The 144,179-nt window shown below is 37.8% G+C and overlaps 3 protein-coding genes and 1 long non-coding RNA gene across 7 annotated transcripts; 1 reads left to right on the forward strand and 3 right to left on the reverse strand.

Moving 5' to 3' along the window:
• Positions 1–2,716: 2,716 nt before the first annotated feature.
• On the reverse strand, positions 2,717–3,271 carry LOC124972606 (histone H2A-Bbd type 2/3-like). The gene has a single exon (XM_047537103.1). It carries the CDS (start codon positions 3,071–3,073, stop codon positions 2,717–2,719), a length of 357 nt encoding a protein of 118 aa, XP_047393059.1. The 5' UTR covers positions 3,074–3,271.
• Positions 3,272–7,278: 4,007 nt separating this feature from the next.
• On the forward strand, positions 7,279–15,371 carry LOC124972607 (uncharacterized). Its single transcript, XR_007106475.1, has 3 exons — positions 7,279–7,494; positions 8,861–8,947; positions 12,326–15,371. It is a non-coding gene; the product is annotated as an uncharacterized LOC124972607 (long non-coding RNA).
• A 2,611-nt stretch (positions 15,372–17,982) lies between these two features.
• On the reverse strand, positions 17,983–83,080 carry Tmlhe (trimethyllysine hydroxylase, epsilon). 4 transcript variants are annotated; one of them, XM_047537099.1, is made up of 8 exons: positions 82,965–83,080; positions 53,377–53,566; positions 43,013–43,189; positions 35,812–36,091; positions 33,963–34,082; positions 30,851–31,087; positions 19,344–19,482; positions 17,983–18,471 (listed from the first exon to the last, which is right to left on the reverse strand). In XM_047537099.1, exons 2-8 carry the CDS (start codon positions 53,555–53,557, stop codon positions 18,340–18,342), a joined length of 1,266 nt encoding a protein of 421 aa, XP_047393055.1. In that variant the 5' UTR covers positions 53,558–53,566; positions 82,965–83,080; the 3' UTR covers positions 17,983–18,339. The 4 variants fall into 4 exon arrangements, with proteins under 4 accessions (XP_047393055.1, XP_047393058.1, XP_047393057.1 ...); XM_047537102.1 differs by lacking the exon at positions 30,851–31,087; XM_047537101.1 differs by lacking the exons at positions 17,983–18,471; positions 19,344–19,482 and adding an exon at positions 20,608–21,941.
• A 24,512-nt stretch (positions 83,081–107,592) lies between these two features.
• Positions 107,593–107,946, reverse strand: LOC124971710 (protein LDOC1-like). Its single transcript, XM_047535358.1, has one exon. The coding sequence runs from the start codon at positions 107,944–107,946 to the stop codon at positions 107,593–107,595; it is 354 nt and encodes a 117-aa protein (XP_047391314.1).
• Positions 107,947–144,179: the final 36,233 nt, after the last annotated feature.

The following is a 144,179-nucleotide window of genomic DNA, read 5'->3' on the forward strand; positions in this document are numbered from 1 at the left end:
ATGGGGTCTGTTAGAGATTAGTACCCAGAAAAGAAGCAGTAGGCATGAAATTTCTTTCCAATCAAATTCAAATGACACAGGAACATAGATGTAGCTTTAATTTAAAAATGTGGGCCTGACACTCAAGTATAACTCCAGCTCTCCAACTTAAGATGGCATTTCCTTAATGATATTGACAGAATCTTTGCTGGGCAAATTTTAATCAGGCATTTGAAACTTCTCCTACGGCCATCTGTGTAATTTCTTAGGTATTTAGATTTAGCAAAAAACCTTGCTAAACTGACCAGGAATACCCCTCCATATCTGATCACCCTCCTTACCTGCTCAGGATTCTCATCCGTCATCCTACCTCCAAGTAATGTCTAATCACCCTGGCTTGCTTTCAGCAAGAATTCTGCTAAGTCCGTTTGGCTACAATTCCCTTTACCTCTGATGTTTCCTCTTAGTAACTATCCATCCATAGGCCCAAGAGGGCAATAAAATCACGCACATGCTCTATATTGAGTCCAAACTCCTTCCCCCACTGCAAAATTCCCGTGCACTGGTACCCAGGCTCAGACACAAAAGTCATCCCGACCACACTTTAACAGGTACCATTCCACACATTTTGTAAAAATGCAAACCATGAAAGATACAGTAAACATTTTGAAGCGCACTGGGAGGAGCACCTTAGACAGAACTTGCACACTACGCATATCAAAGACGCTGATTAGTTCCTTACCCGGAACTTATTCTAATCGGAAACTAAGGGGAGGGAACTAGCCTCCGGAGAACTTCCGGCCGCGCGTACGTGGGCAAAGGTCCGGGCCGCGCCGCCCGCCGGCCGCGACGTGCCCTGCGTCAGGCTGCAGTGGCCTAGGGCGACCCGAAGCGCGCGACGCGAAGCGCGCGCCAGGCTCCGGCGCCCCCGCAGTCCCCCGTCGCCCTGGTGATGTGCCAAGGTGAGAGGCAGGGCCTGGCTGGGAGGCGCGGACGCCAGTCAGGGAGGCGGGCGGGTCCGGGGCTGGCCTAGCAACCTACGCGAACCGAGGGGCGAGGAGGCAGCTGCCTTTGCGCAGCGCGGGTCAGGAGGCGGGGCTTGGCCCGGAGCCGGGTTCCTGGGCCACTCTAGGGTCCTGGGCAGGCGTGGCCTGGCCGGCCGGCCGGCCGGGGAGCTGCTTATGCAAATCGAGGGCGGAGGGGCGGGGCCTGGCCTCCCGTCGGCGCCCTGGGCAAATCCTGGGTCCTGGCCGGCTGCGTATGCAAATCGGGGCTTCGGGGTGGGGCCCGGCCGGCGGCCGGCGACCTACGCACACCAATGAGGGATCACGGAGGCGGGGGGGTGGGGCGGACGTGGGCCCTCCGCGGAGGCGGGGCCCCTGCGCAGGCGCCGGCTGCTGCTAGGTTGCAGCTCGTGGAGCTCGGTTGCTAAGGGCGCCTAGCAGCAGCTCCATCTGAACGTGACCAAAGCTGGATCCCTGACCCTGCTTGAGCCTAGTTCCCTGCTCGGGTTCTTCCGCATGTTCCGCCTCACGCCTCCATCTTGCCGTCGAAGCCCCTTGCCCCGTGGGCGCCCAGGCCCGCCGCCACTCTGGCCGCCCGTCCATCCCCACCCCGACTGGCCGCCTTTAGACGTGGGTCCTAGAGTCGTGGCCACCCCGTTCCGCGGACTTGGGCGGGCAGGCGGGCAGGCAGGCAGGCAGGCAGGCGGGCAGGCAGGCAGGCAGGCAGGCAGGCAGATAGATAGATAGATGCAGGCCCCGAGTCGCTCAGGGCCACGGGGGAGGCGTCTTCTGTACCCCGACGCCCACACTGGCCAGCCCTTGCCGCCCAGGGTCACCCCCTGCACTGCCCCCGCCTCAGGGAAGCCGCTGCCTCCACGGTCGCCTCCCCCTGCTCCTGCTGCTCTCCCTGCTCCCCCTTCCTCCCCCTGATCCCCCTCCTCCCCCTTCCTCCCCTGCTCCCCCTGCTCCCCCTGCTCCCCCTTCTCCCCCTGATCCTCCTCCTCCTCCCCCTGCTCCCCTTCCTCCCCCTGCTCCTCCTCCTCCCCCCTGCTCCCCTTCCTCCCCCTGATCCTCCCCCTGCACCCCCCTTCCTCCCCCTGCTCCCCTTCCTCCCCCTGATCCTCCCCCTGCTCCCCTTCCTCCCCCGATCCTCCCCTGCTCCCCCTGCTCCCCTTCTCCCCCTGCTCCCCCTTCTCCCCCTGATCCTCCTCCTCCTCCCCCTGCTCCTGCTGCTCCCCCTGCTCCCCTTCCTCCCCCTGATCCTCCCCCTGCACCCCCTTCCTCCCCCTGCTCCCCTTCCTCCCCCGATCCTCCCCCTGCACCCCCTTCCTCCCCCTGCTCCCCTTCCTCCCCCTGATCCTCCCCCTGCTCCTCCTCCTCCTCCCCCCTCCTCCCCCTCCTCCCCCTGATCCTCCTCCTCCCACTTCCTCCGCCTGCTCCCACCTTCCGAGGTGCCCACCCCAGGCCCCAAGCCCGCCCCCCAGCACTCCCAGCTCCGGGCCTGGCAGTCCCCCCAAGCCCAGAGAGGCCTGGAGGCCCACCCCCACCCCCCGACAGAAAGTGACTGAAGCAGGTGGTGGGTTTCTTGAAATGCTTTAATGCAAGGACCAGCTGAAGGCACAAGCCAGGCCGGGCGAGGCCTGCTGAGAGCAAGGGGACCTGGGGCCGGCGAGGAGAGGAGGCCAGCGAGGGGGGACGGGGGGACGGGTGGGCCGGTGCTAGGCCAGCAGCGCCTAGCGCCGGGCCGGGGCGACCTGGGAGATGGTCGTAGTACCGAAGAGTCCACTGAGCAGCGCGTTGTTGTGGACGGCCATGTCCAGGAGCTCCGGGGTGATGCGCCTCCTGGCGCTGTGCTGGGCCTCGTTGCCGGCCAGCTCCAGCACCGTGGCCGTCAGGCACTGGAGGGCGGCGGCCAGGAACACGGAGGCAGACCGACTCAGGCGCTGGGCATAGCGGCCCTCCCGCAGACGGCGCTCCACCAGGCTCACAGAGAAGGTCAGCTCGGCTCGGGCGGTGTGGGAGCAGGCGCGCCTCCGGGGCCGCGATGACCCGGACCCTCGTCCTCTTCGACGGCTCCGCTGCCTTGGCATGATGGGCGCTGGCTCGGCCGGCTCGGCGGGCCTGGGCTCCCTCCGCTCAGCTCTGCTCAGCTCTGCTCGGCTCTGCTCGGCTCAGCTCTGCTCGGCTCGGCTCGGCTGGACTGGGTGCCCTCTGCTCGGCTCGGCTCGGCTGGGCTGGGCTGGACTGTGCTGCCGGTCTGGACGCCAACGGTGGCTGCCTGCGGCAGGTAGTCGTTGGGTCCAGGGCTCCAGGGCCCTGTATCCTAGCGACCCCCTGCCGTCCGCTCATTGGTCGGCAGCGACGCACCACGCGCTCTGGTGATGTCAGCTCCGCGGCTGGCCCGCCACGTGCCGGCCCGGGCCTGGGCCTGGGCCCCGGCCTGCGTGTGAGCGTAGACTTAGACGGGGCGGTCAGCCGGCCTCCTGGCCTCCTGGCCTCCTGGCCGGCCCGGGCCCTCCCATCTTGGCACAGGGACGCTCGCTTTCTGCTGGTGGGGAGCAGTCTAGGGAGAAAGAGGACTGGGGGAGGGCAGGTGCGACTCAGAGGCGTCGAGTACTTAGGGTCACAGTGCTGTGCCACCGCCAGGACCATCTGCTTCGGAGACACGTCCACCGCCCACCCCCTCCCACCCCCCAAACACCCAGAACCCCTTAAGCACTCACTCCCCGCCCCGCTACACACACTCACATGCTCGCTCCTGGGGACCCCCCCCCCCCCCCCCCACCCGGCGGCCACCAGTCTTCTGCGTTCTTGCCACAGAGCATTGCCTGTGCTGGACGGTACCTATAGGTGCAGGCAGAGTTAAACGTGCGGCCTTTGGTGTCGCTGAGCGTTAGGGTTCATCCACGTTGCAGCGCAAATCAGCACTTGGTACCTTTTCACACCTGAATAATACTCCCTTCTACGCATACCCCACATTCTGTGTCGCCACTCATCAGTTGATGGACAGCTGGGTGTGCCTCCGTGACATTCCCGTCTGGGTTTTTGTTTGAACACCTGTTGGGAACTCTTTGGTGTCTCTATCTAGGAGTCCAACTCCTGGGCCGTATGGTAGTTCAGTGCTTAACTCATTGACTAACTGCCAGACTGATTTCCACAGCAGCTGTGCCCCTTTGCATTCCCAACAGCACTGCCTCAGGGTCCTCATTTCTGAACGTCCTCAACTTAGCTTGCTGTTTTCTGTTTGCTTGGTTTTCTTTATAATGGCCATCCTACTGGGTGTGCAGTGCTACTTCATGGTCCTTGTGATTTGCATTTCCCAAATGGCTAATGATGTTGCACATATTTTCCTGAGCTTCGTGGCCCTTTGTGCACGTGCTGCTCTCCCTGCTCCCCCTTCCTCCCCCTGATCCTCCTCCACTGGAGCTCTTTGCCCATTTTGGGAAATTGGGTCGAATGCCATTTTGCTATTGAGTTCTTTGTATATTATGGAAAACTGAGCCTTATCAGATGTATGTGTTATGTGATTTGTAAATATTTCCCCCATTCTGCAGGTTGTCCTTTCACTCTCCACCTAAGAATCCTTTGGTGTCTGAAAGATTTTCATTTGGATGAAGTCCCATCTGTCAAAAGAAACCACTTTTGTGGCTCTGCTTTTGTGGTCATATTGCCTAGTCCAAGGTTCACAGAGATTTACATCTATGTTTTTTCTTCTAAGAGTTTAAAAAAGTTTAAAAGTTTAAAAAAGTTTAAATGTCCTTACATTTAAATCTGTGATCCATCCATTTCGAGTTATTTTTTAAATATGGAATGACACAGGGGTCCATGCTCATTTTTTGCAGTCGTCCCAGAACCATTTGTTGAAGGGATTATTCTTTTCCACACTACATGTGCCTGTCATCCTTACTGAAAGTCAGCTGTACCTGGATATGTATGTGGGTTTGTTTTTGACTCTTAAGTTCTATGACATGGACGCGGATGTCTGTTATGATGCTAATACCACACTTTTTGTATCAGTGTAACTTTGTGGTAAGTTTTGAAGTTGAGAAGTGTGTCCTCCGAATTTGTTCTTCTGTTTTGAGCTTGATTGGGGCATCTGGGTCCTCTGTATCTATCTCCACATGAATTTCAGGATCAGCTTGTCCATTTTTACAAAGAAGGCAGGTTGCATTCTAACAGGCATCACACTGAATCTGCATATTACCTTGGAGATTATGGACACCTTACCAATACTAAGTGCCCCATTCCATCAACATGGAATGCTTTACATTTATTTAGGTCTCCTTAATATCTTTCAGCAATGTCGTGTAGTTTTCCGAGTATACGTCTTATACATCTTTGTTACATTTATTCCTCGGTACTCTTTTTGATGCTATCCTAAAAGGAATTATTTTCTTAACCTCCTTTTCAGTTTGTTAGCTGCCAGTGTATAGAAATGCAACTGATTGTTTCATATTGATCTTAGATCCCGTAACTTTGCTGAGCCCATTTATTGGATATTCAAGTAGGTTTTGGTTTAGCCCCCCCCCGCCACACACACACACACACAGAGTTTTGGTGGATGCTTTAGTGTTTTCTGCATATAAGAACGTGTCATCTATGAATAGAGATAGTTTTATTTGTTCCTTTGCAGTCCTTTTGTTTCTTACTCTTGACTAATTGCGCTGACTAGAACTTTGAATACAGTGTCAAATAGAAGTGGCAGGAGAAGCCATCCTTGTCTTGTTCCTGATCGTAGGGAGAAATCAAGCAGTCCTTCACCATTAAGGACAATATTATCATCTCTGGGTTTTCCATAGATGCATGGCACCAGGTTGAGGAAGTTCCCTTCTATTTCTACTTTGTTGAATTTATTTTCATGAAAGTGCATTGGATTTTTGTCAGATGATCCTTTTTCTATGTGATTAAGATGATGGTTGAACCTCCCCCCACCCGCCCTGGCCTGGCCCGCCCCCCCCCCCCAGTTCTGTTAATATGCCATTCTACATAAATTGATTTTTATATGTTGAACCAACCTTACATTTGTGGATTAGATGGTACTTGGTCATGATGTATAATAGTCAATGAACATTTTGTAGGAAGAATAGGAGTGAATCAGGTAAGCTACTTGGAGACAGTGTGTGTGAAGGAATTTGTAGCATGATGAGAAGCCAAGGCGTTTGGTGGGGGTGGATGGGGGGTAGCAGCGATTAGTTCCTTAGGACTGGAGGATAAGGTGCTGGCGGGCAAGTGGCGGTTGATGTCGCTGGACAAGAGGTAGCTAGGAGCCAGGTCGTGGAGGTTCTGTTTTGCCATGCTTAGGTCTTGGAATATCCTATAGGTTATAGTGAACCAACAATCCAATCTTGGTACTGACATGAGCTGATTGGCTTCTAGAAAGAGCATTCTGGTAGCTGTGCGCAGGACAGAACAAAGAGGATTGAGATTGAAGTTGGCTGTAGTATCCCAGTCAGGAAATAATACATATCTCAACTAAGCTGATGGCATTGGTAGATAAGACGGGGGACAGATTCAGTTTTTTTTAAGAAAAGTTTAAGCAGTAAAATGCACATAATGGGTACTTTACTACGTACATCTCATAATGGTGAGCCTGGCTGGAGACATGATGATTCATTTTTCATTCCTTCAACAGATGTGCACTGAGTGCCTGCTGTATGCCTGGGACTGTATTACGAATTGAGGAAATTCCAGTGAGCAAATACGGGTCACGTTCCTTCTTGCAGACTGGCTGAGGATATAGACAAGGAACCTGACATTTCCAACACTATACTGTGGTAAGTGCTACGCGAGGGTTAAGTTCGAGGTGCTGTAGGAACACATGGGAGGAGTACCTCATACAGACTTATGGGGTTGGGGAATGTTCCTGGAGAAATTGAAGAATGAGTGGAAATTAGTCAAGCGGAAAAGTAGGGCATGGGTTGGCAGGGCGAAGGCGGGTGGTGTTGGAGGAGGAGGGGGAGGGAGGGAGGGAGGGAGGAGGTGGTGGCAGCTCTGGAAGGACTCCCTGAGGGTAGAGTGTGGTGACTGTGGACTTTGGAGCCATTACTGGAGATATGGGATGAAGGAGAAGTTGCAGGTATTGGTAGGAAGGTGAGTACAGTTTGGAGTATGTGAAATTTGAGACACCTGTTGGGATAACCAGGTGGAGATGAAGGAGTGACATCAGGACTGGATTTGGGAGTCATCAGGGTAGTTCTTGAGGCCATGGATGCAGTTGAGACCATGCAAGGAGAGAGAGAGAGAGAACACATAGGGAATGAAGGACAACTTCTTTTAAGGGACAGGCAAAAGAAGAAAATATGTGGAAGGAGACTGGAGGAGTGTCTTCACAGGAAAAGAGGAGAGAGTGAGATCAAGGGTGAGAATGAGAGGCAGAGCTGGGAGAGAATTGAACCAGAAGGAGAAGGGAGCAAATGTTCAGAAGGAAACCAGAAGGAGAACTGAGCAAGAAGCGACAAACTCAGGAACATTTGCTGAGCTCGTGAATGGCAGACATTAAATCATAGTCACTGTGAGTCACTGTGTAAGGGCTGCTGGGGGCCTTGGGCAAGAGCAATTTTGGTGGAGGGACTGGAGGTCAAAGATGATCTGGGTTTGTGCTAGGAGCTCAAGGGAAATTCTTGGACATATTCCTCTCAATATTGACCAGCATGATACATGTCCATGGTAGAGGAGATTGGAGAGCACAGCATGCCCAGCCAAGGCTTTCCACTCAAATATATCCAAGACCAAAAATACCATCTTTTTTCCAAGTTCTCTCCTCTTCTAATATTCCCTGTGTAAGCAGGTTGTGCCCAGCAGTTCACATCAGTAATCCGGGAGTCACTTTGACACCTTCCTCTCCCTCAACCCCTCTCTCACAGTTAATCAGGCACCAAGTCCATTCGACTCAACCTGCAAAATGCCTCTCAGATCTACCCATTTCTTGGCATTGCTGCTGGGAAGGGCAGCAGGACCAGTGTTCCCACTCTTGGGAATGAGAGATCTCACCTCTTGGGCACCTTCCCCTGAGCTTGAGCACCTATCTTCTCTGGAGGAAATTCTTTTTCTCTTCATATTTCTGTGGGGTGCCATCTAAAGCTTTGGAGTCCCTTTAGACTCCAGGTTTTAGAGTCCAACACAGAAAGAACTTCAGGCCATTTGTTTCCCTCCAGGATGAAATTACAATCTTGAGGGAGGTGGGGAGGATAGGCAAATGCATTATTGCAAACTCTCTCCAGTGATTCTGAGGTGCAGCTGTGGTTAAGAGCCCCTGCCTAACACACACCCTGAGATATTTGAGTGCAAGGGCCATGCCTCTCAACTTTATGTGCATTAAATACAGCCAATACCTGATACACAGTCAGTGCTCAGTAAATGGTTAAATGAATGAGTGGATACAAGAGCTGAAGAATGATAGGGTCCAAAGAAATGGGTGGAGGAGATCTTAGGAGAAGGACAGTTCCTTCTTTTTTTTTTTTTTTTTTTTTCAGTTGCCTTAGTGTCAAAATGGACTGAGGTTCCCCCAGCTATTCGTGGGATGTCACTTTTGGCACCGACGGACCACGAGTTATCCAGCTTTTCTAGGTGTTTTGTAGCAAGGAGGGATTTCAGATTATGTAGTCTGCAGTATTTCCAGAAATCAAAATCATTCCTTTTTCCTCTTATGACTCACACAACACCTGGGAATTCCCACAAAACTCCCAGAAGAAGCGTATGGTGAGGGAAACCACTTCCCCTACATAAGCTTTGTATGGAACTGGCAGTGAAGCAGTAGATAGGGCCAGACGACACCACTCTCCTCTCGTGGTGTCCTCTGAGGTCTCTGCTCATTGGTTTTCATCTGTGTTCTTCTGCCAGTTTTGTTGGAACTTACCTTCCGTTTTCTCTCCACATAGGCTTGTTGAAAATGTAGGCACCAATGTCTCCCAATGTCTCCCAACCTGCCCTGCTCCAAACTCTGATGCACACGTACCTGTGTACAGGTGAGCGCGTGCACGCACGTACACACACACACACACACACACACACACACACACACTCCTGGATTCTTGAGGAACTTTCAATAGGAACTTAAAATGTGAAGACTTTTTAAAAATCTATCCGAAATATAACATTTTGGACGCATGGAGGTGCCCCAATTTCCTACCCATCTCTGGAATTGAGTGAGCAGTCTAGGACGGCAGGGACACACAAAAGAACGTGATCTTCTGCCACCTGCATTAGGCCTAAACATACTTACAAAGCAAAACAGGCAGCTGTGGTGAGGCAGTAAAAGCCCTGGGACCAGAGTTCAAAGGTCTAGGTTAAAGTACTGCCTCTGCCACTTGTTCTCTGGAGTCTCAGTTTCCCCACCTGTGATATTGGAACAGTGGTATTACTTCATATTTATTTAAGCTTAGCTGCAAAACACTGGTTTAGGTACCCTTGTTCTGAGTTACCACAGACCCCTTGTGCTTACCTGGTATTGACACTGACTGTTGGTATGTCTGCCTCCCATGACAGAAGGAGATCTGCTTGAAGGCAGAAATTATATTTGTCTCTCCCCCTCTGTGCCCTGCCTTCCGTGCACAGCAGAGGGGTCAGTGAATGTGGATTGCACAAATGAAGAACAACTGGAAACTAGCCCATTTTTGTCTGTTCTCTAAGCTGTTATGTTTCTAAAAGAATATCTACTGCTTTATGGTCATCATAGGTGGACACCAGGATGGGGCAAATCTACTTTCATTCTCTGTAAATTTGATGTATGGACGTTCCAAATGATCAGGAGTTAAGTCACTCACCATGTTACCTAACAACCACATTAGAAGCCTGTTAGATTCTCACAGGAGAATATTTCGGTAGACTCGCCCCCGCCCCACGGTTATTCAGTTGCCGACGTGTCCCCATCACATGCATTTCCTCAGTGATAGCCCTTTACTCGCGTGTACCACTGCTTTAAAGATTTGTTAAAAGGCGTTTTCATGTCACTGACTCACAGACTCCTCTTAACAACACCATGAAATAGGCAGGGAAGGTATTCTTACTACCAGCTGACAGACGAAGAAACAAAGGTTCAGACATTACTTGTGTAGCCACATACCACACCAAGGGCAGTATTGTGGCAGAGCTGGGCCTAGAATGTAAGCAGGTTTCTAATACCACAGTGCGGTGTTCTTTATACAGTCTGTTAGTTCAACCCCATTGCATTTTGTGATGTTGCCCCAATGACATTTTTGCATCTCATCCTATTCCTGCTTCCCAACTGCACCACCCAGTACTTGCCACAGTATACTCTGTGCTTGACCAGGGCCTCTCCCTCTTTTCCAAACACATCCTCTTACAATTTCCTGTCTGTGGACTTTTCCATGTGTTTCCACATCGTGGAGGGCACCTTAACCCCCACCTTACTGCACGTTGAAAGAATCCCGAGGCATCCTCTTAGTTTCACCTCAAAGGCCACCTAGCCTATGATGATACCTTTGCAGATTGGCCCTGCTGGATGAGATCTCTGTGCTGTTGAACTCACAGAGCAGTCTGTCTTGTTCTGTAGGCGTTTCCATACCTGTTTAATTCCCTGTACTCTATAGTGTCCCTTGCTCTGTGTCCCCACAGCCCTTTGGACTCCGTTTTCATAGCATTTACCTCCTGATTTTGTGAGTCTGCTTTCGCCCTGTGAGTGTGAGCTCCATGAGACCTGGACCTTTGATTCATCTCAGTATCTCCAGCACCCTGCACAGGGCCTGGAACGCAGTCCTTGCTCCAGAAAAAAAAAATGTCCTGCTAATGAGTGGATGAATGAATGAACACTACCCAGCAAAATGCCATGGATGTACGAGTTGCTAAGAAATAACAGATTAAATTCCGTTTTCAACCGAATCTCACTTATGTTCATCCTATCCTAGTGGCGGATAAAGGTCCTTTGTCCTGCCTCAGGCTGTCACTTCTACTTCTGCTCTGGATTCCAGCCCATCCTGCCTCCCAAGGTGCCTCACTCCATCAGTGACCTCCTTTCTCCAGGGTGTGTACTCGCTCCCTCTTCTCTGACTCCCTTCCTTGCAATAACTATCATGCGCAGGTCTCTCTTCCCATTCTAAAAATAAGTGCCCTCGACTGGATGGGTGTCTTCCTCCTCCTGTCCCTCCCATTATCAACCATGCACCTCATTATAGAGTAACCTGACTGGGCCCTTTGCTGGGGAACCTTCAGTGTCACTATCCTTAGATAGATTTTTCTCTTGGGTTGGTCAGATGACCCACAGAAGATTCTTTTAGATGCCAGAATTTTAGGGGCAGAGTCAGGGAAGAAGACTGGAGGTTCACAGGATGCATGCATCCACTTACGCCCCCTGTTTTCAATATGGGAGCCCAACCCTTGAGTGGGTTTAGGAACTTCTAGTCCAGAGGCCCTTTCCCTTACACTCTCCAGGGAATAGCACTCCAGGTTACTGTCAGGGAAGGGAGGGACCAGCCCCCCACTGGCACTGGCTGCTGGAGGGGATTTGGGAATGAATCTACTTCTTCAACCAGTTTGCAGTTGCACTCATTACTTTGGTGCCTAGCCACCTTCACCTCCACTTCCAAAGTTACTTGTTGCAGTTCTTGAAGATCCTTGGGAGCAGGGGATGATACAGGTTGGCTTTTGGCTTTTCCTGGTAAGGTCTCAGGATTCCTGCTTTGTCATCTTCTTGGATCGGCTACGTCAACTACTAGTCATCCACCTGCTTTTCAGCATTCCAACTTTAGTCCTGCCTCCTTTCCTGTTCTCCCAGTCATTTCCTCCAAATCCTGTCCTTCTAATCCTTTCAAAAATCATTTTGTAGTAGTTTCAGTGGGGGTTTTGAGAGGCAATGAAGCTGCATGTGGAAGTATGTGTCTCGCCTTAACTATACATCATCATGGACATGGGTGTCTCCCTGCCTGTCTCATTCATCCTCCACACCTCTCTTAAAACAAGCCATTCTTAAAACTCCCCAGACCCAATTTGTCTCATCAGGCTCTCTGACCATTCTTCTCTTTCATCTCTGAACCTGAAAATCACCCAAACCCCCAGACAACTTCCTATCCATAAACCCTCAGGCCTTAAGGGTCAGATACCTTGTCAGTAGACCTTCACTTCACGACCCCTAGCATTTCCCCATACCTTTCCAGTTCTGAGTCTTATAACTTTGCTGCTTCTAAGAAGGCTGTTGATTTCTGTCAAACACAGACTAGCCCCAGTCCCTCCTCTTTTCCCCAATAATGATATTGGCAACAGTGATAAACAGCTAGTATGTACTGACTGTATATTATGTGCTGCTCACTGCAGTAGATGGTTTCTACACAAGACCTCGGTTCATTCTTCATCACACCTTTTAATTTTTCTGTCCCCCCCCTTTTTTTTAGGTAGATGGCATTGCATATGAAGAAGAGTGGCTCAAGGAAGGAAAGCAGAGTCCCAGAATTCTCCAGGCTAATAAGATGAAATTTAAGCCCAGGCCATTCTAAGTCTGAGTTCTTCTTATGACACTAAGCCGCCTCAGTCAAGGCATCAGAGAGGGAGCTAGAAAGCACAAGGCAAATGGATACTAAATTCCTGAATTGGAGGGAGTGGCCACCATTAATGGGTAAACTGCGGGTAAAGATGGAGCTAGCAGAGAAAAACCTTTGCTAGCTTCACAAGTTTGCACAGCATCCGTGCTTGTGATCCTCTCTTGTGCACAGGATAAATGACCGTGATTACCTACCCACACAGAAAGTAAGTTAGAACACTACTATGAATCTGTAGATTATACACCAACATGGCTTAAGATGATTTATCACAATTGCAAAAGATGCCTGATTTTTTTTTTCCAGAAAGGAAGCTTGGATTCCATTAACCAGGCTAAGACTTTATAGTGCCTTATTGCCTGGCACAAAAACAGATAGTCGTAACAATAAGCCCAAATCATCAAGAAAGTGTGTGACTGTATTTTGCAAACTCAGCTCAGGCAATCAGGGAAGAGTAAAATCCACATGGGAAAGATTTCCGCTGACTTCCCACCCAAGATGGTACGGTTCATGGTATGGAACACATGGCAGTGATGGACTGAATATCACAAAGTAAACTCAAAAAGGCATGGCCAAGACAAAAACAAACAAGCAAGCAAATGTGATCAGATATTTGTCTCCATATTGAAGTCTCAGGCTTGCTTGTCTGGAAGCAAACCATGGTAGCCAGAAGTTAAGCGCCTGCAAGGCATAGTGGTCCAAGAGTACTCTGAGCAAGATGGAGGGCAAAAGCCACACTGACCGCATAAAGCCAAGGACTGGAATGTGGCTACCCACAAACTCACCAACCCCTGGCTATAAATCTGAACAACAACAACAACAAAAGAGAACATCTACCAAACTCTGCCAGGGTCTTTGTCTCTGATGAGCTAAAGGTGTATGAGGATGAGGACACAGACACAGTGTTTCTAGAAAATGTTTTCGACTTGTTTTTTTGATATTTGCAAACTACTTGCAAAACCAATCTAGATAAGCTCGTGGTTCTCTCGAGATCTTGCTGGCAGAAGATGAAAGTGGGAATGATGATTATTGTCTATGAATGGGTGATGAGAGTGTGTGTGGAAGGGGTGAGGGAGTTAGCAAAATTAATTGAGCAATATGGCAGATTAGCTAAAAACTCTGACACTTGTTTTAGCCTTGTGACCTTGGGTAAGCCACTTAACCTCTCTTCGCCTCGTTCTTTTTGTCGTCGTTGTTTTCATCTGTAAAATGGCGATAGGGTTGTTGTGGAGATTAAATGCGCTTAGAACAGTGTCCAGCACGTAGCACTATGTAAGAGTTAGCTGTTATTATTGGGCCACAATGTGTACTGCAAAATAACCACAGAATTGTTAGAAAACCCTGTGAGGTAGGTGTTTTCCGTTCTGTACCTGCATGAGAGAACTTGAGCAATGAAAAGCCAGGCAAAATGACCAAAGTCTCATATAACTACAGAGTGGCAAAACCTTTACTCCAAGGCCCTCACTTCATGGAAGAGCAAACCAAAGTTCAAAATAGAAGGGCATGGCTCAAGTCATTTAGTGAGGCAGTGCCAGAACTGGGCTTAGAATTCAGCAACAGGACTCTTCAAGTGGTTCTCAAACCTTGGTGTGCATCAGAGTCCCCTGGAGGGCTTGCCCAAACAACCTTGGTGTGCATCAGAGTCCCCTGGAGGGCTTGCCCAAACAAACTGCCAGTCTCCACTCCCAGAGTTTCTGATTTCGTATGTGGCAGTGGGACCTGAGCATTTGAATTTCTAAAGAAATTCTCAAATGTTGCTGATGCTGCTGGTCTGGGGACCTGGACATTGGGAACCACAACACACCATAGTTCATACATCTTTTTTCCTTTTCACTGTGGACTCCACAGCCTGTTATCTGTAAACACAAAGAAAGGGAAAACAGAGATGAAAACTAAAGAAAAAGAAAAGCTAGCAGCAAGAAGACAGGGTGACTGACCAATAGTCCTGGTTTGTGTGGGACTTTTCCAATTTTAAAATGGAAAGTCGTACAGTACAGGAGACCCCTCAGTCCCAGGCACACTGGGATGGTTGGCCATTGTAGACAAAGGCAAACAAAATCTGGTGCCCGTCAACTGCCAAACAGAAAAGGACATACAGAGAATGAGGTAATTTCTGATGAGTTTGTCTGAAAAGGACTCCTTCATTTCTTCTTCTCAAAAAAAATCTGTATTATGAAACTACTCTTTGTAAGGCACCATGTTAGGTGCTGTGCTCCTGACACTACTGATCCCATCCCACCAGAGAAAAAGGTAAAAGTGAGTCTACAGTGAGCTTGGTAGGTATAGACCCAGGCTTATATACTCAGAAACACCTGGAATAGATGTGGGGAAGGAACACCCCACATCAAAACTTTTCATTGATGTTTCAATACATGATCAGCAGTCCAATAATTCCCTCCCTCCTTTCTTCCTCTGAAGGGAGCACATCATTGAGAAGGACTGATTAAACATTTAGGAAAAGGAAGGTGAAGTAATGAGTGATTCCTCATTAATAATTCAGGAGAGAAGAGGTAAGGGGAGTTGTTCAGTAAGGAGGGCTTACTGAATTGAATTGAATTTTTTGTCCTCTACAGAGCCACGAGTGTGTCCTTCGCATGTCATAAATCAGTGCCAACGTCAGTTACGGTGTAATCTTCAAGGCCAATTTATACAAAACTTCAATAAAGGCAAATATCCTGGCGAGGACTTAATGGCAATGTATTTTAGGAGTGCATAATAGCAAAGGGAAAAGATTTGCATGGTTAAATGTTGTTCCTTCTACCCTGATCGCCCAAGAGTATACTCTGTAAGACCCAAAATTAATTCTCAGTCCTTTAACCTAACAGGGATACAGATTTCAGGGAAGACTCCTAAAGATTCCTACACAGTAAAAATAAAACGCAGATAATACTTTGAGAACACATTTTGGATCACCGAATGAGTCAATAAAATAATGCGTAGGCTACCGAGTGTTTCCTAGGAACTCCCTGAAAACATCAGATTAGGCTCTATTCTCTATAAGAACGCTGAGTTTTCTTTCCTTTATGACTCCTGTATTCCTTACTAATTTTTTTTTCCTGTAGGTTGCACCCTGGCCTGCATGTTCTTTCGTCATTCTGCAGTGGTCAGTGAGGTTATTGTACAGCTTCATTTTCAGTGAAAGCCAGGGGAACAGAAGCCTCGCACATTCCCCACCCGTCCCACTTTCACACATAAGTCATTCAAGAATAAAGGAAAGAACGCATTAAATTTGACCCCTAGTCACATCTTGGCAATTAACATAATATTTTAAGAGAAGGGAAAAATGTCAGAAATGGAGGAAAACGGGTTAAATCCTAAAGTGCCATCAAATGGCCAAAATACAGGTTTGGATAGTGATGTCTAGTTCTCTGGAAGCACACCATTTATCAGGATGAGTCCCTGAACAGTCTCCCAGAATAATTATTTGTGCACTGTCAGTGGTGTGGGGGTGGGGGTGGTGGGAATATTATGTGGAACCCCAGCAGTCTCTAAAAACTCTATGCAAATTTCCCTCACATAATTACCAAGGTGGTGGGTTTGCTCCACAAGAGCAGTTGTGACTTGTACTTTTAAGTTCTTCAGAGATGAGCTGGATAGAGATGAGTCTTCTTAGAAATTATAACACTATAACTTGAATTCAGTTCCCAGGTTATCGCTGAGCTTGTGCTACCAAACAATTCCTACAGTGTCTACGGTTTGAGGACACTACAAGGAAATATCTAGGGTTTCAGCAAAACCCTTCAATCCATAGGCCTCTGAAAAGGGCTATCCCAAGGAATCAATCATCTAGCCCGTTGATTCTCAGAGTATGGCCTAAAGCCTCTTGGAGGGCTTGGGTAAGTCCAGCGACTCAGGAGGCTGAGGCAGGAGGATCGGTAGTTCAAGGCAAACCTCAGCAACTTAGAGAACAATAAAAAGGGCTGGGGATATGGCTCAGCGGTTAAGCACCCCTGGGTTCAATCCCCAGTACATCCCCTCCCCCCCCAACCCTGAAACAAAGACTTGGGAGTTTCTGAGGCCCTTTTCATGGGTCTGTGGGACAAAACGATTTTTCCACATTTTTATTGGTACATTATAATTGTACATAATGGTGGGATTCATTACATACTCATACGTAGACACAACACAACTAAATAATTTGACTAATATCGTCGTTGCCCACTATTTCCTTTTCCCTCCCCTCTTCCCTCCCCCTGGTCCTCCCTTTCTTCTACTCTACTGGTCTCCCTTCAACTTTCATGAGATCTCCCCACCTTTCCTTTTCCTTTTCTTCTCTCTAGCTTTGACATATGAGAGAAAGCATACAAACCTTACGACTTTCTGAGTTTGGAGGAATGGAACCACTGTAGGACCCAGCTATACCGCTCCTCAGTATTTACCCTAAAGAATTGAAGTCATCAAACTAGCAATACAGGGATGAAACATTTTTACGATAACAGTAAGGTGATATTTCCTTTCTTCACTCCCATTATCTCGTGAGTATCCAGAGAACTTTTCCAGAGGCCACACGACATGTGACGATGCTGTCTCTGATAGCTGAGGGATGTGTGCTTCTGTGTTCTTGAATTTTAGACGTTTCTTACTCTTAATATCTAAGATAATTATTATCAGTAGGTACAACCTAAACCCAAGACCTCTTTGAGATCCTCAGTAGTTTTTCAGGGTGTTAAGGTGCTTCTGCAGAGCAGAGTAAACACTCTTCAGAGTGAAGAGACAACCTACACAATGGGAGAAACAACTATTTCCAAACCATACATGTGACGCAGGTTGATATCCAGCATACATAAAGAACCCAAATAACTTGGTAGCCTGAAAGCAACCTGATTAAAAATGGGCAATAGACGTAGGTCAGTGTGACTCCAAGGAAGACATTCAGATGGCAGACAGAGACATGAAAACATGCTGAGCAACTCTAATCATCAAAGCTATGCTGGACAACACTATGATACCACCTGAAATACCACCTGAGCCCTCTAGAATGGCAGTTGTCAAGAAAAATGTTGGTGAGGATGTGGAGAAAAAGGGACTCTTACACATGGTTGGTGGAAATGTAAGTCAGTACAGTGATGATGTATGACAGTATGGAGGATCCTTATGCAATTAAAGGTAGGTCTACCATATGATCCAGCTACCTCACTTCTGGTATGTATCCAAAGGAAATGATTATCAGCACACCAAAGAGATCCTTGTGTGGTCTTGTTTATTGCTGCATTATTCACAATAGCCGTGATGTGGAATCAACCTGGATGCCCACGAATAGATGAATGGATAAAGGAAATGTGGTACATATGTGCAATGGAATACTATTCAGTCATGAAAGAATGCTATCATTTATATAAAAATAGATGCGACTAGAGAACATTATGTTAAATGAAGTGAATCAGAAAGAAAGACAAGTACCAAATGTTCTCCCTTGTGGATACTAAGACCAAAATTTTTATGAATTGTTGACTTATCAGTATTTTGTCATTTCTAGGATGCATTTCATTCCAACTGTCCTGGTCTTTAAGAAAAATTTACCTACTCAGTATTATTGCTTTGATTTCAATATGGAGAATCAAATAAATTTTCTATATTTCTGAAGCACTAATAGTGACCAGAATTATCTCAGAAGTTTTAGAAAACATGCAGGCTCCTGTTACAGCTTGGGGGAGAGATCTACCCCACTAGATGGTTCTGAGATACATTAGGTATCTCAGAAGCCCCTCCTGTCTCTAACACGTTCCCATGCTAGAGAAAGGGGCAGCTTCTGCTTCGTGGGGATGGGACAAAAGAGACAACACGAAGTAGATTCTGACACCGTATTCTGCTGATAAGAAATTCTGGTAGCCAAGGTGCCAGGTATGTTCATAATCCCAATGCTGTCAAACTTAAGCCTGAAGCCCCAAGAGACGAGCAGTGTTTAAGACATCATCTCTTGTTAAATAGCAGCCACAGAGTTGGCGGTAGCCAGTGAAGGATTCCCTGCCATGTAGGACTCGCCAGTTGTCTATAAATAGGACCTGTGGATGAATAAAAAGAGAAAACACCATCAGAACAAGGTGAAACCCACAGAACCCTAAATCAGAAGAGATCATTTAAAAAGAAAAGCTTTAGGTTGTTCTATGGTTATATTCTGTGCGATATTTTTATTTTTAAACTACACAGACTTTTGGAAGCCTAGATGTGTATAACCCTGTAGCAGGATAAATGGAAGTTACAAGGACTATTGTCGGTAGTAAACGGGCCCTGCATTTGAGGGGTTTGTGTTTCTTGAGTAATTGTTCTTTTGAAAGCAAACCATGTAATTGGTTTCTTTCTTTTTCTTTTCTAATTCTTACTCTATACTTTCTCAAAGGGTTAAACTATTTTATTATGTTACATGAAGAGATTCTTCATCCAGAGGAAATACAGATGAAAAAAAAAAATGGAATCATGAAGGTGCAGGGACTCTTAGGGATCACCTAGTTAAATCCCCTCATCATTCACATTGAGTCACAGATGTCAAAGATGGGGTGGGGCCTGCTCCCAGGTCATTCAGTGAGTGAGTGGCAGGACCATGGCCAACACCTAGGACTTTTTTCTGTTTCCTTTGCAACATCATGACACACATTAAACAGGTACCCTTTATTTATTTATCCATATTTTTTTTATTTTTTGGTACTAGGGATTGAACCCAGGCTGTGTTACCACTGAGCTCCATCCCCAGCCCTTTTCATTTTTAAAATTTTTGAGACAGGGTCTCACTAAGTGGCTGAGGCTGGCCTTGAACTTGCAGTCCTCCTGCCTCAGCCTCCCGAGTCACTGGGATTGCAGACTTGCACCACCGTGCCCGGCTTTCTTCACTGCTTCTCTGTAACAAGCTTATTTGACATATTTAGAGTTTAGGACCTACCCTCCCAGGCTTTAGTTTGACCCAAAGCTCATTCTCAGGTCTCCTCAACTCAATTGTTAGAGTCCGATGTGCTGTATACCAACGATGAACGACATCATAAGGTACGGTGTTGATGACAGCTCGGTCATAGTTGTTGTACCTAACAGAATTGTGGGAAAGAAAGATCTCAAACACACAATAAAGACATCGGTTGCTTATTGAACTACTTCACATATGGCTTTCTCTGCATTCACTACTTGTTCTACAGATGAGCTGACAATAAGTCAACATTCTCTTAGGTGTACAGGATTGGAGAGAGGACCTCTTCTGCCTGCTGATCATGTTTTGTTTTTCTCTGTAGAACCTGGGCACAGGGGATAGAAGCTAAGTTCCAGTTGGTTTTTCCCATCTTAGGATATGATGTTTTATCTAACGCATATTTCATGGAGTAAGTCCTTCTTGGTCAAAGTTCATGGAAGCATTGGGGAAAGATCTGAGCTTGCCCCTCATCAAGCTGAGATGGGCAAGGTAGGCTGTATTAACAAAGCTTTCTTTTTAATGACTTATACCTTCTCATGTGTCTCCCTTTGTGGGAGAAATGCCAGCTATAACCTTGTGTACAGTTCGCCCAAGGATCTTCATGAATTCATTCAATACTAGCATTTATATGAGCCTGTGCTACATGCGAGAAAGTGTGTCAGGCACTAAACACACAATGATGAACATGGCGGACGTGATCCCAAACTTTGCGCAGTTTATGCTCTATTAAGGAAGATAAATGATAAACTAGAAACAAATACATAAATAATTTCAGCTAGTTGCAGATGGTAAGAAGAAAAATTGGTGTTATGTGTTTAAGCATGCCTGCGAAATCTATTTCAGATGGGGTGCTGAGTGCTGAGCTTTTTTAAAAAAAGAAGTGACATTGGAGCTGGTACCTGGGTGATGAGAGACCAGCAATTCAACCGACTGAGGGAAGAGTGTTCCAGGCAGAGGGAATAGCAAGTACAAAGTTGTGGGGTAGAAAGGCATTTTATTGTGTTTGCAGAACAACAAGAAGGCCATGTGGCTGGTGGTGAGTAAGCGAGGGGGGTCACGGTGGGAGGAGTGATGCAAAGGAAGTTGCCAGGGGTCAGACAATGTGTAACCATGCAGATCACGGTAAGGACTTTGGACTTTTTTTGTGTGTGTGAGCACCATGGGAAGCCACTGGAATACCCTAGCTTGGATAATGGATTTCTGTTTTGGCTAAGACAAATTAACTTTTTTTTCATTAAAATATGTTTTATTTTTACAGACTGCATTTTGATGCATTGTACACAAATGGGATACAAATTAACTTTTTACTGAAATATAACACACACACACAGAGCAGAGAAATACATCTTGATGAATTTTCATGACGAGATCACATCTCTATCACTACCTTCCAGATAAATAAGTAATTAACTAGAAGCCCATAACCTTTCCTCATGGCCCTCTCCAGTCATGCCCCTTCCCCTACCCAAGGGGAACTACTATCCCAACTTCTATTGCCAAAGATAAGCATTTACTGTTTATGAGAAACAAAACTTTATATAAATGGAATCATACATATCGACTACATCCTTATTGACATCTATATGTATCTACACGCATCTTCATACATATCTACAATATCTAGTCTTTCATATCTATTTTCCTTCATTTAGTATTAGATTGAGGACATCATTGTTTAGCAGTAGTTTGTTCATCCTTGGTGCTGTATAGACTCTAATTTTGTGAGCACAGCATGGTTTATTTATCCATTGTATAAGTAATGTTGGTGAATATTTGAGTACTTTCCAGTTTGGAAGCACTACAAATAGGGCTGCTGTGAACAGTCTCTTACATTGCCTTTTGGTGAACATCTGTATTCACTTCTGTTTGATAAACTCTGAAGATGTGGAATTTCTGGGTCATAAGTATGGGTATGCTCAGCTTGAGCAGACACTGCCAAAGAAGTTCTTTGCAAAGAGAAATAAACATCCAGTGGTCCCCTTCCTGGGTATCAGAGAATGTTGGTTGGTTTTAGTACATAGCACAATCAAAGCCAATATTCTTAGTTTTCCCATATGTAAAATGAGCATAGTAACACCTGCTTAGTGGATCTCATAGGGATACCATGAAAATCACATGAAAGAATGTAACAGTGCTTCCTCCCAGGTTTTGAGGAGCCATGCCCAGAGGGAGAACAGGGTGACGAAGCATAGTCTTCACCAGTCTTGACCCCCATTGCTACTTCCAGAAACTTCCAGGGTTGTGTTAGGTACTTCCACGAATATTTCATTCACTCCTTTCACGATTCCAGAAGGGAAGGAATTGTTAACTTCCTTTTAGACGTTAGGAAACTTGAAAGTCAGATTAAACGTGTCACAGGGCTCATATAAGTAGCAGACAGGTTTTAAAGTCAGGTTTCCCTAATACTTTGACTCATTGTTTATACCTGAGAACAGAAGACCAATGTAATTTCTGTGTACAGTTTTTCCTTAAGACAATTTTTTAACGGATCACGACTGCAGTCTCCTGGCTTCAGATGGAGATTTACAGTTTATGAACGTTTCCATATGTAATATCTTATTGACCCTCTGTGTTATAATCCTGTGAGGCAAGGAATACAGCTATTATTATTATCTTACTTTATAGATAAGAAAAAAATGACAAAGCCCTGTGATTTGCCCAAGGCCACATGGGATCTAGTATTAACTTTTTATATGAAATGATGTTGTTTCCTAAGGCCACTAACAGGAAGCAGCCAGTAAAGTCTATTACAAACTAGCAAAATAGCTGTGTAATGTTCTTTTGATTAAAATGAGACTATTCCTAGGTTTTTGCACAAAATGATGTCATCATATTATTGTGTAACTTTTCTTCTTCTTTTTTTTTTTTTTTTTTTTTAATTTTTCCTGCTTTGATGTGAGGCAATAGAGGCCTGGGAGTAAAGGGAAGAAAACAAAGCAAGAATTTATTTGATAGGAAAAGCCATCCCTCTTATTACTTGCAAATATTTTCCAAGTAAAGAGAGCTCAATGATTGAATAGCAGTTGCATTTGAAGAACTTGAGCAAAAAGATGGCTCTTTGAAGTGACCAACCAAACTGATAAACTCTTAGCTAGTCTGAACAGGAAAAAGAAAAAGAAAAACAAAAACACGGAGTAAAATTTACCAGTATAAAGAATCTGGCATTACTGTAGAATCTATAGATATGAAAATAGTAAGAAAATGTTACGAGTGAATTTATGACTGCAAATTTGAAAACTTAGATAAAATGTACAAATTTCTTGAAAGAAGCACCAACTAAAGATTAAACAAAGATCTTATTAGCTCTCTGTAGATGAAAAAAGGTTGAATTTAATGTCCAAAACCCTCCCCAGAAGTAAACTCCATCCTTAGAGAATTTGCCTGGTGAACTCTAACAAACATTTGAGTATTGTGTTACAAACGAAAGGTGATGGGCCCTGTAATCGGATGGAGCACCCTTACAATTGAAGAATATAGCATTACGGCACAAACTCTTTGGTAAACTGAATTTTACCAGGTCAGGATGATACCAAAATGTGACAAAACTCATTATGAGAAAAGAAAACTGGAGACCAATGTCCCCTGGAAACTGGATGCAAAGTTATCACTTAAGCTGAAACCAGCTATGTATATATGTCAGTTAGCAATTCATTGCCTCTCAGTTCCAAAGGCACCTTTCTGTATATGCTCCTGATATATAAGAATCCCACTTCCTTCATAGTAAGCACAATGTTAAGCTTTCTCTGTAGAGAGCGCTGCAAGGACACTAAAAGAAGAAGACCTTTCCCTGCTGTTTCTGGCCCTGTGCAGGATTCTGTACTGTGAGTGTGAAGACATCTGCTAGAGCCAACTCCAGCCTCTCAGTCAGAACTTGGTCCCCATGCTACTACGTAGCCTCAGTTGGGTGATAACCTTTCCACAGACCTCTTGTCATGATAAACCAGAGAGCCCCCATCACAGCCTGCCGGTAGCCGCCTATCTACAGCTGCTGCCTGTAACCTTACCTGCTTGGACTCTCTGGGCAAGCCCCTTCTTGAACTGCGCACGGCCTCCTATGTCCTGCAGTGATACGCACTGAGAAGACATTCTTTCTGCAAGGTCTCACCCCTCACCCCCACCCCATGCAACCCATGTGCTCTGAAGTCTTCCTGCTCTCATGTGCACCCAGACTTCCATGACACACTCAAGCTATCAGTTGCTGATGGCCTGCCTCCCTCCTTCCATTCCAGAGGATGGTCTATTGTTTGCTCAGAAACTCCAGGTCAGCTTTGACCTGGCCAAAGAAGAAAATGGCTCTGCTATCAGGCAGCTGAAGCACACCACTCATTCTTGAAGGTCTGAACCTTCCGGGTTTATCCAGGTTTATCCTTCCTTACCTATTTGGCCTCAGCCCTCGAGCACTCTACTGATTTTCCTTTTATTTTGTACTCACTATTTTATCACACTTCCTAAATCTTTATGTTAATAGTCCCTGTTTAACTTATTGTGTGTTCTGCTGACTGGACTCACACACACGCACACGTGCGAGTGTGTGTGTGTGTGTGTGTGTGTGCACATGCTAATGTATGCAAGCAGGGCTTATGCCAGCAGTTCAAGGTTGGTAACTGAGTGAGAATTTCCAGCGATCATCTCCCTGAAGGAAACACAAATGGAAACAACTGTTTATGCACCAAACTACCTCCACAAGAGCTAAGGAAGCCAGGTGGGACACCATAGCACCACAGTGCTGGGTTCAGTATAATCATAAGGTGCATCAAAGATGGCAGGAAGGAAAGAGTTGCCTGCATCACTCCTACCCCAACTCCAAACAGTGCAGCATGGAGAGAGGCGCCTCCCACGTGGAGGAGGGGGAGGGATTTAAGTCCAGGTCTTAGACTTGAAACCTGCTACCAGTCCTGCTGGGGTGAAACCCAGTGCCTGGCAGAGCCCATGATTCCTGTGCCCAGGCTAACAGTCTCCATAAACTGAGCTGCTGGAATCGGGTTAGCCAAGGAGGCCAAGGGACTGTTTCCACTTACCCCTCCTCCAGTCTTAGGCAGCAGAAAAGGAGGCGAGACTCTACCTCCTGGGGAACAGGACAGAAGAGCAGCACACGACGACTTTGACTTTGAACTCAGTGTCTGGCCCACAGCCATGAGACCGAGCACCAGTGTCTGGCCTCCTATACCCAGGCCAGAGCTCTCAGGTGGAGCTCTAGACCTTCCCTGGTACCTATGAGACAAACTCATTTTAGCCTGCATCACTGTCAGCTGTGGTGTGAGAGTTGGTGCACCCCCGCAACAGTACAGGTCCCTGCATCTGAAAGACCTGTGTTATGGTTTGGATGTGAGGTGTCCCCCAAAAGCTCACACGTGAGACGATGCAAGAAGGTTCAGAGGAGAAATGACTGGGTTGTGAGACTCTTAACCCAATCAGTGAAAATCCCACGATAGGGATTAACTGAGTGGTAACTGGAGGCAGGTGGGGTGTGACTGGAGCTGGGAATTGGCGGCATGGCTTTGGGGTATATATATTTTGTATCTGGGGACTGGAGTCTCTCTCTGCTTCCTGATCACCATGTGAGCCACTTCCCTCCGCCACACTCTTCTGCCATAATGTTCAGCCTCACCTCGATCCCCAAGGATTGGAGCCAGCCTTCTATGGACTAAGACCTCTGAAACCATGAGCCCTCAAATAAACTTTTCCTCCTCTACAGTTGTTCTGGTGGGGTCCTTTTAGTCACGGCAGTGAAGTAGCTGACTAAAACAACCCAGATGTGGTCCGGTTTAGCATCAGCTTGGACAGCCAAGGGACTGTCCCCACCAACACTACCCCAGCCTTGGGCAGCAGAATGAGAAGCAAAACCCTTCCCTCTGGGAGACGGGGCAGGAAAGTGAGCACAGGACCATGCTTGGAACTCGGTTGCCAGGCTTGTGAAACCTAACACTGAGGAGATCCTAAGAGCATCCACCCGCAGGCCGCTGCCTGAAAACAAAGCCTCTGGACCTACCCTGATGCCAGGGTGGACACAACCCCTGCTGATCAGACCTCTATTTTAGCCAGCATCACCTAGGACCGTTTGCAGAGGTCTTGGGCCACGAGTCAACCTCAGCAGTAAAAAGCACATAGCAGAGTGAGTCTTGGTCCCACCCCAGTGTTGGGTTGGTCTCAGCAGGTTGTGGGCTCCAGATGTTATTTGGCATTGTAGTGTTGGTGGGCACGGGACTGCCCACCCTTTCCTCCCTCATGCCCAGGCAGCACAACATGGAGAGAGGAATTGTCTGCTGAGAGTAAGAAAAGGGAGGTAGGTGCCAAGTTTTGGCATAGGAGCCTGGGGCTGTTCGCTCCTCAGTGAGGCCCAAAACCTGGCAGAATCACATGGTACTTGAACACAGTACAGTGAATGTGGATGAGGCATGTGAGCCTACCCTGGCCACAGGTGGACGCTAGCAGGTTCAGACCATTCTTCTTAGGCACTCTCCAAGTTCATGACGGACCACAAACCAACTGTGAATTTGGGGCAAACCTGGACATGGGGTACCCTGTACTGCTGAAACATCAAAATCATATCAAGTATCTTTTCTGATTACAGGGCAACAAGATGAGGAAGACTTTGGAAACTATACAAACACAAAAATTAAGCAGCTTACTCCTGAACAACCAATGGGTCAAGGAAGGAATTAAGAAGGAAATTTAAAAATGTCTTGGAAGAAATGAAAATGGAAACATAAATACCGAAACCTATGGGATATGACAAGAGCACTACCAAGAGAGAAGTTTATAGCAATCGACGCCTACATCAAAAAAGTAGAAAGATGGGCTGGGGCTGGGGCTCAGTGGTAGAGCACTTACCTGGCACGTGTGAGGCATTGGGTCTGATCCTCAGCACCGCATAAAAATAAATAAATAAAACGAAGGTATTGTGTTTGTCTACAACCAAAAAAAATTTTTAAAAGCAGAAAGACCTCACACAAATGACCTATCACACACCTCAAAGAACTAGGAAAACAAGACAACCCAATATTAGTGAAAGGATAGAAATAGTAAGATCAGAGCAGGAATAAATGAAATAGAGATAAGATTACAAAAGGTCAACAAAATGAAGAGCTGATTCTCGGACAAGGTACACAAAATTGACAAACTCTCAGCTGGACGAACTAGGAAAAAAGAGAAGACTCAAAATCTGAGACGAGACAGGAAAAATCAGAACTGACGCCCCAGAAATACAAAGGACCATTAAGAAGTATTATGAACAATTAGATGCCAGAAATTTGATAATCTGGAACAAATGGGTAAATTCCTGAACACATGCACCTTACCAAGATTGAATCATGAAGAAAGAGAAAACCTGAACAGATCAATAATGAGTGTTGAGACTAATCGATAATTTTTAAAAGTCATGTATCAAAGAAAAGCCCAGACAGCAAGGGAAACGATCAACAGAGTGAAGAGGCAACCCACAGAATGGGGAAAAAATGTTTGCAAACTATATACCTGACAAGGGGTTAATATCCATAATATATAAGGAACTCAACTCACTAGCAAAAAAGCAAATAACTGATTAAAGAATGGGCAATAGACCTACGTAGACATTCCTCAAAGGAAGATACACCAATGGCCCACAGGTATATGAAAGGCTTAACATCACTGACCATCAGGGAAATGAAAATCAAAACCACAATGAGATATCATCTTGCTTTAGTTAGAATGGCTGTTGTCAAGAAGACAAAGAGGGACAAACACTGGTGAAGACATGGAGAAAAAGGAACTCCTGGGCTTGGGGCTGTGGCTCCGTGGTAGAGTGCCTGCCTAGCATGTGCAAGGCCCTGGGTTCCATCCCCAGCACCTCAGGGGAAAAAAAGGAACTTCTATATACTGTTGGTTGGTGTAAATTATTACAGCAATTATGTAGAAAAGTATGGAGTTTCCTCCAAAAGTCAAAAACAAACCTACCCTATGACCCAGCTATCCCACTTCTGGGTATATTTCCAAGGGAGATGATATCAGCATACCAAAGAGACACCTGTATGCTCTTGTCTATTGTTGAATTGTTCACAGTAGCTTAGATGTGGGGTCCACCTGGATGCCCATGAATGGGTGAATGGATAAAGAAAACATGGTACATATCCACAATGGAATGCTATTCAGTCACAAAGAAAGAAAGAAAGAAAGAAAGAAAGAAAGAAAGAAAGAAAGAAATCCTATCACTTGACACAACATGGATGGAACTGCTGGAGAACATTAAGTGAAACAAGCCAGCACAGAAAGACAAATACCCCATGATCTCACTTACATGTGGAATCTAAAACTGTTTTAAGTCACAGAAGTCAGTAGGAGAAGGGAGTCGAGGATTAGGGGAAGGGTTTGGGGAGATGTTGGTCAAAGGATGCAAAATCTGCTAGGCTGGAAGAAACTGAAGAGCTCGATTGTATAACATGGGAAGTGTAGCTGATACCAATGTATTATATATTTGAAAATTGCTATGAGAGTAGATTTTTTTATATTTTCGCCACAGGAAAATGATAGCATCTGTTAATGAGCTCAATGTAGCCACTGTACAATGTATACATATTTCAAAACAACACGTTGTCCATGACCAAGATATACAATTTTTACTCGTCAATTTAAAAATAAAGAATCGGAAAAAAAAGAAGATGCTTGAGTGGACAATAAGTGCATGAAAAGATGCTCAACGTCATTAGTCACCCAGAGAAATTCAAATCAATACCCCAAGAAGGTACCCCTCATAAGGGTTAAAATTGAAAGACCGAGAACATCAGGTATTGGCAAGGACACGGAGCAGATACAATTCTCATACATTGTTGGTGACAGTGGTGAAATGGTAAAACTGCTTTGGTAAAACTTGTTGCAACTGATTATGAAGCGAAACACTCATAGACTCCCGACCCAGCAGTTCCACTCCCCAGTATTATCCTGATGAACTGAAAATACATATTCACAAAAGCAGTTTTAAGTCATGTTTATAGCAGTTTTATTCATGATAACACCAGACTGGAAACAGATCAGATGTTCATTCACAAAAGAATGGATCTAGTCCAAAATAGGCAAAACTAATATATGATGGTTAAATGATTAAACTGTGCTTTCCTTATGTATATGTGCAGGGTTTGACTGAGGAGGAGTGTGAGGGTACTTCCTGATATATTATTTTAATGTCTTCTTTTTTTGAGTACTGGGGATTGAACTCAGGGGCACTCGACCACTGAGCCACCTCCCCAGCCCTATTTTGTATTTTATTTAGAGACAGGGTCTCACTGAGTTGCTTAGGGCCTTGTTGTTGCTGAGGCTGACTCCTTGAACTGGCGACCCTCCTGCTTCACAGTCCCAAGCCACTGGGATTCCAGGTGTGCACCACAACACCTATTGACATATTATTTTACATATTGATAGGAGTTTGTGTCACATAGGTTTATGCATCTATCAGTCCTTTTTAAGTATATATTCTGTATTTTAACATCACTATACAAATTTTAACTCAACAATTTGTAAAGAAATATTGAACTTTGATATAAATGTTAAAGTATTTTAGGCATGTATCTACTCCTAAGTGCAACATATTTTAGGATGCATCAAAATGAGATCAACATGGATGGCTAGAGGGATGGATAAATGGAGGAATAGGTGATAAAAGAAGCCTAGTAATATTTTGATTGTGGATCCAGTTGGAAGGTGTATGGTTTTTCCTTGTTAAATGTTTTTAACCTTTCTGTATGTTTAAAAATATTAATAATGTTGGAAAAACTATTGAGAATCTACTCATTGTTTTAGGCAATGGGTATACAAGAAATGACTGAGGGAGAGTTTCCTAGAGGAACTTATTAAAAAAGGGAATTAGTATCAATATAGCTCCTTCTAAAAGCCAGGGGAAAAGGTAGGGGAAACTATTTTTATCTTCATAACAATAAGTATAGTAGGTATTATTATTATTTTTTAAAAATGTTTCCCCTCCTACCCCACCCTTAGTAGGTATTTTTATTGCAACTAGAAACTCATGCACAATAGGATAAGCATGGTATTGAAAACATAAATCGATAAATGGCAGTCAAGATTTTACTTAACTCTATGTATTTATCATGTCTGTACTCTTTTTCATATGTCACGTTTTGTAGTTGTCTGCACACTGCCTCTGTACTCCAAGAAGTTTTTATCAGCACTAGGGATTCAACCCAAGTCTTTGCACATACTATGCACATATTAGGCAAGCACTTCACTACTGAGTTAATCTCCAGACGTTGCCTCTGCACTCTATACTTTCTTCCTTATTGATACCATAGATTTATTTATTTATTTTTATTAATTATCTTCTATGAGGATAAGAATTTTTTGAGGGCCACAATTTTTGTGGGTTTTGCTCACAGTTGCATGTCTAGGGTCAAGGACAGTGCCTGTCTCTTGGTAGATGTTCAAGAAATATTTGTTGAGTAAACTGAATTAATGCACAGTAGCTCGCAATAAGTAAATATGAAGGACAATTCAAATGCAAAACAGCATAAGAAAAAGCTTTGTTGCGAAATGGAAAATAATCAGCTGCAGAAACCTATACACAGGGAAGAATGTACGTGTAAAACCTGACTTGTATGGAGTGATGTTGGAAGAATAAGACAGCATCAGATCATGTAGAACATTCTAAGTCATAAGGCACTGGTATTTCTCTGAAAGTCATTGAGGAGACATAGCAGGACTTAACACAGGAATGACAAGATAAGTGTTGTATTTCAGAAAAATTGCTTTAGCTATAGCTCAAATAATGAATAGAAGGTGGCTAATTGTGGAAGTAAGGAGACCAGTCAAGACTTTAGCAATGGTACAGAACAGAAGTAACAGTGGTTCCACATGGAAAGGTGGCATTGTGGACAGAAAATAGTAGATGGTTTGAGAAAAAATTGGGAGGCAGAGTTGATGATGATGGCTGTTAAGTGTGAGGGAGAGGGAAAAGCTAAAGGTGACTTATGTCTTCTGGTTTATGCAGCTTGGTGGATGGTGGTGCCCTTTAATGAAATGTGTGAAATAAGTGCAGGGGAAGGATTAAAATGAATGGAGATGATGAGTTCAGTTTTGAATATGACATATTTCATGATCCTACAAGATACCTAAGTGGTGATATCCAGGAGGCAATTGGATATATTGTTCAGGATCATTCATAAATCTGGGTTAGAGACAAAAATGTTGTTATCATGGCTTTGGATACCCTATCTGTGTGGTAACTGAGGTCAGTTTAATTAGTGGGATATTTTTATTTTAATAGATATCTTCATTTTTAAAATTCTACCTCCAATACTTGCCCCTTCCCAAAATAGTTTTCCTATGCTGTTGAACTATTTATTATTACATGGGAATTATAACAAGAATATAAATTGTTCTATAATAAAAATCTATAGAAGAGTAAGATTAAAATGTGGCAGATAAAAGGAACTTAGGAATTATCATTATATTGCAACATTGATATTTGGTATATACATTACACTGGAAGATAGTTATTTGGTACTCACCTGATCAAATAAAGCTCTTTATTCCATGGGTAGATATTTAAGACTGGCCCAACCCCAATCATGTGGTTGTGACATTCTCCAACATTTTCAATATATTCATGCTTCAATGGCACTTTGCTGAGGAGTTCAAATTGCTCAGGTGCCTTTTGAAGTATCTGTTCTGCTGCATAGAATCCATCTACTAACAGTGTCCTGCCACCTGTTCCTTCATGCTTAAGACAGTGAAACACTTGAATGCTAAGGAGGGAAAAGAAAATTCTTCTGTTCAATGGGATAGAAGAGAACACATCAAAATTCTAGAATATTATATAAGAAATGATTACTGAACCTATTTGTGTTTTCTTTTCATGAAGAAAGAAATTCCAATTTCGAATTGTTTTTCATCACATTCAGTTGTACTTTTTTGTAATATTAATCATTAATGTGTTGTGAAATATTTATGCTGCTACAGGTTTCTTTTAAATATATCTAACATATATTGAAGCCTATATATGTCTGAGAATACAAGCATGAATAAGATACTATAATAAAGTTGTATATGATATAAAATAAGTCCCATCAAAAAGAATTATTTATTTTAGTGGGGTGTTACATAATGAAATGTTTGAAGGAGTAAAGGAATGAGTTTGCTTAGTCTTAAAAATGAGGAAGAATTATACTGGAATAAGACTGAAGTAAAAAGAACATTCCAGGAAGAGAGAAAGCATGACCAAAGATATTGATGGAAAGCAACAAAGTATACTTAATGAAGAGAGTAAGAAGTTCCTATTGGCACAGCACAGAGAAATACAGAATGATTTTAAACTGTGAAATTCTATGGTCATATTAACATTTTAAAAAGACCACATGATGATGTTATGAAAAATGAACTGTTGGGAATGAAGATGACAGAAACTTGGAAAAAAATTTGGAGGATAAAGGACAAGCAAGAATCTAGAATGAGTTCTGATTTCTCACTTGTGCAGCTTTCAAAATCATAATGGTATATACTAAGACAGAGAATGCAGGAAGATGTGCAATTGGATGGTAATGAGGAGGTATGAAAGGTTGAAGAAGTTCAGTTGAATATTTAACAGGAAAAGGGAAAGTGACTATTAAACTAAAGTAGAATTTTCAAATTAATGAGGGGAAGTAAAATTAATAATAATTTAATCAAATAAATAAAAATAAGGAAAAGAAAGTTGCAGAGAAAATAAGAAAGATGGAAGGAATAAAATAAAGTAGAAATGAACAGAAATACAATTAAAATGAGAAAGATCAGTTCTTGCCATGTTGAACTTTCTGTGAAACCTATAGCTCAGGAATATGTAGTAGCCAGTCAAAGATGAGAGTAGAGTTGAACAGAAGTAGATTGTGTAATCTGTAGGTGACAATTAAAGGCAAGAAGATGGAAGAAGTCATTTGGAGAGATCATTTCTAGTATGAAAAAAGGGACAAATAGAAATCCTTGAAGAAAAATAATAGGGCCTGAAAAATGGAAAATCAGCCAGCAAAGGAGGCTGAGGAAAAATGGTCAGATATATATGAGAAAACCCAGAAAAGCAGGGATATTTAAGAAGAGAAGCTAACAGGAATAAGACATTAGGTATGGAAAAGCTAAGATAGAAGAGAGAAATCCCCAAGGACGCTGGGAAGAATGACATCCAGCCGAAAGATAAGTTTTAGAAAGGACAAGGCATGTAACAATGCAAATGATGAGACTTATGATGATAATGACTAAAATAGTAATGATAATAGCAAATTTATTTATTGAAGAATTGCATTGGAATGAGATTAAAGTGAGGAGACAGCATTCTAGAGAGAAAGCATGACCAAAGATACTGATTATTGATTGATTGATTAATTGATGATAGCTAATTCATTTATTGAACACTTGTGTTGGCAAGTATATGAAATGTTTTAAATTATATAATTTAATCTCTTAGCAATACTAATAGGTTAGTCTTATTACTAGTCCCATTTTACAGATAAAGAAACTGAAACAGAGATATTAACTTACTTGTCTACAATCACAAAACTAATGATATATATTCAAGCCAGTATGCAAATCCAGGTCTGGTGGATGCCATAGCCTTACCTCTTATCCACTATTATTACAGTGCTAATATACTTGGTCTTTGCTGTTGATTGAAAAGTGTAAAATTAAAGGCACAAACAATTGCTTATTACTGGTGTTGGTCATAGAGGGAAGAGTTAGTATTAGAATCTCAACCCCTGCCTAGCTCCTTCTCATTTCAACTCCTCTTTCTTTATACATTTCCTAGAATGAGGATGCAGGGCTGTTGGTCTCTTGATAATAATGATCAGAATCTCTGAAAGATGATTTATTATTCCTTGCCTGAACAAAACATTTTAACTTCCAAACTCTTAAAGGAAATCAATGTAACCATAATCAATTATCACCCTCTCATACACATAGTATAAATTCACATGTTCACTCACTTTACTAATATCTGTGTCTCAGGTTCATCATCTGTATGCAGAGGCAAGATAGACAATATCAAAATAACCACAGAGGTGCCTCTAATAAGTAACAAATGGTAGGAAAGTTATGATATTTATCATCTTTGTCTCAATAGCTACTGATTTGATGTGAAAAATAATTTTATTTTCAGTCATTCATCCTCTCCAATTTCTTGTAAATCATGTTCAAATACTTATTGCTTCTCAATCTTCTGACTAATATCAAGTGAAGATTCAAATACTTCTTAATATTATCCTCAAAACATCAGTGTTTACAGAACTGATCCCTCTGTAACACGATTTGAATGCAAGAAAACTGTACAAATACCAAAACTAATTAATGGTTAGCCAGTACATTTTTGGTAATTTATAATTATTTTGATTAAAAATATAAATTTAAGAAAATTAGGACTCCATTTGTGTGGTAAGGTAGAATTTCAATCACTAAAAATTTTATTCCTATGAGTCTAAAGAAGACCAAGCTAGTGTATTACAAAATGATTATGTTTCCAGGGAAAGAGAAAGAGAGTTATGCAAATCCATGGTAGTAGAAGTGATGTTGGTTCAAACAGAATAGAAAATGATTAAGAAATTGCTTAAGGCCATCACATATCAAAGATCCTACTCTGTAAAAGTCAAATACACCTACCCACAGGGCTCTTGAAAATAGGTAGTGTCAGTGTGCCGATCCAGAGCTAGCTTGGTGTATGCAGTATCACCTCTTGAGAAGTCTGAAGTAAAATACCACATCCTCCCATAGATGGTTTCTCTATCAAATAAAACAAAGGAACACTTATTAGGTATTTGGAATTTTCCTTTTTGTCTTTAAAACTGTTTTTAATACTTTAGTTACTCACAAATAATAATAGAATTTTTGGTTCAAGATTGCCATCCATGAGGTGAAATTGACAATTAAACGCATCACGTCTTGACAATTCTGTCACTGATTTATATTCTATGAGGTTGAGGGAGAAACTGTGGAAGTATAATGTATTCTGAAAGCTAAGAGAGTCATCATGTTTTGTTTACATACCTACTTTTAGTAGCCTTCATATTCAAGGTTATTCCCTGTGCTTACCTTCCTTTCATAGAAAAATATGATGCAGCTGCTTCTAGCAGTGATTTATTTAACTTAATTTTTGTAAGTGTTTTTAATTAATATTCTTAGTTTTCAATGATAGTGTTACTTTTCTAATATCTTGGATAATTCAATTTTCAAGGGTGAGTGAAGTGTTTCCATATTCTTCACATGATGTAGAAGTGATAAGCATAGATCTTCACTTATCTTTTGGTCATGGAGGAATAAGGAAAAGAGAAAAGGACAGTTTATTTTAAGTATTTAGTGAGACTTGCTGTATTGTTTTTGTTGCATTTCTCCCTGGGGGATGTATCACAGATTTTGATTTTTGTGATTATTTTCTTAGTAGAGTCAGATCTGACTAAAGGTCACTTTAATTCTTTAGCTTTCAGAGTTCATCTGATTATCTGAACTCTGCAAGTTCAAACAGGAAATGTTTTACCTTTTAAACTAAAGGTTCTAAAGCCTTCTCAATTTACTGCTTACCTGAACAGTTTCTATTGCTTGAAAATTCTCAAACTGTTTCAAAATGAATGGCTCACAAATGCTACTGATGTATGTTCTACTAGCACAAGGCAAATGATCCAGTATACTGTTTACTACAAAATGAACTACATCTGGGTCTTACCAATAAAAGAGAAGTATTAATTAAAATGACATAGGTTTATATCACATTGAATACTTTGTAAGATCAATCTGTATGCCAGGTAGAAATGCAGAATGAAAATGAAAAGAACACTGTATTTAAGATCAGGAAACCTGAGCTATTTAAACCCCAGCTTTATTGCTTACTATCAGAGCAATCCTGGGCAAGGCAGTTAATATATCTTAGCATCAGGTGCCTCAACATTAGAGAAGAAGATAAAGCATGCAATTATAAGGATTACTATAATGACTAAAATAAAATAATAGATGTGAATGTGCTGTTAAATGCTATGGAGTGTTTTACCAACCAATCTCTGAATCAAGCCCTAGGGATCACGGAAGGTCAAAACTGGATTATCTTTTGACACCATGTTGCTCAATTTGATTTTGAACAGATGGGAAACTAGAGGACAGTGGGGGAACTGGGAGGGTTTTTATGTGTTTTTGAAATGAATTTGTCTATTGATGGTAGATCTTAAACTACTACCCAGTTCTTTTTACTCGCGGTGCTTTTTCTAGTGTACAATGATAACTATCACTTTGAGGACTAGTGGTTAAGGAAAATATTCCGGTGATTTGAAAGTCTGCATTATATTTACCATGTGTCTTTAGATTACATATCTAGTCCTTAAAAGCACTGCAAGTGGGAGTCCTCTTATTCAGGACACAAAATATTCTGGATTGAAAACAAGGGTTACCAGAGCATTTATATTTTTTATTGGTGTTCATGTTCTGGAAATTAATTACTGTGGATTTCAGGAAACTAATAAATTACCTGATCAAGCTGATCCTTTCTGCCAACTTCTCTGTGTGTTCTTGAGTGGCAGGGACATTTTCTACAAATGCAATTCCATAGAGCAAAAAGTTTTGTAGAAACTTCTTCAGTCCCTCATTGGTTTCTAAGAAACTCTGGAAATCTATAGATGGAACTTGGGCTTGCTGGTAGATTTCAGCATTCCACAATATTCTAGGCTGGATAACCTTTTGTTTCTGTCCTTCATAGCTATTTTTCACCAGCCAATCCAATTCATATCTAGTCACATGACCATCTGGCCCTTTTAGGGAAAAAAGACATTACAATAATAATTATAAATACTGCCAATAATTTACTGCTTAAAGATGCTAATTCTTAGCAACTAACTACTTAGTATTGTATTGTTTATGAAACCAAAGTAAAATGAGCACCCAGAATGAGTTTGAGATAGAAATATTTGTGGGTTGAGTGGTATGCATGTGTACATTAATGAATAAACACATAAACTTTCCCAGAAGGTAAATAAGTTTATGGAATTATAGTTACACAGTAAAGGACCTTTGAAACATTTCAAGTCATCAAAGAATGATAAGCCCAATAAGTTTTTAGTCTACTCAGCACTGTCTCCCCTTGTTCCCAGCCCCATTTCTCACCTTACAAATTCTGAATGTTTGAGGTAGATGGGACTAATCTTTATTTCAAAGAGGGTGAAAAGGTCATTTAGTGTTGAGTATCCTTTATCTAAAATACTTGGGGACCAGAAGTGTTTCAGATTTGGGAGTTCTTTGTGAGTAATATTTGCAAAGATTTTACCAAATCTGTGAGCATCTCAGGTTTCAGATTTTTGGAACTGCAATGCCACCTTCTTGCTTCTGATAGTTCAGTACCATTCTATGCCAACTTCCTCTTCTAAGTGATTTAGGGCATTTCTAATAACATGAAATCGATACAACATGATAAATTGACTTCATAGACAACCCTGCCTACTGTATAAAGAAAAATCGAAAACCAAGCAGAAAATGCTTTAGGGAATTTTCAGGATAAGTCAAGGAGGCTGCAAGAGGACTAAAAGGTTACACTAATATCTTTTCTTTTTTACATTTCTTTCTTCCTTTCCTTGATAAAAAAAAGTATTGTACGTATTGTAAACATTTTGGAAAGTATCAAAAAGTAAGAGGAAATTGAAAATTATCTGTACTCTTCATTATATCATGCAGATGAAACCATGATTGACAGCTTGGTGTCATTCCTTACAGTTTGTTTCCTATTTATTTTTATATTTTATGTAATTTTGTAGACTGTTGATGTCACTTAACATTTTAACTATAATTTTATCATTTTTGAAATTAAATCTTCATAAAAATCAATTCTGAAAGTTTGCAAAATATAGACTACTAAGATTTACCAAAAAATCTGCTCTTCTGGAGTATATAGTTTCATTTTTTGAAAAATCCCTATTATTTAATAATAAAATATTTACACATATTTCTGATAATTTTCTTAGAATATGTGTCAGAACAAAGATATAAACTTTTAAGAGTCTTCATACATATAACCAAATTACTTTCTAGGAAGAGTCTACCAATGTATATTCTTTCTAATAACATATACATGCCCATCAAAATTAAGTATTCTTATTTTGTAAATATATTTTTCTAATTTGGTAAATAAAATCCTATCTAGAAATATTGAATTTATTTGCTTATTAGCAAGGCTAATAGTATTTTTCACATGTGTTAGAAATCTATATTTCTTTAATACAGGGATCACAAAACCAAATCTGACACTTGTTTTTGTAACATGTTTTGTAACACATTCAGGTCCATTTGGTTATATATTCTTTATAATGTGTTTACCCTACAACTGAAGATTTGAATACTTATGACAGACCATACGACTTACAAAGTCTAAAAATATTTACCATCTGATCCTTTATAGAAAATGTTTGCTGATTCCTGCTTTAATATTTTGTCTGTTCATTTCTTTCTCACATTTTTCTATGGAAATATTGGTGCTTTCCTCACAATTTAGCAATAGCATCTTATATACTAAGGGTATTTATTCTTTGTCCTACATTTTGAAAATATTTTGCCAAGTTGTTTTTTTAATCAACTTTTCTATGGTATATTTTTATTACAGAAAAATTAATAATTAATATATTGATTATAAACATTTTTTCCTCAAATATTTTCTTCATTAAATTTTTTATTTGAGAATTATAGATTCATAGGATGTTGTAAAGAAATGTATAGAGAAGTCTCATGCACTATTTCCTAACCCTTCCCCAACAATAACATCTTATATAATCACACTATAATGTCAAAACCAAGAAAACGGCATTGGTACAATCCATAGAACTTATTCAGATTTCATCATTTATACATATTCTCATGTGTGTGTGTGTGTGTGTGTGTGTGTGTGTGTGTGTGTGTGTAGCTGTATGCTGTGTTAATGTGTAACTTGGTGTAAGTACCGTCACAGTCACTTGAGTCAATTGTACCATCTGCATACTACTCCTTTGTGTTATTTCTTTACAGTCCTATCCACCACCTCCTATCACCATCTCTAATTCCTGGCAACCAATAATATATTCTCTATCTCAATAATTATTTCATGAATGTCACATAACTGTACCATGTAGATTAGCATTTTTTCCATCAGCATGATTTCATTGAGATTCTTCTAAGCTATTATGTACTAAGAATTCATGCTTTTTTTATTGCAGAGTAATTGCTATGATGTGGATATGAGGTGTCCCTCAAAAGCTCCTGTGTTAATGAAGCAATGTTCAGAAGTGAAATGATTAGAGTATGAGAGCTGTAATCTAATTGGTGGATTAATATACTTGATGGATTAATAATTTGAAAGAACTACTGTTCTAGGTGGTAACCATGGGCAGGTAGAGTGTGGCTGGAAGAAGCAAGTTACTGGTGGTGTGCCTTAGGTTTTGTATTTTGTTCCTGGTAAGTAGAGCTCTCTTTCATGAAGTGAGCAGCTTTTCTTTACTATGCCCTTCTACCATGATGCTACACCTCACTTCAGGACTAAAGCCACAGAGTTAGCAACCATCCTTTTTTAGAGAAAACCATGAGCTCAAAACACAAGTTTCACCCTATGTAAATGTATGATTACACAAATGGTATGCCTTTACGCCATGTACAAACAGAGAAACAACATGTATCCCATTTGTTTACAATAAAAAAAAAACACAAGTTTTCTGCCAGGTGTGGTGGTACACACCTGTAATTCTAGTGACTTGGGAGGCTGAGGCAGGAGGATTGCCAAGTTCAAGGTCAGCCTCAGCAACTTAGTGAGACCGTGTCTCAAAATAAAAAATAAAAAGGGCTGGGGATGTGGCTCCACTGAGTACACCTGGGTTAAGAACCCCCAGGATCAATCCCCAGCACACAAAAAAGTAACAAATAAAATAAACTTTCCCTCTTCTAAGCTGTTTTTCCAGGCATTTTGGTCATAGTAATGAAAGGCTGACTAACACAGTAGTATTCTATTATAGTAGATGGCTTAACCATTTGCCCATTTCCAGTTCTTGAATAGTAAAAGTAAGATGATATCAAAATTAATGTATATATTTTGTGTGAATATACATTTTTATATTATTGGAATAAATGTCCAGTAATGTGATTTCTAGGTTGTATGGTATTTTCATGCTTAGTTTTCTAAGAAACTGCAAAACTTTTCCTGAGCGGCTCTGTCAGGAAACATTTTATATTCACATCAGCAGTATCTGACCAATAGAATTTCTCCACACATCTTCTCTAGCATTTGGTGTTGCCACTATTTTTATTTTAGTCATCTGTCAAGACCTGAAGACATTCTCCTATGTTCTTTCCTAGAAGTTTTATAGTTTTACGCTTTATATTAAAGTCCAAAATTTACTTTCAGTTGATTTTTATATAAGGTGTGAGACTTATGCTGAGGTTCTTTTTTTTTTTCCTCCATGAATGTCTAATTACTCCAGCACTAATTATTGAAAAGACTATCCTTCCTTCATTGGATAGCTTTTGTACATTTGTCAAACAAAAGTTGAATATATTTGTGTGGATCTATTTCTGGTTTCTCTATTCTGCTCCACTGATCTATGTGTCTCTCTCTCCACGAACATCACGTTGTCTTGATTTCTGCAGTTTTATATCAGGAATTGATTCTTCCCATTTTACCCCACATTCATAGATTGGAAGAAATAATTTTGTTAAAATGCATATATTATGTGAAACAATATACATATTAAATGCAATCCCTCTCAAATACCAATGACATTCTTCACAAAAATAGAAAAAAAGGTCCAGAACTCTGCCTGTAACTTTGCATTATCTAGGACACGAGACAGAAAGGGCTTGGGTAGCTCTAACTCTTTGACCTGGCTGGTTGAAGTACCTATAGTATCTCTTTTAGCCTGGCTTTCTCCACAGTCAGCAGTTGACAGGGGAGACAGTTCACATAACTGGTCCACAGTCCACACAACTGGCACCTCTTAATTCCTGGGGTCTCCATTCCAGCTTTGGCCTCACTTTTAAAGCTCATGCATGGTCCTTTCAGGGGCAGTCTGCAGGGACTCTGACCCTGCTGCACTTTGCCTTGCCTCCCAGGCTTTCCTTTGAAATCTTGGTAGAAGCCTCCATGACCCCTTAACTCTAGCACCCTGCATTCCTGCAGAACCAGCTCTATGTGGATGACACTGCTCTCTACTGCCAGCTTGCACAATACCAGAATGCCTGGAATCCTGGCTGCAATGACTTCTAAGTACCTTTGTGGATCAGAGTGGTAAAAGAACTTCCTAGGTTCCACTGGCAAGGTATGCCCATAATCTTTTTCAAAGGGACTTTGTCTTTTGTACACTGGAGCCTGTAGTAGGTATGATCTTGAAAATTTGTGAGATGCCCTCAAGGCATATTTTCTATTGTCTCTGTCTAAAGTATTCTGTATCACTTTAAAGGCTGTAATCTCTTCAACATGGACACTTTTCTTGGTCCATTTTACAAGCATTTTATGGTCAAACTGCAAGTTTTTAAAATCCTTTAACTCTCTCCAAATTCTCACAATAAACCTGGCTAAAGCTATCAGCAATATCCATACCACTGATCAAATACTGGGTTGCCTTGAAATTTCTTGTACTGGATTAATTGGTCCATTACCTTTAAATTCAACCTCATATAAAGTCTCAGGATATGGGCAAAATGTATCCAAATTCCTTCACAGTTATAACACAAGTGGCCTATAGTCCAATTTCCAACAGAATCTTCACTTCCCTCTAAAAGCTTATGAGCATAGTTTACATTCCTATTGCCATTCTGGTCTTCTGAGTTCCCTCCAGAATCACTGATTCTGGCATTCTTTTTGCCACCTATTTATGCTTGCATCTTTAAACTTTTCAAAATTCCTCCCACAAACCAACTCCAAAGACTTTTGAACTGCTCCAAGTACTGGTACCAATTTTTGTGTAGTCAGCTTTTGTTGCTGTGACTAGAAGACCTGATAAGAAAAATTAGAGGAGGAAAAGTTTATTCAGAGCTAAGTATTAGTCTGCAGATGGCTAACTCCATTGCTCTGAGTCTAAGGTTAGGCAGTACATTATGGGATAAGTGTCCATGAGAGAAAAGATTCTCAGCTAATGGTGAGGTCGGGTAGTAGAGAGAAAAAGAGGCAGCAAGGGACTACGGGGAAGATGCACCCTTCCAGGCTATGCGTGCAGTGATCCACCTCCTCCAGTTGCAGCCCACCTGCCTAAAGTTACCACCTAGTCACTTCAGTCAAAGTAGGTCAGACTGATTAGGTTACAGTTTTCACAATCCAATGATTTTAGCTCCAAATATTCCTTCATTAACACAGGAGTTTTGGGGGGACACCTCACATCTAAACCACAGCAGGCATCACATTAAAAAGCTTCTGCACAGGAAAGGAAACAAGAGCATGAATAGAAAGTCTAATGAATGGGAGAAAATCTTTGCCAGCTGCTCATTTGATGGGGGATTAATATCAAGAACATATAAAAAACTCAAAACTTAACATCACAAAAACAAATGACCAAATCAAGAAATAGAAGAATACAGACATTTCTCAAAAGAAGAAATACAGATGGCCAACAAGTATATTTTAAAATGTTCAATATCCTTAACAATCAGGGAAATGCAAGTAAAAACTATACTGAGATTTTATCTCACCCCGGTTAGAATGTCAGTCATCAAGAATACAAACAACGAGAGGCTAGGATTGTAGCTCAGTGGTGGAGTGCTTGCCTAGCATGTGTGAGGCACTGGGTTCAATTCTCAGCACCACATACAATATAAATAAAGATATCTTGCCCACCTACAACTAAAAATAAAAAAAAGAATACAAACAACAATTGCTGGTGAGGATGTAGAGGAAAAGGTAAACTTATACACTGTTGGTGAGACTGAAAATTAATGCTCTCACTTTGAAAGTTGGTATGGGGACTCCTTAAAAGACCAGGAATGGAATCACCACATGACCCAGCTGTCCTAGTCCTTGATATTTGTCCAAAAGAACTAAAATCAGCATACTATAGTGATACATGCATACCAATGTTTATAGCAGTACAATTCAGTTGCCAAGTTAGGGAATCAACCCAGGTGTCCATATACAGACAAATGAATAAAGAAAATGTGATATATAAAGTGGAGTTTTACTCAGTAACAAAGAAAAATGAAATTATGTCATTTGTGGGTAAATGGATGGAACTGGAGAACATCATGTTCAATGAAATAAGCTAGACTCAGAAAGTCAAGGGTCAAATTTTTTCTCTCATATGTGGAAGCTAGAGGGAGAGAGAGGTAAAAGGAATATAAAGGGGCATCTTAAGAAAATAGAAGGAAGATCAACAAAGTAGAAAAAGAGGATCAAGAAGGAGGAAAGAGGGGAGGATATGGGGAAGTACTGAGGAATGATGCCAATCAAATTATGGTATGTTCATGTATTTATATACCACAATGAATCCCATTTATAAGATACCATTATAATTAATTACTTGAAAAAAATAATAATAGAAGTAGATCAGTAGAGCAAACAGATCAGGGGAGGGTGGAGTACAGGGAAAGAGAAGGTACTGGTGAATGAGACTGACAGAATTATGTTATATGCATATAATATGGCATATTGAATGCCACTGTTATGTATAATTATAATGCACAATAAAAATAAATATTTTTTAAAAATAATACTCCAAGGAGATCTCCTCTCCACTTACAAGTGAAAAAGAGTGTGGTCTCTTCCTGACGAATGATCTTTGGCTTGATACATAAATCCACACTGGCAGTGTCCAAGCTGCGCTGGTGGGTCTTAGAGTTGTAGCAAGATGCTGAGCGGCAGTGGTCTCGAAGCCAGACATAATCAAAGCGCATCACAGTGTTAGCATATTGTAATTCTAAAAAAAAAAAAGATAACATCTATTAGAAGTATTTATTCAGGGAACCTAAACAAAATCAGTAGCCAAAAACCTTCCTTCAAAAATACTTCTACAAAGAAACAAATACGAATGATAAGGGGGAGATTACCTCCTTGCCAAGCTATTAAAACATACTATACAATTTCCATGATTAACATAGTGTTATGTTGGTACAGAAATAGGTAAAACAATGGAAGAATATAAAAAGCCCAGAAATATGGCCAAATGTGTAGAAGGTATAAAGGAGGTCCTTGAATAATTCTAGCAACTTTTCTGTTATTTGGAAGTTACACCAAGATTAAAAGTTAAAAAAAAAAATCAGAGACTTTCCTAGGTACCAATTTACTTCTATAAAGCAAGTTTATAAAAGAAACAAAAATGACAAATTGGGAATAAAGAAAAATGGAGGGGAATATTATAGCGAAATATATAAAAGTGCCCTGAAGAACTTGAAGTAAACCTAAATGAAGACAGATGGTCACAGACAGGCAATTTCAATAATGAAAAGAAGTAAATTCTCCTACAACTTAATGCACGAATTACATGTAATTCGAATCCATATTGTAATGGAAATTTTCATGTACTGAACAAGATAATTCCAAAATTCATATTGAGAAGTAATAAAGCAATAATTTTGAAAAAGAAGAATGGGTGAGATACCAGATATAAAACCATATTATAAAACCAAAATTTTAGAAGTATGATATCAGTATAAAACAAATGAATAGATCAAAGGAATAGAATGGAATCACAAAGTAGACTCACATATACATTAAAATATGATACATGAAATAGGTGGCATTTTACAACAGTGGAATAATACCTTTACTGGTCACACTAACTTTCATTATATTATTATTCTCATTTGAAGGACAAGGAAACTGAAGCTTGGAGATGTTCAGTAACTTTTAAAATAATATAATAATTAGGTGGTAGAGGTAGGACATGAATGCAAGTTGTTCAGCCTCATTTACTACTACACCAGTGTTTTTTAAATTATAGTCTTGGGAATCTGGAGATATGACTCTTGGAAAGGCAGGGTGAGAAGTCTGGCAAATTTTCTCCCCCCAAAAGCAATAATAACACTGAACAAAATCTGTCAAAACAATCGTAGGATTCTGGAAATTATCCAAAGGCATACAATAAATTAATAAGCATTTATTCTAGTACTAATATTTTGAGGAACGTTCCCAATAATGATTGTAGTAATTTACATTCCCACTAACAGTTCTTTTTCCATATACTCGCCAGCATTTGTTTTCTCATCTTTTTCATAATAGCTATCCTAATGTGTATATTTCATAGTAGTTTTGATTTGCATTTCCCTGATGATTAGTGATGTTGAGCATCTTTTCATATGCCTGTTGGCCATTTGTATGCCTTTTTTGGGAAAAATGTCTATTCAAATGCTTTGAACATGTTTTAATTGCACTATATATTTTGTTGCAATGGAGTTGTGGTAAGTTTTTATACATTGTGGATACTACACCTTTATCTGTATGTGCTTTATATTTTCTCCAGTCTGTATATTGCCTTTTTATTTTCCCTTGCTTGCAGAAGCTTTTTAGTTTAATTACTCAAAATTACTTATTCTTGCTTAAGATTTTTTTTTTGATATCAGAGATTGAACCCAGAGACACTTAACCACTGAGTGACATCCCTAGCCCTTTAAATATATATATTTTTATTTTGAGACAGGGTACTGCTATGTTTCTTAGAGGCCTTGGTAAGTTGCTGAAGCTGGTTTTGAACTTGTGAGCCTCTTGCCTCAGCCTCCCAAGTCACTGGGATTACAGGTGTGCACCAGAACACTGGGCCTTATTCTTGTTTTTGTAGTGTGAGGTTTTGGTATGATATCCAAAATATTATTGCCAAGGCCAACATCAAGGAGCTTTCCCCCTATGTTTTCTTCTAGGAATTTTATAGCTTCAAGGTGTATTTTTAGATCTTTTACCCAGTTTGAATTGATTTTTGTATATGATGCAAGATAAAGGGTCTCATTTCATTCTTTTGCATTCTGGTATATGCTCAAAGGAGATGAAATCACCACCTTATAAAGATATCTGTATTTCCATGTTCATTGTAGCATTATTCACAATAGCCATGATATAGGAATGAGGTAAGTACTTGTTGATGGGCAAATGGGTAAAGAAATTATGGAATATTATTCAGCCTAAAAATGAGATCCTGCCATTTGCTACAACATGGATGAACCTGGAGGACATAATGCTTAGTGAAACAAGCGAGCACAGAAGGAAATATGATCTCACTTGTATGTGTAATATAAAAATAAAATATACAGAGAATATATAGAAAATAAAACTGGTTAATAGGGGTGGAAGAAGGAAATGGAAGAAGGAGGACAAGGGATATAAAGTAACAGATAAGTATGATGAACAAGTCTAGAAATCTAATGTACAACATGAAGATTGTAGCTAATAATAGTGTATTGTATTTTGGAGTTTTGCTAAATGAGTAGATTTTAGCTGTTCTTGCCACACACACACACAAAATGAGTAACTGAGAGGACAGATATGCTAATTTACTTCAAAATGGTTACCTTTTCATATCTATATGAATCTCATAACACCATGTTACATACTTTAAATATACATGATAAAATTTATTTTTAGAAGAAGCACTTATTTGAGAAAAACCCACTTGGGTAAGAACAGTAGGAATGTGGTGTGTTTTAGCCTGGGGCGTTCCCACTTTCTACCCTAACACCAGCTCCATCAACAGCAATTCTACAAGGACAGTCAATCCAAGAAAATCAATGGCTTTGTTGCCAAAGGAATTAACTTCATTTGGAACAGAGTGGAAAACAAAGGAAGAAACCATGCCCTGGGTGTTGTTGAAAACAATCAGGGAAGGCATAGTAGTTGAGGCAAGCAACAAACTAGAAGAGGGGAAAATCTAACAAGGGGATCAAGAGAGTGAGACAGTGATAAAAGACCTGGAACTGGCTGCCACACACCCTTGGTATTTGAAAATCTGTTCACCCATGTGGGGCTGTGTGCACACTAAAGAGAGACTGGAAATGCCCCTATTTATGTACATGTCCCTGGAAGAAGATGAAACTTTGTATAGGCACAAAGGAGATAATGGAATAGCAGAAAGTAAAAACCAGGGCAGATTTGTAGACAGGATGAATTTTGAATGTGTGTCTCAATCTACACATACAGCCATTGGCAAAGGGTAGAGACATGATTAACTTGAGGTTTATAAGCATGATTGCTAAGCTATAGTTGGCTGGTCACTAAGCTATTGCAAGGATTTTCAATCTCTCAGCATTGTGGATATCAAGGCGAGATGAATTTTTATCACAGGGCATTGTTCTGTGCATTGTAGGATGCTTAGGAGAATCCCTGATTTCTATCCACTAGATGTCAGTAGCATCTTCCTCTCCATTTGTGACAATCAAAATGTCTCTATACATTGCCAACAGTTCCCTGTGGGAAGGATGGAGAAAAATCATATCCAGTTGAGGAACACTGATCTATGAAGACCCCAGAACAATACCCGGGAAGTTACAGTTAAAAATAAAAATAAAAAGTAAAAATAAAACCTGGATCAGAGATTAGTGACCACACACTGCAGGAGATGCAGACTCCACTGAACTATTCCAGGCAAGTCAGTAAATAAATAAAAACATAGCAACAATCTCCTTAAGGAGGTCAGAACTCAGTTGCTACAAGTTGTTGCAATACACATGCATACACACATACACACAAAGAAGTAAGGCTGATGTACACAAAAAAAGTAGGAAACACAAACTCTCTGAGAATAATATTACAGAAAATACTATTGCTTAAGTAAGTCGTACAGGGCTGGGGATATAGCTCAGTTGGTAGAGTGCTTGCTTCGCAAGCACAAGGCCCTGGGTTCAATCCCCAGAACTGCAAAAAAAAAAAAAAAAAAAAGTAAGTTGTACATATAGAAGGCAAACGAATGTCTTTGGAAAATGCCTTTGTTTTCTAACAGCTTTGGGCTTTATAGGAGACATGCAGAGTAGTGGGCCATTGGGGCATCATTTCTTGGTTATGAGCTAACAATTGGTCTTTGAGTTACTTTGTCTGTGATGATACTTACAAAAGCATCTGTGCCTTCTAGATATTTCTTAATTACATGCTTAAAAATCTAGATATTAAAGTTAATTGAAAGAGTCTGTACACTGCTGATGTTATGGGATAGGATCATTTATTTTATGGGGTCCTAAAGTTGGAGTTCTTGACCTAGAATTCAGGTGAGAATGATAAGCAAAATTGTGTGTGTGTAGTGGTTAATTTTGGGGTCAACTTGCCTGGGCCATAAGGTTCTCAGGTATCTGAATAAACATTAATTCTGCATATGTCTGTAACTGTGTTTCTGGACATGATTACTATTTGGACTTTTTTTTTTGGGTGCTGGGGATCAAACCCAGGGCCTTGTGCTTACAAGGCAAGCACTCTACCAACTGAGCTATCTCCACAGCCATGATTAGTATTTGAATCACTACTTTACTCCTCGTAAAACAGAGTGCCCTCCCTGGTCATTATCCAATGAATTGAGGGTCTGAACAGAACTAAAAGGCAGAGGAAGTGAGAATTGTCCCTCTCCTGTCTGCTTGAGTTGAGACATTGTTCTCCTGATCTTAGCTTAAACTATTGGTTCTGATTCTCAGGCCTTCAGACTTAACTGAAATCGTACTACCAACTTTCCTGGGTCTCTAGTTTGCAGATGGAAGATTATAGTACTTCTTAGCCTCCATAACTGAGTGAGCCAATTCTATATAACTATCTAAATTTATATATCCTCGATAGGTTCTTTTCTGTTTCTCTATAGAATCTTGCCTAACATGAAAATTGGTATTGAGAAGTAGGGTGCTACAATAACAATTACCTAATGTTAAAGTGTCCGTAGAACTGGGAAATAGGTGAGCCTGAATGACTATAGAAGTACATACTAGAAAATGCCAAGATTACCAAGGTTATTCTGAAGAGAGCTTAGAAAGGAGGAACATGCTATTGAAAATGGAGAAAATATAATCCTTTTTATAAAGAGGATAAAAACTTAGCTTAATTGCTGTGGAAGGGAGAGGTTTAGAGCAACAAACTGGATATTTAGCTGAGGATATTTCTAAGCAAAACATTAAAGAAGCAGCTTTGTTCCTTCTGACTGCTTATAGTAAAATACAAAATGATAGAAATGAATTCTTCTCCTGAAGAAATTGTTAAGCAAAAAGGAAACAGAACTTAAATCTTTGAAAAATTCTAAGCTTATCCATATTGCAGATAATGGGAAAGCATATTCTGAAGAACATTAATGGTGTGGCCTACCTACCATTTTATAAATCATTAACTGCATTTTTTTGCAACATGGATAAGCCAGTTTTTTAAAAAAATGTTGAATCAGACTTGCTTTCCTGGGATGGACTGCACCTACTCTTGAGGTATTATTGTTGGATTCAATTTGTTAATATTCTGACTAGGATTTTTGTGTCTATGTTGATAAAATACCAGCCTGTAGTTTCCTTTTCTTTCACTGTCTTTTGTCTGGATTTTATATTAGGGTAATGGTGGCAAAATAAAATTAGTAATTTCTCTTATTTTCTGGAAGAGAATGTATAGAATGAGTGGTATTTCTTCTTTAAATGTTTGATAATTTGTTTCTTCTCCCTTCTTTCCTTGATTAACCTGGCTACAGGTTTATCAATTTTATTGATTTCTTTCAAAGAAATTTATGGTGGGTTCATTTATTTTCTTCTTTTATTTTTTCTGTTTTCAATGTAATTGATTGCTGGTCTAATTTTCATCATTTCATTCCTTCTGTTTGTTTTAAATTTAATTTCCTCTACTTCATCTAAGTTTCCTAAGATAGTAGCTTAGGTTATTCATTTTAATCCCTTCTCTTTTCTTATTGCATTTATTGCCATACATCTCCTTCTAACTGCTGCTTTAGTTGCTTCCTATGAATTTTTGTTAGTTGCATATTCATTTTCCTTTAGTGCAAAGCATTCTATTATTCCTTGAGACTGTTTACTCATGTGTCATTTAGAAGTTTATAGTTTAATTTTCAAATATTTGGGACATTTCTGTTTTTCTGTTATTGATTTCTAGGTTGACTACATTGTGGACAGAGTACATACTCTGTGTGTTTTTAGATTGTTTAAATTTTTTCTGGGCTTTGTTTTCTGAGTTACAATGTGGCAAACCTCAGTGGATAGTTCTTTATTTATTTATTTATTTTGATTCATTGTACATAAATGGGGTACAACTATTGTTTCTCTGGTTGTACACAAAGTAGAGTCACACCATTTGTGTAATCATACATGTACATAGGGTAATGATGTTTATCTCATTCTGTTATTTTTCCTTCCCCCCATCACCTCCAACCCCTCTTTTTCCTCTATACAATCCATCCTTCCTCCATTCTTGCCTCCCTCCCACCCCCCATTATGTATCATCATCTGCTTATCAGAGAGATCATTTGGTCTTTGGTTTTTGGGGTTGGCTTATCTCACTTAGCATGATATTCTCCAATTTCATCCATTTGCCTGCAAATGCCATAATTTTATCATTCTTTATGGCTGAGTAATATTCCATTGTATATATATACCACAGTTTCTTTATCCATTCATCAATTGAGGGGCATCTAGGTTGGTTCCACAATCTGGCTATGGTGAATTGAGCAGCAATGAACATTGATGTGGCTGTATCTCTGTAGTATGCTGATTTTAAGTCCTTTGGGTATAGGCCAAGGAGTGGGATAGCTGGGTCAAATGGTGGTTCCATTCCAAGCTTTCTGAGGAATCTCCACACTGCTTTCCAGAGTGGCTGCACTAATTTGCAACCCCACCAGCAATGTATGAGTGTTCCTTTTTCCCCACATCCTTGCCAACACCTACTGTTGCTTGTGTTCTTGATAATCGCCATTCTAATTCGGGTGAAATGGAATCTTAGGGTGGTTTTGATTTGCATTTCTCTTATTACTAGAGATGTTGAACATTTTTCCATATGTTTGTTGATTGCTTGTAGATCTTCTTCTGTGAAGTGTCTATTCATTTCCTTAGCCCATTTGTCGACTGGATTATTTACATTCTTGGTGTAGAGTTTTTTGAGTTCTTTATAGATTCTGGAGCTTAGTGCTCTATCTGAAGTATGTGTGGCAAAGATTTTCTCCCACTCTGTAGGCTCTTTCTTCACATTGCTGATAGTTTCCTTTGCTGAGAGAAAACTTTTTAGTTTGAATCTATCCCAGTTATTAATTCTTGCTTTTATTTCTTGTTCTTTGAGAGTCATGTTAAGGAAGATTTAACTGACATTATGAAGATTTGGACCTACTTTTTCTTCTATAAGGTGCAGGGTCTCTGGTCTTAGTGGATATTTCATGTGCACTTCAGAACAATGTATTCTATTGTTGGATAGATTATTCTATAAATGTCAATTAAGTCAAGTTGGCTGACAGTGCTGTTCAGGTTATCTATCCTCCTACTGATTTTCTGCCTGCTTAATGTATCACTTACCGAGAAAGAAGGAAAATTTTTAATGACAATTGTGTTTTTGTTTATTTCTGTCATTTTTGGCTCATTACTTTGATGGTCCATTTTCAGGTTCTATTATATTTTCTCTTGGAGATGTGACCCTTTATTGCTATGTAATGTACCTCTTTATTCTAAATAATCTTCTTTGTCCTTAAGATTGCTTTATCTAAAGTTAATATGACTACTCCTGTTTTTGTCAGCTTTTGCATGATGTTTCTGTCTCCATCGCTTAACTTTGTGTGTGTGTGTGTGTGTGTGTGTGTGTGTGTGTGAGAGAGAGAGAGAGATATGGCGATTGAACTTAGGGTTGATTTACCACTAAGCTACATTCCTAGCCCTTTTTATTTTTACTTTGAGACAGTCTTGCTAAGTTGCTCAGGCTGGCCTTAAACTTGCAGTCCTTCTACCTCAGCCTACCAAGTAGCTGGGATTACAGGTATATACCCTGCACCTGGCTTCTCCATCTCTTTACTTTCCCCATTGTGTGTTCTCAGCACCTTTGTCAAAAATCAATTGACCATAAATATGTGAGTATTCTTTTAGGCTTTCTGTTCCATTGACCAATGTGTCTATTTTAATAGCAGTATCATGCTGTTTTGATTACTATAGCTTTGTAATGTATTTGAAACTAGGTAGGGTGATACCTCTTGATTTGTTCTTTCTTGTTAAGATTGCTTTGGCTATTAGGTGAGTTAGGTTGAAAGCTTTTCCTCTAAGATCAGAAATAATAAAAGGATACTTACTTCTGCTATTTCTATTCAACATAGTACTGGAAGCCCTAGCAAGAGTAATCAAGCAAGAAAAATAAAAGTCATGACTTTACAAACAGAAACCCATAAAGACTCCACCAAAATGATAGCACTAATTCAGTAAGGTTGAATTCAGTAAGGTTGCAGGATACAAATTCAACATACAAAAATCAGTACATTTTCTATACATGAATCACGAATTTGCTGAGAAGAAAATCATGAAAGCAATTTTATTCAAAATTACCACAAAAATAATATATTCATGAATAAATTTAAACAATGAAGTCAAAGATCTGTATACTCAAACTATATAACATTTATGAAAGAAACTGAAGAAGTCAGAAATAACATGCAAATATACTCTCGTTCATGGATTTTTAAAATATTGTTAAAATGTCCATAGTACCCAAAGTGATCTACAGATTCAATACAATTCCTTTCAAAATTCCATTGACATTCTTCCCAGAAATAGAAAACATCCTAAAATCCTGACAGATGATTTCAACACCAGTGTCACATGTAAGTCTTGTTCTGATGTTACTTTGTCTGTTCCAATTGTGTTATTTCTGATCTTAGCACGTTTTGTAATTCCGTAATTACTAAAAGTCATTTATATTCTTTAAATGGTATATACTGAGGTAATTAGGACATTATCATGAGTATATTAATCTTGTGAGGAGTTGAGCTGTGTTTGCTGCTTGTTTTCTCTGTTGTTACCAGAGGGTGAAAGTCCTCTCATGGTCCTATTTTCCTCTGCCCTCTTGGCTTTGGCCCTTCCCTTTGTGCTACAGCTCAGAGATAATTTGTCTCTTGCAGCTCTCCTTGCTGTATTCCACTGTTATTTTAGCTGGAGGTTTATTAGTTTGTGGTAGTCTGTGGACAGGGAAAGTATTCTATAATCTTTGGATTAAGTTTCACTCTTTAGGGTATACAGTGGGCCTGTACTCTGGGAGCAGAATATTTATAATTATTTTTGTCTCTCTTCCAGGGTGCTCTGGATTGAATTGTAACCCGAAGAAAGATATGTTGAAGTCCTAACCCCGATACTTGCAAACATGACTTTATCTGGAAATACAGATAGCCAATGGCTTACATTGGTCTGACTTATGACTTTTTGATATGATGATGGTACAAAAGGTATATGCATTCAACAGAAACTATTCTTTGAATTTTGGTATTTTCCTGGGCTACCTATATGTGGAACAAATCTAGAGGTATCACCCTACCTAATTTCAATACTCTCTCCCTCAATGCTGGTTACAGATTCCAGTCAGTCACATGATCATAATGGGAAATAATGATACTCTACAGTGTTCTGTGTAGCTACAATAGATATTATTTATAGTAGGTTACATGTATTAAATGCATTTCAACTTATGATAGGTTTATCATGTGACACTATTGTAAATCAAAGAACATCTATAGTGTTGTTGTAGATCTAATCAATTTAAATGAAGTCACAATGAATTAAGGTGGGTTCTAAATCCAATGACTGGTTTCCTTATAAGGAAAGATATTTGAAAACACAGAATCTGTTTTTGAAACCCTCTCCCCTGAATTATATTAAGGCTTTGTTTTTTTTCTGGTAATATAGGGAGATGATGTTTGGCTGGAGCAGGGAACAGTTTCCTACACTTAGTTGGGTTGGGGTTTCACTGTTTCTCTGTGGTATTTTTGTCTTACTTGTAACTTCCAGGATAATCTTGGAAATCAGTGGCTATAGGTCCTCTCAAATCTACAGAAAATACTTTCAGACCATACAAAAAATATTAGGTATTCTACAACAAAATCAATATACCTAACTTTACTGAACTGTACAATTAAATGGTTAATATGGTTAAATGTTATTTTTTTTAAATCACACTTTCAAAAAAGTATCCCCACACATATCTTACCAAAATGATCTTCAAGTTGCTGCCAAGCACAATTCAGAGATTTGGAGGTTGTATGATGCCAGTGGATGTCTATTGGAAATAAGTTTTTGAAATTAGGCTGTTGAAGGACTTGACATTTGACTCCTCCCTTCAGCAAGTTCTGGAACCTGCTTTGTAGGTGGGACAACCTGTGGTACCACATCCTAGAAGACTGGATAAATAACAAGAGAGTTTTAGTAGCAATATGAAATAACTTTTATGAGGCCACAGGAATAACACTATGGCGATAACTATGTGAAACAATCAATTTAATAATCTAAACTACAGAAGATTAGACAAAAGAGAAATTCTGACACAGTATCTTAAAAAGAATTAATCTGGCATGTGAGAAAAGAGGGAGGAAGTCATGCAGAAAGTCTGTGTGGTTCCTGATGTGAATCTTCCTGATGACCCCAGACATATGCAGTAAAATAAGTATACCCAAATGATCACTTTGAGTGGATTTGTGTGCATATGTATGAATGAATTGAATTTCATTTTGATGTGGGGGGTAAAACCAATCACATACAGGAGCATCACAGCTAGAGACAATAGAATTTACTAATGACTAGGAAGTGCTCTGAAAAAACCAGGCTATTAAATTGGGGGTTAAAGTTAAATGTATTGAGATTTTGTGTGTGAGAGCAAGGTAGACAGTAGTGAAAGACCCCTGCTGATATTTGCTTACATTTATTTTCTCCAATGTCTCTTTTTTCAACCTCCTATCTATAGGTATTATTTAAAGCTGACAAGATGGTGGATATGAAGTAGGCTGCAGATCTCAACTTCTTCACAGATGGAAATAAAAGCAGTGAGAAAACATCTGATCAGAGAAGTGGGTACAGAGGAAATGCACTGATTCATAATATCTGAAAGTCAGAGATTGGGAGGGGCTCAGAAATTATAGTTACTGGAAAAGAAAACAGGAAATAATTTGCTAACCCAGAATCAGCACCTGCATCATCAGGGCAGGAGGGTTAAAAAAAGGAGAAAGGGAAAGGCCTGTATAGTAGAATGGTTAGGAGCTGAAGGCTGCCAAGCCCCTGACCCTGGAATTTGCAATGTGAGTAGAGTAGGACAGACCGTGACATTTCTAGGAAAGTGGCATCTATGTAGCAGTGCATGCTCCTCCAGGGCCTCCTCTAAGCAACTCTGCCAAGGAGAACTGAGCCTAGGGAATGTAGCACATCTGTGCCACTGGCAGCCACAATCCCATATCCCAGATTACTGCTGCCACCCAGCACCATGCTGTGGCTCATTTGTTGGCCCCAAACCCATGCCCAGACAGTCAGCTTCTGGCAGCCACCCCATACCTGTTTCTAGGCTGCCCATGCCTCTTCCATGAGTCACCTTAGCCAATGTTTCAAATACTACAAGGGCAAGTCTACACCTATTTTTGTTACTATGAGTGTGTGTGAAAGAAATGTCTCCATTTTAAATATTTCAGTATGTGAAAATCGAATCTTTTTATGATTGTCATTGTATTAGCTGTCTCCTGTCAACTGTTTTATTGTGTCTTTCCTCATTATTTATTTTTTCATGGTTCTAATTAATTTTATGTTCACTTTTAATTAATTGGAATTATTCTTGATACCTCTTTTCCTTCTCATTTTCATTTCCTTCCCTTCCATCTTTTCCTTCTTTCTCCCTTCGGTTTTCTTGTTTTCCTTCCTTCCCACTTTCCCCTTTCTTTCTTTTTACCCCCTTTTCCAATAAAATCTAGTATTAATTACACTATCTTTGATGCTTAACTTTTCAGCCAATTCTATATTATTTTCACTCACTTTTCTCATTGGTTAGTAGAGTTGTAGAGATCATTAGCAATTTTTAAATATATTAACAAGTTTTAAAATATATGTTGACAAATGGTTTGCACTTAAATTACCACTGTTACTGCAGGTAACTTTCTCCCCTCAAATGGCACTAGTGGTTGAACTTACCAGTTTGAATATGCCAATTAGGATGTGCTGATTCTAAGATATATCCCCAGCCCAGGGCTTATTATAAAGAAATTGCTCACTAAAAGAGCCTCATACAATAGAGGAAGAGGAAGCAACCATAACAGAGGAAAAGACACAGGATCTCAGAAAACATGAGGAAACAAGCCAACAAGATGCCTCCAAAAGTTTATAACCCTCCAAAGACTGAATCCAGAGATACTGAAGTGAATGAAATGATGGGTGAAGAATTTCAAAAGCTGATCGTTAACATGATCAATGAATTAAAAGAAGATCTAAAGAATGGGCTAAGGGAGAAGACACAGGATATGAGAGAGCATTTCAATAAGGAAATAGAGATTCAGAAAAAAGAACCAGTCAGAAATTTTGGAAGTAAAAGTCACAATGAGTCAAATAAAAAAAACTAAGTTGAAAGTCTCTCCAATAGATTAGATCAAATAGAAGACAAAAATTCAGAGTCTGAAGACAAGGTTGACATTCTGGAACATTTAGACAGTATCTAAGAAAAAAGCAAGAAAACACAATCAGAATATCCAAGAACTCTGCGACAGGATTAAGAGACCTAATTTAAGGTTCACAGGTTTAGGAAGGTATAGAGATATGAACTAATGCCATTGATAAACAATTCAGTGGAATAAGAGCAAAAAATCCAAATGTTGGGAATGAGATGGATATGCAGATACTGGAGGCATTTAGAACTACAGATAGACAAGACCAAAAAAGAATCTCTCCATGACACATTATAGTCAAAAGGCCAGAAATCCAGTTCAAGGGAAGTTTTTAAAAAGTTGCAAGAAATAAATATCAGATCACCTACAGAAGAAAACCAATCATAATAACAGCAGATTGCTCAGAAGAGCCCTAAAATCCAGGAGGGATTGGAACAATGTATTTCAAGCCCTGAAAGATTGCCAAGCAAGAATACTATATCCAACAAACCTATCTTCAAGATCAAAGAAGAAATAAAAACCCTCAAAGATAATCAAAAACTAAAAGAATTTATGACAACTAAGTCAGCCTTGCAGAGAATACTTAAAGAAATCCCACATAGTGAAGAAGATTAAAACAACCAACAGAGTTCATGAAAGTGTAAGTCATGAGAAGAGTAGCTAATTAAATGAGAATTAGGTTCAGATCAAACATTAGAAAAAAATGGCAGGAAGCAATAAACTCTGCATATAAGACTGAAAATAAATGGTCTAAATTCTCCAATAAAAAAAAAAAAAACACTGATCACAGATTGGATTTAAAAAGAAGGCCCACTTACAGGCAAAGACAGCCACCAGCTGAAAGTGAAAGAATGGAAATTGATATACCATGTCAATGGAGCCTGAAAACAAGCAGGAGGAGATATTCTCAAACTGACAAAGCAAACTTCAAGTCAAAATTAATCAGAAGACAGTTGGGGATAGCTGTTGGTAGAGTGTGTACCTCACATGCACAAGGCCCTGGATTCAATCCCCAGCACCACAAAAAAATTAATCAGAAGAGACAAAAGGTCACAGATAAGGGGAACAATACAACAAGAAGATATGACAGGAAATATTTATGCTCCAATCATCAGTGCATCTAATTACATAAAATAAACACTATTCAACCTAAAGACTCAGATATACCACAATACAATAATACTGGGTGATTTCAACACAACTCTCTCACCAGTGGTCATGGCCATCGAGATATAAACTCAGTAAAGACTCTTCAGACTTAATATTATAAATTAAATGGACCTAACATATATATACATATATATGTGTCTGTATAATATTTCTTCTAACAGCATGTGTATTCACTTTCTTCTCAGCTTCTCATGGAACCTTCTCCAAAACAGACCATATTTTAGGCCACAAATCAAGTCTCAGAAAATACAAAGAAGTTGATATAATTCTTTGCATCTTACAGGATAATAATGCAATGAGATTAGGAATCAACACCAAGAAAAACTTCAGAAACTATATAAACACATGGAGATGAAACAATACAGTTTTAAATAATGAATGTATCATAGGAGAAAACAGGGGAGACATTTAAAAAATCAAAGAAGTATAGAAACAGAACATACAAGAATCTCTGGGACACAGTAAATGTGGTTCTGATAGGAAAGTTTTTAAAGCTATGAGTGTGAGTGCCTAAATAAAAAGGAAAGATCCCAAATAAATAACCTGATTATATGTTTTGATGCCTTAGAAAAACAAGAACAAACCAATCTCAAAATCAGTAGGAAGAAAGAAATAATAAAGATCAGAGCCAAAATTAATGAAAAAGAAAAAAAATTTAAAAGTCAAAGGATTAATGAAACAAAAAGTTGGTTCTCAGAAAGGGTAAACAAGATTGATAAGTCCTTAGTTAAAATCAGCAAAATAAAAAGAGAAAAGACCCAAATTAAAAAAACAAAAACACAGATGAAAAAGGAGATAACACAACAGACAACACAAATACACAGAATCACAAGGGAGTAGTTTGAAAACTTACATTTTAGTAAATTGGAAAATCCAGAAAAAAATGACAAAATTCTGAACACATACAACATACTAAAATGGAACAATGAAGATACAGAAAGCTTAAAAAGATCAATAACAAGCAATAAGATTGAAGGAGTATTTAAAAGCATTCCAACAAGAAAAAGCCCAGGAACAGATGGGTTCTCAGCTGAATTCTACCAGACCTATAAAGAAGAATTAATGCCACCACTCCTGATATTAGTCCATGAAGTGCAAAGCAATGGAACACTTTCAAAATCATTATATGAAGCCAGTGTCACCCTGATACCAAAAGCAGATAAGTACACATCAAGGAAAGAAAACTACAGACCAATATCCTTGATGAATATGGACACAAACATCCTTCAATAAAATATTAGCAAACCATACTCAACAACATATTAAGGAGGTTGTATATCATGATCAAGTTGGTTTCATTCAAGAGATGTAAAAATGGTTCAACATACCTTAATCAGTAAATGTGATTCACCACACAAATAAAATCAAGGACAAAAATCACATCACCATCTCAATAGATGCAGAAAGAGCTTGAAACAAAATTCAACACCAATTAATGATTAAAAAAAATAATGAAGAAACTAGGAATAGAATGAAATCACCTTAACACTATAAAGGTTATATATGACAAACCCAAAGCCAACATAATACTGAAAGGGGAAAAAAAAGCATTTCCTCTGAAATCAGGAAGAAGAAAAGGATGTCCATTCTCAGTACTCTTATTCAGTGTACTTGAAAATTGAGCCAGAGTATTAGGAAAGAGGAAAAAAGGAATAGAAATAGAATGGAAAGAAGTCTGTCTCTAGTTGCAAATGATATGATCCTATGCTTAGAAGATCCTAGAAGCTTTACCAGAAGACTTCTAGAACTGATAAACAAATTAATCAAGTTAGCAGGACATTAACTCAATATACAAAAATCAATAGCTTTCTATTTACCAATAATTAATACAGTGAGAAAGAAGTCAGGAAGACAGTTCCATTTATGATGGCCTCAAAAACAAAACAAAAACTACTTGGAAATAAATCTAACCAAAGAGGTGAAACACCTCTACAATAAAAGTTTTAGAATGCTAAAGAAATTAAAGATCTTAGAAGATGGAAATACCTCTCATATTCATGGATAGGCAGAAAGAACATTGTAAAAATGGCCATATTACTAAAACTTATCTACAGATTTAATGTAATTCCAATAAAAATACCAATGACTCTCTTCACAGAATTGTAAAAAACCTCCAAATTCATATGGAAGGATAAAAAGACCCAGAATAGCCAAAACAATCCTTAAACAACAAGAATAATAGTGAAGATGTCATAATACCTGATCTCAAAATACATTATAGAGCTATAGTAACAAAAGAGCACAGTATTGGCATTAAAACAGACATGAAGACCAATGGAATATAATAGAAAACACAGACATACACATAGATACAGCCATTGGATCTTTGACAAGGTGCTAAAAATGTATGTTAACAAATGGTGCTGGGAGAACTGGAGATCCATAGGTAGAAGAATGAAACTAGAACCCTGCCTCTCACTCTGTACAAAATGAACTCAAAGTACCATTCAGCTGGACATACAACCCAGAAATCAGTCTTTCAAACTTGATACCTTACTTTTAAAATTTCTTCTTGATTGCCATTTATCAAATCATAACACCTTTTACCTGCCAAATGATTCTCAATCTGAACATGCTGCATCATATCTCTAATTGTCACCATTCCCATCTAGGCCCATCCTTATTTCTCATTCAAAGACTGAAATAGCCTCCTAATTGATTTATTCATATCCACTTTTGCCTTCCCTTCAAACTATTTTGCTCACTGTAGGAAGAGTGAACCAAAATAGAGATATCAATATGTTACTCCCTTTGAGTAGCTCCTTTGGGTATGATCCAATGTCCTTATATTACATAATGCTTTACACTAACTATTCCTGAGCTCCCTGTAGCCCCACTTTCTGCTATTTACCTTATTATATTTATTGTTTACCATCAGATCCATCATGGTCTTTCTTGTTTCTAAAAAACTTATATTAATGCTTTCTGTTGCCTCAAACTGGAGGTTCTTTTGTTCATATTTCAAGAATCATCCTAGATGTCATTTTATCAAAGAAGTCTTCCATAAAATCTCAGAATAAAATAGTATCTTTCTTTCATTTTCTCAAAATACTCGGGTTATGTCTCTTTTTTAAAATGTTTTAGATGTCAATGGACCTTTATTTTATTCATTTATTTATATGCAATGCTGAGAATCAAACCCAGTGCCTCACATGTGCTAGGCAAACTCATTACCACTGAGCCAAAACCCCAGCCCTATCTCTATTTTCTTAATATATTATGTTGAAATTATATATTTATATGTCTTTCCCCCAATAATACTGGGTATTCCTCAATAGGAAGACCTACATATTTCCTTCATTTTGTACTCTAACATCTAGCATGGTTCTTAGTAGTTAGTAGAACTTCATAAATGCTTGTGAGAATTGAATTTAGTCTTCTTCTAGCTTCTTGGCCTCCTTAAAACTGATAAGATGCCTGCTCTAAATCTTCAGCTAAGTAAGTAATAAAATATAAAAAAGGTAGGGTTTCTAGCAGGTCATCAAAAATTCTTCCTTTGCCTATAGTCTGTTAGTCATCATTCTTCGAATATAGTAATTTAATTAATTAATACATGATTAGATTAATAATCTAATTCATATTCTGTTATACAGAAGGGTATCATAAAAATTGTTAAAAGTTTTGCTGAAATTTTATTCATTGAGCATATACACTATGTCATATTTCCATAAACTAAATTATCAAAAATAAAAATTAGGTTTGTGTTGAATGACTTTATTGATAACTTTTCAGTTTTCTAAGTACTTACTTGAGGATCTGTTCTATAAGTTAACCCAGGATATCTTTAGCTAACTGATTAGTAGATTGAAGAGTTCCCCTTCTTCTTTGTTTACTTAATCCCCTTGATCACTTTTGAGTACAGTTAAATAGTATCATCTGATTTATAATCTACTCATGCCGGGATATAAGTACTTTCTTTGAGAGTGTAGTATAGATGTTGTATTTTTGCCTTTACAAATGTGCATTTGTACAAACCTGAGGCAATTCTGGGCCTTCTTCTTCCGAATACTAATCCTTTAGGCACATGCCACCCACCTGTTATATTTATCCTTGCTTTTGTGCCCTTCTTTGCCATCTTTAATGCATTATATTTTCAAAGAGGAACTATGAGCTCATTGTAAAACTTCCCATGCAGTCCTGTGATTTTCCTTTTTTCCTTTAATAGAATGATTTGCTGTTTCATAGTCAAAATTATGTTTTTGAGAGCTTCCCAACCTTTGGAGTCTAAAGCCATCTTAATGTAAATTAAGGTCCAACAAGTATCAATCACAATAGCAGAAACTTTTGGAGAAGAGCCATAGCTAGAAATTCTAGTCAGAGTAGGCAATTACATAATAGGTCAATCTGAATATTTTCATGGTTATTACTTAGGAAGAAGCATTACCTCCTGAGAGGCTTAAAGCCAAGAGTCCATTTAGCTCCTGTCAATTTTTCCTTCCAAACGTCTTTCAGATTTGTCCTTCTCTTTCCATTCCTATAGATCCTTCATCACCTCATACCTGGACTATTGCCATAGACTAGATGGTTTCCTTGCCTCCAGTCCATCCATATTGCAATCCACTTTCCATATTATTGCCAGATTAATCTTCTTAAAACACTTTCATCATGTGACTATCCTGCCTGAGACCTAGCTTAAATGTCACCTTCTTTGTAACATATTCCCAGCTGTCTTAGGAATTCAGTATTTTCACAGGTCTCTCTGTGCATATCCTTATTAGTGTACTCACAACATGTACAATAATCTTTAATTTTTTTCACTAGCCATTTGCTGTGAGCTCTTTGAGGGCAAGCAAAAAGTTTGAGTCATCTCTTTACAATGACACTCAAGGCAAAGCTTTACATAATTGGGCCTGTCTTTACCACATCACCTCAGGGCCATCACATATATTATCTTCTCTACCTACTCTGCTCTTACTCTCATTCTTTTCACTCATAGTCTAGGTCTCAGATTAAATATCAATTCATTGAGAAGCCTTCTCTGACAATTTTATTAACGAATTGAGGAGATATATATTTCTCATCTGATTACATAATGTATACATGTATCATAATATCACCTGGAAGCTAGGCACAGTGGCACATACCTGTAATTCCAATGGCTCAGGAGGCTGAGACAGGAGGATTGCAAGTTCAAAGCCAGCTTCAGCCACTTAGCAATGCCCTAGGTAACTTAGTGAGACCCTGCTTCAAAATAAAAAATAAAAAGGGCTGGGGATATGGCTCAGTGGCTCAGTTCCTCTGGGTTCCATCCCCAGTACCAAAAAAAAATATATATATTATCATTTTATATACATATTATTATTATTATATATATCAATCACCTGGTACCCTGTTAATATGTACAATTTTTGTATTTTATGTATTAGTTAAAAATAAATTAAATTTTAAAATAAACTATGAAGTACTAATTAACTGATTGATTGATTTAATAAACATTTATTGGTTTTCTTGTTTGTGCCAGGCACTGTTCTGAGTACTTGGGATATATCAATGGACAACATGGACACAAAGTTCTGCTTTCATAAAGCTTATCTTCTGGTGGGAGATGGTAAATAGTTAAAGATAAACAGAATATGTAAATTATACAATATATTAGAGAGTGATAAGAGCTGTGAAAAAACAGCAGGATGTATGCTGGACATTGGCCTTTTAACCATGGCAGTGAGGATAGACCTTATTGAGAAAGATGAAATTTGCACAAGAGGGAAGTTAGTCATGACATCTGGGTAAAGTAGGCCTTAGATGTAAAGGTTCTAAGATGCAATCGAGTCTGCTGTGGTCAAGGAACAGCAAAGTATTAAGTATGACTGGGACTCAGTAAGCCAAGGGTAGAATAAGAGGAGATAAAGTCAGAAAAGTGGGGGTGGGTGGGTCATATAATATAGGGTCTTGTATGCTAATATATACAAATTTCAGTTTTTACTCTGATAGAAGTGATGGATCATTGCAGGGTTTAAGAAGAAAAGCACCCCTATGACACATTTTAAATGGATTATTCTGGCAGCTTTATTAAGAATAAACTACAAAAGGGCCAAGGAAATAAGGAAGGAGAAATGACAGTGGCTTAGCTAGGGTGGTAGCAGTGCAGATGACAAAAAAGAGCCAGAATCTTCATAGTTTTGAAGGTGCAGACAAGAAGATTTGCTGATTAACTGGATATGGGATGGGAGAAAAAGAATGAATGATGATTCCAGGTATTTGGATTGAGAAGTGAAAGGTTGCAATTTTCAATTGTGCTGGGGAATACTGTAGGTTTGCAGGAAAAGAATGAATTACTTTGGACCTGTTAAGTTTGAGATGTCTATTAGATTTCTAAGTGGAAATATTAGAGAGGCAGCTGGATATATGAGTATTGAGCTCCGGGAACAGATATGAGCTGGAGATAGAAATTTGGGTGTTGTCCCATAGTTGGTATTTAAAGTCATCAGACTGGATGAATCTACCCAGACAATCACTGAAGATACAGGAAAAAAGGATCAATATCCTTGTTAATTTCTCCTGGATCCCTTTTTATTTCCTTAATGTCCTTATTATAATTTATAACTACATATTTATTTGTATTAATTTCTCTGATTATTTGGCGAATGTAGGCCTTATTGAAAACAAAGCTGGAAGGAGGGCAGGGTTTATGCCATTTTCCCCACCACTGTCAGCATAATAAGTACAAAATATATTGGATTATATGAATTGTAAATGTTCCTTTATATCAAGATCACAAAATTAAATGCCAATAGGGGCTGGGCAACTAACATAAGAAGTTGAGTATAAGAGACAATGAGTTGTGGAGAGAGGGTGAACTGAAGATCTGGTAACACAAGGTCTAAGTGGCAATAATTGGCTGGACAGGAGACAATATACAGATTATATATTAAATCTTTCAAATTATAACATTTACAAATGCATTACTTTAAGTGCTCTTAAAAAGAAGATGTCATGATAGGAATAGATGTGCAAGTAATTTACAGTGAAAAACACATGTGAACCAGGAATGAAGTGAGTCTGAAAAGACTGGGAGAGATGTTAGATAATGGTACAGGCCCCATCCCTGTGGAGAAGAGAGGGAAGGAAGAAAGACTTAGACTGCAATGCTGTTTAATAATCTTGAAGCCAAAGGTGACCATTAGAAGAATGTGGGTCTCCAAGGAATGGAACTTCATTAGAATTTTTGCCATGATCCTCCAGTAGATGACTGAGAGCGGTCCATGGGAAGTGTGGCCTTGGCAGGAAAACAGTGATTATAGAACACAGCAACTAGGCCCTTGGTCAGTTATATTGCCTTTAGTTGGAGATTGTAGAAGCATTTTGTGGTGGGCTCCACAATAACTAAATTCAACACTTTTCTGATAGTCGCTAGAACACTATGGACCAAAAACATATCTTTAAGTTATATTCAGCTCAAACATGGACAGTTAACAACCTCTACTTTAGTCAGTCAATATATACTTCACCATCAATGGGTCAGTGTGTTTGTGTGTGTATTCATATTCTGAGTTAGTCCACAATGAACCACCAATAGCATCTATGTAGAAGGGTTTAAGGTACCAGGTTAGAACATGAAAAGCATTTGCCAAGGTGGATTTGAAATGCAATATCAGAACAGAAAGGTGGCTTCACAGTATGAAGTATCAAAAAGAATAATCCCAAAATAAAAGGTTTGAATTAAAGCAAGCTATCTGCAAATATTTTAGGAGAATAAGTATTGTGAAAAACAGAAATAGATTATAATAATTGACTAAGTGGAGCATTTCAGACATATTTTACTTGAAAGGAGAATTATCACTGTTACATATACTTTAGAGTTGACAGCTTGCTATGAAAGAAGCAGGAGTTTAAAATTTGGAGGTCCAAAGAGCAGTGACAACTGTAACCCTTGTTGAAAGATAATGTCATGCAGGACATGGCCAACTTCATCACTGCATCTACATAGTGAATATGGCTTGTGGTACTGGAAACCAGGTCAGCATAGTTTGAGGTAAAGTTTATGTCAAACAAGAGTTGTCTATGGTCAAGAATAGCCGTCCTTTGGGTTTCCTGATCTTTCCTTGGTTTCAAGTGTATGACCTTGTTTCTGAGTGCCATAAGACAACATGTCAGATATAGTGCCACAAAAGGTCTTAAAGAGACTTCTTAAGAGACAAGAGGCACACTGGGGTAGCATCATGATACAGACAGAAAAATTGGACTTGGATTTAGCCTGTCAGAACTTATATACACATATCTCAATCACATATTCCATCTTCAGGTACCAAGTCAGGTTTTTCTGAATGTCTACTAGGCTCTTCTAAGTACAGGTGTTGGCCTACCATTGCTTCTGCATGAAATATACTGACCATAGTTCTCACTGGAGGGGGTGCCCCTATACCCTTAAGAGGCTGACTTTAGAGTGGGGATAACCTACTTGCACTCTGGAGTGGCATTTGAGTGCTGAGTGTAATCAAAGTGTGGGAACAGCACCTTATCACCCATCTGGGGGGTCTCCTATACTGCTTTGTTGGAGAGGTCCTTCTCTAAAATGCATAGGTGTTTTGGGATAAAACGGGGTATAAATGAAGAGTACCTTGAGTGCCTTAGGCTGCTATGTAGCCCGGGGACAATTTTGAATCTTGAAAGCTATGATAAGTAGCTAGAAAAAATGTTCTAATAGAAGCAATGGTGTATGTTTAGTGTCTTTGAAATCTGATTCAGGGCTATGTACATCTATGTGCTTCTACAAAGGGTAAGTAGAACAAGGTAAATTCAAGGTTAGCAATTATATTCTTGGATTCTGTTAGTTGGCTGATAAGTTAGTATTCTGAAGACAAAGAAAAGCAGTTTATTTTCTCAGGGCCGTACATGACAGATGTGTTGTCAACTGGGGCATTATTATCTCTTTCAAGGGCAGACCATGATGCCACCAGAATTGTTATTTGAAGGATAGATTTTTTGAGAAGCAAGTAATAAAATCCACAGAGCATTTCTACCAATGTCTAAGAAGAAAGGTTAAGAGTACTGCTAAAATCAGGAGATAAATCATCAGATATAGTCCAAAGAGGATCTGCTAATATGGGAAGGTAGAATTGTGGTCAGAAGAAGTAGAAGGTTATAATGACTGTTCATTATGAAGGACAAGGTGAAATTAATGGCAAAGATAGTCTGAGAGAGTCAAATGAGAGATAATGTTCATGATTTCCCCATATTTAGCCACTTATATGCTGAGACTCTCTTTTTCATGAAAGATTACATTCTACATAGAAGATACCAATGGCCCTGACCATGGTGTTGATCATACTTGACCTACGAATGCTGTCTTCACTCCCCATAAAATCTCTATTCATTTTTAAAAGATTATTTCAAATCCTGTTATTCAAAAGGTCTCCCCCATGTCTTGTGAACTACAGATTTTTGTCTTTCTTGATGGCCAATACTGGCATGTATTCTCTTGATCTGAAATTTTCCCCAATTGATTCAAGTATGTGAGCTTTGCCTCTTCAGCTAGTCTGTAACCTCCATGAATTCAAAGAATAAACTTCTTTGTAACTCCAAAAGTGTCATATATTTTGTGGGAATTAATTAAATCAAGATCCAATAATCATTTGTTACAGAATAATCAGAAATGCGTACAACTGGAACTGCCAATCAGAGCAGGCAATCACATAAGGGCCAACTTCAATCTCTTCATGTTACCACAAAGAAAGAAAACAGCCTCTCTTAAAAGGCATTTTACTTCCTGAGTGATTGGCAGTTAAATTTGATCAAAAAGTTTGCATTAAAAATTGGAATAAAAACAAATTTGCCTTTACTTTTTGTGCAACACAAGAATCAAACTAAGGACATGAAATCCCAAATGTCTTAAGTTTTAGCTAAAAATACAATACAAAACAAAACAAAATATCCAATTGTAAAAAATAAATTACTCAAAAATAATTGCTTAAAATAAAGACAGAAGGATTTTGGACAGGTTTAGTGAAGAGTTGGGGAAAACTATTTTCCAAAAAGTGAAGATAAAATGGACAAAGTTGTCAAAAATAACCCCTTGATGACTCTGGAAATTAACTAAAATCATAAAACAAATTAAGAAGCATTGATTCAAGTAAAACTACTGACTTGTGGTTAAGAATGGTAGGAATCTGTGACATTTTAACTTGGGGTTCTTTCTATTCTCACCAGATCTGTGACATGGCAGGTCTAAATGTACAGTAGAAGCTCTAAGGATTGAAATCTCCATTAATGGAGGGTATTACCATGATTTTGAGCAAAGCACAATAAAGTCCATATCTAGTGGCACTTCTTAAAACAACAGCAATCTCAGTGGTAAACAATTGAGACAGCCAATATCATAGTTAGTCTATGGTTCTGATTGTGGTCCTGGGAAGTTAAAACCAATAAGAAATTTAACAGGGATATTCAGGGAATAAGACAACCAAAGTAGGACTTGAAAAGCTCTCATGTATTCCTGGGGGTCTGGCAGACCATATGTGTGTGAAAAATTGTGCTTAAAAAGATTGCAGATATGTACTTATCTTTAAGACAATGTAAGGCATTTTCCACCCAGAAAGTAAGAGCTAGGACAGGATTATAAATAGCTTGAATTTTCCTATCTCATGTGCAGATCCACTGGCAAAGAGTAGGAGACTACCTTTGCTGTTTTAAAATTTTAATCATAATCTCTAATGAGCCATTAACTGAGTTCTTACATATGCTAAAATACAGATAATATTATCTAATGTGTCCAGTTTTCATTTTAAAATGAGACAAACAAAAAGCATATGTGATCCATATGTGAGGGGAAGAAGAGGTCAATGAAAACTTTTTCTGTAGGGCTCATATGTTAAAAATATGTTCAAAGACTGAAAGAATACATGTTTAATGTATGAGTGCAACAATTTATAGAGAATATCAATAAAAAGAGACAGAAATTATAAAAAAGAATCATATGGGAATTCTAAAGCTGAAAACCATAATAGTTGGAATGAACAATTCACTAGGGAGACCACACAAAAGACTTTATCTGGCAGAAGAATGAATCAACAAGTTTGAAGATAAATGAAAGAGATGATCTGATCATCAAAACAGAAAGCGGGCTAGAGATATAGCTCGGTTGGTAAGTGCTTGCCTTGCAAAGCACAAGGCCCTGGGTTCAAACCCCAGCACCACAAAAAAAAAAAAAAAAAAAAAAAAACAGAAAGCAAAAAGAATTAAGATAATTTAAAAGAGCCACAGAGGTAGAAATGCAAACTTTTCCAGAAAAACAAGTTAACGGAGTTTATCACAACTAGGGCGTTCTATGTGTTGAAATAAAAGCCTGCTAATTAATAACAAAAGGACGAAACTCAATGGTAAATACAGTTATATTCAAAGTACTCTAGGACTGCAGTGGTAGTGTGTAAACCAATTTTATTTCAACACAATGACTGAGACAAAACTATTAAATATAACTATAACCAAAATACATTTTCAGGGGATACGAATTCTAAAATGGTATAAATGTTTGTATCAAAACAAAAAGTGTATGTGAGGAGAAAGTAAAACTATGGAGTTACTATTACATGATCAAAGTAGTTATCGGCTTGAAATAATCTTGTATAAATGTTTCATGTAAGCTTCATGGTAATGACAAAGCAAAATATCTATAGTAGATGAACAAAACATAAAAAGAAAGGATTCTAAGCATTCTGCTAGATAAATTACCAAATCACATAGGAAGATGGCAAGAGAGAAAGAAATTTTCAGCTTGAAGACAGATGAATAGAGATTATTTGATTTAAGGGACACAAATTTAGAAATATAGTATATAGAAAACAACCAAAAAATTGTGAAGTGGAAGTAGTCTTTACCTATCAATATTTTCTTTCATTGTAAATAGATTCAATCTCCAATCAAAAGACAGAGTAATAGAATGGATTAATTGAAAGACACAACTGTATTCTTCATACTACAGACTCAATTCACCTTTAAGGGCATTCATAGATTGAAAGCAAAGGGATGAAAAAATAAATGCTATTATATTAAAAACCAAAACAGCAAGGGAATCAGACAAACATACTTCAACAAGAGAATGAGAAGGTCATTATATAATGATAAAGGGGTCAATTCTTCAAGAGGATATAAAAATTGTAAACATATGCATCCAGCATTGGAGAACATAGATATATAAAGGAAATATTAAAGGATCACAAACATGGAGAGTAAACAACTTGCTTCTCAATAACCAATGGATCAAAGAAGAAATCAAAAGTGAAATTTAAAAAATACCTCAAGACAAATGAGAATGGAAACATGGTCTGGGATGTAGCTCAGTCGTAGAGCACCTCCGGATCTTTCCCCAGCACATGCACAGGTGCACACACAAACACACACACACACACACACACCAAAAAAAAAAAAAAAAAAAAAAGAAAGAAAGAAAGAAAGGGAAGAAAAAGAAAGGACAACATACCAAAACTTATAAAATTCAGCAAAAAGCAGTTCTAGGAAAGTTTAAAATAAAATTTCATCAAAAAAGAATAAAGAGAGCAAATAAATAACCTGATGTTATGTATCAAGGAACTAAACAAAGCCCAAAGTTAGTACAATGAAGGAAAAAACAAAGATAAGAGCAGAAATAAGTGACATAGAGACCAGAAAATTAATAAAAAGATAAAGAAATGTAGAACTCATTTCCTGAAAAGATAAACAAAATCAACAGTCTAAGAAAAAAGAGAGAAGATTCAAATTTATAAGAAATAAGAGAAGTCATTATGACTGATACCATAGAAGTATAATGGAATATATTAAACTACTAAGAAACAATTAAATTCCCAAAATTTTGATAACCTAGATGACATGGACAAATTCATAGGCACATACAGTCTACCAAGCAAGACTACACAATGAATAAATAGAAAATCTGAACAGACTGATAACAAATAAGGAGATTTAATCAGTAATAAAATTCTTCCATCAAAGAAAATTCCAGGATCCTGTGTTTTAACTGCTTAATTCTACCAAATACTTGAAGTATGACTAACACAAATCCTAAAAATAATTATTCTCAAACTCTTCAAAAAATGGGAAGGAAAACTTCCAAACACTTTTTATGAGGCCAGCATTACGTTCATGTCAATACCAGACAAGGACACTACAGGCCAAGAAAAGTACAGGCAAATATTCCAAATGAATACAGATGCAAAAGTCCTCAGCAAAATACTAGCAAAGCAAACTCAATGATGCCTTAAAACAAATATACATTTGATCAAGTGGGATTTATCCTGGGGATGCAAGAATGTTTCAATATAGACAAATCAATGAATGTGATAGACTACATTAAGAATAAAGGATAAAAATCATATGATCATTTCAATAGATGTAGAAAAGGCATTTAACAAGATTCATGATAAAAACTCTCAATAAATTAGGAATAAGAGGAATGAACATCAACATAACAAAGGCCATATGTGACAAACTCACATCTACCACCATACTTAATGGTCAAAAGCTGAAAGCTTTTCTTCTAAGATCAGGAATATGCCCACTGTTGCAACTTCTACTCAATATAGTACTGGATATCCTAGATAGAACAATTAAGCATGAAAAAGATATAAAATATGATGTGATCTTTTATATAGAAAACAAAGTTTTCACCAAAAAACTTTTAGTACTAATAAAAGTAGAAGGTTGTAGGGAAAAAAATCAGCATGCAAAAGTAAGCATTTTGATATGCTAACAGCAAACCATCTGCAAAAGAAATCAAGAAAACAATCTTATTTACAATAATATAAAAAGGCTTGGTATATGACCAATTAAAACAAATAAAAGACTAAAAAAAAAGTTAATTTAAACAAGGAGGTGAAACATCTGTATACATTATAGTAAGTAAAATAAGCCAGCATGGAAAGAAAATTACACATGATCACACTTATATGTGGAGTTAAAAAAGTGGAATTCATACAAAAAAGAGTATAATGGGGCTATCAGACACTGGGGACAGGGGAATTTGGGTCAAAGGATACAAAATTTCAGTTAAGTGGAATAAGGTCAAAAGATCTATTGTATGTCATGTTGGCCACAGTTAATAGAAATATATTACATATTTGAAAATTTCTAAGGCATTATATCTTAAATTATCTCACCACATAAAATGATGAGTATGTGAGGTGACATGTTAATTAATAGAATTTAATAACTTCACTATATATTTATTTTAAAGTTAAACCTGAAATTACCATGTAACTCAGCAATTTCGACTTGCTATAATTACCCAAGAGAAATGAAAACATGTTTACACATAGACTTGTATACAAATGCTGTTTTCGACAATATTCATGATGAGAAAATTGGAAACCAAAAATGGTCTAAGTTCATATATATATAATATTTCCTCCTGGTCTGTGACTTGCCTTTTCTTTATCAAAAAGCAAATTTTAAAAATTATTATGAGGTCTATTTTATAACTTCATTTCTTTCATTTTTTTTTGGTTCTTCTTTGTGTCCTAAGAAATCTTCATCAAACTCAAACTTCCAGAAGTTTTACAGATTTAGGGGTTTTGTTTTGTTATATGGTCTATCTTGTATATGGTGTGATATAAATGCTGAGGTTCATGGGTTTCTTTTTCTTTTCCATACTGATATCTAGTCATTCCCATACTACTTATTGAAAATTCATCTTTTTCCTCATTGAAATTACTATGACCCTTTTGATGAAATTTAGTTGACCCTATGGTTATGGACTGTACTCTGACACACTGATTTATATGTTTACCCTTACACTGAAACTACACTGTGTTGATTACTGCAATTTTACAGTGTGTCTTGAAATGATACGGGACATCTCTTCAACTTTTTTTTCCTTTAAAAGATCATGCAATCCTTATCAAATTTTCAATGTTCACAGAAATACAAAAACCAATTAACACGGAACCAAAAAAACTCTGAATAGCTAAAGCAAAATTGAGCAAAAAGAACAATTCAAGCATCACACTCCCTGATTTCAAGATACATCATAAAGCTATAATAATTTAACAACATGGTACTGGCATAAAAACAGACACATTGATCAACAGAATAGGATAGAGAGCACAGAAATAAAATAAATCAACAAGTGCAGTTAGGTGATTTTAAATCAAAGTGCAAAGAACACTCACCAGGGAAAGTTCTCTATAATTAGTGGTGCTGGGAAAATATTGGCATACAGAAGAATGAAACTGGATCATTATCCTACCCCTTATACAAGAATAAAACTCAAAATGGATTTGAGACTTAAACCCCTTCAACTTTGTTCTCATTTTTCAAAATTGTTTTAGTTCCTTTTGTTTTCTACAGAAAATTTGATATTGATTTGTTAAGTTTTACAAAAAGGCTACCTGGACATTAATTAGGATTGCACTGGATCTACTGACCGATTTGGGAAAACACATGTCAACAATACTAAGACTTCTGATTCATGAATGCAATGCATTTCTCCATTTATTTAGCCCATTTTGGATTTCTCTCAGGGAGATCTTATAGTTTTCAGTGTAAAGGTACTGCAAATACTTTGTTAAATTCATCCCTAAGCATTTCATTTTTATGACAATATTTTAAATGGTGCTTAAATAACTTCTATTTCCAATTTTCATTGCTGCCACATATAAATACAATGAATTTTTGTATATTTTCCTTGTAATCTTACCAAATTTGGTAATTACTTCTAGAATTCTTTTAAGAGATTACTGAAATTTTCCACAAAAGCTTAATTTTTGTTTTAGATTTTAAATAAACTTTTAATTTTAGAACAGTTTTAGATTCACAGAAAAATTGTGAAGATAGTAAAAAATTCTCATACACCTCACACTGTTTCCCCTATTATTATATTAACATGATGCATTTGTCACAATCAAGCAATCAATATTGATACATTACTAAGTTCACACTTTATTTAGATGCCTTTAGCTTTTACCTAATGTCCATTTTCTGTTTCAGAATCACATTTGTGATACTGCAGTACATTTGGACATCATGTTCATTGGGTTCCTCTTAGTTGGTGATGGATTCTCAGACTTCCCTAGGTTCTTTTTTTCTTTACTGAAAAAACTATATTTCAGACTTTTTATTTTAGAGCTTAGGTTCACAGCAATATCGAGCATAAAGTATACAAAGTTCCCATATATCTATCAAGAATGTTACCTTTGTTAAAATTACTGAACCTACACTAACAGATTATTATAACAGTCTGTATTTTACATTAGGGTTCACTCTTGGTGTACATTTATAAGTTTTGATAAATGCAAAATGACAGTATCCATCATTTAAGTATACAGAACAGTTTCACTGCCATAAAAATAACCTGTACTCTGCCTATTTATCCCCACCTACCTACCTTTCCTTCGCCCCTGGAAACCACTTATGTTTTTACTTTCTCCACAGTTTTGCCTTTTCCACAATGTCATATAAGTTGGAATCATAAAGTATGTAGCCTTTTCAAAAGATTAGTTTCCTTCCCTTAGTAATATGAATTTAAGGTTCCTCCATTTTTTTCATGACTTGATAGCTCATTTCTTTTTTAGCATTGAATAATATCTGTTGTCTGGATGTACTATAGCTTATTTATTTATTCACTTACTGATGGACTTCTTGCTTGTTTCCATGTTTGGCAATTATAAATAAAGCTGCCATAAATATCTATGTGCAGGTTTTGTGTTGACATGTTTTCAACTCATTTGAGGAAATGTCAAGTAGCATGATTGCTGAATTATAGGACATATAAACTTAATTTAAAAAGTCTATTCAATGTTTACAAATGACATTAATAATAAAACAAAGAACTGTTAAGTAGTGAAAGGGGGGAAATGCAAACCCACCAAAAACTAATCAAAAGAAATGTGGGTAGCTGTATTTTATAGGGAACAAATAGATTCTAAAGCAAAGATCATTACCAGAAATAAAGAGAATCACTACATAATGGTGAAAGGATTTTTCATCAGAGAAAAATATAAAAATTTTAATTTCATGCACCTAACTACATAGCCTCAAAATATATTAAGCAAAAATTGACACAGCTACAAGGATAAAAATGATTAAGCCCAGTATCCTAGGGGTAAATTTAACATATGTATCTCAGTAATTGGACATAAGAAGAAAATGTTAAGTATAAAAACAGATTTAAAAACCATAGTTACTGTGCTTACCTAATGGACGTAAAGAAGTTAGTGTATACAACAACTGAAATAATTATTCTGCTTAAGATTCAAGATAAACTAAAATACTGGTGATAATGTTAGGCTATAAACTTTGCACATGTTTCAAAATAATGGTATCATACAGTTCTTGAATTGGGTTTTGGATCCATATTTGTTCTTTATGTGAGTATGCTTCATAGCTGATATATAGATATCAGATAGTCTTTCATTAGTATCAAATATCTATTTAAAAGATAGCAAGTAGCAGAAAAAAGTGTATTTATATGCTTTAGCTTCTACCTACATCCTTAAATGCTAACAAATTCAGAATTCAGAAAATCTTTTGAAAAGTATAAAAAGAAAACATGGTGGAAGAAAACACACATTCATTCTTTGTGCCTATATCTTTTTTCTCTTGATTAGTCTTACCACAGGTTTCTTCCTTTAATTAATCAGTGTACTTGTGGCAAAAATGATCAAGAGAAAAAAAGAAAAAGGCACAAAAAAATAAATGTTTTTTCCTAAGGAATTAAAGAGGGAATATAATAGGAGGTTCTGTAGATATTAAACATATAATAAAAAGATATTAGGAAGATTTTATTTATTTTGTAAGGTAACTTGTTTTTATTATTCTTTTTTATTGGTTATTTTTAGTTATACATAACAATAAAATCCACTTTTTTTTTTGTAGTACTAGAGATTGAACCCAGGGCCTTGTGCTTGCAAGGCAAGCACTCTACCAACTGAGCTATATCCCCAGTCCTGTAAAATTTACTTTGATATAATTATACAATCATGGAATGTATCTTATTCTAATTAGGACCTCACTATTGTGGATGTACATGATGGTGGGATTCACTATGGTGTATTCATATATGTACATATGAAAATTATGTTAGATTCATTCCAGTGTCTTTCTTTTTCCTATCCCCCCTTCCTTTCATTCCCTTTGTCTAATCTACTGAATTTTTATTCTCCCACCCACCTTAATGTGGGTTAGCTTCCACATCTCAGAGAGAACATTTGGCTTTTGGTTTTTTGAGACTGGTTTATTTCAGTTAGCATGACAGTCTCCAGTTACATCCATTTACCAGCAAATGTCATAAACTCATTCTCCTTTATGGCTAAGTAATACTCCATTGTGTATATATGTCACATTTTCTTTATTCATTCATCTGTTGAAGCAACTTAGGTTGGTTCCATAACTTTCCTGTTGTGAATTGAACTGCTATAAACATTGATGTGACTGTGTTACTGCAGTATGCGATTTTAAGTCCTTTGGGTATAAACAATGGAGTGGGATAACTGGGTCAAATGGTGATTCCATTCCAAGTTTTCTTAGGAATCTCCACACTGCTTTCCAGAGTGGTTGCACCAATTTGCAGTCCCACCAGCAATTTATGAGTGAACCTTTTCCCCACATCCTTGCCAACATTTATTGTTACTTGTATTCTTAATAATTGCCATTCTGACTGGAGCGAGATGAAATCTCAGTGTAGTTTTTTAAAATTTTTATTTCTTCTTTTTATATATATGTGACAGTAGAATCTATTTTGATATGGTTATACAAACATTGAATATAACTTATTCTAATTAGGATCCCAGTCTTCTGGATGCACATGATGTTGAGATTCACTGTGTTGTTATTCATATATGTGGAAAATTAATTCAACACCAAATCATGATTATAAAACCCTGAAGAAACTAGGAATAGAAGAAACTTCCCTCAACATTGTAAAGGTTGTATGACAAACCCAAAGGCAACATCATAATTATGGAGAAAAGGATGTGGTTGTGGCTCAGTGGTAGAGACTGGTGAGGCACTGGGTTTCATCCTTAGCACCACATAAAAATGAAAAAAATAAAATAAAGGACATCAACAACTAAAAAATATTAAAAAAAACAATTCATGGAGAAAAACTGGAAACATTTCCTCTAAAATCAGGAACAAGACAAGGATGTCCACTGTCATCATCATTCCTATTCAATATAGTACTTCAAATTTTAGACAAAAAATTAGGCAAGAGAAGGAAATAAAAGGGATACAAATTAGAAAGAAAGAAGCCAAAACATTACTTTTTGCAGATGAGATGATCCAATAGTTATAATATTTTTAAAAAACCTCATCAGAAGACTTCTAGAGCTTGTAAACAAATTCAGCAAATTTCAAGGATAAAATCAATATACAAAAATCAATAGGTTTCTTATACAACAATAGTGAATCTGGTGAAAAAGAAATCGGGAAAATAATCCCATTCACAATAGCCTTTAAAAAATAAAATACCTAGAAACAAATCTAACCAAGCAGGTAAAAGACTTCTTCAATGAAAAGTACAGTACACTGAAGAAAAAACTGAAGACACTTGAAGATGGAAAGATCTCCCATGTTCATGAATATGCATAATTAATATCAAAATGGTTACACTACCAAAAGTGATATACAGATTCAATGCAACATCAATAAAGATACTAATGACATTCTTCACAGAACTAGAAAAAAGAGTCCTCAAATTCATATGGAAGAATAAAAGCCCCAGAACAGACAAACTAATTCAGAGCAAAACAAGTATAGTAAAAAAAAAAAAAAAAAAAAAAAAAAAACAGCATGGTGCTGGCATAAAAAGAAGCACAAAGCCCAATGATACAGAATAGAAGAAAGAGAGACAAACCCACACATTTACAGCCATCTGATTCTTGACAAAGGTGCTAAAACATATATTGGAGAAAAGACAGTCTTTTTAACAAATGCTGCTGGGAAAACTGGATATTTGTATGTAAAAGAATGAGAATAGATCCCTCTCTCACCCTTCATGAAAGTCAACTCAAAGTAGATCAGAGACCTAGGAATTAGACCAGAAATACTGTAACACCTGGAAGAAAATGTGAGGTCAACACTGCAACATATAGGAGGAGGCACCAACTTCCTCAGTAGGACTCTTAAATCTCAGGAAATAGAACCAAGAATCAACAAGTAGCATAACATCAAATCAAAAACATTTTCTACAGCAAAGGAAACAATTGAGTATGAAGAAAAAACCCTCAGAATGGGAGAAAATATTTGCCAGCTACTCTTTTGACAGAAGATTAATATCCAGAATATATAAAAAACTCAAAAAATTAGCATCAAAACCCCAAATAATCTAATCAATAATAGGAAAATGAACTAAATAGACATTTATCAAAAGAAAAATACAAATGGTCAACAATTTAACAAAAAATGATCAACATCCTTAGCAATCAGGGAAATGCAAATCACATAGTTCACTGAGATTTCATCTCACTCCAGTTAGAATGACAGTTATCAAGAATACAAATAATAATAAATGCTGGGAAGGATGCAGGGGAAAATAAATACAACAGCACTGGTGGGATTGTAAATTAGTGCAACCACTCTGTAAAGCAGTATGGAGATTCCTCAAAAGTCTAGGAATGGAATTATCATATGACCCACCTTTCCCACTCCTTGGTATTCATTCAAAAGAAGTAAAATCAGCCATGTTTATAGTAGCACAATTCATAATAGCTACATTATGGAACCAGCCCAGGTGCTGGTCAATAGATGAATGGATAAAGAAAATGTGGTGTATATACACAATGGAGATTTAGTCAGCCATAAAGATGTTTGAAATTATGTCATTTGCAGGAAAATGGATGGAATTTCAGAGAATATGTTAAGCAAAAGAAGTCAAACTCACAAAGTCACGGGTCATATGTTTTCTCTCATATGGAGAAACTAGAAAGAAGAAAGGGAAAAAAGGATCTCATATAAATAGAAGGGAGATCAATAGAGTAGAAGGGGATGGGGGAAGGAAGAGGGGAGGGGAAGAGGAGGTACTAGGGAATAAAACTGACCAAATTATACTGTGTGCATGTATGAATATGTAACGATGAATCCAATTATTATGTAATTATAATTCACCAATAAAAAGGTTTTTAAAAATGCTTTTAGGTAATTATGTATGGAATGAAACTATTGTAGCCTGTTAAAGGGTACAGAAAAAATAGCAAACATATATAACACTAAAATATTAAGAGCTACCATTATATATTGCTGATGAGACAAAATTTGGTACAACTATTTTGAAAAACATTTTGGCATTTTTCGTCTGCCAGAATTGAAGATATGCATGCACTTTTGCCTGGCAATACTACTTTTATGCTAGATCAGACAGGTGGTTCTTATCAGAGGTCTTGCCACCTTTAGCAATTATGTTGGAAATGTATAGGAATGGGCAAGTAGGTAATTACAGTGACTGCAGGGGCATTATTGACATTTAGTGGGTCCAGGGTATTAGGCATCCTGCAATGCTTGGGACAGTTCCAGACAATGGAGAATCTTGTCTTTTTAAAAAATATTGCCCTGAACATGTGTACAGATGAAAACACCGTTTATAATTATTAGAATCCAGAACACTTCCTTTTTTACATTTAAATACAATATTCTGCACACATTTAATGTGCATTTGAATGCATGTACCAAGTATATTGAGAGAAGTATGTATTTTCTTTTGTTCAAAGGTTTATCTAAAATTATCCATTATTTTAAAAAGTCATGTCACCAAAGATAATTGTGGGATCAGCCTGTATTTGCAGCAGTTGTATTAATCATGATCCATGTATAGCTGCAAGTCTTTGGCTACTTCTATTTGTGATGCTCCAGTAAGTATGTTATTTTATTGTAAAGCACATTTACTTTTTCTTTGAAATTGTACTTAGGACATTATGCTCATATTTTAAAATTATGTATATATGTAGTCTACATTAGTTATCTATGCATTTCACTTCCAGTTTATAAAGAAGTTGGTTCAAAAATATTTGTTACAAAGAGGAGGAATTGGCTCTTGCAGAATTTACCTTGAAGACAGTTCACACATGTGGAGATACTGTAGCAATAGCAAAAAAATTTAAACAAATGTCAAATGGTAAGTACATAAATCTCAGTTTGTTCCTACAAATGGAATATTACAGAGCAGTTAAAATGAACTCTACTCTGATCTCCACATCCTCTGTTTTCACCCATGTTTACTCTGCTTCACACATATTGCCTCCCACCACTGTTCCTCAAATATATACCAGAGATAATCCCTAGGTGATCTCTGCCCAGAATATTCTCACCCCAAATTAACCCTCACCTCATCTAAGCCTTTGCTCAAATGTACCTCACTTGCAGTCCAGTAGGGGAAAAGACACGTAAACAGACAACTAAAATACAATGCCAGCTAGAAGAAAGAATTTAAAAAGCTTTTTTAACTTAAAAAATGATAAATGCTTGAGATCTATTTGTTTAATCTGACTTAAACATTACACAATATATACATGTAGTGAAACATCATGTGGAACCCATTAATATGTACATTTTTAGTTTTTAATATGTCAAAATAAATTTAATTTTAAAAAATCTGAGCTGCAAAAATACTCCATCACAGCACCACAAGTACATTATATTTACCCCAGAAGATATAAAATCTGATTTTACAATAAATGGAAGAAAAGAAAGAGCATTTGGGGTTGAAGAAAAGTGAGAGGCAACTAGGGGATCACTATAATTTTTGAGATATAACTTACTTATTAAGTAGTTTTTATTGGCAGACCACAGAGTGTGTATCAAAGACAGACTGAACATATATTTGGAGAAGTAGGGAGGGACTTTGTCCATAAAAAGGGTCATTACTAGAGGAAGCAAAATGACTATGAAAATTAATAGGTAAGAAATACTGGTAGTGAAGAAGGACTTCCAGAATGGCAGGGTGATAATCTTTGCAAATTCTCTCTTCAAAAGGCACAAATAAACAGGAACAAATATCAAAACAACTCTTTCAGATCTCTGTATATTGACCAGGACATATAAAATCTGAGAAGTATGAACTTGAGTAAAGTCATAGAAATGACTTGAGAAAAATGGGAACCAATCTAGATGCCCTTCAATAGATGAATGGATAAAGTAACTGCGGTACATATACACAACGGAATATTATTCAACCACAAAGAAGAATAAAATCATGACATTTGCAGGTAAATGGATGGAGTTGGAGAATATCATGCTAAGTGAAATAAGCCAATTCCAAAAAACCAAAGGCTGAACAATTTCTCTGATAAGTGGTTGATGATACATTACAGGGATGGGGGGAGGTAAGGGAAGAATGGAAGAAGGATGGATTGTGTAAAGAAATGAGGGGTGGAGGGAAGGAAAGATAATACAATGAGACAAACATGATTACCCTATGTACATGTGTGAATACACAAATGGTATGACTGTACTTCATGTACAACCAGAGAAATGATAGTTCTACTCCATTTGTGTACAATGAATCAAAATAAAAAAGAATTCAAATAATAATAAAACATTTGCAAGGATGTGGGGAAAAAGTTACATTTGTACATAGTTTATGGGACTGCAAATTTGTACAACCACTCTGGAAAGCAGTATGGAGATTTCTTGGAAGACTAGGAGTGGCCAGGTGTGGTGGCACATGTGTATAATCCCAGCAGCTCAGGAGGCTGAAGCAGGAGGATCTTGAGTTTGAAGCCACCTTCAGCAACTTACCAAGGCCCTAAGCAACTCAGCGAGACCCCGTCTCTAAATAAACTTAAAAAGGACTGGTGAAGTGGCTCAGTGGTTGAGTGCCCCTGAATTCAATCCCCAGTCCCCTCACCCTACAAAAAAAAAAAAATTAAGAACATCCTAGGAAGCAAAGAAAAAGGAGTTCATCTCTTTGACAATTTGTGAGAGGTCATTCAGAGCTCATTAGGCTACTGTCTGATGTTGTGGCGCTGGTGATGGTGATGGTGTAAGTGGTTTTCCCCTGAGGTCTGAGGGTCAAGTAGTGATTTGTATTTAAAAATTTAAAAAGAGTATTGCTGGTTTGAAATTTGGAGTAGTGGGGTGGGGAAACAGATGGCTTTAAGAAATATTGGGGATGTGGAGTTGACAAGGTTTTGTACAGATTACATACAGGCAGTGGAGGCGACTGAGAATGCCTCACATTGAGCATGCTTAAAGTTGAACTCCTGTCACCTCCCCAACCTTGCTGTATTTCTGTGTTCCCGATCACAGAGACTGGATCAGCATCCTGGCACAGAGCAGGCACTTGTTGATTGTCTTTGGAGTAAACAAATAGGGTATGATGAATAGAGTAAAAGCAGATGAGTAGAATAAAAAAATCTGACTAAAGAAAGCAGTCACCAGTTTCTGCCAAACGGCCAGTCCTAAACTCAGTCTCAAGGCTGGCTCAACAGATGTGCAGCACAATTCCCATCAGAGTCCTTGAGCAATTATCGGGTCACTCCCTCACCCAGAAGAACACTCACTATATATCAGGTACTCCTGGCCTAGAACCTGCAGGTGTGGCACAGGGTGGGCTTCCCCAAGAGTCTTTTATCCTACAAATCTACACGTGGCGCAACGGCAGGTTCTCGTCCAGCCCATGTGAGCTTGAGGGATGTTTGGTGTTGTAGAGGGAGGGTCACAGTGGTGGCCAGCTGGTGGATCTATGTTTGGCTTGGCTCTACGCAGGAAGACCCTCTTCCCACCAAAGAGGTTTGGTAACACCAGCTGTGGCGGACAGAAAACACAGCTGTTAGAAGCATCTTAAACATGGACTGGTTGGTGTGGATGATTTTTGCCTCCTCAGGGTTGACAAGCAGAGATAAAGAAATACTAGTGGTTCTTGATACATAACACCAAAACAAGGAAGTGACTGGTCTCAGTCCACACTTCCAAGAAATGAAGAAGCCCCCAGACTCTACTATGTAGTGTGCATTTCCTTCATCCGACTCGTTATGATGCAAAGTATATTTTTTAAGCTTGTGACAAATAACCATATTTTTGCAGTTATTGTGAAAAGTATTTTGCATAATTAATGGTTTCCATTATCAATATCAAATTAGTTCCTTAAGAGGAGGAATTGGAAGTTGACATCAGTGTTTATATTTCTTGTATGTTTTTATAGTTAACTAATGTAAAATCAACTGTATGTGATATTAAATTAAGAAGCAATTGTAAAAGGCCTTTGTATATGAGGGGATTATGGAAGTGTTTCTAAATATGACAGCTCAAGGTTTTCTTTCAGTGTTTACTTACAGAGTCAAATCACTGAACTGTTTCATGAAACTTTTGGTAGCAGTGTAATATTTGACATATAACATTGTGTGCGATTATGAAGCTAAAATCGTAAAAGGTAAAACACTCAGAAGAGCTTCTTCAGAATTGACATTCAAGTTACGCATTACAGGAATGATGTTTTCAGTATTATTAAACGGTTCTTCAGAATTACTTTTGGAACAAAGAACTTCTTAAGTAACTTCTCTAATGCCCTACTGTGCCAGTCCTTAGGCAGCCTTGTTCCGGAGGGGCAGACAAAGGGTAAAATCTGGGCAGAGAACATTAATTGATATGAGCAGTAAAGAAGGCAGCGCTGGACGGTGTTGCAAAACTGGAGTTGTTCTTTCCACTCCAAGGGTAGGCTAAGTGAGGCACGGAGAGGCTAGGGACTTGCTGAAGTCTAGACACCAAGTGAGTGACAGATCTAGGGCTGCAAGGTCCGACCGAGTTTGAAACAATGTACGCAGGGCGTCAATCCCAACGCCAGCTCGCTCCAGTTCTTCCAGCTCTTCCCGAGCGCTAGGCCCATCTAGCCCCACGCTGATCTCTAGACAGACTCTGTCGCGCAACTGGCACAAACTGTGACGCCAGCCCTGAAGGCAAGGCAGGAGCGTCCTTCTCTTCTATCAGAGTTAAGGTGAGTACCACCACTGTGCTGCGGAGCAGCCTGGGTGAGCCGCCGCCGCCCATTGCACCAGGCCCCAAAGCCAGAGCCTGGGCAAAACTCATGCATCCCACCCACCCAACACACCTCTTGTGTGACCCACGCGGCCGGACCTACCTGTGCTGGAGGTCGCGACTCCCAATTCCGCTGAGCGGGTGGAAATGCAAAGAAGGAGGGCGTTGGGACGTACACTTGCAGGGCGTTTTGCTCCCCCCTCCCCCCGAAAGTGTCGGCCCGCGCTCCCCTCCCCCAGTCCTCTCGGGCCCTGCCGAGAGCCTTGAGGCTCCGCCCCACTCCTTCCGGCGGGTGCCCTGTCTCCGCGCCGGTTACCTAACGCGTTGCGGGGACTCGGTAAAGACCCACATCCAGAGGGATTGGGCCCGGATGCGCTACTCAGTTGCCTTCATTGAACGGATTTGGAGGCGCAGGTTCAGGGAGGAGGAAAGACAAACCATAATGCTACTCTGCGTGTAAAACTCGGGTTGCCTGCCGGCCATTTCAGTACATATTGAGGTTTACTAGAACTAAAATTCTTCCACCACCCCTTGGCCACTTGTTTGAACTTGCCTATCTCACAACCAGTCACTGCTGGACTCCTGTGGGTTAAGGTGGACACTTTCAATTCCAGGTACAATGCTGAATACAGTGAACACTAGAGGGGAACAAGCCATGAGGAATCAACACTTTATGCAACTAAAAATTTAACAACAGTACATGTTAGAAGGAAAGACCAAAAAGTGTACTGAAATGCTATCTTCAGTAAAAATACAGGACACAGGAAAAAGCCTGAGAGAAGGAACAGAGAAGAAAATACAATGTATGCGCATTGAAAAATAAGGGATTGTGCAATATTGTACAGTATTGTGCCGCTGTTAGAGATGAAAAGTACTGAGCAAACACCGACAAGTAAGAAAAGAAATATTTGCTACAGGTTAAGATAAACACAAGAAAAAGTCTCCATTCCAAAAAGCCTTTAAATACTACTCCACACTTTTTACCCTGCAACTCATTCACCATGGATGCTTTACCCACACTGATTTGGAAAGTTGATACTTATCATTTCTTGCTTAATTTAGTGATGTCTTTCACTGTCTTTTTCAAAATAAGTTTATATTTTCCTTTTCCAAGCGTCCAATATGCTCAATGAATCAAGTGTAAGCCCTCAAATATACCACTAATTCTGGATTGTAATTTCTCCTTTTTCATCTGTGCCTTCCAATGAAGCAGTAGCTTCTTTAGAGCAGAAAACTGCTCATATTTGTTTTACAAACAGATCATGTGTGTATTGCTTAATGAATATTTGTTGTGAATTACCTAGAACCAGGGAGTACACAAAACAAAATTATAGGCAGAATGTAAATTAATGTTAACAGAAAAAACTGAATAAGGTGACAGTCTACATCTAGTGTGGATTGTACTCATTCTAGAACAAACCTTACTGAATGTACAGCATTATAATAAACTCTGGGTATAAAACGATAAATAAAACCCAGATATATTCTATGCCCTTATGTTTAAAGAACAAACAGCAGCTGGCCAGCCAATGGGAAAAGGAAGAACATTCCAAACACAAGGAACAGCATGAGCCAAAGTCCAGTAACAGGAAAGAGCATGACAGTAGCAATTAGAGCAAATGAGATCAATAAAAGTAAGGTGAAATCAACAAAGTACAGAGAAAGAGACAAGAAGTTGATAGACAAAACATGCTTCTTTATGAATCAGAAGTAGACAGTTGCCTTAGTAATAGTAACCACTATTTATTAAACCTGTACTATATGCCACACATAAGGCTAAGTGTTTCATTACAAATATTTAAGGCAGATAATATTTTTATCCCTACCTTAAGAATAAGGCAAATAAGGCACAAATAATTTAAGCAATTTCACCAGCACCACACAGCAGGTTAAGTTTCAGAGCTGAGACAGGTAATATTCTGCCCTAGGCCCTATGTCAGAAGCTATAATTAAAGTGCAAGTAAAACCTACAAAGACCCCTTTCACAAAATATGTTTGTTGGTCCCATATAGTTGACGTCTATAATGAACTATACTAAGAGCTTCAAGAAACAATACCCTGGACTCTACCATTAATACTCTAGACAGAAGACCTTAGCCTAGACATTGGTTGATATTAACAATGGTACTGATACCTTTGGTGGATGATACCATGCAGCAGCAAGGGAGAGCAGAGGAGGAAGAAAAAGTTAGTTTCTCTGAGTGCTACTTGATGGAGCACATATAAAACTAACTTCACTGAACTTGACTGACTCTCAATTTCTTACTCCACAAATGGGCATAATAGTGGTATCTGTCTCACATGACTGTGATGATAATGTATGTAAAGCACCTGGACATGCCTGGAACAAAGTGTATCAATGAGTTTAGCTGCTATGATGATAGTGTTATTTTAGTGACTGAAGAAGAGGTGTGAGCAACTAGGAAAAATGTGGTTCAGGTACGATTTTAGGAAACTGACATGGAATTTCAGATAAATACAAATGGGTAGTGGAACAAAAGTTTATCTTCCCCTCTTTGCATCAGTTGCTCTGTTTATTACTCAATTTTAGTTAGCACATATTGTTAGTAACTAAGCATTGTACTACATATTTACTTGGTAGTTTCCATTATGATGATGATGATGATAATTGTGTGTGTGTATGCGTGCGTGTGTAACAGCTCACACAAAGTCTGGTACAGAATGGAACTTCAAAAGTATTTGTGGAATGAATGAATTTATGACTGAATAAAAAGCTAGATACAAATTTGCTTGGAAATAAAATAGAAAAAGCAATAAATGTGGTATCTTTTATGTTCCAGTCACACTAGTGTTCCTTCTGTTCCTAGGACACACCAAGCTTATTCCTATTTTGTTTCCAAAATATAATATACTCATCCATTTGTCACGGCCAGCACTGCTAATACTCCAGGTAAGGGGTTGTTAACTTTTTTCTGTAAAGTGTCAGATAACAAATATTTTAAGCTTTATGAGACACATATAGTCTCCGTCTGCAACTGATTCTACCTTCATATAGCAAAAGCAATTATACATCACGGACAATACATAAATGAATGTATATGGAAATGTTCCAATAAGTTTATTTGCAAAAGCAAACATGAAGCAGAATTTGGCTGGGGACTATAATTTGCCAACTCCCACTCTAGGCCAAATGACAGTCATGTCTTGCATGGACTTTTGTATTGGATTATGTGGGAGCCATCATCTTTTGTTAACACCTGCATCATAGTTTAATGCTCTCAAATCCTGTCCATAGACTTAAGAGGTCTTAAAAAGTGGTAAAAATTGTGAATTCATTGTGATTTTGAATTTCTTTTTATTCATCAAAAATTGTCCTTAAAAACTATTAAAAGAAAATATTAGGCAAGTTAAATTTAGAAGAGTTTATTTGAACAAAGAACAACTCATGAATCAGGCAGCCCTGAGGATTAGGAGAAATTCAGAGAGCTGTACATGAGCAGGCATTATTTATAGACAGAACAGGGAAGTGACATAAAAAAATAGCCTTATTGGATAGGCTTGCTGTTTCTTTGTGCCATTTAAACATGTCTGAGCAGTTTGCAGCCGATACCTGAAACCACAGATATCATCAAGCCTTATATATGGGCTGGGGATATGGCTCAGTTGGTAGAGTGCTTGTCTTGCAAGCACAAGGCCCTGGGTTCGATCCCCAGCACCACACACACCAAAAAAACCCTTATATATGCTATGTATTTTTCTATACATATACACCTATGATAAAGTTTAATTTATAAATTGGGCATATTAAACTATTAACAACAATAATTAATAATGAATAGAACAATTATAACAACATACTGCAATAAAAGTTAATTGTTTGGTTTTGGAATTTTCCATTTAATGTTCTTTGACCACAGTTGACTGCAGTTAATTGAAACCATGGAAAGCAAAACTGTGGATATGGGGGAATGACTTTATTCTCAAATTAGGTTATAGTTCATTTACATACTAAGTTGCATTATACTTCACTAAACACAGAGATAGCTTTAGGCCAAATTTAATTTAATTTAGCAATTCCTTTATCTTTTGGTCACCTTCTCAATTTTGAGAGATTGACCAAAATTTTGGGCACTGACACTACTTTCTATTGCCATCATGATGGAACTTGTTTAGTGTCAGTATGGAATTCACAGTTCACAATGTCAAATTATGTGGATGATTGTGCTTTCTTCATCTTGCTGTGTGACACAGAATATGTTTGCCAATAGCCCCAAATGCTTTTAGTCTTCCTGTGACAAGAAACTGTAGAGGAGGTAAAATTTTATCTCTATTCTGTTTGTAATGAGACCATTTAATGTATGAAGGATGACTGCAATATGAACATTTAAGACTCCATGAGGAGATACCACACACAAGGGACACTTTTATGAAAAATATCAGGAGAAACTGAAGTATACTCCTTAACAGGAGTTTCAATGAAATGAACAAAATGATCAAAATCAAATAATTTAAAGTTCAGGCAATAAATATAGTTGGACAGCATTTTAGTTCAATTGGCCATAGTCTCTGTTCAGGGTATGACTGTAATTAAGAATTGCAGTTTACTGTGAAGTGGCTTGCCAGGTAACTGTCAACTGTGAACACATTGTTTTCCCTTCCCCCCCAGAAATTTTCTTACTGTATTCAGTGACTGTGTCTAGAGAAACAGCCATATTAGCCACCCTTTTATTTTTTGTATTATTATTTTTGAAAGGGGTCCCATCTCACTGTTGTCCAGGCTCATACTGAACAGGATTTCAGTTACCCTCCCATCTTAGCCTTCAGGGTAATTGAGAATACAGGCACCATACCTGGTTCTGCCACATTCTTTTATATTTGTGGTACTGAGGACTGAACCAGAACCCAGAGCCTCACACATTCTAGGCAAGCACTCTGTCACTGAGCTGCACACCCAGTCTCTTGGGCACCTTTTTGGTAAAATCAGGGGAAAATGAAGTGCAACATACAGTTCTGTTTAGCAGTATGCACAAACCTCCATCATAAGCAAGAGGAAATCTAAAGCTCCATGGTGTTCCTATCAATGTTTTTGTTGAACATGAATGTTCTCATCCATCGTTTGGAGAGTAGCTGCCACCTGTGTAAGCTCCTGGATTGTCTAGTTGACTACAAAATTCAATATTTTACCTGAATCTATGGATTAGCTTCAAATTCCATGCAGCTGGCTCACTGCTACCACCGATAATGAGCCTCCAGGAACCCCACTGGAAGCTTTCCTCAGTGGAAACTAACTTATTTTCATCTATTTCAAGGTTGGCATGATTTCAGTTATTGAATGCTTTGGCTTCTGAATATGGGAAGTGTTATGGGAACTTTCCGGGAGAGCTATTTGGAGTGATCCAGACTGAATAGCAAGATCTGAACTAGGGAGAAAGCAGAACAGAGAAAGCAGGCAAATTCTCCAAAGACCCAACGTAGGACACTGGAGGCTGGAAATGAGGGCCACCTAGTGGTGTTTGAGCAAAGATCAGTTGAACTTGTCCACCTGCTAGTTTGTATAGCTCCTGAACAAGGTATAGTGGGAAACTTCCTTTTTTAGTGGTTCCTTTATAGCATGCTTTCACCATGGATAGTAACCACATTTACTTTTCTTCCATGAATCTTATGAATCTTTTTCATGTATTCGATTTTTGTTCTATACTTTTTTTCCCATTTAAGAATAACCAGTCATCTGACTTTGGGACAAAAAAATATATATACTCTTTTTCCCTTAACAAAACATTCTCATACCTTATAGCTTTTCCTTACCGAAAGCACATATTGTCTTTTTGTTTGCTTGCATATAAAGTTGTTTACCTTAATATGTCTATTAATTTTAGTTACATATATTAGTTAGAATTCTTAACCCCTAGTGACCTTAATTTCTAGTGAACACTAGGAAGAAATTATTGTGAACTGCCCATAACACAAGCAATTCGTAGACTGGCAAATCTATGAGTCAATTTCTAGAAGCATGTGCTTTCTCATAGTATGGTTTGTCAGTGTGGTACAGAATATGTTTGCCAATAGCCCCAAATGCTTTTAGTCTTCCTGTGACAAGAAACTGTAGAGGAGGTAAAATTTTATCTCTATTCTTATAGTTTCTTTTCTGTTTTAGCTATGTCTGAGAATTAAATTATTGTTTGTACAGATTTCTCTCAGTCTCAGATTTACATTCCTAATGACAAAAATGTTAAAACCTTCTGATATAGGAAGGAAATATTTTACATCTATTTAGATTACTTATTTTTAAAATAATTATGCTTGTATTGTTTATAAAGATGAAATATTAAATAACTAGCCACCATCTTGGTTTTTTTGCGGACAAATTTTGTAATATAGAGATAATATAAGCTTATTTCACCAGTAAACCTAGGTAAGAAATGTCATTCATCATATTGTCACCATATTTAATGCTGAAAACTCTGATGATACCCCTGTTTTAATCAAATCGACAATATTCTTACTTACCAAAGATTACCCAAGTCATATGAACTTGAAAAGTATTTGGGTTAATCCTGCTTTTTTTTTCTGAGAGAATAATTATATAAGGGCATTTTCTTTGAACAAATTTAACAGATTTCTTACAACTTAATTTGGCAAAATCATAAGGAGTTATAAAATATCACTCATGTATCATACATAAACATATAGAAATAGATCTTAGAGCTAGTATTCTAACATTTTAGCCATGTGCCAGGTTTATTCCTGGACTCATAATGGTTAATTTTAATCTTGTGCTATAGTCAGAGAGTGGTTCATCCCTTTTTGTTTGTTTTCAAGATTGAGCAGCAGATTAATTAATTGGGTTTTTCTCAAGAAAGAGTTTTGGAACATAGAAAAATTCATGACAACAAGAAAGAGGTGCACAGAGTACACAGAGCATATAATCGGCAGGAGTTTGAGAAGTAGACAGATTCTCATGGGAGAATCAGGATTGAATGGAGAAAACATAAGTGACTCATTATTGCAAATGTTTTTCTGAAAATGGTCCAGATGTCAATTGGACAGTTCAGCCATGAGAACCTTTCAGACTTGATGATTTTAAATCCCCACCACAGAAATCTCTTTTCCTCTGAGGAATTTGTTGATTATTGACCCTGGAGTAAAGCCTTCAGGGGCTTCCTCTATTAGGGAACTAGTTCAGGCCAAAAGAAGTGGTTCCATTAGATGACTGGTACAAAAATGGACAATTTCTATTCCAATGATCTGGCTATTTACAATAAAGAAAGTTATCTTATGGCAAAGGATTCTTTAGTTTGGAGCGTGTTGGCCTTTGTTTAAAATATGTACAAGGAAGCCCTCAGATTATGAAGACATGCACCTATTTGCCTTTTGTTAGGAGTATTAGGCAATTTTGAATTTGTTTAGTTTTTTGGAAGCCTTGGATACCAATAAAAATACAATTTTTTGCTTTTGAATCATTTTCGATTATTCCTTTTCTAATGTATCTTGCAAGTGAACAATTTTATCAAGGTTAAAAGTTCTCCACTGTGGCCACTGTGAATCTTAGTTGTTCTTAGTAAGGTTAACACATTTTTCTAAAAGTGCACAGATTCTGGGCCCATAATTTTTCTACATGAAGTTATCCAGTGTCCTAGAAAGTACAGCCCCAAATTCCTTAGATTTTGAAGGAGTGCATTTCTTTTGCATTGTTAAATTGACATAATAAAATCATACATATCTATGGGGTACCATGTGATGTTTTCATATATGTGTACATTGTGCAGTATTAAATCAGAATATCTATTTCCTCAAATATTTATTATTTCTTTGTGGTGAAAAGACTCAAAATTCCTTCTTCTATCTTTTTGAACTATACAAATACACTATCATTATCTGATTATGCAAAAGTACACCATTTATTTCTCCTACCTATAACTGTGAGTTAGTACCCATTGACCAACCTCTCCCCATCCCTCTCTACCTTATTCTCCCCAGTCTCTGGAAATTACTATTCTACTTTTGATTTCTATAATATCAACTTCTTTAGATTCCAGCTATGAGTGAGGTCATGTTGCATTTGTCTTTTTGGGTTGGTCTTTATTTCACTTAACATGTCTTCCAGTTTCAGCCATGTTGTTAAAAATAACAGGATTCTATCCTTTCTCAGGTCAAGTAGTATTCTACTGTGTGTGTATATCATACATTTTTTATCCATCCATTCAATGGGCATTAACAACTGATGAACACCTCACTTGATTTTATATCTTAGCTACAATAAACATGAGAGTGTAATAAACTCTTTGTTATATTGATTTCATTTCCCCACTTCTTTTGGGGAGGGTGTTACCAGGGGTTGAACCCAGAGACACTGAACCACTGAGCCATATCCCCAGCCCTATTTTGTATTTTATTTAGAGACAGGGTCTCACTGAGTTGCTTAATGCCTCGGTTTTGCTGAGGCTGGCTTTCTTGCGATCCTCCTGCCTCGGCCTCCTGAGTCACTGGGATTACAGGCGTGTGCCACCATACCTGGCTCATTTCCTTTTGATATATGCCCAGTAGTGGGATTTTTGAGCATATAGTAGTTCTACTTTTAGTTTTAGAACCTATTTTGAATTCTCTGCGAATTTGCACAGATGGCTGCCATATGCTCCATTTTTGGTGCCTTATTTTGTCTATTCAGTGAGGTCACGGTTCCTTGAAAGTTTTTGATGCTTGTTGATGTATAACAACATCTGAAAATCAAAGGATTAGATATTTATTTCAGTCTTCATAATCTGGCTTTGTATGTATATGTCCTTCCAGAAATTCTAAGCACTGTATAATTTTCTCTGACCTTGTGGTTTCGGCGATTACTTTAGCACTGTGTAGTGCCCTAAGTCCAAATTCGCAGTGAGTTCATTGTTGATGTATTGCCACTGTTTCACCACTAGAGGGAGCCCCCTAGACCTAGTTCCTCATGAATTTGCAGTTCAAGTGTTGTTCAGGAAGGACTGTGCATGAAAAGTGTAGTGTGCCCCTCTGAGCCTCTTCCTGGGGATGGGGTGGACACAGATCCCTCATCTGCAATTACTGTCCTGTGGTCAGGCACCACAGAATCCTGCACAGCACTGGACCGCGCCATGTAGTGTCTATCCTTAGGCTCCAAAGTAACTTGTGCCTACTTTTCTCTTCTTCCCCCAGGTGGACAATTTCCCTGTGTTGTGATGCCTAGGTTAGAGGATAAATGGGGTTGGAAGTTCCATGACCACCACCAGTGCCACAATGCTAGGTCACACCTGGAGCCCACTGAGCATACCTGGTGCCTACTACGCACAGCACAGGGACAGGAACAAGTTCCACAGTGCTATAGCCTACCCACTGCTGTGATCTATTCATGAAGCAAGACCTCTGCAGCTAGCACAGGTGATGTGGGCTGTAATGTAAGTCCACTGGGGCTGTGGGCCTCAACGTAGTACTGAACCAGGTCCAGAGGCTATAACCACAAACAATGACCTGGGGACAGGGGCTATTTGGTTCTATTCAGTGTTGAAATTCATGGTGGCAACCCAGGCACTGAGTTCTGAGGCTACTTCCCTGTCCTACCCCCATAGGTACAGTCTTTCTCAATGCTGTGCTGCCCATGGTTGGCGGATGTGTAGTGGAGGAAGTCTTTTGGCCTCCAGAACCAATGCAGGTGAAGAGACTCTGTCCAGGGACACAGGTGTGGGGGTAGAGGTCATGGGGCTCTTCTCAGTACTGGGTTTCACTGAGGCAGGCCTGGTAATGGATTCAAATTCTAATTCTCTCTCTCTTCCATTTTCAAATGGAAGGCATCTCTCACTATGCTGCACTGCTTAAAGTTCAGAGACAGATAACATGGGCAGCTCTTTCCTTCCTGCTTTCTTCAATGCATCTTTTCATATAATTATACTAAAACCAAGTACTAAGATCTCTCACCTGGTTTCCTTAGCTCTTGTGCAAGTACTTTTGTGTATAAATCGGTGTTCAAATTGATGTTTCTGTGGGGAGATGATTACTGGAGGGTCTTATTCTACCATCTTGCTCTGCCTTTTGCCCCTGAAAGGTGAAACACATTTTGAAAAGGTGCCTATCTGAGGATTCTAACTGGATCCAGTCCACTTAATTATTGGATCCAATCCAGTTCTGGACCAAGTCCAGTGAAAATTGCTTCAATAAAGTTGGAGAGCTCAAAACACAAATATGTGGAGTTTGAATTCAAGAGGGATCTCATCTATGACCCTAGTCACTGTGAGAGAACTAGGGACAAGATGGGCCCTCATTTACTTAGTTATGATACTTTCACTTAGTTACTTTTTGCTGCTGGTGGTGTGTGTCTGTGGGTGTTCCTAGAAATCCACTTTGGATTCTACTTCTCATGTCAATTTGTTAAAAGAAAAACTGGACAAATTACATGTAGTAGAATTTATTGGAATAGAGAAACAATTTGTGAATTAGGCAATACCTTGAACCAGAAGAGGTTAAGAGAGTTCCACCCAGCAACCTACGCAGGCAGTTATTATAGATAGAACATGGAAGCGACACACAAAAATAGTCTGCTTTGTGTTTGTATAATTTGGACATATCTGAGCTTTTTGTAGGCTGTGTTTGGCTAAAGCTTAGCTGCTGAGATTGGCTATGACTTGGCTACTTGTTACAAGAATATATTCTCAGGTTGTAGTTTGTGTACATATTAGTTTACAGTATATTCATATGGAGGCAGCTTTAGATCACACTTAATTTAACAGAACTAATTGCTAATGATATTTTAAAGAGTTAAAAATGAAGAAAAGGAGGAAAAGAATGATGATTCATAATAAAAGTGGTGACTTTTAGTCAAAATAAATTTTGTGAACACAGTGTTATATTGAATTTGGCTGGGTCTTCGCTCTATGACATTTCTGCTATTTAGCTTATAGAGAAACAAATAAATGCTAAAAATTTTACAAAATCATCTAAGTCATGCAAAAGTTTCCTCCTATACTGATGGACAAAGATGTATTAAAAGCTGAAAAATGTGAGTTGTCTCACAGAACTCAAGAAGGAGTGAAATGATGAAAACTTTTAAAAGACAAAGTACAGTTAGTCTGGAAGAATGGTAAAAACCAAGAATTCAAATCCGATCAAGATTCTATTATTCCTTGGCATTTATCAAGAATACAAGTAACAATAAATATTGGTGAGGATATGGGAAAAATTGTTCACTTGTACATCACTGGTGGGACTGCAAATTGGTGTAACCACTCTGGAAAGCGGTATGGAGATTCCTCAGAAAACTTGGAATGGAACCAGCATTTGACCCAGCTATCCCACTCCTCGGTTTATACACAAATGACTTAAAATCAGCATACGACAGTGACAGCCACATCAATGTTCATAGCAGCTCTATTTACAATAGCTAAGTTATGGAACTAACCTATATAACCTTCAACAGATGAATATATAAAGAAAATATAGTATGGATATGCCATGGAATATTACTCAGCTATAAAAAAGAATGACTTTATGACTTTTGCCAGTAAATGAATGGATCTGGAGACTATCATGCTGAGTGAAATAAGCCAGTCCCAAAAAAACCAAAGGCTGAATGTTCTCTCTGATATGTGGATGTTAACACACAATAAAGGGGTGGGAGAGAATAGAAGTTCACTAGATTAGACAAAGGGAAATGAAGAGAAGGGAGAGGGAATGGAAATAGAAAAGACAATAGAATGCATTGGACATAACTTTCCTGTGTTCATATATGAATATACCACCAGCGAAACTCACCATCATGTACAACCAAAAGAATGGGATCCTAATTAGAATCGATTGTACTGCATGTATGGATAATATGTCAAATACACTCTACTGTCATGTATGTCTCTAAAAAGAATAAAGTGTGCATATCTGAGAAAAAGAAAATTGCAAGTATTGAACAATAGCACATGACTATCAACCCCAGGAGAAGAGAAACTCAAAAATTAATCCCCCAAGGATCATTCAGTTGAGCAAGGATCAGTATTCAGATAGCTGAGGCAGCTTAAATCTGTGGAGGAAGGCATCACTGAAAAGAAATCTGTGTAGATGTTGAGGTTTCCAGAAAATGTTTACAAAGAGTAGAAGAATCATAGAATTTATATTTGGTTTGAAGACATATTATAAAACTACATTTACCAAAATGGTATAGTACTGGAGAAAGAAATAACAAATCAGTGGAACAGGTGAGAATCCAGTAATGGACTACACTTATACAATCATTTTTGGTTTTAGGTTTTTATTTTGAAATAATTATGAATTCATAAAAAGTTGAAAAAAATGCAAAAAAGACCTCATATGTGCAAAAAAGACCTCATATGTACCATTTATGATGTTATCCCCAATGGTAAAATTTTACAATTTTACTACAATATCAATCCAGTAAATAAAGCTGAAGTAAACATTCATGTACAGTTTTTTTGAGGGAGTACAAGTTTTAATTTTTCCAGCCTAAATACCTAAGTACACTTGCTGGGTTATATTATAGTTTAATTTTTAATGTTCTAAGAAACTTCCAAAAGTTACTCTTTTCCAAAATTCTTACCATCAATTTGTATGCAACCTTTCTAGTGTTTGTGTTGTATATTTTTAATGTCAACTTCTCTGAAAGGACTATAGTGATATCATATTGTGGTTTTAATTTACATTTCCCTGATCGCTAATGATATTAACATATTTTCATGTTTTTATTTGTTGTTTGCATATCATCTTTGGTGAAAGTCCCCTTCATGTCTTTTGCTCACTTTCTATTTGGATTCTTAATCTTTTTTTAGTATTTGATTTTTGAAAGCTCTTTATATGCAGATGATCCCCAACTTATTATAGTTTGACTTATGATATTTTAACTTTGTGATGGAGTGAAAGTGATATTAATTCAATAGAAACTACTTCAAGTTTAGAATTTTTGTATTTCTCCAGGCTAGTGATACATGGTATGAAAGTACCTAATGATATTTGGAAGTGACAGAGAGCCACATCTCCCAGTCAACCAAGTGATCACAAGGAAAAACAACCTTATGGGATAAATAACCCCATAGTAAACTGAGGAGTATTTGTATTTAAGACACTAGTCCTTTATTGAATATATGGTTTCCAAATATTTTCTCCCACTGTTGCTTGTCTTTTCTTCCTTGTAAGAAGGTATTCCCCAAAGCAAAATTTTTGAATTTTGATGAAGTCCAATTTATCAATACTTCTTTTATGGATTGTGTTTTAAGTATCAAATATAGGAAATCATTGCCAAAACCTATATTGTAAAGATTTTTATCATGCTTTTTCTAGAATTTTTAGTTTCATTTTTAAAATTTAAGTCCATGGTCTATTTTGAATGATTTTGTAGGCTGTGAGACTTAGCTTGATGTTCATAGTTTTGCCTATACATGTACAGTTTGCTCCATGACCATTGTTCATCTTTACTACACTGGACCTTTTGCACATTTAAAAAAAGTTGGACCTATATGTCATATCAGGGATTGAACCCAGGGATGCTTAATCACTGAGCCACATCCCCAGCCCTTTTTATTGTTTTATTTTGAGACAGGGTCTTCATAAGTTTCTTAGGTCCTCTCTAAGTTGCTGAGGCTGACTTTGAACCTGTGATCCTCCTGCCTCAGCCTCCCAAGTTACTGGGATTACAGGCGCATGCCACTACATGTGGCCACAAAATTAAATGCTATAAAGAACCTAGAAATAGAGCCAGGCATGGTGGTGAATGCCTGTAATCCCAACGACCCAGGAAGCTGAGACAGGAGGATGGCAAGTCTGAGACCAACCTCAGCAACTTAGTGAGACCCTGTCTCAAAATAAAAACTAAAAAGAGCTGGGGATGTGGTTCAGTGGTAGAATACCACTGTGCTCAATCCTCAGTACCTAAAATTTCCAAAGTGCAAAACAGTTCTGGTTCCAAGCATTTTGGATAAAGAATACTCAGCCTGCAGCCTCAAACTGCAAACAATCCAAATGCCCATCAACAGACAAGTGGGTAAACGAACTCTATAACCATAACATGGAATACTAATTGCCATATAAAAGAAACAAATTACTCAAAAATAACACAGACAGTTTAATCTCAAAAATATTCTCATCTAAAGAAGCTAGGTACAAAAGATACATAATGTAGGAGTCCACGTATAATTCTGGTGATGGCAAAACTGAACTATGGTGATAGCAGAATAATAGTTTTCTGGGATAGAGGATATGCGAATTTTGACAAATGTATGCAATATGTAAACCAACATCATGATCAAGATATATGACATTACATATATGTTAATGAGTATGGTTAAGGTTTATACATTTAACTATATATAAAATATATTTCAACAAAAATTAAACTGGAAAAAGAAGGATATTTGTTAAGCAACAAAATCACCAGGGAACATGTAGATCAAGCATAATCTTAGTTTTCCAGGACCAACACCTGCCCCAAAAAAGAAATTCACTACACAACTGGTGTGATGAGGAAACCTCTACTGCAACCAATAATGTTAATAGCTGCCACTTCTGTGCTAGAAACTCAATCTGGCAACTATTACCGTTGCTCATGGAGAAAGCATGATTTCAAGAGAAGCTAAGTTTGGTGATCAAACACTATAATTATCCTTAGTTTGTTTCATCTTATATTTTGTGGTTCTAAATAGTTGTTAACCTGTCTTTTAGCAGACTTTTTCCATGCATATCTTGTATTATAAATGGCTTAAATTCATTTTGGATTCAGTCAAGAAATGCATAAAACAATGAATTATAGTGTAGTAACCAAAATCATATTAATTTTTCTCATATTACCCATTAGTTATTTTCTTTCCAGTCTTACAGCTGGTGAGACAAGGATCCTGGGCTCTGGAGTTTGGCAAAACTAGTTTTTTTCAGTACTGGGGATTGAAACCAGGGCCTTGCACATGTAGGAAATCACTCTACCATTGAGCTCTATTTGTAGCCCTTTTTGTTTTTGGGGACAGGATCTTCCTAAGTTGCCTAGGCTGACCTCACACTTGTCATTCTCCTCCTTCAGCCTCTTCAGTTGCTAGGATAATAGGCTCACTCTATCCTTGGATTTTCCTTTATTTTACCATTCCCCTGCTGTATGAGTTTTCTTTTCCTTAAATTAAACATTCCCTGTCACTTCAGTTGTTTCTCATATAACAAATTGGACTGTCATCATTTGCCAACAGGAAAAAAATGTGTCTTTATGAGTCTGGAGGCCAAATTCCCAAATGGTATCCACTTCATTCTAGGAGTCACTATTGCATCAGCCAAGGTCCCCTCATTCCAGTATGGGCGAAGATTTTTTTTGGCTTCACAGGGTATTACCAGCAGTGCTTGGCCCATCTTCTCTAGTATGACTGACTTCCTGGACAAGAGGCTCTATGTCTTTGCAATTTTAGAGCAGCTCAAAGCATTAAGGAGGCTCTTCATTTATACACCGTCTTATCCTACAACATTTATGCATCTGAGAGGGACCTCTCCAAACAGAGAAGTGCAGGATAACACTACATGGGTGATAGGATGCACTTTCCCTCTCCTCTCTCTCTCAGTATTTCATACTGGGGATTGAAGTACCTCTGAGCTACACCCCCAACACTTTTATTTTTATTTTGAGACAGGATCCCACTAAGTTCCCCTCTGGCCTCCAATTTATGATCCTCTTGCCTCAGCCTCCTGAGTAGCTGGGTTATGTGAACTACCATGCCTGGATTATAGGCATGCAGCACCATATCAGGCTGTGCTCATACTTTGATTAATAAACTCTCATCAGTCAAATGCCACTGCCAAAGGGCAGGTGAGTGGTTCCCACTACACAACTAGTCTCTCTGGAATACAAGGGCAGAGTGGTGAGTATTCAGGAAAAAATTTGCACTGCATTGTTATACTCTCAAATCAGATATTGTGAATTATCTTCTGCAATCAGAGAAAACATTTGACTTTTGGTTTTTTGGGATTGGCTTATTTCACTTAGCATGATAGTCTCCAGCTCCATCCATTTACTGGAAAATGCCATAATTTCATTCTTTTAAAGGCTGAGTAATATTCCATTGTGTATATATATTTTCTTTAACTGTTCATGTGTTGAGGGGTACCTAGGCTGTTTGCATAGTTTAGCTATTGTGAGTGGAGCAGCTATGAACATTGATGTGGCTGTGTCACTGTAGTATGCTAATTTTGAGTCCTTTGGGTATAAACCAAGGAGTGGTATAGCTGGGTTAAAAGGTGGTTCCATTCCAAGTTTTCTGAGTAGTCTCCACACTGCTTTCCAGAGTGGCTTCACCAATTTGCAACTCCACCAACAATGTAAAAGAGTACCTTTTCCCCCACATCCATGCCAACATCTACTATTATTTGTGCTCTTGATAATAGCCAATCTAATTGGAATAAGATGAAATCTCAGAGTTGTTTTAATTTGCATTTCTCTAATTACTAGAGATGTTGAACACTTTTTCATATATTTATTAATCACCTGTATGTCTTCTTCTGTAAAGTGTCTGTCCAGTTCCTTGGTCCACTTATTGATTGGGTTCTTTGTATTTTGGGTGTAAAGTTTTGTAAGTTCCTCTTAAATTTTGGAGGTAAGTGCTCTATCTGAAGTGCATGCATGTGGAAAAGATTTTCTCCCACTCTGTAGATTCTCTTTTCACATTATTGATTGAATCCTTTCTGAGAAAAAGCTTTTTAGTTTGAGCCCATCCCATTTATTGCTCTTGCTTTCATTTCTTATGCTTTGGGAATCTCGTTAAGGAAGACTGATCCTAAGCCAACGTGATGAAGATTTGGGCCTACTTTTTCTTCTATTTGGTGAAGGGTCTCAGGTCTAATTCCTAGATCCTTGATCCATTTTGAGTTGAGTTTTGTACAGAGTGAGAGAGAGAGGTTTAATTTCATTTTACTGCATATGGAATTCCAGTTTTTCCAGCACCATTTGTTGCTTTTCTATCTTTTCTCTATTGTATGTTTTTGGCTCCTTTGTCAAGATGAGGTGACTGTATTTATGTGGGTATGTCTCGTGTCTTCTATTCTGTACCATTGGTCTGCCTGTCTATTTTGGTGCTCAATACCATGCTGTTTTTGTTACTATTGCTCTATAGTAGAGTTTAAATTCTGGTATTGTGATACTCCCTGCTTTACTTTTCCTCCTCAGGTTTGTTTTGGCTATGCGAGGTCTCTTATTCTTCCAGATGAAGTTCATGATTGCTTGCTCTATTTCTATGAGGAATGTCATTGGGATTTTAATTGGAATTGCATTGAATCTGTATAGTGCCTTTGGTAGTATGACCAATATTAATTCTGCCTATCCAAGAACATGGGAGATCTTTCCATCTTCTAAGGTCTTCCTCAATTTCTTTCTTCAATGTTTTGTAGTTTTCATTGTAGAGATCATTTACCTCTTTGGTTAGATTGATTCCCAAGTATTTTATTTTTTTTTGAGGCTATTGCAAATGGGGTTGTTTTCCTCATTTCCCTTTCAGCTGTTTTGTCGCTTGCGTATAAAAGTGCTTTAGATTTATGCATGTTGATTTTATAGCCTGCTATTTTGCTGAATTCATTGATGAGGTCTAGAAGTTTTCTGGAGGAGTTTTTTTAGATCCTCTAAATATAGAATCATGTCATTCGCAAATAGTGACAGCCTGAGCTCCTCTTTTCCTATTCGTATCCCTTTAATTTCCTTGGTCTGTCTGATTCCTCTGACTACTGTTTCCTGGATGATGTTGAATAGAAGTGGTGAAAGAGGGCATCCCTGTCTCGTTCCAGTTTTTAGAGGGAATGTTTTCGGTTTTTCTCCATTAAGAATGATGTTGGCTGTGGGCTTAGCATAGATAGCCTTTACAATGTTGAGGTATGTTCCTACTATTCCTATTTTTTCTAGTGTTTTAAGCATGAAGGGATGCTGTATTTTATCAAACGCTTTCTCAACATCTATTGAAATAATCATATGATTCTTAACTTTAAGTCTATTGATGTGATGAATTACATTTATTGACTTTCAAATGTTGAACCAACCTTGCATCCCTGGGATAAACCGCACTTGATCATGGTGCTCTATCTTTTTAATATGTTTTTGTATGTGATTTGCCAGAATTTTGTCAAGGATTTTTGCATCTATGTTCATTAGGGATATTGATCTAAAGTTTTATTTCTTTGATGTGTCTTTGTCTGGTTTTTGTATCAGAGTGATACTAGCCTCATAGAATGAATTTAGAAGGATTCCCTCCTTTTCTATTTCATGGAATGCTTTGAGGAGTGTTGAGTTCTTCTTTAAAGGTCTTGTAGAATTCGGCTGAGAATTCATCTGGTCCTGGACTTTTCTTGGTAGGCTTTTGATGGCTTCTTCTATTTCATTGCTTGAAATTGATCTGTTTAAATTGTGTATGTCTTCCTGATTCAGTTCAGGAGGATCATATGTCTCTAGAAACCTGTTGATGTCTTTGAGATTTTCTATTTTGTTGGAGTATAGATTTTCAAAGTAGCTTCTAATTATGTTTTGTATTTCAATGGTGTCTGTCGTGATCTTTCCTTTTCCATCACAAATTCTAGTAATTTGAGTTTTCTCTCTCCTTCTCTTCATTGGTGTGGCTAAGGGTTTATCTATTTTGTTTACTTTTTCAAAGAGCCAACTTTTTGTTTTGTCAGTTTTTTGAATTGTTTCTCTTGTTTCAGTTTCATTGATTTCAGCTCTGGTTTTAATTATTTCCTGTCTTCTACTGTTTTTGGTGTTGATCTGTTCTTTTTCTAGGGCTTCAAAATGTAATTTTAGGTCATGTAGTTGTTGACTTTTTATTCTTTTAATGTATGAGCTCAATGCAATGAACTATCCTCTTAGTACTGCTTTCAGAATGTCCCAGAGATTGTGATATGTTGTGTCATTGTTCTTGTTTACCTCTAAGAATTTTTTGTATTTCTTCCCTGATGTCTTCTGTTATCATTGCATCATTCAATAGCATATTATATGGTCTCCAGGTGTAGGAGTATTTTTTGTTTTTTTAATTTTATCATTGATTTCTAATTCCATTCCATTATGGTCTGATAGGATACAAGGTAGTACCTCTATTTTTTTGTATTTACTAATGTCTTCTCTGTGGCATAGCATATGGTCTGTTTTGAAGAAGGATCAATGAGCTGCTGAGAAGAAAGTATATTTGCCTGATGATGGATGAAGTACTCTGTATATGACTGTTAAGTCTATATCATTGATTGTATTATTTAGTTATATAGTTTCTTTGTTCAGGTTTTGTTTGGAGGATCTATTCACTGGTGAGAGTGATGTGTTAAAGTCTCCCACTATTATTGTGTTTTGGTTTATTTGATTCTTAAAATTGAGAAGGGTTTTTTTTTAATGTACTTAGATGCTCCATTGTTTGGGGCATACATATTTAAAATTGTTATGTCTTGCATTAGTACAAAATGTCCTTCTTTATCCCTTCTGACTAACTTAGGTTTGAAGTCCACTTTATGTGATATGAGAATGGATAGCCCCACTTTTTTCCTGAGTCCATGTGCATGGTATGTTTTTCCCCATTCTTTTATCTTTAGTCTGTGGATGTCTTTTTCTATGAGATGAGTCTTTTGAAGGCAGCATATTGTTGGGTCTTTCTTTTTAATCCAATCTGCCAGTCTATGTCTTTTGATTGATGAGTTTAGGCCATTAACATTCAGGGTTATTACTGTGATATGATTTGTATTCCTAGTCATTTTGGCTTATTTTTTGGTTTTTAACTTGACTTGGTTTTTCCCTTGATTGGCTCTTCCTTTAGGGTAGTTCCTCCCTTTGCTGACCTACATTGTTGTTTTTCATTTCCTCCTCATGGAATATTTTGCTGACAATGTTCTGTAGTGCAGGCTTTCTATTTGTAAGTTCTTCTAACTTTTGCTTATCATGGAAAGATTTTATTTCATCCTCAAATCTGAAGGTTAGTTTTGCTGGGTGTAGGATTCTTGGTTGACATCCGTGTTCTTTAAGAGCTTGAAATATATTGTTCCAGGTCCTTTTTGTTTTTAGGGTCTGGACTGAGAAATCTGCTGATATCTGTATTGGTTTCCCCTTATACGTAATCTGATGCTTTTCTCTTGCAGCCTTTAAAATCTTATCTTTATTTTGTATGTGAGATATTTTCATTATAATGTTACTTGGTGTGAATCTGTTGTAATTTTGTGCTTTTGGTGTTCTGATTTTACATTTCATTTTTCAGGTTTTGGAAATTTTCTGATATTATTTCATTGAACAGATTGTTCATTCCTTTGGTTTGTATCTCTGTGCCTTCCTCAATCCCAATAATTCTTAAATTTGGTCTTTTCATGATCTTACAATTCCTGGAAGTTCTGTTCATGATTTCTTACCATCTTCTCCATTTGATCAGCTTTATTTTCAAGATTAAGTATTTTGTCTTCATTATCTGAGATTCTATCTTCCACGAGGTCTATTCTGTTGGTGATGCTTTCTATTGGGTTTTTAATTTGGTTAATTATTTATTTCACTTCAAGTATTTGTTTTTTTTTCATATTCTCTATCTCTTTATTAAAGTGTTCTTTTGCTTCTTGCATTTGCTCTTTTAACTGTCTACTGGAATGGTCATGCATTGCCTGCATTTGCTCTCTTATCTCATCTTTTGCTTCTCAGATCATTTTAATTATGCAGATTCTAAACTCTTTTTCTGTCATTTCTACCACCATACTGTCATTGGATTCTATCAAAATAGCATCTTGGTTTGTTAGGGACACTTTCTTCCCTTGTTTTTTTCATATTGCTTCTGTATCTTCCCCTCTAGCAGTGAAGAGCTGAGGTATTGCAGTTTCCCCCCTGCAGGCTTATTATGACCTTGCAGGTTTCCAGTACCTCTCCTCTGAGGGGTAGATCAATATTAGCAGCACCCAATACAAACAATATGCAGCCCTAAACCAGAGAGCCCCTATAAAGACTTTAACATTATTGTAATAAACAGGATGAGTTCAATTATTATCTACAGTATTTCTAGTGGTGGATGGAGAGAATGGGGTAGGGTGTAGGATGTAAGTGAGTAAACAGAGGTACCTGATCAAGGGACGAGTGAGAGTGGGGTCAAAAGAAGTTGGTCTTTACCATGAGAAAAGGGAGAAAGAGATTTCAAGGGAATAGGTAAGTAAAAGAAAAATAGAGTAAGAAAAAGAAGAAATAAAAATTAAAAACAAAACAAAAAATGAATCTATGGTTCACAGTCTTCCACCACTCAAACTGCCCAGTCCTCAGTATCTGGATTCGAGTGAGATACCTGTCAAAGGGCCTCCAGTTTCCTGTAGGTGTCTCAAAAAGGGAGCTGCCCCTCCAATGATGGTGGCCACACCCTCAGGAATAATTCAAAATCTCTGCACCAGCTTCCAAAGAAGCTGGGGAGCTGCAGCATGAGCGTGCCAACATCCATCTGTGGCACTGGAGGGGGTGCGGTCTGGTATTTCCCTCTTTATGGTTGTTGCTCTCCAAGACTCTATTTCTATGTGAACTTCTTTGCTTCCTGAACTCATTTTACTAAATGAGATCTTGTCTGAAATGAAAGTGAGTTTATGATGCAAAGAAAGTAAGATACTGAATATTATGTAGGATCTTCCCTTCTTTATAAAAGTCCACATTTTTTCCAACTAAGAAATGGCCACTTTCTAAAAATTAGGCATAACATATTGAAATACAGAAATTATGTGAGGATTCTTGATTCAAATTATGATTTCACAGAATTACAAAATTTTAGAGATGGGGAACTTAAAATATGTTTTTATTGAATTTTTTTATTTAGTTAAGCTCTCACTTTACACATGTGGAAGCTGATACTCCAGAAGACTACCAACACTTTTTCCTTGTCTTCGCCTCTTTTCAGTTACTGCTTTAACTAATGACGATTCTGTTTGCAGTAGAACTAACCAGTCCTGAACTTGTGGTTTAATAGAACTTTCATTGTTTGTGGATCCAGACTCTCCGGTTAAATATGAATCAGAAAAACTTGCAGTTGACTTATTTTCTACAAAATTGTCCTTGAGGAGACAGTTTTGCTGATCTCTGTGTTTCAAAGTACACAGTACCAGATATTTCTTTCTTTCTTTCTTTCTTTCTTTCTTTCTTTCTTTCTTTCTTTCTTTCTTTCTTTCTTTCTTTCTTTCTTTCTTTTTTGTGGTGCTGGGGATTGAACCCAGGGCCTTGTGCTTGCAAAGCAAGCAAGCTACCAACTGAGCTATATCCCCAGCCCAATATTTCTTAAAGAAGATTAAAAACTCTGACTATAACTGAAACAAAACTGAATTTGATTAATGGCTGTGTAAGCTTAGGCAAATTATGTAAACTCCATATCTCAGTATTTGCATTTGTGAGATAAAGTTAATGATACACATCTTGTAGGATTAATATGAGAATTCAAATAATGAATGTAAAGCACCTGGTTCATATTTAGAGATCAAAAATCATTATTAATTTTACTTTTATTAAACATGACATTAAGAAAAGCATTATTTATCTTTTAAAACATTCCTTGATAGATAGGAGGCCACTTATTCCCTTTTTGAGTCCTTAGTAAAAATAAGCAAGTGGGAGAATGTGCAGCAATATGATGCTTCTGGTTTATGTGAAAAATTTTGACAATTGTGACTATTAATTTAGTCAAAACATTTTTCTCACTTAGTATTTGTCTTGCATTTATTTACAATGGGTTTTCTTTATAATCAACAATCATGCATTCACTAACTTGAGCATGTTTGCAGATATTTTAAGAAAATTATTACAAAAATATTGTATTTTTTGAGAAAAAAATGGAAATTACAGATAGACACAAATGAAGAAAATTTAAATACCCACATTTCCATCACTTTTACTATACACACATGAATCTATTATCTATATTTATATCATCTATGTATCTGTCAATCTATTATCTATTTATCTATAAACTATCATCATTATATGCTTGTGACTAAAGAGGACTACAAAATTCATCTTAAATGACCAGTTTGCTTCTGGAAAAAAAACTTTGTGATTAGTATTTTTACAGATTAATTTCAGATACTATTTGGCAGATCTGATAATTGTATATAATATTAAATAAATTTTAGTGAAATTTATTTCACTAATTCACTAATTTCTCATTTAAATTGTGAGTTGACAGTAATTTAATACTCATGTATAATGAATTTTACTAATTGCAACAAAATATTTCTACCTGTTTTTCATTTAAGAAACATTTATTAAACATCCATTACAGGACTGGGGATATAGCTCAGTCAGTAGAGTGCCTGCCTCACATGCATAAGACCCTGGGTTCAATCCCCAGCACAACAAAAAAGAAAAAGCATCCATTACATGCCTTTTTCAACACTGTAGACAGAAATGGTTGGTGTCATAAAAGTCACATTCTATTACAAAAGTGTATAAAATGTGATGTTTTAATCTAGGTATATATTATGGAAAGATTCAAAGAAAGTTAACTGAAATGAAACATTTCAAACCTATACCTAAGTAAACAGAATAGTATAATGATCCCCATATATCTCATATAGTTTCAATTCATGGCATTTTTTCATCTACATTATTGTAAAGCAAGTCCTTTATATTTTATCATTTTTTTCTGCAGAATTTTCAGTTTGTATCTATACAAGATACTCTTTATGTGGTACTCAGGAGTGCTCTACCACTGAGCTGCACATTTGGTCCTTTTTTATTCTTAACTTGAGACAGAGTCTTGGTAAACTGCTGAGACTGATCTGGAACTTCTGATCCTCATATCCCAGGCTTCTGAGTAGATGGGATTACAGACATGCTGCATTGCACCCAGCTAAAATACACTCTTTTACCTGACATAAGCACAATTCCATTATCCCACCAAAAATGTTTCCTTAATATCATCAAATATGTATGTTTGTGTGTGTGTGTTTTCATCCCCAGTTCCTGGCTCATAACTTCCATAACCACAAATGACTAGAACAATAGGTCAAAGTATTTAGCCTTTTATCATTGGTTCTTTTTTTTTTGTAGTGCTTGATGTTTATTGAAAATAATGCAAATGCTTTTTCCAGGTAGTATAGAGAAGCTGAGCTGAGTGGCTGTTTTTATTTGCTTGTTTTTAGTATTATTTGTCCAAATGCATACGTCTGTGAAATTGCTGAATTAAAAATGACAGCTTTGTAAAACCAGTGTAAAGAGAAAAGAAATGTCAACATTTGGGCTGCCAGGCACACCAGGCTCCTGCAGCAATCTGACAGGGCAGGGAAGGACCCTGGGAGTAGGCAGAGAACTAACCAGCCTGTTAGACTGGCCCCTTTAGGGGTAGGTGAGCTGTCCAAAGCAGTGTCTGATGAGGTGTAGCAAATTCAGGCATATTCTACATTGGTCCTTATCCAAAGGCAGTAGTCTGTTGGTGGGATGTGGTAGGTGGTGGTAACGTTGCAGCACAGATCTCTGGGCAGATGTAGGCCTGGCAGTTGGGTGGTCTTGTCAGTTTTAACAGGGGCCTGGTCAAGTGCTGAGGCTCAGGACACAGTTCAGATTAGCAGGGCAGGGGCCCTGGGACTGGCCAGAGTTGATGGTAGTGTGCTTTAGAGCAAGGCCCAGGCCAGCCCCAGCCCCAGCCCCAGCCCCAACCCCAGCCCCAGCCCCAGTGCAGGCAGCAGGTAACTGGAGCCCTATTCCTGGAACAAAGACAAGCACTATGGGGGGATGAAGGAGAGAACAGGAGGACAGGCAAGGCTCAAGGCACAGCTGGCTCAAGGAGTGGCAGGGTAGTGGGGGAGTGGTGTGCAGGGCTCTCCCCTTCTAGGCCCAAGAGACTATGGGCCTAGTAATCATCCTCTTCGTCATTGTCATCTTCATCGTCATCCCAGCCAAAACACTGTTTCATCTCATCAAGAAAGGCCTGGTAATCGCCTAGGATGGGGCTATCCATCTCCATGTAGGGCACCACCCACTCCTCGGCTTCCCCGGTGAGGAGGCTGATTAGGAATGCCACACTCAGGGCGTCGTTGCCGAATCGATTCTCATTCACGAGCATGTAATACTCTGTCTGGTGCAGCAGACTGGCCCTCTCACACACCAGCAGCTGTTCCATGAGCTGGCTGTTCTCCATGCTCAGGTCATGCAAGGGCTGGGTTGGGCTGAACTCCGTTCGGCTCCGCTTGGATAAGATGCACATGGAGGCCTTGCAAGAAGTTCGTGTCCTCAGAGGTGCAAGGTGACTAAGGGGCAGGAGGTGGCACAGCCTATGATTGGTTCTTGAAACAGCTTCACAACACTTCAGGACAATAAAAGTGAAAATACCGTGTTTTGTTAGAGTATTGGGACACACACACACACACACACACACACACACACACACATATATATATATTTTAGTCGTAGGTGACACAATACCTTTATATTATTTTTATGTGGTGCTGAGGATCTAACCCAGGGCCTCACACATGCTAGGTGAGTGTTCTACCACTGAGCCACAACCCCAGCCTGGGCCACTTTTATTATTGGATTTTTATTACTATACAAAATATCTGAAGCTGGGTAATTTATAAAGAAGAAAGGTTTATTTAGGCTCATAGTGCTGGTCCAGAGTTTAGGGCCTGCATTAGGTGAGTCTCAAAACAGGGCAAGAGATAAGGGGTACATGGGTGTATCCATCTGGTCTCTTTCTGTCTTCTTATAAAGACACCAGTGTTCAGTCATAGACACTCCACTCTGATGACCATGGCATTGTTCTCCTGACCCCCAAGATTCATGTCCTCACACTAAAAATAGTCACTTCATCTCCAGTAGTCCCAATCACTGCAACATTAATCCAAAAGTTCAAAGTCCGAAGTCTCATCTGACACTCAAAGCAAACTCCTTCCACCTGTGAGCTTATAAAACCAAATACCTACTTCCATTATACAATGGTGGTACATGCACAGGGTATAGACATTCTTGTTTTAGTCAGCTTTTTCATCACTGTGACTAAAAGAGCTGACCAGAACAAGTTTAGGGGAGGACAAGTTTACGTGGGGGCTCATGGTTTCAGAGGGCTCCGTCCATAGACAGCTGGCTCCATTCCTTAGGACTGGAGATGAGTCTGAACATCATGGTGGAAGAGTGTGGTGGAGGGAAGCAGCTCACATGATGGTGATCAGGAAGCAGAGAGAGACTCCACTGACCAGATACAAATATATACCCCAGAGCCAGGACCCCAGGCGAACCCCCTCCAGCCATACCCTACCCACCTTCACTTACCACTCAGTTCATCCCATCAGGGCGTTGATTCACTGATTGGGTTTAGGCTCTCATAATCCAATCATTTCACCTCTAAACCTTCTTGCATTGTCTTACATGTGAGCTTTTGGGGACACCTCATATCTAAACTGCAAAGATTTCCATTCCAAAAAGGAGAAATAATAGAAATTAATCAGCCCAAGGCAAGACCAAAAAATTACGAATTTTGCATCTTGTGTATATTGCAGCAGTTTGATTTTACATGTTGCATGCAGTTTTTCCTGATGTGTGTTGCACATTGCCAGTAGCTGTGCATCTGAGGTTCCTGCCCCACTCCACTAGACTCATTGGGAGCTCTCTGAAGGTAACATGCTGAAACTATATCCAAACCATAAAAGCACACTAGGCCTCAAAAAGCAAAATCAGTCTCTCTCCATTCCTCCTTCTTTCCCTCCCTCCCTCTCCTTCTCTTATCTTCACAACCTTTTCCCCCTTTCTTTTTTTCCCCAGAGACAGGCCACAGAAACTAGAATTCCTTTTTCCTAAGATGGGTCATTGAAACTCTAATCTTTCCCCACCTTTCTGTTTTGATAGCTAGACAGAAATTATCTGATAGTAGATAAATAAAAACTTCACTTCAGAAGGGATCCTGCCTGGTGAGGAAGGAATGTTGCACAGAAAGACCAAGAATTGCTGAGACTTGTTTTTTGTTCTATCATGAATAATATTTCATGTGTTCTTGAGTACATTTGGTTGAAGCATTCTATATATGTGTGTTAGGCCCATTTGGTTTACAGTGCTGTTAAAGTCCTCTATTTCCATATTGATATCTTGTCTATTCTGAAGTCTCCAACTATCATCATACAACTATTCTTTTTCCTTTCAATTCTGTCAATGTTTTCTTTATTTACTTTGGGATGCTGTTGTTATATGCTCAAATGTTTTCATTATCGTAGATACTTAATGAATTAACCCTTTTATCAATACATAGTTTCCTTCTTTGTATTTTATAACGATTTTGACTTCAAGTCCATTCCTGAAATATTTTGATTTGTTACCTATGGCTGTTATGTTTTATTGGAGAATTGACCCCTTGTTATTTGTAATGATCTTCATTACCCCCAATAATTTTCCTTTTATTCAAGTCAACTTTATCCAAAATTAACATAGCTATTTCATCTTTCTTTTGATTAGTGTTTGCATATTTTCATGGTGTATATGATGTTTCAATCTCTTAGCTTTTTCTTTTTCTTTTTCTTTTTTTGGTACTGGGGATTGAACCCAGGGTGCTTTGCCACTGAGCTACATCCCCATTTTTTATTTTTTATTTTTAAATTTTGAGACAGGGCTTTGCGAAGTTTCTGAGAGTCTTGCTAACTTCTGGCCTCAAACTTTCAATCATCCTGCCTCAGCCTCTGAGTTGATGGGATTACACTTGTACACCACCACTCCCAGCTTCAATCCCTTAAATTTATCCTAATTCTACATATACTTTAAGCTTTTATTTGTGTATTATAGCTATACACATATTTGGGTTCATTTTGACTAATAATACATGCATGGGCTTTATTTACTCAATTTTAGTTCTGATGCCTTCCTTTCCTTCCTCTCCTCCCTCCCCCTATTCAGCTAATCCCCATGATGGGATAATTCACTGATTGTCTTCCTTCCACTTGTTTATTTATTTTTAATACTTTGTAGATATACATAAAGACTATTCTTTGTGGTATATTTATACATACACATAGCATGATTTTGTCAAACTCATTCTGCATTCCCTGCCCTTTCTTGTGTCTCCACCTTCCCTCTTAAGCTCCTTGTACCCCACTATCTTCCTTTTATATTTATGGTATTCACCCTTCCCCTTTTCCTTATTTTGCTCTAGTTTTGCATATGAGTGAAAACATTTGACCCTTGATTTTCTGATTCTGACTTATTTCACTCAGCATGATATTCTTCAGTTCCATCCATTAACCAGCAAATGCCATAATTTCACTCTTCTTTATGACTGAGTAAAACTCCATTGTGTATATATACCATATTTCTTTAGTCATTCGTCTGTACATGGACACTCAGGCTGGTTCCATAACTAGGCTATTGTGAATTGTGCTCCCATAAACATTGGTATGCATGTATCATTATAGTACATTGATTTTATTTATTTTGGATAAATACCAAGGAATGGTCCTTCCATTCCTAGTCTTTTAAGGAACCTCCTACTTATTTCCAGAGTGGTCGAACCAATTTGCAGTCCTACCAACAATGTGTGAGTATATGAGTATATCTTTCCCCCCCATCCTTGCCAGCATTTATTATTATTTGTATTTTCAATCATTGCCCTTCTAACTGGAGTGAGATGGAATCTCAATGTAGTTTTGATTTGCATTTCCCTGAGTGCCAGTGATGTTGAACATTTTTTCTTGTATTTGTTTGCCATTTTATTTATTCTTTTAATAATTGTCTTTTTAGTACTTTTGCCCATTTATTAATTGTGTTATTTGGGTTTTTTTTCAGTGTTAAGTTATTTGAGTTCTTTATGTATTCTGTATATTACCTCTTTGTCAGAAGACTAGTTGGCAAAGATTGTCTCCCATTCTGTAGGCTTTGTTTTCACATTCTTAATTGTTTCCATTTCCATTGCTCTGCTGGGCTCTTTAATTTGATGTCATTCCACATATTGTTTCCTGGTTTTATTTCCTGAGCTTTAGGGGTCTTGTTAAGGAACTTGGGGGTTGCTGCAATATGTTGGAGTGCTGGACCTATGTTGTTGTCTAGCAGTTGCAGTTTGTGGTCTAATTCATGGGTCTTTGGTCCACTTTGAGTTGACTTTTGTGTGAAGTGATAGATAGATGCTATGAAACAGTTAAGTAAATAAACTAGACCAATGTGCACCAATATTAACAAATCTTTAAAATATAACACTGAGTTAAAAAGCAAGTTGTAAAAGTATGAACAAATATGCAAAATGCTAATCTCCAAATTTTAATTATAAAAACAATAGTACATTTTAGTTAGCACATATTTAGTGCAAGTAAAAAATAGGTACCTTGGAATTTTTTTGTATGTCTGAAATATTTCATAATTAAACAGAAAAAATAAAAATAGATGAGTATAATCTTCATGATATCACCAATATAATAGGACCAGGTTATATCAGTAGAAAATGTCCATTGCCTTCCCTCCCAAGTAAAGACCAACTATTTCTGCATGTCTGCAGTCATTCTTCAAGTTCTATGTGGCCTTTTCATGGGCCACACAGGATTAATGAAGGCACAATGGGCAGGTTGTAAAATCCCAGTCTCCTTTAATTCTCTTGTATGCCCTCCTGGTAGTTTGCACTGCCTGATATTTACTACCCTCCTAGTAACTGGAATGCTCACAGGGTTCCATTTTGTTTACCTTTAAATACAGCCTTTAATATCCAAACTTTAAGTCACAATTTCCCTGTGACTTAAAGAATATTCATTTCTAGAATGTTTTCAGGGACAGAGGAGATTAGTACCAACTATGGAGCAATGATCTTTTCTTTGTTCTTGGAGAACCAACTAAATAGTGAGTTCCACATGAAGCCCCTAGTCTCCCCTATGGCCCTCATTCTAAGGTGATCTTGGCCCCAGCCCTAAGCACAGGGAATGGGAGGACTCTATCTCATCTCTGTCAATGCCAGAATGCAGAAATTTCTTACTTTTCTTTGTAGATAGGAACTGTTATTGGGCTTAACGTTCCTTTCATAAGCTACCAAGACTATATTAGACTATTTATCTGTCTTTTCTCTGGGGTGCTATCCCAAAGCATGTCACATTTGCTTTTTTTGTCATCCTTTTTAAAATTTGTTCTAATTATTTATACATGACAGTAGAATGCATTTTGAACATTTTGCTTTCTTATTATCTTATGCAGCCTCCTGTTTCTTTTATCTCTCATTTTTGGTCCTTTTTTCCTGTCAGACCTTCTGACAAGTCCCACCCTGTCCTAGCCACATTCAATCTCTTCCAGGCCCACAATAACCTTGCCCATGTCATAAATATCCTGTCTGGCAATTGGGCTGAAGAGGGAGATAAAAGGACTGTTCCATTTTCAAGGGATATTTCACAACTTTTTTCATTCCAGTTGTAAAAAACTGCTTTATCAGGAGTACATGGTTTCTCACATGCCCAGTTCTAGCAGAACACCCTGGACTTCCTCAGTACTTTCCCATAGGGATGTCTGTTGTGTTAGATCCCCTTGATTTAGCCATGTCTCTCTCATGTCCAAAATGATTCAATTTATAAAGGAATGGTTTTCTTGGATTTGATGGGCATTATGTAGGCACTGCCTAAGGACAGAATGATTGGTAATATTACTCATTTTCTCAGTTTTGTTAACTGTCAGAGAAACAATCTCCATTCCTGTATCCTAGAGTCCCATCATACAGGCAGTCAGACTCTCAAAAGGCAGTTATTTAAAAGTTTTGACAACATCCCGCAATTGTGCAACAGTATATTCCTGAAGAGTTAGATGGCCAACTCAAATTTCCCTCCTTTGCCTATTTCCTTGGTCTTCTGTATGACTTGCCAATAGTTTCAGAACAACTCGGTCCCAGAATATTGGAATCAGCTCCAAGATGCCATGAAACTAAGAAAGAGAGGCAGACAGGTCTAGTATTGCACATAATGCAATTTATTTGGGGACTTACTGATAGAAGCATGGTCCTAGGTGGCAGCAAGAGCAAGTGGATCCCTGCAAGAAGGGGCATATATATTGGTTAGGGCAAAAGTGGCTGTATCCATGCCAGAATGTATCTGGTTTATCCCAAGCCGATAACAAAGATGCACATTTCTGGCACAAGGGTCCAGTTGTAACAGATTCCACATACCACTCTGTTCATTTTATATAATTACAATATGCTAAGAACCAATCCTCAGTAAGTATCCTTGAGCCATTGGATCTTTAACATGGATAATCTAAATCACGGAGCAGAGAAGAGGTCAGAAAAGACTATAATAAGAGCTTATAATTATGGTTTTGAACAAAGTGACTGGAATATTCTATATGTTTGGCCTAAGAAAGAGAAAAGAGGGTCAGCAATAAAACATGGAAGACAAGGAAAGGCATTTACTCTGGGAATCCCAGGATAGTATTGAGTTTCATGATTTGAAGCAGACACAAAACAAAAGAGTAATAGGAGATGGAATATAAGAGTTACTTCAGGAATATATCTAGCATCTCAGAAGGTGTCTCTCAAATAAAAAATGACAATCATAGACAGTAAACCATTAGTAATCCTAATGCAGTACTGGCTTCATTCCAATGATTTGCTTTTGGAGATGAACAACCTAGATCAGACAAGTAATAAAGGGATACATTCTGGGTTTTATTCATATCCACTGAATAATTTCCAGTGTGTCTCTAAATAGTCATCAGTGGCTTTTATAGGTTTACCTTTAAGTTAATTCTTCTTTTCCTTCTTTTTATAATCCTTCCTCTATCCTTATGTTTCTATTCCTTCACATATCACAATCCATTTTAAATACTTATATTATTTCATTCCTTAATCATCTTCTACAGAGCCTTTTAAAATTTATTTGAATCTGGGGATATTGCTCAGTGGTAGAGTGCTTGTCTAGTTTGCATACAAACTGGAGTTCAATTCCAAGCACCACAGAAACAAAACATTTTAAAACATAGTCACTTAAATAAAGTTACATTTAAAAAAAATATTCTTGGATCTCATCCTAGATAGAAAATGCCTAAATCTATGAGGGATGATAGCTAATTCCTCGATAACTTCTATTGTACTGTGAATACAAATATATAGATTATCTTTATAAATGAATTAGACAATCCATGCTTGCATACTAAGCTTTACACTTCATGATAACTGTACCCAATTCACCACTGAAGATATAAAATCCTACAATAGTAATGAAATTCATCAGTAAGAAGTTTATTCACCTGATTGTTATCAAATTAAAACTGCTAAACCATACAAAGTTACTAATCAAGATTATAAGAGTACACATTTATGTTTTCCAAATGTATAATTACTTCTACTTCAAAGCTTTTATCAATCAAATGTTATACATAAAATCCTCAGTCATTTATGTTTTAATATAGTTTGGTGTATCTCAATTATATGTATTTCACATATAACCACCTTACCAATTCTTGTTGGTTTTAATAGTTTTACTGTAAACATTGTTAAATATGTATTTTCTTAAAAATTAAAAATGCTAGTTAATTTATTGAAAAGAAGCACTAGATGTCATGTTAAAATATTTAATATGGTTTATCTCATTTACTCCTGACAACCACCTAGTGAAAATTTTTTCTTACTATCCCCATTTGATGGATAAGGGAGCAGAAGTATGAGTTATGTAAACTGCTCAAAGTCATACAGCTAGTAAATGGTGTATCCAGTGCTTGAACCCAGATTGAAATCTGGTTCTAGAATTTGTGTTATTTACCTTAATGACAATGTAGCCTATATTATTTATGAAAAGTCCACAATAAAAAGAGTGAGATCATGTAAATGCTCTGGACTGTGGATCTTAATCTTCTCTCAGATGTATCAGTACCTCTTAGTATTGGTTATGTTATTTGGCCTTGTCCAATTATTTCCTGTGGGGAAGCTTCTTCAAGGTAACTGTGTTAGAGTGACAAGCCAATTGAGTTCTCACATATTCCAAGTTAGTGAAGAAGACAGTGTCGTAGAGAAATCAGTTGATTATGAGTCAGGAGAATTAATTCTTGCTTTAGCTTTGCTATGAAGTCAGTAATGGGTTTTAGAATTATCTCCTCCATAAAATGAAGAATTAAAGAGTGGAAAGTTCCTTGTGTTTCTATTTTGATTCATAGTTTTTAAAAGTTATTTAATAAGAATTATATATCATGACCTCATAATAACCTGTGGATTAGGTAAAGCAGGTATTCTTTTTTCTTTTTTGCAATTTGCATGCAGATTGGGAAGGGGACTTGGCCAAATTCATACATGGTAAACACAAAGCAATGACCCTTCTATTGAAGTATTTTTCCATACCACCATACTGGTCCTATAAAACCCTTTAGGAGGCAGACACAATGCTTGTCATCAAACAGAATTCCCTGAGGGAAACCATACCAATTACTGTAGTTTCATGATCTTTCCTCATCCTCAGCTATGAACTCATGGCAGCCTTTGCTTTTCATGTAACACACTTAACATTAGTGCCATTTAACTCCATCTACCTTCTGTTGGACCGCTGCAATCCCCCATTCTGAGATTTTGGAATGTGCTGACATAATCTGTTGGAGCATGATATTTTCATATTTGAGATAAGGTCTTAGGGATGTAGAAATAGGAAAGATAAAGGAATGATGGATTGAGAAAAGGAAAACAGTTGTTCTAAATGATTTTTCTTTTAAGATGCTCATGATTTAAACAGTTACCTTTTGGCCTGATAATGTTTTTGTTAATCACTCTCTCTTCCCTGAGTCATTCTGATCTCTAAGGCAAAGAGCCAGTTTTCTTATGCAGGAAGGTTATTGTTTCTTCCAATATCTGGATGATGGTGACATCTTAAGAGGTGGTATTTCAGGTTGGTAAGGAAGCAGGAAGGACCTGCCAACATCTAGGACAATATCATTGTCTTCCTTCTTATGGGTATCATTCCAACTCCTAACTATTATCCAACTATTTCATTCAAGCATTTGTTTTGAGCATATATCCATAGTGTTTCATCTGCCCGTTATTATCTATGTATCATCTATCTATCTATTTATCTATCTATCTATCTATCTATCGTCGTCATCATCATCATCATCATCATCATCATCATCATCATCATCTATCAACTATTCATGCTGTGCTCTGTTAGGCACTAGAATGTGAATACAAAATCCTCAAGACACTTTCTGCCTTTAAGGAACTCATACCATGAGAGCAACACATGACAATAAGTATGATATTCTTTTAAAATACTACATTTATATAGCATTGTTATCTTTTTTGTCCACTAAATATGAAGTAGATCTGAGAAGCTGCTTATGTTGTTCCTGTGAAATCCTTCCTAGTATTCTCTAAAGGGGACATTGCAGTAGGAGAAGTGTCTGGCTGAAGTTTGTCAGAAATGCTGCCAAATGTAAAATCAGCCAAGGATTCTTTGGTGCCCTTCCAACCTCCCTGATTACTGGTCTCAATTCTTCAATGCCTTCAGACTCCCAAGCTTTATAAGCTGTCCTTTTATAGTATCTCACCCGTATCTGCCTTAGTTAAGTGGCTTCTGCTTGGGATTTTTCTCTTTAGCCTTTTTTCTGATAAAAATATATCTACACTCTTTTTTTCAGCAGGCTCTACAATTGGAGGGACTAATACTTTAGAGATAGGTACTGAATCAGTATACACAATAGAAAGCAGTACACTTTGCTTCTGATCAATTCCACTATCAATTCGCAAAAGATATTTTCTTTCTCTATGTATCAAACCTTTGAAATGGTGACTTACCCATTTGTCTTCTTTACAATCTTTCTGAGTCAGATTCCATAACAGCAACTTTATTTTGTTTCAATTCCAGATTCTATGGATGTTTTACTATCTGTGATGTGCACTGTAATTTTACAAAGAAAACTTGGACTAATTTATAGTGACAACTCTGACATTATCTTGGGCAATTTACTTATCATAGTTGAAAGGAAACTAGAGTTCACTGGGAATGGTGGTTTCCAATCTTTTTCACATCATGATAATAAATAAAAACCAGTATTTGTATATTTTACTAGGACAAACAGGTAACACTGCTTGCAGCAGAAATAACTGGCCTGGAGGTTCCAGTACTCAAAACTCTGGTAATTTTGTGGGCTGAATGAATCACCATTTTACTACATTTGTAGGAATTGTAGTGACAAAATCAACACACTAACTGGGAGTCTCCAATATTTCCTTTTGATTTTTTCTCTGATATGCAGGATTAATTTCCTGTACAATCTATTCCATGTAGATTTCTATGCTTTGCTTGAATAACTCCAATGTTGGAAAACTCACTACTTGTCAAAGAAGGAACTCTTTCATTGCTGGCTAAATTTAATGATCTATACAGCCAGTCTACTTAGTACGCAACTAAAATTTGTCTCTCAGAACAGAGCACATTCCTTCAGTTGGGATTTCATCAGAGAAAACTTAATAGGAGTTCTACACCTTTCTTCCTTTCTATACTATGTTTCTATTAATGATGTCTGAGATTTCACTATGTTTTTTCAGTAACTGCACACTATTGACTTACATGCTTACTGCAAACAAAATCCCCTAAATCTTTTTCATATATGAAGCTCTTCTCCATCCTATGTATTTGAAGAATTTTTCCATTCATCACTATAGCATTTTTTGTTTTTGTACTGGGAATTGAACTCAGGGGCGCTTGACCACTGAGCCACATCCCCAGCCCCCTTTAGTATTTTATTTAGAGACTGGGTCTCACTGAGTTACTTAGCACCTTGCCATTGCCGAGGCTGGCTTTGAGCTCGAGATCCTACTGCCTCAGCCTCCCAAGTCACTGGGATTACAGGTGTGTGCCACCATGTTCGGTGGCATTTAAAAAATATTGTATCCATTTTAGCTCTCTTCATCAATAACCAATTCATAATAAAAATATTGAACAGGTTGAGGTACAGATATCCCCATACTTGATACCTTTTTTCACTTATTTCTTGACCACCTTTTATTTGATTTAAAAAAAACCCTGTGTTTTTTATCCTCATGAAGCTTATGATTAATCCACTGAGCACAATGCTTTGGGAATAATTGTTCAATTAGTTATGAGCCTATATGATTTCATTGCCACATTTCTATTGCATAGGTATAACACTTTGTGAAATGCTTGAACTCTTTCAATCCAGATACACTATGTATACACCATTCACCTTATTTACTGATCTCATAATTTTATGAAGAAAATGTAGCACATCTGTAAATAGGCATGAAATAGTAAGTTGGAAGCTTAGTTGTAACTTACAAACAAGTACACAGTAAGAATTTGTGGGGATATGCCTATGGCTTATTTGAGGAGAAAAGATTCAAAGGAAGCCAGAAGTGTGTTTTGGAATGGAAAGAGAAGAGAAAAATGAGAAGTAGGATGAATGACAGTAATTGAGACTAACCAGCACATAACTTAAACAGATGCAAGAAACTCCAAAAGTAAGAAGTAAAGCTGTCAGTTGTTACTCATTATGGTGAGAGGGACAAGTTTAGATATCAGACAACACACTGAAAAAATGTTGGTTCCCAAACTATAATATTTTCCACAATTTTGGTTATTATAAGTGAGAGAAAAGACTACGGATTAGGAAGTATGAGAAAGTTGTACCTGGTTAGCTGCATATGTCAGTTACTGACAGTATTGTTCTATATCTTCTGGTGATCAAACCTCTTTTTTTTTTTTTTTTTTTTGGTGGTGCTGGGGATCGAACCCAGGGCCTTGTGCTTGCAAGGCAAGCACTCTACTGACTGAGCTATCTCCCCAGCCCCCAAACCTCTTTTTTTATTGTGGTCCTAGGAATTGAAAACAAGTGTGCTCTAACACTGAGCTACATCCCTAGCCTTTTTTATTTTTTTATTTTGGCACACGGTCTCACTAAGTTGTTGAGTCTGGCCTTGAGCTTGCCATCCTCCTGCCCCAGCCTCATGTACCTCTCAAGTACCTGGAATTAGAGGCATGTGCCACCATGTGAAGCTTAATTGAACGTCTTGATATAACTGTGTTAAGGCTGCATAATATGCAAAATATAGTGCTTAGGGGAAAATAAAGCTGCTTGCTTCAGTATAACAGGTATTTCTAGCTATACCACATACCAAAATATGGTATTCACAGTAACTTAACTTGGGCCTTTACCTGTATAAAAAATCAGCATGGAGTTTTCAGTAGGTAATTGGATTATTCTCTCAAAAACAAGCTGTTTGTCATAAATGTTAGTTCCTGGTGATCACAGGTTCTTTTTTGTAATCATCAATAATTCTTTTTTGGTATCAGTACTAAAGCCTTGAATTAATTTCATGTTGAGGTGACAATAAATTCTAAAAATTACCTTATTCTTTTGAAACAGACAGTATTTTTCACTTCTATTTTAAGAATGCCTCTTCTGTTCTCCATGAATCTTCAAAGATCACCCAGAAGGATCTTAGTATTAATATGATTCATCTGGTCAGAAGACTTGAACCTGAGTGATCTCCATACTTTCCTTTGTTTTATCAATTGTCTTTGCTTATAATCTCTCTTTCAAATGTTCTAATATGTGCAGTGTGAATATTATTATGCTATTTTTTGGTACCAGGATTGAACTCAGGGTTGCTTAACCACTGAGCCACATCCCCAGCCCTTTTTATTTTTTATTTTGAGATGGGGTCTTACTAAGTTGCTTAGGGTCTTGCTAAGTTGCTGAGCCTGACCTATGAATTTGTGATCCTCCTTCCTCAGCCTTCTGACTCACTGAGATTACAGACATGCACCACTATGCCTGGCAATATTCTTATCTTTGACAGAGAAGATGGGGGCAAAATGGCAGCTGAGTAATCCTAATCTTGTTATCATCTGTTAAATAACGTATGGCTCAAGAAGTTTCTCCATGTAAATCAGCATATTACATGGTGCATAAAAGATAAATGTTGTTGATACATATTGCAATGGGTATCTGAAGGTCTGAATTTGTATTCCACTTCCCTGTTTGTGCTCAAATTTGCTGCTGTAGCTTTTGGAAAGTGTCTTTACTTTTCTGGACTTTAGTGTCTAAATGAGTTGGGGCAAGTGATTTCTTAAGACCTTTTACAGATGCTGTTATTCTAAAAGTCTATTAGAATATGAAACTTCTACAGTCATGGATGCTTACTGTTCGTTTTGTGCTTATAACAAAGTATCTGAGGCTGAGTAATTTATAAAGAATAGAAATTTCCTTTAAAAAAAGGAGAGAAATCTATTTTCTCACAATACTGGGAAGTTTGGGAAGTCCAAGATCAAGGTTCTTGGATCTTGTAAGGGCCTTTTTTTGCTATGTCCTCACATGGTGGAAGGCATTAATGGCAAGAGAAAATTTCCTCTATCAACACCTTTAGAAGGACATCTAATCTTATTCAGGAGAGAAGATCCCTATGGCCTATAATCTCTTACGGGCTCCACTTCTTAATAAATCATATTGACAACACCTGAATTTTGGAGGGGGCACATTCAAACTATGACACTCATCCTTTTATGTTATCCATTGTCCATACAGTCATTTTGAGCTTCTTTTGTGTTCTTCCTGTTGTCTTAATTTCATCTTCTCCAGTTTTAGATGTATACATCTAGTAAATTGAGATGAGTGATTATATATTAATTGAAACATAGAGTTGTATATTTTCATCTCTCATTTTCAGTGAGAAACAATAACAAATCACAGAGTTCTTTGCAAAATCATGATAAATGATCAGTAATATCAATTTAATGATAAATTCACATCAATAACAAATACTGATGCAAAGTCTGAAAATGTCTAATTACCTGGAAAATAGACTTACAGAATATTAGATACTGCAGGTGAAAAAATGATGTTTTGTGAGGTGGTGACTAATATTTTCATTCTCTTCTTCTTTACATGAAGAAAGATTTCCCTACACTCTCCTGACATGTCTGTTCCTTCATGTACTGATTCTGGTGACTGCCTGATTGATGAATTTAGCTTCATAGAATGAACAAAGGTAGATCAGCCTCTTCTTTCTTTTATTTTCTTGGGGGTCACCTACTGATAGGAAGCATGCATTCTTGTCTGCATCTTCATTCCTTAAATTTTATAAGGACAGACTTTCACAAGAGAATGTCTGCAGTCACATAGCATGACCTGTAAATATATAGCACTACCAGTAAATGTATAGCACTATCTTTAAATGTATAGCACTACCTGTAAATCTGATCAATTATTTAGTGCAATATTAGGGAAACTACATTATCTAATATCAGCTTTATAAATTAGATAGTTTGATCTCCATCTGCATAACTTCTCCATCTTTCAAGTGATTCCAAATTCAGGCAAAGAAAAGGTGAAGTATATTGTGGTACCCTAAAATACTTGTAACCAGGAAGTAAATTCCCTACAAAACTACAAATAATATACAACCTCTGTGAACTTCAGGTCATGCTCCACTGTGTACCTGGACAGTCATTTCAGTAACTGTCTTATCAGAACAGAAGGGTTATATATTTCCCTGGCAGACATTGTGAACCTCTAGATAAAATAGACTTTCTTTACCCCCACTGACAGACTGAGATGCCTTCTGAGTGTCTTTTAGGTACTGGACACTTGATTAACCTTGGAAAAGTTCCACCAGAAAGGCAACACACCTGATCTGGTTCCTGTTGAAAAACTATAGACCAATTTTTAGCTATACTGCCACATTCCATATAAGCCTGTAGGACTTTTAAACAAGGTAGAGATATTTCCAAGGGCATATCAGCACTGTCACATTAAATGAGATGACCTAGACTGAAATTTGGGGACCCTTATAGGCACTACTGGAGTAGTACTTCTAGACTGAACGAACTGTTGTTGAAAGGAATTTCTCCTAGTGTAAGTTGAAAGAAAAAGTTCCTATAATATTTTCAGGAGAGAAAAGAAAACATGCTAAGATACTGACCGTCCACTTGTGATTCCGTTATGTTAGTCTATAAAGTATCCATTTGCATGCCTTATTTTTCTGATTAGAGTAACCCCTTAGCAAATATTCAGTGAATTAACAGCTTATGCCCTTTCCTCAGAGCTCCCAAACAGATGTAGTTCCTATCCATATAGGTTTTTCAAATACAGTGGAAGTAGTGTTATGATTTACATAGGAGGTGTCCCCCCAAGAGCTCATGTGTGAGATGATGCAAGAAATTTCAAAGGTGAAATGATTAGATAATGTGAGATATAACCTAATCAGTGGATTAATCTACTGATGTGGATTAACTGGCTAGTTACTGTAAGCAGGTAGGACGTGGCTGAAGGAGGAAGGTCACTGGAGGTATGGCTTTGGGGTTTACATTTTGTTCCTGGTGAGCAAAGCAGTCTCTGCTTCCTGGTTGCCATGTCTCAACTGCTTTTCTCTTCTACACCCTTCTACCAGTGGGGACAGCATATGAAGAAGACCAGGGTCATGAGTTTCTGCTACTATAGAACAACTAAAAGAAAAGTAGTGTGTTCAAAGAGTAGAAATCAATGGAGAGTACAAACAAGTGAGACTGGAATGTTAAATTTAGGACAAATCTTTCAGGGTTTATAAGCCATTTTAAGGATTTTGGACAATGGACTTCATTTCAAGGGCACTGGTGAGCCATTTTAGGCAATGAAAGGGGACAGGGATTCAATTTTGTATTTTACAGAGAGACTACTCTGGCCCTAGTATGAAAACCAGTATATATGAGCCAAGAAAGCTAACAGGGAGACTGGTCTGGAGACTACTAATATCACCATGTGAGCAATTATGGTGATTTGGGTTAAGGTAGAAATGGGATATTATAGAAATGAGAAGAGTAGTCAAATTTGAGACATTTTGGAGGAAGAACACACCAAATTTGATACTAGATTGGGTGGAGGATATGGAGTATTTCATCCAGTCATTTCGACTTGACTGACTGGATGGATGGTAGGATCATTTGCTGAGAGACAAAATACTGAAATAGTGGAATGTACTTATTTATTTTAGGCAAAAAAGAGATGATTAGCTAAGTTTGAACATTGAGTTTAGGATATCTGTGGAATATTCAAATGGAGATGATAGGGGACTTTTACAAACTCATTCTATGAGGCCAGAATTACTCTGTTAACAAAACAAGATAGGGCACATGCACAAAAAAAGCTATAGACAAATACATACAATAATTCTCAACAAAACATCAGCAATCAAATTCAACAGCACATAAAAAAGATTATTCACCAGTTCATCAAACTGGTTTCATCCCAGGGATGCAAGAGTTATTCAACATATGCAAATAAATAAATGTAATTCACCACATAAATTAAGAACAAGAATTATATGATCATCTCAATGGATACAGGAGAATTTGATGAAATTCAACATCCCTTCATGATAAAAGCTCTGAACAAATAAGGTATACAAGGGTCATACCTCAACATAATAAAGTTTGATCCTCAGCATCACACACACACACAAAAGAACCAGAAAAGGAGGGGCAGATGGGTGGGGCACAACCACCTTGGTAGTCTCAAAGGCATACATTGGTGGTCTCAAAGGCAGGAAGCTGAGGGAGGTCCTGGAGGAGAACCCCTGCAGCCCTCTGGAATACTGAATTCTGAAAAGCCCCTCCAAACCTGCCAGGGCAGCCTGGGGTTTGAACTCAGTTTCCTCCTTCCACCTGCCAGGGAGCTTGAGTCTCCCTCTTGGGCCTGCTGGATGGGGTCAGCTCCCACCTGCCTGTCCTCTGGTCACTTCTTCCCAAGCAGAAGGGGAGATCCCATCATGAGGGGCCGTGAGATCATTCCAGAGGTCACCGGCATCTGAGGTGGGCCTACCCTGTGTCTGTCCTGCCTCCAGGCCCGCTCCGCATCGTGGCCCTAGTTGTCACTGTGGGTCTCACCTGGATCGTAGGCAGCATCCTCCTGGGTGGGCCTGGCAGTGGATTTCCTCGCATCCAGCAATTCTTCAACAGTGAGTGTGGGACCCTCCCTTGCCTCACTGCAGAGGCCCCCAGGGTGGCCTCCTGGGCTTGGGACAGATGCCCAGGGTGGGATGGAGGTGGCTCGGGTTATCCACTGGCTGCCCTCAGCCTACTTCCTGGACCAGATGCCACCTTCCCCCTACCGGCCGGGAGCTCCAGCTAGGAAGGCAACACCCACTACTTCCAATCATGTGCCCAGTGGAGTTCATAGGGTCAGAGTAAGGGGTGAGAAAGCTTGCACTGAAAGTTGGGAATGACACCCTGGTTAATGCCTGCAGGCTGTCTGCTGGGCTCTGAGATGGGGAGGGGACTCTACACCTGTGACTGGTGATACATCACCGGACTACAATTGTATAAAATGTTAGTATTTATTTATGTGTATTTGTAAAATACTTAGAATATAACCACACCTACTTCATATCATTAAATATAAAATAAGTATTCAAACTTCTAATTGTCTCACAAATGTAAAAAGTCTACACAATTTTCTTTTAAATTAAGATCAGGATCCAAATAAGACACATACTGGGCACAGTGGGAAATGCCTGTAATTCCAGTGGCTTGAGAGGCTGAAGCAGGACGATCAAAACCAGCCTCAGGAAAAGCAAGGTGCTAAGCAACTCAGTGAGACCCTGTCTCTACATAAAATACAAAACAGTGCTGGGGTGTAGCTCAGTGCTTAAGTGCCCCTGGGTTCAATCCCTGGTACAAAAAAAAAATTCATATATTATGATTAGCTGTCCTTAAAAAATGTATTTTATAAATTATTATACTCTAAAATTAATCACCTTTTCTTTTTTGTATTAAATTTTATACATGTATAAATTCCTGTAACTACCACCATAATCAAGATATAGTACATTTCCTTTGTGCTCTCCCATTATAGTCAGTCAAATACTCCTCCCCACCCATAAGCCTTGGGAATGCTGGTAAAGGAGAGGGAAAAATGTGATATTCTCCTACACGTGAGCTTTAGGTGTTACTTTTCTTGCTTCTTGATTCAGGCTTGCCTATTGAATTGTTCTTTATACTATACTGTTCACTTCTCCAGTTTAGGCTGCATTGAATTAAGGCCAAGGGATACCAGAAGGAAAAAAAAAAACAGAGCAATTGTTTACAGGTACTTCAGATTCCATGAAATGCTATTTACTTTTCAAAGTTTGCAAATAGACTCCCATACATTCTGTTCACATTTTATATTTGAGTTCAATGGAAGAGAAAAAGAGGTATGTGATTATTGTACTTTTCTAAGAACTGGATGTTTTTCTATCTAAGTCCTTTTTAAAAAAGATTTTATTCATTCTGGTTAGGAATAAATGACAGTAGAGTATATTTGGCATATTATACAAACATGGAGTATAACTGATTCTAATTAGGATCCCATCCTTGTGGTTGTACATGATGTGGAGTTTCACTGTGGTGTGTTCATATATGAACATAGGAAAGTTTTGTCCAATGCATTCTATTGTCTTTCCTATTCCCATTCCCCTTCCATTCCCTTCATTTCCCTTTGTCTAATCCAGTGAACTTTTGTTCTCCCCCACCACCTTATTGTATGTTAACATCCACAAATCAGAGAGAACATTCAGTCTTTGGTTTTTTCTGACTGGTTTATTTCACTCAGCATGATAGTCTTCAGATCCATTCATTTACTGGCAAAAGTCATAAAGTCATTCTTTTCTACAGCTGAGTAATATTCCATTGCATATTCATACCATATTTCTTTATACATTCATCTGTTGAAGGGCACATAGGTTAGTTCCATAGTTTGGCTATTGTGAGTTGAGTTGCTTTAACATTGATGTGGCTGCATCACTGTAGTATGCTGATTTTAAGTCATTTGTGTATAAACTGAGGAGTGGGATAGCTGGGTCAAATGGTGGTTCCATTCCAGGTTTTCTGAGGAGTCTCCACACTGCTTTCCAGAGTGGCTGCACTAATTTGCAACCCCACCAGCAATGTATGAGTGTACCTTTTCCCCCACGTCCTTGTCAACACTTATTGTTCCTTGTATTCTTGATAATTGCTATTCTGGCATAAGACCTTTTAAAATTCCAACTTACATATTACCCAAGTCAGGGAGTTTACAAAAAAAAAGTCATCAAAATGGAATCTGCTGTTATGTAAAACTAAAAAGAACCAATAAAAAATAAAAGAAATTGATCAGGGAGTGTGCCAACCTTAACATAGCTTAGTGTCTGAGCCTGACTGATGTGTGTTCCTTCTAATTGTCAGTGTAGGTTAGATCTTAGAGTGCCTACATACTAACAGAAAAAAAAAATTCTCTGCACATACAAGACTCACATTTGCAACTGATTCAAATTAGCTTTATCCAAAGGGTCATTTTTGAGCTCATGTAATAGAATATCCCACGCATAGATCTAGCTTTAGGTAACATGACTGAATCCAGAAATTCAAATAAAGCCATCAAGACATAAGCTCTATCCATACTTAGTCATGCTTTCCACTTTCTTACGGATTGTTTCCTTATTGTGGTATGCACATGGTTGCCAGTAACTCCTGGTTAACAACATATTTCCTTCTCTATCTCTTGAACAAGATTTGTAATATTATCACTGATTGGGTCAGTATGGTTTGCTTGAATCATAAAGGCATATATTTTAACCACATATTGTGACCTACAGGAATGTTACATGTATATTCTATTTTTCTTTTGGTCCTGGAGATTGAACCCTGGGCCTTGTGCATGCTAGGCAAGCACTCTACCACTGAACCACACCCCAGCTCTGTATATTCTTGGGACCAGAGATATAGATAGTTTTATTCAACACACATATCTGAAAATAGAGGCAAAGAAAAATCAGGGTGCTACTACTAGATAAAAGTGAATGGATGCTGAGAGACAGAAACAATAAATATATACTACAACCAGAGAATTCAATAACTATTAATAGGGTACTAAGGACCCACCTTCCCTATGTACTTTTCATTAATGTGTTGAGTCTCTCTCCCTGCTGTGTCCTTATTCATAAGTTTCTATTATTGTTCATTCTTCAGAAGAGAGCTTATAGACTGTAATTGAAACCATATATGGGATGAAATTACCTGAGGTAGAGATTAAGTAGTTGTTCTAAAGGACTTGTGCCTGTATTGGAAGCATTAGCATAGCCTTGGAACATGTTAGAAATGCAAGTTCTTGGGTCTCATCTTAGACCTACTGAGTCAGAAACTACTGGAATGGGGTCTAGAAAGCAGTGTTTTAACAAGCTTCCAGTATATTCTGATGAAGATTCAGGTTTGAGAACCACTGTACTAGAGAATAAGAGTAAAAGGCTGGAGAGAGAAATAAAAATGAGGACATTAGTTTTGTCTGTAATCTTTGTGGTTATTTATAATGAGAATGTGTTCATGTATTTCTCAGGTAGGACAAATTTCCTTTTAAAGGAAAGAAGGGGCCTAGTTTCTTCAAGAACACTGACATTTAATGGATAGGCAGATAAAAGTAATTCAAAAGAGATTGCAGAGAATAACCAGAGAAGTGTAATGAATGCCAGGCAGTGTGGTAACAAGGGAAGTGATGGGAAAAGAATGTTTTATGACGTTTACTTTCTGATGCCTCTCAAATTATATGGTAAGGTCTGTGAGAGTAGAGACCTTTTTGTTTTGTTCTCTGCTATATCCCTAGCACCTAAAAACCCCTGGCATATACTTGTGGTAGAAACTTCAAGTACTCACTCATCTCCAATTTTCCTCTTTCCAGGTACAGGTAAGATTATACTTTCCTGTTCTCTTGCAGTTAATTGAGGATATATGATTAGTTATTGCCAGTGGACTGTGAACAAAGGTAACACATGTCACTTGTAGACCAAGTTTTTAATTATTTGTGTGGAATCAACTAGTTATGCCTTCCCTGAGGTGACAACTAATAAAGCTATATGTTCCAATTGATGGTAGAGCTTTCCCATTACTTGAAGTCTCTGACTGACTGTATAAAGATGAGTCCCCTCATTCACCTACTAACTTTTTTTTTTTGGTACCAGGGATTGAACCCAGTGGTGCTTAATCACTGATCCGCATCCCTAGCCCCTTTTATATTTTATTTAGAGATAGGGTCTTATTGAGTTGCTTAGGGCCTTGCTAAATTGCAGAGGCTGGTCTTGAATTTGCAATCCTCCTGCCTCAGCCTCCTGAGCTTCTGGGAATATGTGCATACTCCACTGCATATGGCTCATTGACCATTTTTTGGCATGTAACATGAGTTAAACCAAAGTGACTCGGGGGATATTTGTTATTACAACACAGTCTAGCTCATCTTCACTAATACAGCATTCAATAAATGTTTGTCAAGTATTTGATAAATGAGGAGGAGTGAGTGGAAGGTTTGTAGATGAGGTCACAAAATGTACTAGGGATGAAAATTGTTATGAAAATAATGACTGTGAGCCAAATGCTGCAAATTTTAGTGTGTACCTAAGAAACACTTGAATTTTTATAGACTATAGGAATAAATAGGTGTGGACCATTGTACATATTAATGACATAATCTTCAACAGATCAGACTTCCAAATTTAATCTCAATCTTTTCTACATCAGATTAAGAGAAGACAAGAAGAGGATGAAAGGAAAACTTTTGCAGGTGGAGTTTGAATATGCCTGTCTCTCCAAATCATTTATCATTAAAAAGAACAAAAACAATTAGAATTCCTATTTTCAGTTAACCAATCTAGTTATCTATAAACATATTTTTATTTCTTTTTTAAATTTAACTCTGAGATATGCTTTATACTGTACATACTTATTCAGTACAAATAGTCTTGAGAAAGTATACATGTATGAAATCACTACCAAATTATTTAACACTTCCATCACCCCTGAATGTTTCAGTGCACATTTGTTATACATCTCTCCCTGTACCCTATATCTCAAAAATTACAGATCTGCTTTATCTTACTGTAAATTAGTTGGTATTTTCTAGTCTTTTATACAACTTTGATTATACAGTATGCAATCTTCTGTTTATTAGCTATTGTTTTATGAATATTCTGAGCAAAGTTCTGCCCATTTAAAAATCACATTGTTTTAATGAGTTGAAAGAGTTCCTTATATATTCTGATGCACTTGTATCAATAGATGTGTTATATTTTTAAAATTTTATGGTGTATGATTTTGATTTTATGTGAAGAGTATTGTCCTCCAACAAAGTTCAAAATATTTTCTTGTATGTTTTCTTCAAAAAGTTTTACAGTTTTACTTTTCATATTTATCTTTTATATTTTGGGTTAATTTACATGTATGCTATGAGATAAAGTTCAATGTTCATTTTTTCTTTATGAATATCCAGTCATTCCAGTACTTTGATGAAAAGAATTTTCCCCAGTTGAATTACATATAATTCTTTTCTGTTCCATTGACCAATATGGCTATGCTTTTCACCAATTTCAAACTCTTTTGGTAGTTATAATTTTTTAATAAGACTTAAATTAGACTGTGTCAGTTTGTTATGGTTTAAATGTGAGGTGTCCCCCAAAAATTCATTTGTTAGACAATGCAAAGGTTCAGAGGTGAAATGCTTGCTTTATAAGAGCTTTAACCCAATCAGTAGATTATTCCTCTGATAAGGATTAACGGGGTGGTAACTGAAGGCAGGTAGGGTGTTACTGGAGGAGATGGGCATTGGAAGCATGCTTTGGGAGTTTATATTTTGTATCTGAAGAGTGGAGTCTCTGATTCCTGATCATCATGTGAATCACTTCCCTCTGCCACACTCTTCTACTATGATGTCCTGCCTCCTCTTGAACCCTGAGGAATGGAGCTGGCTGTCAATGAATTGAGACCTCTGAAACCATAAGCCCTCAAATAAACTTTTCCTCCTCTGTGATTGTGCTTGTAGGGTTTTTTAGTCACAGTGGCAAAGCTGACTAAAATAGAAATTGGTACCAAGAACTGGGGTTGTTGCTGTGACCAACCTGACCATGTGGTTCAGAAGCTTTTGGAGCTTTTTGGAAATGGAGGAATTTTGAGATGTTTTTAGCAGTGCAAGCTGGAAATGCTTTAGGTTGTTGTAAGTGGTGCTTAATGACTGATTTTGGTGGGAGCTCAGAAGACCAGAATGCCAATAGGACCATGGGCAGGGAAGACAGGGCTCAAGAGGGTTTAAAGGAAAAGGAGGACACTCAGTAACTGGACTAGAGGCCATTCATGTTATGTTCTTGCTGAGAAGTGGTCTGCATTTTGCCTGTGTCCTGAGACTTTCTGTGAGGCTGATTTTAGAAGCAATGAACTTCTTAATCTGATGGAAGAAATATCTAGGTAGCATAGCATTAAGGAGGTGGCATGGATATGACTGGCAGCTTTTAGCCAAGTTATTTGTGACATTCAGGAGCAAAAAACAGAGCAGAAAGATTTGAAAAACTTGGACTTGAAAGGCAGGAGTAAAACTGGGGCTAAGAAGTTGCAGTTATTAAAGACATTATTGCCATTAAAGAAATACAGAAAACTTTGCCCCAAGTCAGTGAGAAAGAGGGCCTGAGGGCATCTCAGGCACTGGCAAGACCATACCCTGCTTGCACAGAGCAGCCTAGGAAGTTTTTTCAACATGCTCAGCCAGTCAGACACTCAGAGGCTGCTGCAGCCAGGGTCCCTGAAGACTCTACTACTACTAGAGATGGCCCCCGACCCTGGTGTCAACCACGTGATGCTGGTCCCACAGGCATGCAGGATGCTGGAGTTAGGGGGTCATGGAGGCTTCCACCAAGATTTCAAAGGAAGCCCTGGGAGGCCAGGTAAAGTGCAGCAGGGTCAGAGTCCCTGCGGGCACCCCTGAGAAGTCAAAGTGTGGAGATGTGAGGAGGAAGCCAGAGCTGTAGTGGAGACCCCCGAGATTAAGAAATGCCAGTAACGTGGGACTTCATCCTAGGAAGGCTGCAGGAATTGAGCAGAGATAAGCCAACAGGAAGGCCAGCTGGGCTGCAACCAACAAGGCCACAGGGGCAGAGCTACAGAAGCCCTTTGGAGAGAATATCACAATGCCACATGCCCCAGGTGCAAGTGTAGAACTACAGGACTTGTTTGCACAGCTCGATTTTGTCTTGCTTTGGAGCTAGCCCTTCATCCTATGGCCCTATTTTTCTGAATGGAAATGTTTACTCTGTACCATTATATATTGGATACTTGTGATTGCTTTTTATTTTTTACAGGGAGCTCACAATGCAAGCTTGCCCTGAGTCTCAGAGACTTTGGACTTGAACATTTAGACAGTCCTTGAGCTGTTGAGACTATGAGCACTATTGGAAATGGCCTAAATGTATTTTGCATTGTGAGACGATCATGAGCTTTTGGGGGTCAAGGGCAGAATATTATGGTTTGGATGTGAGATGTCCCCCAAAAGCTCATGTTTAAGAAAATGCAGGAATGTTTAGAGGAGAAATGATTTGGTTACAAGAGTCTTAACCCAATCAGTGAATTAATCCCCTGATAGGATTAACTGGGTGGTTAGGTAGGGTGTTATAGGAGGCGGTGGGCGTCAGGGGTGGGGCTGTAGGGTATATATTTTATATCTGGAGGGTGGAGTCTCTCTTTGCTTTCCAATCATCATATGAGCTGCTTCCCTCCACCACACTCCTTCGCCACGATATTCAGCCTCATCTGGAGCCCCAAGAAATGAAGCCAACTGTCAATGAACTGAAACCTCTGAAACTGTGAGCCCCCAAATAAACTTTTCCTCTTCTGTTCTTATTGGTCTTTTAGTCACAGAAGTGAAAAAACTGGACTAAAATACAGTTCTCCAAAATTTTGTACTTTAAAAAATTAATTTACATTTTCTAGATTGTGTTTCTGTATAAACTATCCTATCAATTTGTGAAAAAAACCCTGCTGGTATTTTTATTGTTATTGCATTAAATATATACATCATTTAGTTTTTATTTTTTTCATTTGTAAGTTAGAGTTCATCAGTGAAGCCATCTCAACCTGACATTTCTTAGATATTTAATAACATTTAATTTCTTTAATATACAAGCATGGAATATAATTTGCTCCACTTCAATCACTCCTACTTCTCTTTTCCTTCCCCTCCTCCATCATCCTGTTCCGCTTCCTCTACTCTACCAGTCTTCCTTCTATTTATTTATAGTTTTTTATGCTTTATAGATATACATAAAGGTGAAATTCACTATGGTATATTCATATATTTAGGTCAATGTCATTCAAACCTTCTTCTCTTTTCCCATCCCTCCTTCCTCCCCTCCAATCCCCTTCCTTTGCTTCACTGATCTTCTTTCTATTTTATTGGGATTCCCATCTCCACACCACCACTTTTCCCCCTTATTTTGCTCTAGCTTTGGCATATGATTGAAAACATTTGACCCTTTACTTCATGAGTCTAGCTTATTTCACTCAACATGATGTTCTCCAGTTCTATTTACCAGCAAATTCCATAATTCCATTCTTCTTGATGACTGAGTAAAACTCCATTTTGTATATATATATATATATATATATATATATATATATATATATATATACCACTTTCTTTATCCATTCATCTGTAGATGAGCACCTGGGTTCACTTGGTTATTGTGAGTAGCACTGTTGTAAACATTGATGTGACTGTATCACTATAGAATGCCAATTTTAGTTCATTAGGATAAATACCAAGGAGTGGCATAGCTGGTTGATGTGGTGGTTCCATTCCTAACCTTTTGAGAAATCTCCATACTGCTTCTCAGAGTGGTTATACTAATTTACAATTCCACCAACAGTCTATGAGTGTATGTTTTCCCCCACATCTACACCAGCATTTATTATTATTTGTATTCTTAAAGATTGCCATTCTTACTGGAGTGAGATGAGGTCTTAATGCACTCTTTTTTGCAGTACTGGGGATTGAACCCAGGGTCTCATGTATGGTAGGCAAGTGCACAAAGCTACATCCCCAGCCTACCTTAATGTACTTTTGATTTGCAGTGATTGCTAGGGATGTTTAAATTTTTTTTTTACTTTGGCTCTGATAATTTTTTTTATTGTAAACAAATGGGATACATGTTGTTTCTCTGTTTGTACATGGCGTAAAGGCATACCATTTGTGTAATCATAAATTTACATAGGGTAATGTTGTTTGATTCATTCTGCCATTTTTTCCCTTCCTCCCACCCCTCCCACCCCTCTTTTTCCTCTATAAAGTCCTTCCTTCCTCCATTCTTACCACCCTTCCTAGCCCTAACCCTAAACCTAACCCTAACCCTAACACTAACCCTTCCCACCCCCCATTATGTGTCATCATCTGCTTATCAGCGAGACCATTTGTCCTTTGGTTTTTTGAGATTGGCTTATCTCACTTAGCATGATATTCTCCAATTTCATCCATTTGCCTGCAAATGCCATAATTTTAATATTCTTTATAGCTGAGTAATATTCCATTGTATATATATGCCACAGTTTCTTTATCCATTCATCAATTGAAGGGCATCTAGGTTGGTTCCACAATCTGGCTATGGTGAATTGAGCAGCAATGAACATTGATGTGGCTGTATCTCTGTAGTATGCTGATTTTAAGTCCTTTGGGTATAGACCAAGGAGTGGGATAGCTGGGTCAAATGGTGGTTCCATTCCAAGCTTTCTGAGGAATCTCCATACTGCTTTCCAGAGTGGCTGCACTAATTTGCAGCCCCACCAGCAATGTATGAGTGTACCTTTTTCCCCACATCCTTGCCAACACCTATTGTTGCTTGTGTTCTTGGTAATCGCCATTCTAATTGGGGTGAGATGAAATCTTAGGGTGGTTTTGATTTGCATTTCTCTTATTACTAGAGATGTTGAACATTTTTTCATATGTTTGTTGATTGCTTGTAGATCTTCTTCTGTGAAGTGTCTATTCATTTCCTTAGCCCATTTGTCAATTGGATTATTTGTATTTTTATACATAAGTGATGAATCTTCAGAAAGAGAAATTAGGAAAACTACCCCATTCACAATAGCCTCGAAAAAAATAAAATACTTGGGAATCAATCTCACAAAAGAGGTGAAAGACCTCTACAATGAGAACTACAGAACACTAAAGAAAGAAATTAAAGAACACCTTAGAAGATGGAAAGATCTCTCATGTTCCTGGATAGGAAGAATTAATATTGTCAAAATGGCCATACTTCCAAAAGTGCTATACAGATTCAGTGCAATTCCAATTAAAATCACAATGACGTACCTTACAGAAATAGAGCAAGCAATTATGAAATTCATCTGGAAGAATAAGAAACCCAGAATATCTAAAGCAATCCTCAGTAGAAAGAGTGAAGCAGGGGCTATCGCAATACCAGAACTTCAACTGTACTACAAAGCAATAGTAACAAAAACGGCATGGTATTGGTACCAAAATAGACAGGTAGATCAATGGTACAGAATAGAGGACATGGACACAAACCCAAATAAATACAGTTTTCTCATACTAGACAAAGGGTCCAAAAATATGCAATGGAGAAAAGATAGCCTCTTCAACAAATGGTGCTGGGAGAATTGGAAATCCATATGCAACAGAATGAAACTAACCCCATATCTCTCACCATGCACGAAACTAAACTCAAAATGGATTAAGGACCTCGGAATCAGACCAGAGACTGTGCATCTTATAGAAGAAAAAGTAGGTCCAGAGCTTCAACATGTCGGCTTAGGACCAGACTTCCTCAACAGGACTCCCATAGCACAAGAAATAAAAGCAAGAATCAACAACTGGGATAGATTCAAAGTAAAATTTTTTTCATATATTTATTGACCATTTGTATTTCTTCTTTAAAGAACTGTCTGTTTAGTTACTTTGCCCATTTCTTGATTGGATTTTTTGGGGTTTTGGTGTTGAGTTTTTTGTAGTTCTTTATATATTTTGGATATTAATCCCCTGTTGGAGGAGCAGCTGGCAATCATCTTCTCCCATTGTTTTGACTCTCTCTTCACACTTTTTCTTTTGCTCTTCGAAAGTTTTTAATTTGATGCCATCCCACTTATTGATTCTTGGTTTTATTTCTTGTACTTTGGGGAGTCTTGTGCCTATGCTATGATGTTGGAGTGTTAAAAACCCTATGTTTTCTCTAGCATTTACAAAGTTTCTGTTCTAATTTCTAAAGTCGGGATAAGACAAGGATGTCCACTTTCACAATTCCATTCAACATAGTTCTTGAAATTCTAGCCAGAGCAATCAGGCAAGAGAAGGTAATTAAAGGGATACAAATAGGAAAAGAAGAAGTCAAATTATCTCTGTGTGCTGGTGACGTGATCCTATATTTCTATTCAAAAAACTCCACCAGAAGACTTCTAGAGCTGGTAAATAAATTCATGAAAGTATCAGAATACAAGATCAACATACATAAATCAACCACTTTCCTATACTCTAATAATAAATCTGCTGAGAAGTAAATCAAGAAAAGTATCCCATTAACAATAACCTAAAAATACTTGGAGATAAATTCCATCTAGAATATGAAAGGCCTTTATAATGGAAATTATAGAACTCTGAAGAAAAAAATTGAAGAAGACTTTAGAAGATGAAAAGACCTCCCATACTCTTGGATAGGCAGAATCAATATTGTCAAAATGATCATACTACCAAAAGTGCTATACAGATTCAGTGCAATCACCATCAAAATACCAATGGCAATGCTCACAGAAGTAATTCTGAGAAGTAATTCTGTGAAGTAATTCTTAGTCGTCATTTTGAAGACTAAGAGACACAGAATAGCCAGAGCAATTCTGAGCAAGAAGAGCAATCCTGGAGGCATCCAATCTTTGGAGAGTCTGAATAAAACAAAATGTGAAGGAAGAGAGGATTCTTTTTTGTCTGTATGCCTAAGCAGGGACATCAGTCTTTTATTTACTTCAGACTTAGACTATAATTTACAGCTTCACTTTTTCTGGTTCTCAGGACTTTGTTCTTAGACTGGAACTATATGATCAACTTTCCTGGTTTTTCAGTTTACAGATGAAATATTGTGAGACTTCTCAATCTCAACAGGAGACAATTCCATATATATTAGTCCATAGGCATGGATTTGGGTCTGAGTCATGGTTTCTCCTTGGGAGAAGAGATGAAGATTGTACTAAGGTAATTACTAAGTCCCTGGGGAAATTTGATTATAATACTCTGTGTTAGTTAGAAATTTTGAGTTATAACTCTCAGAAAACCTCATTCAATCTTCCTGAAATAAAAACAATGAGTTAGAAGGATCATGTATATAAAGATTAACATTCAGAAGCTTACCCAAAGAGGATATATTTTTCTAATGTATCAGGAAGTATGCAAACAGATTGCTGTAAGATTTTGTTTAGCAAAATTTTGTTCACAATATTTACAATTCTCTTTGCATTTCCCTCTTGATTGTCTCTTCTTGGATGCAACATAATGCTGCAAATCCCAAGATCAAATCTGAGATAAATGCTAAATATTAGGGTGGATGGTGAAATTGAGATAAATAGTGGTTACTTGCTTCTCAGCATTTGTCATTCCCTCTCCTGATAACAGTACCTTGAATTGCCTTTTTGAAACTACTTTTATCACATTCTCAACTATCTTAATCACAATAATCCATTTAGGGATCTGCATATGATTCATTCAGAGCCAATAAGATGCAAAACAATAAAAAACACCATATCTTACCAGTTAAAGAGAAGTTCTTTCTCTTTCCTGAGAACTGGTAGTATGAGGATGTGAGGTCTGAAAGAGCAAACATCTTTCCACCATCTCAGGACAAGCCTTATGATGAAGTTTACACAACAAAGAAGGAAGAATTAAGAGATGCAGAGTGTGGTAGACACTGCTGATTAGTAGGCTCAACATTCATTCCCAACTCCCTTTTTTCTTGTGGTTTGCCACTCATTAACTTGGCAATCTGAATATTTATTTTATCATCTTCCCTTACAACTGGATGTGACCACATAACAATTTTGTCAATGAGATATAAGAGAATTTTGATGAGAAAGTGCTAGGAAATTTTTGGTTTCCTGATTTAAAAAAGTATATATGGGTGGTACTACTCATCTACCTCTATTTCTTGCACTTCTCTCAGTCGCTGATAGTGCAAATAAATAAAAAGTAAATATATAGAATACCTGAACAATTATTAAAGGACAAGTCCTAATTGACATTTGTAAAACATTCCACCCAAAAAATTAAAATACAAGTTATTTTCAATACTGTATGGGATATTCAACAAAATAGATCATATTTTGAGTCATCAGACAAACCTCAACAAATTTAAAACAATGTCAATTGTATGAAGTATATTCTCAGATTTCAATGGAATTGAAATAGAAATCAGTAACAAAAATATTTGGAAAATTCCAAGTATTTGGAAAATGAGCAATACACATCTAAGGAATTCATTGCACTAGTCTAGTTTTAATTTATTTAACAAAATACCAGAGCATGGGTAGTATATATAGAAAACAGATTTATTTATCCCACAGTTGTGGAGGCTGAAAGTCTGAGACTTGGTTTCCTCATCTGTTTAGCCTCTAATGAGCACCCTTTGGCTATGTCACATTATGGCAGATGGCATCATGGCAGGAACATGTGCAAGAGGGAGAAATCACCTGGTGAAAGAGAAAGCCAGATATTAGTAAGGTTCTTTTAGAACGACTTGCTCTTGTGAGAACAATTAATGCCTCATTAGGACTACTTTATTGTTTCTGAGGGCAGTGTAATGATCTAATCACTTCCCACATTGTCACACTGGAAACAAAATTTTCAGCATGGAAACTTTGAGGGACACTCATAAACCATATCTAAACCATAGTACACATAGATCAGAGAAGAAATCTCAAAGAAATTTTAAAATTGAATGAAGATAAAAATAATACAGATCAAAATTTGTCATGTGGGGGCTGGGGAGATAGCTCAGTTGGTAGAGTGCTTGCCTTGTAAGCACAAGGCCCTGGGTTCAATCCCCAGCACCCAAAAAAAATTTTGTCATGTGTAGCTATGTTAATGTGTGTAGAAGGAAATTAATGTATATGAGGTTCTTATATTAGAAAAGATGATCTCAGCTTCCACCTATGAGGGTCAGAATAAACCACAACAAGGAAGAAGGATATCATAAAGATGAGAGTAGAATGAGATTGAAAAGAGAAAATTAAGAGACTATCAGCTGAAAAAAGTTGGCTTTTTAAAAAGGTAAATAAAACAAATACACCTCTAGACAGAGTGACCAAGAAAAATGTTAGAAAATGATTAACCAATATCAGTAATGAAAAATGGGATTATCATTAAAGTCTTCCAAAATATTAAGAAGCAATACTATAAATGACTTTATGCCTGAAATGAAACAGTTTTGGTGAATTGAACTAATTCCTTGAAGGATATAAGCTACTAAAACTCACCCAAGAAGAAAGATAACTTCAGCCAACTATTTTGAACAACATCTATTTTGAAAACCTAATTCGTAGAAAAATGGTACAAAAAAGAACACTCTACGCACAGATAATTTCACTGGTACATTTTCTCAGACACTTAAGAAATAAATAATATCAATGTTATACAATTTTTTCTAGAGAATGGAAGAGGAAATACACACTTTCCAACTCATTTTATGATGCCAAGCATTACTCTAAAAATAAATAAAAAATAATACAAGAAAGAAAAACTAGAAAAAATATGTCTAATGAACATTGCTGGAAAACTCAACAAAATATTACCAAATCAAATCTGGCTACATATATAAAATACATAATTTATATGATAATATATGCAACAATATATATGATAATATATATCATAATATATGATAATATGTAAAAAATATATCTCATAAATATCATGACCAAGGTAAGAGTGGTTTATTCTAGTAATGAAAGTCTCATTCAAGATTTGAAAATTAATACAAGTAATTCTCTTTATTAACAAGCTAAATTGTAAAAAATGATCATTTCAGTAGATGCAGTAAGTGCATTTGACAAAAGTAAGCATCTATTCATGACAATAACAACAAACTCCCAGAAAACTAAAACTAGAAAGAGACTTCTTTAACATGATAAATAATATCTACAAAAAATTGGCAGCTATCATATTTAATGATGAGGGACTGAATACTTTCTCTGAAAGAAGCATAACAAAGCAAGGAAATTCTTTCTCACAATGCTTCTTAAAGTACAAGAAATCCTAGTCAATGAAATAAGGGAAAACAAAATAAAAGGTAGAGGGACTGAAAGAGAAGAAATATACTACCTATACTTACAGTCTGGAATGAGCATAAGGGGGTTTTGGGAATGTTAATAATATTTTATTTCTTTAGCTGGGTGGTGATTATTCTGGTATCCCCATATTCATTAGGATGTGGATTTACAATTGTGAACTTTTATAATATATGTTACAGTTGAGTAAAAAGTTTAATAAACATTTAAAAACAAAAAATAATAAAAATGGATCATAGTTCTAAATATAAATCCATAAAACTTATGGAATAAAGTATAAAAATCTGTATGACCTTGGACTAGGCAAAGGACTTTTAGTTTTGATAACAAACATGCAGTCCATTTCAAAATCATGCACTGGACTTCATTATAATTTTAAAACTATTTGCACTGTAAAGGATACTATTAAGAAAATGAAAGGAAAAGCCACTAGTAGGGAAAAATATTTGAAAATTATACTTCTGTCAAAGGACTTATATTCAGAGTGTGTAAAGAATTGTCAAAACTCAACAATAAGAATGTAAACAATGCAATTAAAAGTGATTGAAACATACTAAAAGAAACACAATATCTTTAATAACTTGGAAGATCTACATAAAACCACAAGGAGTTGTGCTCCTGTAAACATTGACGTGGCTGATTTTCGTTCTTTTGAATAAATACAAAGGAGTGGGACTAGGAATAGAAGGAGGACAGTAGGTAAAAACTAGGGGAATCTTTAAAAAAGTAGAACTTCGGTTAAAATAATGTGTCAATATTGGTTTAAAAACAGACTTTATTTTCAGAAGCGGCTTAAATATGCAGACTTGTAAAGGTAGTTCCAAAAATTCCCAAACAAATCTTCTAAAAATAAAGTTTAAAAAAAACACACAATGAGATACCACAACATAGCTATTATGATTTCTAAAACAATTTTTTTAAACAAACCAGAAATACCAAATTGTGGTGAGTATCCAGAGGAAACAGAATGTTCACACTTTGCTGGTAAAAATACAAATAGGTAGTGACTTTAGAAAATGATCTGGTAGTTTCTTATAAACCTAAACATACCAAGTAAGTCAGTAATGTAGTTAAAGATATATATCCAAGAATCCAAAAGCCTAGTATATGAAGATTCATAAGCACCAAAACATGGTAATACCTTAGTTATTCTTCAGTGATTGATTTGATAAACTGGTATATCCACAAATTGGAATACTGCTCAGCAATAAAAAGCAAAAAAGCATTGATAAACACAATGACATGGATAACCCTAGCAACAAGCACCTAGATCTTTGTTTATAAATACCATTCTCCAATAAAAGAAATGAGGGCTCCTTAGAGAACTAGGTGATTAATAGACTAGGGAAGGAAAAATATAAGATGGGCCTATGGCACCTTGTAAAGTAAAAAAGTAAGGATGTGTTTAAAAACGAATGGGGAATGAAGGCATCAAAGGAGCCAACCTGGATGAGTTTTCAGTGGCCAAATTTGACTCTAAAGGATCAGAAGGAAAAAAATGTTTTGGATGGTGGAATTGTTCTGTATCCTGATTAATGGGAGCAGTCACATGACATTGTACTTTTGTCTGAATCCATAGAACTGTATGCCACAAATTATGAATTATACAGGGCATGAATTTAAAAATAAAAAAAAAACCCAAAAAGAAATTTCTAAGAATCACAAAAATGCTCATGTTGCTAAATAATTCCTACTCAGAATGCTTTTCACTACATTGTGCTGCTCATTGTATCTTCCAAATAAGTAAAAAATTGTATAGCTATACACAACTATTTGTGTTCTCAGCACACTTATTTTTTAAAATAATATGAATTCCCATGGAACCATTGCCTAATCTAAGAACAAGAGTGTTTTCAATAAGTTTTGCATTCCCTTCATTCTGCCTTTATCTGAAGTAACCATTATTTAAAATCTTATGTTTATCATTTCCCTGCTGTTACAATTTCCTGATATCATAACCATTCAGTAGATTAATGTTCATAAACCAATCATCTATGGAACCAGCACCCTGATCGTGGAACATGATCATGGAACACCCTGAACATGAAGTTTCTTAGCCCAGAAACTCCCTTGGGTCTATTTCATTCACTACCCCTCCAAGAGTAATTGCTACTCTGACTTCTGTAACAGTATAGTTAATTTTTCCTGTTTCTAGAATTTATATAAATTAAATTATATACTAAGTAACATTTAGTGTCTGACTTATTTTGATCAACATTATGTTTTTGGTATTTATCCATATTGTTGCAGGGAGTTTTAGATGGTTTATTCTCATTGTTGCTTTATATATAATTGTATCAAAATATGCTGCAGTTTGACTGTATTCCTTCAAAATTCATATGTTGAAATCCTAACCACTAAGGTGATAATATTAGGAGGTTTAGACTTTAGGAAATTATTAGATTATGAAGGAAGAATCCTCATGAATGGGATGAGTTCTCTTAGAAAAGAGACCCAGAGATCTCCTTTGCCCCTTATGCCATGTGAGGATATGGTGAAAAGATAGCAGTATACAAGAAGGCAAGTTGTTTCTGATTCTGTACAATTTTGAACAATGCTGCTTAGAGCATACTAGTACATGTCTTCTCAGGAATGTATTATGCATTTCTGTTGACTATACACCTAGCATTGGAAAGACTGAGTTGTAGATTATCTATATGTCATATATAATTCAAGTTTTCCAAAGTGGATTAACAATTTACCGTTCCACCAGCAATGAGAATTTGCTTATTCCATATTCTTTCTAAAACGTGGTATTGTCTGGTGATTGTGTGCTAGTATTACATTTATCCACTGGTGGAAGTGTAATGGAAACATAGTGGTTTCAGTTTGCATTTTCCTGAGGACTAATAAAGTTTAGAACTCTTTTAAGTTGCTGACCATTTAGAGATTATCTTGTGAAATATCTGTTCAAGGCACTGATTTTCTATTAGACTGCCCACAGAAATTCTTTACATATTCTGTATTCAATTATTGTAGAATATGTATATTGCAAAATTCCACACTATTAATTGCCTTTCCAATATCTTTTTTTTCTTTTTCTTTTTTTATTATTGTATACAAATGGGATACATGTTGTTTCTCTATTTGTACATGGAGTCAAGGCATAACATTTGTGTAATCACAAATTTACATAGGGCAATGATGTTTGATTCATTAATTTTTTTCCTTGCCCCCCCACCCCTCCCACCCCTCTTTTCCCTCTATACAGTCCTTCTTTCCTTCATTCTTACCACACACTCCTTATCCCTAACCCTAAACCTAACCCTAATCCTAACGCTAACCCCTCCCACCCCCCATTATATGTCCTCATCCGCTTATCAGCGAGATCATTCGTCCTTTAGTTTTTTGAGATTGACTTATCTCACTTAGCATGATATTCTACAATTTCATCCATTTGCCTGCAAATGCCATAATTTTATCATTCTTCATTGCGGAGTAATATTCCATTGTATATATATGCTACAGTTTCTTTATCCATTCATCAATTGAAGGGCATCTAGGTTAGTTCCACAATCTGGCTATGGTGAATTGAGAAGCAATGAACATTGATGTGGCTGTATCTCTGTAGTATGCTGATTTTAAGTCCTTTGGGTATAGGCCAAGGAGTGGGATAACTGGGTCAAATGGTGTTTCCATTCCAAGCTTTCTGAGGAATCTCCATACTGCTTTCCAGAGTGGCTGCACTAATTTGCAACCCTACCAGCAATGTATGAGTGTACCTTTTCCCCACATCCTCGCCAACACCTATTGTTGCTTGTGTTCTTGATAATCGCCATTCTAATTGGGGTGAGATGAAATCTTAGAGTAGTTTTAATTTGCATTTCTCTTATTACTAGGGATGTTAAACATTTTTTCATATATCTGACGATTGCTTGTACATCTTCTTCTGTGAAGTGTCTGTTCATTTCCTTAGCCCATTTGTTGATTGGATTATTAGTATTCTTGGTGTAGAGTTTTTTGAGTTCTTTATATATTCTGGAAATTAGTGCTCTATCTGAAGTATGAGTGGCAAAGATATTCTCCCACTCTGTAGGCTCTCTCTTCACATTGCTGAGAGTTTCCTTTACTGAGAGAAAGCTTTTTAGTTTGAATCTATCCCAGTTGTTGATTCTTGCTTTTATTTCTTGTGCTATGGGAGTCCTGTTAAGGAAATCTGATCCTAGGCTGGAATTTTGAAGATTTGGACCTACATTTTCTTCTATAAGATGCAGGGTCTCTGGTCTTATTCCAAGGTCCTTGATCCATTTTGAGTTGAGTTTTGTGTAGGGTGAGAGATAGGGTTTTAATTTCATTCTATTGCATATGGTTTTCCAGTTTTCCCAGCACCATTTGTTGAAGAGGCTATCTTTTCTCCATTGCATATTTTTGGCCCCTTTGTCTAGTATGAGAAAATTGTATTTATTTGGGTTTGTGTCTATGTCCTCTATTC

This window comes from Sciurus carolinensis, chromosome X, assembly GCF_902686445.1.
Source record: "Sciurus carolinensis chromosome X, mSciCar1.2, whole genome shotgun sequence".
Lineage (NCBI taxonomy): Eukaryota > Metazoa > Chordata > Mammalia > Rodentia > Sciuridae > Sciurus > Sciurus carolinensis.

What these genes read in the sequence shown, in the direction of transcription:
- LOC124972606 (XM_047537103.1), bottom strand. Translation starts at nt 3,073, where the DNA reads ATGCCAAGGCAGCGGAGCCGTCGAAGAGGACGAGGGTCCGGGTCATCG.
- Tmlhe (XM_047537099.1), bottom strand. Translation starts at nt 53,557, where the DNA reads ATGTGGTACCACAGGTTGTCCCACCTACAAAGCAGGTTCCAGAACTTG. An exon ending in GCAACTTGAAGATCATTTTG is followed by an intron (nt 43,190 to 53,376) that starts GTAAGATATGTG and finishes TTTTTTTTTTAG; the next exon opens with AATTACAATATGCTAACACT. An exon ending in AAAGAGCTTTATTTGATCAG is followed by an intron (nt 19,483 to 30,850) that starts GTGAGTACCAAA and finishes CAATTCTGTTAG; the next exon opens with GTACAACAACTATGACCGAG.
- LOC124971710 (XM_047535358.1), bottom strand. Translation starts at nt 107,946, where the DNA reads ATGTGCATCTTATCCAAGCGGAGCCGAACGGAGTTCAGCCCAACCCAG.